The sequence below is a fragment of the Argopecten irradians genome, chromosome 5, assembly GCF_041381155.1.
Source record: "Argopecten irradians isolate NY chromosome 5, Ai_NY, whole genome shotgun sequence".
NCBI classification, from domain to species: domain Eukaryota; kingdom Metazoa; phylum Mollusca; class Bivalvia; order Pectinida; family Pectinidae; genus Argopecten; species Argopecten irradians.
Window position 1 is genome coordinate 43,085,873 of NC_091138.1, and position 136,018 is coordinate 43,221,890.

The 136,018-nt window shown below is 35.3% G+C and overlaps 9 protein-coding genes, 2 long non-coding RNA genes and 1 pseudogene across 20 annotated transcripts; 7 read left to right on the top strand and 5 right to left on the bottom strand.

Moving 5' to 3' along the window:
• Nucleotides 1-11,225: 11,225 nt before the first annotated feature.
• Nucleotides 11,226-14,674, bottom strand: LOC138324580 (uncharacterized). Of its 4 annotated transcripts, none has more exons than XR_011208647.1 (4): nucleotides 14,081-14,235; nucleotides 13,073-13,157; nucleotides 12,397-12,433; nucleotides 11,226-11,882 (listed from the first exon to the last, which is right to left on the bottom strand). XR_011208647.1 is itself a non-coding variant. In XM_069269629.1 (4 exons), exons 1-4 carry the CDS (start codon nucleotides 14,611-14,613, stop codon nucleotides 11,822-11,824), a joined length of 255 nt encoding a protein of 84 aa, XP_069125730.1. In that variant the 5' UTR covers nucleotides 14,614-14,674; the 3' UTR covers nucleotides 11,226-11,821. The 4 variants fall into 4 exon arrangements, 2 of the variants coding, with proteins under 2 accessions (XP_069125730.1, XP_069125729.1); XM_069269629.1 differs by lacking the exon at nucleotides 14,081-14,235 and adding an exon at nucleotides 14,542-14,674; XR_011208648.1 differs by lacking the exon at nucleotides 12,397-12,433.
• Nucleotides 14,675-21,824: 7,150 nt separating this feature from the next.
• Nucleotides 21,825-22,927, top strand: LOC138324581 (uncharacterized). Its single transcript, XR_011208649.1, has 3 exons — nucleotides 21,825-22,278; nucleotides 22,425-22,613; nucleotides 22,857-22,927. It is a non-coding gene; the product is annotated as an uncharacterized lncRNA (long non-coding RNA).
• Nucleotides 22,928-23,132: 205 nt separating this feature from the next.
• On the top strand, nucleotides 23,133-27,797 carry LOC138323944 (serine/threonine-protein kinase D1-like). Its single transcript, XM_069268896.1, has 7 exons — nucleotides 23,133-23,258; nucleotides 23,554-23,724; nucleotides 24,121-24,282; nucleotides 24,615-24,702; nucleotides 24,907-25,085; nucleotides 25,484-25,854; nucleotides 26,133-27,797. The coding sequence occupies exons 2-7, from the start codon at nucleotides 23,617-23,619 to the stop codon at nucleotides 26,392-26,394; spliced, it is 1,170 nt and encodes a 389-aa protein (XP_069124997.1). The 5' UTR covers nucleotides 23,133-23,258; nucleotides 23,554-23,616; the 3' UTR covers nucleotides 26,395-27,797.
• A 3,699-nt stretch (nucleotides 27,798-31,496) lies between these two features.
• On the bottom strand, nucleotides 31,497-34,976 carry LOC138324582 (uncharacterized). Of its 3 annotated transcripts, XM_069269630.1 has the most exons (6): nucleotides 34,844-34,974; nucleotides 34,378-34,427; nucleotides 33,373-33,457; nucleotides 33,237-33,268; nucleotides 32,708-32,744; nucleotides 31,497-32,193 (listed from the first exon to the last, which is right to left on the bottom strand). In XM_069269630.1, the coding sequence occupies exons 1-6, from the start codon at nucleotides 34,938-34,940 to the stop codon at nucleotides 31,835-31,837; spliced, it is 660 nt and encodes a 219-aa protein (XP_069125731.1). In that variant the 5' UTR covers nucleotides 34,941-34,974; the 3' UTR covers nucleotides 31,497-31,834. The 3 variants fall into 3 exon arrangements, with proteins under 3 accessions (XP_069125731.1, XP_069125733.1, XP_069125732.1); XM_069269632.1 differs by lacking the exon at nucleotides 34,378-34,427 and having other exon boundaries at nucleotides 34,844-34,976; XM_069269631.1 differs by lacking the exons at nucleotides 32,708-32,744; nucleotides 33,237-33,268.
• Nucleotides 34,977-37,813: 2,837 nt separating this feature from the next.
• LOC138324433 (uncharacterized) lies at nucleotides 37,814-42,169 on the top strand. Its single transcript, XM_069269501.1, has 7 exons — nucleotides 37,814-37,973; nucleotides 40,114-40,275; nucleotides 40,794-40,859; nucleotides 41,006-41,194; nucleotides 41,439-41,510; nucleotides 41,714-41,846; nucleotides 42,135-42,169. The coding sequence occupies exons 1-7, from the start codon at nucleotides 37,875-37,877 to the stop codon at nucleotides 42,167-42,169; spliced, it is 756 nt and encodes a 251-aa protein (XP_069125602.1). The 5' UTR covers nucleotides 37,814-37,874.
• On the top strand, nucleotides 42,141-46,165 carry LOC138324583 (hormonally up-regulated neu tumor-associated kinase homolog A-like). Its single transcript, XM_069269634.1, has 6 exons — nucleotides 42,141-42,305; nucleotides 42,696-42,857; nucleotides 43,192-43,279; nucleotides 43,485-43,663; nucleotides 44,062-44,432; nucleotides 44,711-46,165. Exons 1-6 carry the CDS (start codon nucleotides 42,198-42,200, stop codon nucleotides 44,970-44,972), a joined length of 1,170 nt encoding a protein of 389 aa, XP_069125735.1. The 5' UTR covers nucleotides 42,141-42,197; the 3' UTR covers nucleotides 44,973-46,165.
• Nucleotides 46,166-46,952: 787 nt separating this feature from the next.
• Nucleotides 46,953-50,528, bottom strand: LOC138323947 (uncharacterized). Its single transcript, XM_069268902.1, has 3 exons — nucleotides 49,214-50,528; nucleotides 48,932-49,023; nucleotides 46,953-48,454 (listed from the first exon to the last, which is right to left on the bottom strand). Exons 1-3 carry the CDS (start codon nucleotides 49,495-49,497, stop codon nucleotides 48,336-48,338), a joined length of 495 nt encoding a protein of 164 aa, XP_069125003.1. The 5' UTR covers nucleotides 49,498-50,528; the 3' UTR covers nucleotides 46,953-48,335.
• A 325-nt stretch (nucleotides 50,529-50,853) lies between these two features.
• LOC138323946 (uncharacterized) lies at nucleotides 50,854-61,702 on the bottom strand. Of its 4 annotated transcripts, none has more exons than XM_069268899.1 (3): nucleotides 60,215-61,702; nucleotides 55,678-55,883; nucleotides 50,854-55,527 (listed from the first exon to the last, which is right to left on the bottom strand). In XM_069268899.1, exon 3 carries the CDS (start codon nucleotides 55,517-55,519, stop codon nucleotides 53,276-53,278), a length of 2,244 nt encoding a protein of 747 aa, XP_069125000.1. In that variant the 5' UTR covers nucleotides 55,520-55,527; nucleotides 55,678-55,883; nucleotides 60,215-61,702; the 3' UTR covers nucleotides 50,854-53,275. The 4 variants fall into 4 exon arrangements, with proteins under 4 accessions (XP_069125000.1, XP_069125001.1, XP_069124998.1 ...); XM_069268900.1 differs by lacking the exon at nucleotides 55,678-55,883 and adding an exon at nucleotides 57,263-57,472; XM_069268897.1 differs by lacking the exon at nucleotides 55,678-55,883.
• Nucleotides 61,703-72,284: 10,582 nt separating this feature from the next.
• LOC138323948 (ribosomal L1 domain-containing protein 1-like) lies at nucleotides 72,285-84,088 on the bottom strand. 2 transcript variants are annotated; one of them, XM_069268903.1, is made up of 10 exons: nucleotides 83,974-84,088; nucleotides 78,062-78,127; nucleotides 77,691-77,747; nucleotides 77,345-77,386; nucleotides 76,122-76,264; nucleotides 75,711-75,855; nucleotides 75,197-75,345; nucleotides 74,495-74,596; nucleotides 73,658-73,824; nucleotides 72,285-73,219 (listed from the first exon to the last, which is right to left on the bottom strand). In XM_069268903.1, the coding sequence occupies exons 1-10, from the start codon at nucleotides 83,995-83,997 to the stop codon at nucleotides 72,696-72,698; spliced, it is 1,419 nt and encodes a 472-aa protein (XP_069125004.1). In that variant the 5' UTR covers nucleotides 83,998-84,088; the 3' UTR covers nucleotides 72,285-72,695. The 2 variants fall into 2 exon arrangements, with proteins under 2 accessions (XP_069125004.1, XP_069125005.1); XM_069268904.1 differs by having other exon boundaries at nucleotides 78,062-78,124; nucleotides 83,974-84,062.
• A 111-nt stretch (nucleotides 84,089-84,199) lies between these two features.
• Nucleotides 84,200-88,433, top strand: LOC138323949 (soluble calcium-activated nucleotidase 1-like). The gene is made up of 3 exons (XM_069268905.1): nucleotides 84,200-85,057; nucleotides 86,569-86,772; nucleotides 87,003-88,433. The coding sequence occupies exons 1-3, from the start codon at nucleotides 84,448-84,450 to the stop codon at nucleotides 87,371-87,373; spliced, it is 1,185 nt and encodes a 394-aa protein (XP_069125006.1). The 5' UTR covers nucleotides 84,200-84,447; the 3' UTR covers nucleotides 87,374-88,433.
• Nucleotides 88,434-116,005: 27,572 nt separating this feature from the next.
• Nucleotides 116,006-122,997, top strand: LOC138324434 (soluble calcium-activated nucleotidase 1-like; annotated as a pseudogene).
• Nucleotides 122,998-129,877: 6,880 nt separating this feature from the next.
• LOC138324584 (uncharacterized) lies at nucleotides 129,878-130,869 on the top strand. Its single transcript, XR_011208650.1, has 2 exons — nucleotides 129,878-129,961; nucleotides 130,334-130,869. It is a non-coding gene; the product is annotated as an uncharacterized lncRNA (long non-coding RNA).
• Nucleotides 130,870-136,018: the final 5,149 nt, after the last annotated feature.

Below are 136,018 nucleotides of genomic sequence, written 5' to 3' on the forward strand. Positions count from 1 at the left end.
TTTCTAAATTTGCTGGATATTTATTCTTACAATCTTTTGTCTATGTGAACTTCAATAATAACAGTAGATGTTACCATATGATGATTGATCTATTTTTTTCATAATTTTAATTATATAATATCAGTTTTGATATTATTTTAAAATGTTGAATATCAGTAATTATGAAATTTAATTTATTAAATTTCGTTTTGGAATATCTATTTTCAATGTTGAAGACAACAAACGCAATTAATATTTACATATGTTGATAATAAAATATATAAATGTAAAAAATTGTGTCAACTTGTTTTTAGATCATTTCACCCAGGGTCAGACCCACGGTATCGCATTTGATCTTCGTCCGTCGTATGTCCCCTAACTCCAGTGTCATTACAAACTTGCACTCAAATCGTGGAAAGATTGTGATAAACCAAACGACTCGTCACACCCTAGGTCGAGGTCGAGAAAGGTTTCGGAAAAACAACTACGAAAAGCTGTGCGAATCGAGAAAGCCATGCAACGGTCCCAACATCATACTTCTATCATGGAAGCCAGAACCTCTGATACAAAGCTATTTCATAAACTTGTACAACTCCAGCGGAAGAATGCCTGTGTTAATATCAGTGAGCTACGTGTTGGTGATGAAATCTATTCAGAGAAGAACGGAATAATGATAGGCTGGACAACACACTTTAGCAAACTAGCTACTCCATTGCAGATATTGTTAACGCAGAATTTGACGATACCCACCGTGATCATGCGCAACTGGATTTCGACCTTATCACCGATATGTGCAGTAATGCAGAACCTGTCAAATTCTCCTGCGATGAAGTACGGAAAGCAGTGTCTAACCTCAACACTGGGAAATTTCCAGACACATACGGGATTACGGCAGAACATATTGTGTATGCCGGAGACAATATCATTAGGGTACTATGCGAGATCTTCAACAAAAGATCCACTAAAGGCCATATCCCAGATAAACTGAAAGTTGGAACGCTTACTCCTGTCTTCAAAAAGAAAAATGACAAATCTGACACAAAGAATTACAGAGGAGTCACTGTAACACAAGTCGTTTTAAAGGTAATTGAATCTCTCATCAAACAACACTTACATGTACTTCCCTTTATTGATTCTATGCAGAAAATACCTCGCCCATTCTCTGTGCGCTTTTAGTTGAGGAATTCATTAGAGAGAGTAAAGACCTCAAGAAACCCATTTATATTGCTTTTATCGACGCCAAGTCTACCTTCGATGTTGTGTCCCATGAACTTCTCCTAAGGAAAGTATTCGACCTCGGGATCGACCCCAATATCTGGTCACTGCTACACAGTCTACATTCTGAAGCGACGAGTGGGATATTGCAAAATCAGAAACATTTTCGATTCGACAAGGTGTGCGTCAAGGAGGTGTGCTTAGTGCAGATGTGTACAAAATCGTCATCAACCAATTTCTCAACAGACTTGAAAAAGCAGGCTACGGTGCCAAAATTGGCCACATTCTATGTAATGCGCCCACATTTGCTGATGACGTCAACTTGCTCACTAACGACGCAGACGAGCTACAGATACTCATCAACACAACGGTGAATTACAATAAAACCGAGCGCTGGTCTGCAACCAACAAAACGTGTGATATTACAAATATCTACCTTAACATCAACAAAAAACCAAAAGGACTTTGAATACCAAAAGAGAAAAGGTTGGGCACTCGACGACGTAAAGATGCCTATTGTGGATAGAAATACCCATATCGGAGTATCAAAATCGGCAACCAACCAGGACAACCATGTTGTTGACGGAAACATAAAAAACAAGGAGGACACTCTATTCACTGGTAGGATCTGGCCTACATGGAGAAAATGGTCTAGACCCAGCTTCAACGATCAATATATTAATTGTCCATGTAATGCTCGTCCGTCCTACTGTATGGCCCGTTGTCAGTATAATGTGACCGGCTGGTGCGTGTTGCTTGGTGTCTTCGGTGGCATGCTTTAGTGATATAGCACTATAAAAAGGGCAACAGTTCCGTTATACAAGAAGACACAACATAAATATACCGCAGTCTTCCAAAACATGCACCTCGCACAACATACACGCAACACACCGCATACATGGGAGGCCGTCTTTACATGACCATAGCTGTTAATAGGACTTTCATTAATAAGTCAAACAAACAAAAGGTCTGGAACTGTTACTAACGTGTGGAAAACCACTTGAACATGCAGAACTATTCCTTAAAAAGAGCCTCAAACAAAAATTGTCCATCCCAATAACTATACTGTCGACGCCGCGGTATATATTCTGAGTTGAATTCTACCGGTTGAAGCTTTCATTCATTAACGTGCTCTAAGCTTTTATGGAAGCATCATAAGACTGAGTGATTCGTCGATTGAGAAACAATTAGCCAGACGTCAGCTGTGTGTAAAAACGGGAAATTCCAACAGCTGGTACGCCATACAAAATCTACTAGTCCTATACGACCTCCCTAACGAAATTGACCTACTACAGGACAACGTGCCTGAAAACAAGGAGCAATGGAAACGCAGAGCCAACAAATAAGCCAACATGCACTGGAAAGATAAAATCAGCCGCCTAGCGGCATAATACTCTGCCTTACAACATCTAAACATCGAAGTACTCAAACCTGGACAGCTACATCCAACTGTATGTTCCAGTCTACCAAACGACCGTGAACCAGCTCGAATCGCCGTCAAGCTTAAAATCTTAACCGGTACCTATATACTACAAACCAACAGGGCTGCCTTCAACCAGAACCAAGTTGACCCACGTGTCTTCTCCGCAAACAGGCCGATAAAACAGCAAGTCATTTACTACTACACTGCCCCGAACGACATGACAGCAGATTGTCGGCTCTAGAGACTATCAGATCAATTTTATATAAGAAATTAAACAAGAACTGTATCGATGGAGAAACCATTCTACAATGTATTCTCGACTCCTCTAAACTTCAACTGGATTCAAAGACCACATAAACATTAGAGTTCCATGCACGCAGACTTTGTTACTCCATCCACACTCAACGCTACAAAAGACTGACAAGAAATCCGAAGCGACGTCTAACATAGGATGTGTATACTCGTATGTGAAGAGAATAGAGTCTGGCATATGTACATTTCCCCACCTTAAATTTTTTATATGTATTGTTATGACCCAGAATAACAGAAATGAGAAACCAGCAGCTAAATTCAAAACACAATTTAATTATATATACAATATTATACAGAGATGGTTTACAATATCTAAAGTAATTGGTGGTGGTACAAGACTAGTACGATGATTTAAAGTGTTACTTATCTGTATGCGAATGTCCTGGTATAATCCTTGATCCTTCCAGGTTTCAAATTAACAATAATCACAAATCCACAAGGAAATTGAATGTCCACCGATGATTTGTAAAGTTCCAGGCAATATGAATAAATCCACACAAAGTGTTGTAATAATCCACAGATAAAGTCACAATAGCTCTCCCAATAGAATCTTATATGGCGCTGTACAATTCTTGATATGTCTTATTACAGGTCTCATTACAGTTCTGATTAGCCTTGGACAGCTGGAGTATATATAGCTAAACCGTAATTCAAGAATATTGGAGAACCTTCTACTTCTAGAAATATCTAACTAAAAACAGTAAACAAGTAAACACACATAACTTTCTGGAAATAGATCATTCTAGATCTCTACTTAAAATCAACATGTTTACAAACATATTTGTTTATACATGATTATATTCTAGAAAGTTCTATAACCTAGACTAATGATATGACCTTTATAGGATGTATTGATAAAAAAGCTATAGGAGTTATCTCCCTTATCTCATAACTACATGTATTTAGTGTCATACATAACACACCCCTCCTTAAAGAAAAGAAAGTTTTCTTGAAAAGGAAACTTTCTTGACATATCAAGTAATATTTAAATCCTTGATAAAGCATCAGCTAGAATATTGTCTTTCCCTTTGATATGTTTGATGTCAAGATTGTATTCTTGCAAAGTCAAACTCCACCTGAGAATTCTTTGGTTTTTATTTTTCATTTTCCCAATGAATGTCAAAGGGTTGTGGTCGGTGAAGACCAACACAGGCACAACTGTAGTGCAGAGATATACATCAAATTGGTTCAAGGCCAAAATCAACGCTAAACATTCTTTCTCAATGGTGGAATAATTTCTCTGGTGTTTGTCAAACTTTTTCGAGAAATAACAAATTGGATGGTCAATTTGTTCAGTACCTTCTTGCATCAAAACAGCACCAACACCTACATCACTGGCGTCAACAAACAGTTTAAACTGTTTATTAAAATCTGGAGCAGTCAGAATTGGTGAGTTTGATAGTATGGCTTTCAATTTCTCAAATGCAGACTTACATTCGTCTGACCAAACAAATTTGACATTTTTCTTTAACAAAGCAGTAAGTGGAGCTGCTATAACAGAGAAATTTTGACAAAATTTTCTGTAGTATCCAGCCATACCAAGAAACCTCATCAGCTCTCTCTTGCCTCCAGGAGCTGGAAAATCTATAATTGATTCTACTTTGGCCTGAACAGGTTTAACCTGCCCCTGTCCTACAACATGGCCTAAAAATTCAACGGTTGCATGACAAAATTCACATTTCAATAAGTTTACAGTCAATTTCATGGTAGTGAGTCTTTCGAAGAATTCACGAATCCCGCGTAGATGGTCTTCCCACGTGTCATGGTAGTTTGATGACGTCATCAATGTATCCATCACAGCCTTCCAGGTCTGATATCACGCTGTTAAGAAGACGTTGAAATGTTGCCGGGGCATTCTTCATACCAAACGGCATAACTTTGTACTGGTACAAACCTTGTGAGGTTACAAATGCCGACACTTCTTTAGCTCTTTCTGTTAATGGCACCTGCCAATATCCTTTCAAAAGGTCAAACTTGCTAACATACTTGGCTTTGCCAACTTTGTCAATGCAAGAGTCAATCCTTGGAATTGGATAAGAGTCTGTTTTACTGACAGAGTTTACTTTTCTGAAGTCAGTACAGAACCGGTATGTCTTGTCTGGCTTTGGTACCAGAACACATGGAGAGCTCCATTCACTTTTGCTTGGTTCAATAATATCATTGTCCAACATGTATTGAATTTCTTTCTTTAAGTGTTCTTCTTTCAAAGGATTGACACGGTAAGGATGTTGCTTGACAGGTGGCGCATCGCCTACATCCACGTCGTGATAGATAGCATCTGTTTTGCCTGGTGTATCCGGAAACAAATGTTTATACTCAAGTATCAAATCTTTAAGTTCATTGCGTTCCTTTTCCGATAGATGACATAGTTTCTTGTCCAAAGTCCGCGAGCACATCTGAGTTCCGTAACTTAAGACCACAGTCTAAAACTACATCTTGTACACCACCATCTAAGTCTAATTTACAAATATCAGCTGTACTTTCACTTTGTGATGGTACAGAGGCCAAAGTAGCAATAGGTTGAGAGGTCTTGCTCTCTTCTCTATCTACATATTTCTTAAACATATTAACATGACATAATTGAGTTTTCTTGCGCCTCCCTGGAGTTTGTACAATGTAGTTAACATCATCGACCTTTTTCTCAACAACATAAGGTCCAAAATATCTAGCTTGCAAAGGCTGACCCGGTATTGGTAATAGAGCCAAAATTTTGTCACCTGGATCAAAACTTCTTGCACGGGCATCTTTATCATACCATGTTTTCATTTTGGTTTGAGTAACGGCCAAATTTTCTTTTGCCAGTTCACATGCCCTTGTCAACCTTTGCTTAAAGTTAGACACATACTCTAAGAGATTCACTTTAGAATCTTCATCCAAAATTTTGTCTTTCAAAATTTTCAAAGGACCACGTACAGTATGTCCAAACACAAGTTCAAAGGGACTGAAGCCAAGAGATTCTTGTATAGATTCTCTAACGCCAAACAACAACATGTGTATACCTTCGTCCCAATCTCTTTTGTTTTCAAAACAATAAGATCTCATCATATTCTTCAATGTCTGATGAAAACGTTCTAAAGCACCCTGAGACTCTGGATGATAAGCACTAGACTTATATTGCTTGATCTGGAGCTGGTACATGACTTGTTGAAAAATACCAGACATGAAATTCGAACCTTGGTCCGATTGGACAGCTTTTGGAAGACCAACCAATGTAAAGAATTTAACCAAAGCCTTGACTATGTTAGGTGCCTTAATATTTCCTAGTGGAATGGCTTCAGGAAAGCGTGTGGAAGCACACATAATAGTTAAAAGATACTCATTCCCAGACTTAGTTTTGGGTAGAGGACCTACACAGTCTATAATAACTCTACTAAATGGTTCCTCATATGCTGGAATGGGGTGCAAAGGTGCAACAGGGATTTTCTGATTAGGTTTCCCTACCACCTGACAAGTATGACAAGACCTACAAAAATCAGCCACATCCCGTTTCAACTTGGGCCAAAAGAAGTGATCTAAGATCCTGTTATAAGTCTTTGTCACACCTAAATGCCCTGCCATAGGTACATCATGAGACAACCTTAGAATATCTTGCCTATACCTCGGTGGGACAACTATTTGATTGACAACCTTCCAGTCTTCCTCGGGAGACACATCAGGGGGGCGCCACTTGCGCATCAACACACCTGACTGACGGAAGTAACAAACTGGGACTTTCTCAGCCTCTTCCTCACTCAAAGCCCGATTACACAATAAAGAGATTTCAGGATCTTTTTCCTGTTCTACTATAAGCTCCTCTCTAGACAAAGATGATTTACTCATCATGTCAGACAAAGAAGTACCCTTGTTAGGAACAACTCTATTACTATCAAAGTCTACAGGATTGCTCAAAAGATCACACTTGCCCCCGATATCCTCTATATCATGAGCCAAGAAAGTGTCACCTAACCCTGGACTATAATGATCCTCAACTACTGCAACATCAGAAACCTTCTTACCCATTGAACGAGTTACAGCACAAGAAGGGAAAATACCAGGAAATTCCTGTTGAATAGTCTCAGCATCACCTGTTTTATCTGGAATACTGGACACTAAGGGATCTACCCTAACTTTCTCTCCAGCCAAGTCATTGCCTAAAATGAGCGACACGCCCTCTATGGGAAGTTCCGGTCTAACACCAATGGTGACAGGCCCAGTAACCAAGTCTGACTTTAAATAAACACAATGGAGAGGCACATTAACAAAACCTAACTCTACACCTTGAAGCAAAACACTACTACCAGATGAGGTCTCCTCAGACAAAGGCACTACGCCATCTAATATCAAAGAATGAGAAGCCCCAGTATCTCGCAAAATCTTCACAGGTTTCAAGTTGGTAATATCACTAGTAAGTGAAACAAAACCTTCAGAAATGAAGGGAGAGTACTTCTCCAAGACACTATCAGACTCTGAGGTCTTAATCTCAACAGACACTTTAGAATCTTCCACAATATTACTAAGTTTCTGACTAGGCTTTGACATAGCTAACACAGAAGGAACTGACTGTTTACGCCTTTGCTCCTTACGCTGGAGAGAATAACATTCAGACATAGTATGCCCTACTTTCTTGCAGTAATTACAAACAGGACCAGAAGGAGACCCCACACCTGCCCTATGATCTGTTTTAGAATCAGACTTAGTCTTATCACCTAATTTAGGTTTGTCGTTAGAAGGGCCACTAAAGGTTGGGTTCCTAGGCTGACCAAATTTACTAGTACCTGTGGTAATGTTTTTGTCTTGAGAACTGTTTTTAACAAATGAGCCTTTGTGGGTGAGAGCGTAATCATCAGCCATTGTAGCTGCTTCACTAAGTGTTTCAACTTTTCTCTCATCTAAATGAGTTTTTATGTTTATGTGGACACAACGTTTAAACTCCTCTATCAACAATAATTGCCTCAATTTACCGAAATCGTCATCAATTTCTTTAGAATCACACCACCTATCAAATAATTGTTCTTTTTCTCTGGCAAATTCTACATGAGTTTGTTCATCTCTCTTTCTTGAGTTTCGAAATTTCTGGCGGTAAGCCTCAGGAACTAACTCATAAGCTTTCAAAATAGCTTTCTTGACTACTTGGTAATTTGAAATGTCATCAACAGATAAAGAAGAATAAATGTCTCTAGCTTTACCAATCAGGACACTCTGAAGAAGCATTGTAAGCTTATCTTCAGGCCATTTCATACTATCAGCTATTTTCTCAAAATGCAGAAAATACTTGTCAACTTCTTTCTCTTGAAAAGGAGGAACTAACCTAATGTTTCTACTGACATCAAACCTCTGTTTCCTTGTAAACCCCTAAAAGTTGGATTACTTGAACTGTCTTGAGAAGCTAGTTCTAATTCTTTAATTCTAAGTTCTGTTTCAGCTTGAATTTTTTGCTTCTCTAGCTCTAACATCTGATCTCTCTCTTTTTCTTTTAATTCTTTCTCAATTTCTTTTTCTCTTAACTCTCTTTCTTTGTCTATTTCTTTTTCTCTTAACTCTCTTTCTTTGTCTATTTCTTTTTCTCTTAACTCCTTTTCTATTTCTCTTTCTCTCATTTCTTTCTCTATTTGTTTCATTTTCATTTCATGTTCAAGTTCCATTTGTCTAATTTGGATTTCTGAAGTGACTGTTTCCTCTATACTATCTAATGCACTAGAGTCAAATTTGCCATGGTCAACAAAAGATCTTATAATTACATTCCTAATTTCAGCTTTCCTCAAATTAGTTTTGATAGTAATTCCTAAATGTTTACCCAATAACAGTAAATCCTTCTTACTAACTTGCAAAAGAACTTCCAGGGATGGCGCTTTAACAAACTGTTCTACCTGCATAGTAGTCATACTTATCTAGCTGTTGGTTTCAAATGTAAACTCAAAGTTTGTACACAAATTTTGAAAATTTCTTAATTAATTTTTCAAAGTTAGATTTCACACATTGAATATCGATCTCGGACACGAGCCCCCAATTCTGTTACATTAACGAATAACAGAAAGGAGAAACCAGCAGCTAAATTCAAAACACAATTTAATTATATATACAATATTATACAGAGATGGTTTACAATATCTAAAGTAATTGGTGGTGGTACAAGACTAGTACGATGATTTAAAGTGTTACTTATCTGTATGCGAATGTCCTGGTATAATCCTTGATCCTTCAAGGTTTCAAATTAACAATAATCACAAATCCACAAGGAAATTGAATGTCCACCGATGATTTGTAAAGTTCCAGGCAATATGAATAAATCCACACAAAGTGTTGTAATAATCCAATTCTGTTACATTAACGAATAACAGAAAGGAGAAACCAGCAGCTAAATTCAAAACACAATTTAATTATATATACAATATTATACAGAGATTGTACCAATTCTGTTACATTAACGAATAACAGAAAGGAGAAACCAGCAGCTAAATTCAAAACACAATTTAATTATATATACAATATTATACAGAGATGGTTTACAATATCTAAAGTAATTGGTGGTGGTACAAGACTAGTACGATGATTTAAAGTGTTACTTATCTGTATGCGAATGTCCTGGTATAATCCTTGATCCTTCCAGGTTTCAAATTAACAATAATCACAAATCCACAAGGAAATTGAATGTCCACCGATGATTTGTAAAGTTCCAGGCAATATGAATAAATCCACACAAAGTGTTGTAATAATCCAATTCTGTTACATTAACGAATAACAGAAAGGAGAAACCAGCAGCTAAATTCAAAACACAATTTAATTATATATACAATATTATACAGAGATTGTACCAATTCTGTTACATTAACGAATAACAGAAAGGAGAAACCAGCAGCTAAATTCAAAACACAATTTAATTATATATACAATATTATACAGAGATGGTTTACAATATCTAAAGTAATTGGTGGTGGTACAAGACTAGTACGATGATTTAAAGTGTTACTTATCTGTATGCGAATGTCCTGGTATAATCCTTGATCCTTCCAGGTTTCAAATTAACAATAATCACAAATCCACAAGGAAATTGAATGTCCACCGATGATTTGTAAAGTTCCAGGCAATATGAATAAATCCACACAAAGTGTTGTAATAATCCACAGATAAAGTCACAATAGCTCTCCCAATAGAATCTTATATAGCGCTGTACAATTCTTGGTATGTCTTATTACAGGTCTCATTACAGTTCTGATTAGCCTTGGACAGCTGGAGTATATATAGCTAAACCGTAATTCAAGAATATTGGAGAACCTTCTACTTCTAGAAATATGTAACTAAAAACAGTAAACAAGTAAACACACATAACTTTCTGGAAATAGATCATTCTAGATCTCTACTTAAAATCAACATGTTTACAAACACATTTGTTTATACATGATTATATTCTAGAAAGTTCTATAACCTAGACTAATGATATGACCTTTATAGGATGTATTGATAAAAAAGCTATAGGAGTTATCTCCCTTATCTCATAACTACATGTATTTAGTGTCATACATAACAATGTAACCAGGAAAAAAAGTCCCATAATTTATGTGACATTTGTTGTGATAACTGGGTTTCTTCAATGTATAATATGAAGTTTCAGAATTCAACGAATTTGTCATTTTAAAATGTAATTAGAATAGAATGAGAAATGGCGATAAGATATTAAACTATCAACATCCAAAATGGCTGCCTGTCAGTCTTCTGATTGGTCAGAAAATTCGATATACACAACTAGGGTCCAAGGAAATACTAAACTTCATTAAGAGAAATATCTTTTCTGTACTCACTGAAAAATACATGTAGCGGTAACAATAATGTAAATGTACGAACGGACGGATGAAAAACGAAAGATTATTTCAATAGCCACTCATCTGTCGACGGTGGACTAAAATTGTAATTAGTAATGATGTCCACATACATATATCTGTACTTTGTATATGAGAGGGTCTATTACATTCGAGTGAATTTAGGGGATGAAGAATCTGTTAATGAATCGTCTAAACATTTATAAAAATCCAGTGTTAATTGACTGACGGTACACCGGCTATAGCTAACATTGAAGCGACAGCTACGAACAAACACACAAATAACAATGTTTAACATCACTCTAATCACGTAATATTTTGATAATAAATAAAATAAATTCCTGTCTGATCTCGTTATTACCTGCTATTGAGTGTGATCGACATGCAGTCACTATAACAGCAAATATATGCCAGCCATTTTATCAAAACATCATCGATCCGTTATGACAGTGAAGGGTTAGTTAATTTATTGGATGACAATGGGATACGGTAGAATCACATACTTAAGTATGATCTCAATATTTTTTATTTTCATTGAAATGCAGATCCAATCATGATATATGTTTTTCTCCAAACGAGATAATGTTTCGAAGTAATGCATTTCGTTTAAAATCGTTGATGCAATGGAATCAGTTCACTCTCTGTAGAATTAAAACAAGAAGAAAAATAAAACACAACTGTACTATGTATTCTTTGAAAAATCAGTTGACAAATTAATTGTCATAATCTTCTTTTGCTTCCTTCTCCCCCAACTTCTGAGTGAGGTATGTACAGTGGATGAATTAGTCTACGCCTTACACATCACTCGATTGACATGCCCAATAGTTTGATGCCCCTGAATGATGTGAGGGTAACACTGTTGTCCCTGGTAGGTGTACTGGTGATGGGTGTCACACCCTCAGTGGATTCATACAACAGTTCTTCTTCCTCCGAGATCTTATCAAGATCCGGTAGTATATCCGGCGCAAATATTCTCCTGGAACGCCGAGTTTTCCCTGGAGTTGAAATACTCGACAATTCGTTCTGGTAAGTAACCTCTGTAGGGTTTATAGTCTCATATTCACTTTCATCTGTTTGTAGGATTTGGAGGTCGTCAAAATTACGCTGGCCAGCGGAAATCCGTGGAGGCCCAATGATTTTGTAGCACTTCAGGATTGGGGCTAAAAATGGGAGACATAGAAATTAAATACTAGATAAATGGGCATAGATATGAAGAAATAAAAATCATTAAGCCGAATGTAGGTTGAAGGAAGATAAGAGATGACTAAATCTGTAATTTTCTGTTATTTTTATTTTAATAGCTAGTCTATCAAAGTTCCAGAATTACTTCACTGTGCGATCATTTATTAGAACAATGTACTACCAGTAAACCAACAATTTGTCATGTCGAATTAAATTTCGCGTTTTTATGCCCAATGCCTCTTTTACAGCGATTTAGTTATCTTCGGTGTCTGCATTTCAACGACCGGTGCAAAGTAACGCACTGCGCCGGATAAATCAGAGGTACTGCCGTAGTGTAAACGAAGGGAAGTAACTCTGGTATGAAACGTACATCTCAAAAATGGTTATGGTCAAGTTTGGAAACTGACTAAATTCAAACAAACTTTCCGTAGTTCACAACAACCCTTATTTCTATCCGATCAACAATATGAGATGATCACTGAGTAAACTCACCGATTGGCAAAATACGATGTTTGTTGTATGTTGTAGACTGAAATAAAAAAAGAAAAGACAAAATATTTGCAAAGTTGTAGTAAACATTTCATACACATGGTAACGCTCAAAGCGTCCATAAATATATGTATATCTGCATGGAGGCAAGATCCGGTAACTAACTTTTTAATGGTTTAAAGTTTAAAGGAATTGATGAAAACAAAAAACGATTAAAGAAACAAAACACAATATAACAAAAACAGAACAGAACTGAAACACGTGAACGAGTTACATACTCTTGAAGTATGAGTTGCTTGTGGAAGAGAAACTTGGATTATCTGCCTTAGTAACAATTCGCTCCGTCAGGCAGCGTTACTGATAATTTCCGGTGCGAAGCTTGACAGAGCGTTGACAAACTATAGCCGACAATTTAGTCTATCAGGAAATGACGCCATTTTCTCAAACAATGAAGATATTTTTTCTCACATACACACGACGTGACAAACAAGACATTATTACAATGGAAGATAACCCTGCGTTCCATTCATAACCTTATCTTACCTCAAAGCTCTCCTTGGCTCTTGACGTACTCTCTAGATACACAAATACGAAACATGGCGTGAGTGTAATGAGTAAAGAAACGTCAGGTATGATTTAAATCAGATAATGAAATAGACAGAGTAATAAACATATATACCAGATTCCAGATTTACAACATTTCTTGAACTCTTCTTATATTCCTCTCCATAATTCTGGCTTCCTGTAGAATTTGACTGGGACGGCTAAAAAGAAAATCATCGTGAATTTTTTTTTAAATAATAAAGAAAAATATGATCTATTTTTTTGTGATTTCAAAATGCATGAAGTATTTATGATATCATACAACAGTGTATTGCTTATAGCTGGTGATTTTCGCTGAGATTCCAAGTTTCTTTAAGATGATCCACCGCTGACAAATGTTATTTTTTCACTATCAAAAACAGGAGCAGACGATTTAGTATTTTTCTTCAGTTACAAAAGTTACTTACTTTACACTATTACCATCATTGAAAAGCTTGAGCTTCTAATTTTACTTCAAGTTAAAAATATGAAAAATAATAAATTGCATCCCGAAAAAAATTCTCTGGCACTATATTCTATATGGAATGAAGTACTGATTGCACACGCACCACAGGCGAAATAAATTATTTTATTTTATTTTTTGTGTTAAATTAGGCATATTTATACACGATTTAACATAAATTATTGTTCAAATGATGAATATCATTTATGCTCTGTCGGCGGTGGAGCATCTTTAACGAACGCACCGTTATCTGTATTTTTTTTTTAATTTGAATTTTTGGAAAGTTGTCAACAAATTTTTAAATTGGTAACCCCAAACTCTCCGTTACTTTGGCACCGATGACTACAGTCACTTACAAACCAGTTATAGGTAAATCCTGAGCACAGCTCAAAGTGTCACGGCATAAACAATTCCAGAAGAGTTTTTAAACACTTTTTCAAGAAATATATCTTGATCAACATACACATATCATTCAAAGACAATATTGACAATGTTCAGAATTTCAAGCTGAATGTATTAATTCCATCTTTGAAGTTAAATGTTTTTTTAAATGCATCGGGCCTCGTTGCTGTACCCTCTCACACATATAACACAGTTTTCGGCTTATCTACTTAACATACTAAACTTGTACACAAAACTTACCTTTGGTGATACACTGAATGTCCTCTCCCCGGGGGAGCCGGGTATAGGTATTGTAGGGAGACGGTAGATGTCAAATCATCAACAGAATAATTGGTAAAGATGTATTAAATTTAAAAATAATACCAAGCAAAATTTCAATTATTTACAAGCGTAGATTTAGAGACGAGAAGTCCTTTAAAACGGACAAGGAAACTTTCATCAGGACATACTCGAATGCGTCACAGAGCCCGTTTATCTAAAAATATCCCAAGGATTAATAATTTGTCCTTTTTTCTCTGCTGCATATGTCATATGTCATATCCTAGATACTCTAATAGGCCATATATATGTTTATTCGTGCCAGATCCCTGTGGCACAAAGTACATACTTTTTGTTAGAGTTGTCTCCCTTTGAGAGACAATGACAATGTACAGTACGGTAGGCTACCAAGCACATGTCATCTGAAACCTTACGCTACTCACTCTCTGAAATATCCCAAATGTCAGAGGTGTCGTCATCGAATTCTGTGTCTTCATCGCCGTAATTAGAAACATAATCACCCATCTCAAACCTCCTCATTTTGATAGCCAAGATATTTGTAACGATAAGTCCTGGCAACTTTCTGCGAAAATGCACGTTTCTGATTGGTTAAAAATCCACACAGGTTTAAACATGGTCAGCTGATTCAGGCTCAGGGTCTGGTAACGATATATTTTTAAAGCATTAAAACTAAGTAAAGAAACATGTAATACACAGAATATATCATTTATAGATAAATGACACCCTCTCAACAAGAATTAAAAGAAAATAATCTAACAGCTGTCGTGATATGATTTTTTTATTTAAAGCTTCATGGAATAGCCTATGTGATAATGATTTTGAAAGTGATTCATAAATAGTGACAAAAATGTTAATTTCATTCTAGTTTTTTTCTGATTATTTTTTCATCATTGATTTGAAACCAAAGACCACAATCTATGTACATAATAATACTGTCAGAAACCCACGTGTGAACTCGTTTTTCATTCATTTTTTTATGTATTTTGTTGTCATGATATGATGTTTACGTAGAGTCTACACGTGTAAGGAAATGACCATTCTGAGTCTAGCTGGAAAATCACAAGGACGCGTGGACACCTAATATCATATTCATTTGTGTGTGAAAATGATGATATTTCAAAACTTTTCGAAATCTGCTACTTCGTATGCAGTGCACGTGTCCTCAGTATCTGGAAATATTATATATGTTTCCACAGTTCTCATTGGCTAAGGGGGATATTTAGCATATCAATTATTTAATAAGTTGACATTACTGTAGCTATTATACTACTCTTGTAAACTCACATATGTCTGAACGGCCGAGTTCCTCAGGGTGGTGACCTAAGACCATCAGTCTTCTTCTGCTTATAACCTTGAAAACATTAACTATTTCTTTAATAATTGGCAAATAACTCATGTTTCTCCTTGTATGATATTTCATTGAAGCATTAATCAATTATACATGTATCCGACATTCGTAGCACACGTGTGTCAAGCAGATCAATGATCTTCCGGTTTAAAGCATTGTTCTGTGTTTCGATCTACAGTGTATATACCGTCGATTTTCATGACAATCTTTTAGTAGAAACACCCCCAAATTCCTCAAAATAATGTAATGTTATTTAATTTAGTTTATATAGTTATCTATTAATTGTATTTATTCACTCTTCAGTTGTTATTTTTTTTAATTTTATTTTCTTGGTTTGGTTTGTTTCAATTTCAGTTTTTTTGTCATCCAATCATTAAATATATTCATTGCTTCATATTTGGATAGCTTAAATCGGGAATATTTATCTTTATTTGCTAACACAAAATATCTGAACGTGACTTCAAACAAGCACCCGCTAAAAGTTAAATGCAGTTTGTTGTGGCTGATTGACAGATTCAGGGTATTGTCTCTCCAGATTCTCCAAGGACACAATCATTATAATTGTTTGACAATTTTAAGATTCAAAATACCAGAAACATATATACATAGAGATTGGAAACTCCTTCTTTGTCTTTGTTGACAGGCAGAGGGACCTCCGGTTTATAGGCATTTTGCCTTGGCTAACTTCTTTTAAGTGTATTATTTTAAACATGATATTTTTGCATCAACACAAAGTTAAAACATAATATCATGGTTTGATGTGATCAGTTTTCCCGATTGACTGTGTTATTTAATACGATTTTTGAAAGCATGAAAATAAGCAAATTTACCTGTTTTTTTCGAAAATCAGGCATTCAAAACCGGAAGTGCGTTTTATTTTATTAATAAATAAGTTAAAATATTACTTTTTCTATCCAAAATCGTACTCAAACCATCTGAAAATTACTGAACTTTTGCAACATATCAAAGTTATTCTTCTATATTCAACTATTTAAGAGTTTATCTTAACACCCCCATGCACATACAGAGGTACATCTGCCGATCGTAGGAATGGAGGAGTTGCCAATCTCTATGTATATACATATTTATGAAAATACGACCAAAACACCACATGAAGACATTAAAATGTTTTTTAGTCATTGTATTATAGAAAATAGCTAAATAATTATATCCATTCATATTTCATTAAAACTAAGTTTAATACATGTAAGTCCAACTGTACTTTCCCCCCGCCTATACACTCTGTTCAAAGGGACGTAATTCAGCAAAAAGTCCCATTTAGTGTGCTAGAGTTACCTCGCTTCTATTGCCTCCAAAAATTAAAACAAACCACAGGCGTTTGGCTCTATAGACATATATAATGATACTGTGTCATGGAGAGAAAGAAATGTCTTTAGAGCCAAACGCCTCTGAACAAACCCTGTGGGAGACCTCGATAGTCCGCTCATCAATATTATTTTCGTATTTGTATTTTCTATTGTTAATTCTATATCACGTGATCGTGTTAGTTTTAGACCTGTGTGCATTGATAAAAGAGCGGAATACATTGCAAATCTATTTTCTCTACACGCGTATGATTATGCCATGGTGTATTTACTATTTTACTGATATATCTGCTATAGCAGGTGACATATCCCCGTTTGGCAACAAATGACTTGGAATGGAATTCTCTCCCGTCAAATGTATTATTGCAATTTATGTAATGAATTGAAATAAGCAATTAATACGTTTTAAACTAGAAACATACTGCTGTTCATATATGCTCGATCGATACAGAAATGCGAATACAAAGTTTTCTTCATAATTAAGATAACAATGAAACATGTATCTCTCTTAAAATACAAACATCGGATTTATAGATTTCTTTTTTCTCCTCGAAACCTGTTAAAAGACATTAGTCAGTCAGGCAAATTGTCGTTTGCTACCTTATGTGACGTCACGAACAAGATCCCTCTGATGTAACCATGTGACTAATAGCGCGTGACATAATAATTATCGTGACGTCATAGTTAGCCGAAGCCTAACAACCAAAAGATGCGGTATATGGAAGACGAAGAACGCACATTTTAAGAAACAAGAATGAAGCTGTTTGACGTTCGTAATCAGTTCAGGCAGCAACTGAATTTTAATCGAAACAACATTAACAATATTTCATGTGAAATTCAAAAACGATATAAGGTAAGTCTTGTAAAAACTGGTGAGAAATGAATGTTGAATTGTTTATTATACTTGTTAATATTGAGTTGTTCTTTGTTACTCTGCATTGCGTCAAATTATTTCGAGACTTGTAATTGCGCACTGAACGCTAAATTAACATTAAACAAGAAATTATTTGGCTGCTATTGTTTAATTATAATTCATAATAATAAATTACTGAATTTTTTTTTGATAAAATCTATAAATGCTAATTTTGAAGCAGCTAATTAATTAAGAACTTCCTTTTTGAATTCAAAGAGTCCAGAAAAACTGTCCGTATATATCCGAGAACATTTTAATCATACTCGACTATTACTAGTTTTATCAAGTTTCCGCTGACTTCGAGTTATCGATGTTTCATTGAACATTGAGAGTGTATTAGCTTGTTTCATAAAAGAGTATACTAAAACCCGGTTAAAACGAACCTATCTCTGGGGACCAAAGTAATTACTTCGTTATAAACATAGTTCGTTATACACATATTGCAAGTTACATCACTGTACTGCAGGTAATTAGTCTTTATTCAGAAGGTCTGGGATGTAGACAGACGAATTGTAACTGACCCTTGACTGGAAATCAAAGTTACAACGTTATCACGATAAAATTTGTTGCAAGCGTGTTTGTTATAAACATCAGTGGCGTAGGAAGATGAAACGTAATGTTGGGCAAAGGTCCTCCATATTTTGTAACCACCCCCCCCCCTACCCCACCCCACCTACAGGAGGAGATTAATTCAACACACAACAATATATACTTTATATTCTTTTTCATATATCATTAAATATAATCCTTGTACACATTTATAGATAGTGAGGTCGCTAAATGGAAATTAACGAATACGCAAATTGGCCAAATTAGCGTGTGAACGCCGAAGGCGCGAGATTTTGGGGTCTGGGGGTCGACCCCGGGAAAAATTACGATTTAGAATGGCTGAGATGAGTTTTTACAATGTATTTTGATGATTTTGCGATTGCCCGAAAGCACGAGATTTTGGTGTTTGGATGGTCCGGGGGTCTCCCCCGAGAAAAAAAATACGATTTAGAACGGCTAAGATGAGTTTTTGCGATGTATTTGATGAATTTGCGAGCACCCGAAGGCGCGAGATTGTGGTGTTTGGGGGTCCGGGGGTCTTCCCCGGGAAAAAAAAAAGATTTAGAATGGCTGAGATGAGTTTTACGATGTATTTTAATGATTTTAAAGCGTTCTTACCATTGAAATTTTTTCGATTGAAAGTAACCTGCATTTATAAATGATAATTGTGATAATTGTGTCGTCATATCATTGTGCAACCCTGCTCGATCTGAACATACCGGCTTCTCACCATCGGCAAATTGTTTTGTAACTCAAAATAATAATGAATTAATTGTCAAATGTAGTACGTAAGATCCCTTAATGGACATTTTAGTGTAGTTCATGTGTATTGAATTTCTACATGTACTATTAAAGGTTTGACCATTATGTGCTTGAACGTTTTAGGAAATGCGTCGCGCAACGGAAATTTTTTTAGAAAGAAGTACGAAAAATGTGCAGGAGGACCCTTTTTTCTTTCAAATATGCATTTTTAGAACATTTCAGTCAGCGAAAATGGGGGGGGGTGGGGGGGGGGGGGGGGTGGGGGGTAAAAAGACATGTTTGCCCCCCCCCCCCCCGTCCTGGGGAACGGGGGGTGGGGACGCCCCTGAACATGTTTTACTGTGTGGTCTAGTCCGATTAGATCGTCGTCCATTCTTTATTCAAAGATCGTTTAAAGATACTACAGCTCATATTGCCGTAACCAGGAAATAAGGTTTACGCCAAGGAGGTGCGTTTTGACCTTTGTTTTAATACTGTTGAGATGAGACGTTTTTTATTAAACAATATGAATTGTCAAAGTATTCAGACTAGGAAGGCTGTTGTAATTCGAATTATTCTTAGATAATTGTTAAATTTGTGTGAACGCACAACGTTACACGAAGTGCGGTGTGCGCATGAAGTCTGTGCGATGTTGTCGGTACGGCTATATCGTGCATGCAGGATGAGCGATGGAAACGGCTTCTGTGCGAGAGCGATTGTTGTTGATGCATAAGAAATTGCAAAAGGAAATTGAGTATGCATCGTAAGCATATGTTGGTTGGGTTTTATTCAAAGTTTACAAAATATCACGTAGACGAACTTTTGTCCGTGCAGTACCATACGTATGTAGCTAAACATCATCATGACTACTCAGCAAGCATTCTATTATGTAAAAAAAAACCCATCCATTTCTCTTTAAACCGGCGACTTACGTGGTTCTCTATTTCCGACTGCTAATGCTAGGTTTACACTATGTTCCCGGCGGCCACGGCAGCCCCGTTTCGGGCCACCGTGGACAAAACGTGGTGACCGCGAGACAACTTGAGACAACGCAGAAGGACGTGATAGACAAACGTGAGCGGTCGTGATTACCGTGGATGCCGTGCCAGATTTTTAAACTGTCAAAAAATTTGCCACGGCAGTCACGGTACAGATGGTAAACGCCACAGGACGTCATAAAACGGGATTGACGTAACAAAACGTAACAATGCGTGCGAGGCCGTAACAAAACTTCCAGACGGTCCGTGGTGGAACGGGCAGCAAGCACGTTTCACGGAATCTAACGGTGATTTCAAGTTTTGTGACGTTCTGTTGCGTTTTTTCCACGTTTTATCACGGTTGATGCAGATTGGCTGCACGTTTTGTGCCGTTTTGTCAAGGTTTGTCAAGGTTTTGACGGCAAGCCAAGGTGGATGATAACCGTTTCGATACGTTCTGTCAAGGCACATCACGGCTTGTAGCGATTGAAAGCCCGACGTGATACGGCGTGTTACGTCTTATTACGGTCTTACGTTGCAACCAATATCTGATGAAGTATCATTGCCTGGCCTGGTACATATTTGCTACTTCATGGATTATTTGTATTATTAAATAGAAATAGTCATTATCAAACACATTAAAACCATCAAATTATACAAAAGCTATTATTGCAAAAGACAGATTAAGTGATTAACCATTACAGAAAAAAATGGCGTAAAAATACTTAGCTATAATAATTATATATATTCATACCAAATATAATTTGTAATTAAAATGTGTTTGAAATGACATTTTCGGCAATAAATATTGTTTCATTTGCTTAAAAAAAATCCCGGTATCAGACTTTCATCCCTAGTAAGCCTTGGCGGACCGTGAAAAACGTATCGGAGCTTGATCAAAACGTGTAAAACGTAGCAGACCTCATCAGATCGTAACAGGCCTAGTGAGAACGTAGTGGTATCCTTGATAGACCGTGCTAAAGCCGTAGTGTACCTTTAACCTTCCGGAACAGCACTTTCCCGTATATCCACGGTCCATGACGTAATCCGTAAAAGACCGTGGCAAAACTTCACAAGACCTAGCTCAACTTGAATACAGAGACAAAAATAGCCAAAATTCCACGGCGCACCACGTTTCGGGCAAACGGGGCTACCGTGATTGCCGGGAACATAGTGTAAACCTAGCATAACGTCCCATGATCTGCGGTGTATGGTGTGCGGTACGAAACGCATAAAGATGCGATCTGTACGATATTATGTGCGCACACGATCCAAACCGCACAAATCGCTCATCGTTGAAACACCGCAAACAGTGTAGGATTTGTGATCCCATAACTGTACAAACATGTACATGCTTTCCATTCCTTCATTAACTATATTCAATTTTCTAATATCATCGCTTCATTGAGACAATACGTTTTTTGTAACAAAATGTTATACCAAGCCAAAAGCAATGCAGTCCGAGACCAGGATGGATACAAAAGAGGGTCATGGTGTCCGTGTGTCAACCGTCAAAATATCCGGCACCACTTGACCTTGGAAGTCTCGTGCTTGACCAAGGTCAGACTCAGAGTCAGAAGCAAGTGTTTGTTGGTTTTGTTGTTTATTTACGTCTATAACAGAGCAGTCAACAGAAGCAAGCGGTAAGCCCACACGAAATCCAAGGGAGGCTGTAATATGTCGGATAAACTCAGCTGAGTAGCACGAATCTGATATAAAAAGCAGTAAGCACGATCTGATATAAACTGAGTTAAGTGTCAGTTTTTTTCTATAAAAAACAACCATGAGTCAAAGTCTTTTGAGCCAGTGGTCTTTCTGCACAGGCCAAGTTGTGTTGAAATTGGTCATTTTGGACCACAAGAACTGTTGTTAGTGTGTTTGTGATCTTAATACATTTGTACAGAGGTGGTCGCTCACAAAGGTTTTACTGTATCTGAAATAGAGAAGAGTTACCTTAACTCTAGAACCCGTGTTATCATACTGGTGTCTAGCCAGGGTTTCTTTAGGTTTGAGAAACATTTGTTAACGTAAAGTTCAGTATCTTTTCGAATTGTAAAAGATGGAGTATTTTGTAAAAAAAAAAAAAAAAAAAAAAAAGCAAAAATGTATGCAATTTGTTTTTACCTTAAGAATGCACATGCTAAAATTTGTCTGACAAAAAAGTTCACTAAAAAAATCTCAATTTAGTCACTCATTATTAGAATAAAACACGTAATCAAGATTGTCCATCTGTTTCACAGACATTCCGGAGAAACATGATACAAGAAAAGTTCCTTGTGATGACCTGCAAGCCCACACCTGTACAGGTAAACACTATGTTTATATAACGAGTATCTATTTTCTGTATTACAAATTGTTATTGTACAGGTTTCTCGTTCATTACTTTTTCTATTACTGTCTGCAAATCGTCAAAAATATGATGCTTAAACAATAGATAAATTATTCTTTCCAGAGAAACATAGTTCACGATCTTCTTGGACCCGGTACATTTGGGGACGTCCGCCGGTTACCATCAATGTTGGATGAAGAAAATCTCATTGCACTTGCTCTGGATTTCCAAAGCCTCGATGAAGCAAGACGACTGAGACCGTCTGTATTAATTGAACCGTGGATGTTCGGTCTAAGTTGTTCACCACGACAGGTAGAGCTGAAATATTTTTGTTTGTGTATATGTATAATGAATCAGCGTATTGAAGATATAATTTTCAAACGAGGAATGATAGATATTTCAAATTCAAAGAACTTCAGTATTGTTATCTAAAGATACTATATATATATAGCTATTACCTATAAAAATACGCTGTGCATGGATATCAAATGAGCTGTTTGGTAAGTAAATTGTCAAATATACCATATTAAAAGAAATACTAATTAATTTCTTCAGAGAGACGAAGAAGGAAGCCAGTCTGTTCTTATTGAACCATGGATGTTTAGTCCGAGTTTTTCACACGAGAGGTACAGCTGAAATATTTCATTTTTTTTTCCAAAGATAAATTATGCAAATTGAAATTTTAAAACTTTCGCGCTTCTGATATAGCCTAATGTGATTCTTAACCTGTATCAGTTGATAAGAAAATATAATTTTATTTGTTTTTCCAATTTATATAAACTTAAAAACCGGTAAAAAACAGGATGATGACCATTTTTATTTTTCCAGGTGAACATTGTACCAGAGATATCTGAGGAAACAAGTGTTGTGTACTCTGAAGGCAGTTCTTTGGTTGGTGTAGACAGTTTAACATCATTATCTACAACCAGCAGTGTTTTGTCTAAAAGTCCCTATTCCGTAAGTATTATTAATCTTCTCGGAACAAATGTAATGTAGGTCAATTAATAAGATAATGACGCCCGCGTATTTATAATTTCATAGCAAATTCGATGCAATTTAGTCAATATTTAGTTGTTTTTTTTAGCAAAAGCGAAAACGGCAAAAGGTTTAAAGATGTTTATAAGAAAAATCAAAGGAGATAAAAGCAATATCATAATAATGTGATTGCTTACAGTAATGCATTAAATTAACTTAAAACGAGGTGGGATGAATGACAAAATCTGTTGTTTTGTATGAATGCTTGCTTCTTCAGGTAATTACGACCCCAAGATCATCGCCATCGAGTAGATCATCCTTTGTTTTATCGAGTTCCTCTATGTTGGCTTCTTCCAGTGATCTTCATTATTCTGATGTGGAAAGTTATAGTTCTCACAGATCCACATCAGCATCAGGAAATTATGTGATTACTGGAAATACCCACTCGGTATGTTAATGGTGGTGAGCTGTTCAGTAAAATTACAAAGAATGAAAGAAAACCATTTGATCAAAAATGCAAAGCATTCCGAAGTCTATGAGAAGTCTGAATTAATTTAATTCGGAGGATTATATGGTTTTCACAGATAAGTATTGTATAGCTCAAGGCCTGTTGTTTGCTGCTATGTGTTTTCGCATATATATATATATATATGCATAGTTAAAAAAAAAAAAAAAAAAAATACATTAATGTGAAAAATCCACGTTATAAACTGTAAATTGATAAAACGTAGTTGTTATTTTCAAAATGTTTGAAGATGGCGTTTCACCTTACCACTTCTGAAAAATGGATGTGGTATATGTTTCACAATACATGTAATAAGATTTTGAATGTTTGACTCTTCAGGTAATTTTGACTCCAAGATCCTCGGCATCGAGTAGATCATCCATTGCGATACTGAATGCCTCTCTGGTGGCATCATCAACTGAGATTTATTATTCTGATGTGGAAAGTTCACACAGATCCACATCAGCACCAGGAAATGTGATTGCTGGAAGTTCACACGCGGTATGTTAATGTTGGTCAACTGTCCAGTGATATTAAAATGCATAAATAAACATGAACAAGAGAAATCATTGATCAATAATATAATTATTCGGATGATGATATGTTTTTAACAAACAAGTATAGCACAAGCTCTGATCGCTCGTTACCACGTGTTGTCTTATCATTGTGGATTGTTTCGAATTAAAATTATGTAAAAAGTTCAGTGACGTAACACGTACATATCATTATCAACTGTAAATTGATGAAATAGTTCAGACAATTCTAAAATGGTGAAAAATTGACATGTTGTATACTAATGGACTTTTGTATATTGTATATATATGATTTTTCAGATTTCCATGGCAGCAATAGAAAACGAGCTGATGGCGCTTATGGATTCGCCCCGTGTAGTGCACCAGCAAACTTCAACTAGCTTGTGTGGTATGTTTAGTCATGTGTAAACAAGAGTCTAATTAATTTGTAAACAAAGTGTAAGAGACTTCCTTCTTTTTTTAATTATTATTATTTAATACGTACATTTGAAAATTGCCAAACACGGTATCGTCTCATTGAAATCTGATGAATATTATGCTTTTATATGAAATTGAAAAATATTACTTTACTGAAAATGGTCCGTTGATTTAGTATTAATAGGTGGCATGGAATACCAGTACCAACATTCCCACTTCAACTTTTCTGTCCTTGGAAACCAAGTCAGAACCGTCGACGCAACAATTGAGATACTGTCAAGCGTTGACTTTTTGAATGAAATCAACCCAGAGAATGGAGGCCTAAATATCCTGGGATCCGGTGTGTTTGGGTCGGTGAGTAGCAATAACTTCTCGAGAAGAAGGAAGTAAATTTTAGCAGATGTTTTTACCTCATTAATCCTAATTATTAGAAATTATTAAATAATATTTCAATATTGCCAAACAGGGTATCGTTTCATTGAAATCTGAAGAATATCATTATTTTATATGAAATTAAAACGCAAACATACGGTGTCTAAGACGTTCATCAACTATCCTTATTACTTAAACATTAATATTTAATATTATAAATCATGAAATAAATCAGGAGTCATCACACTATGTAAAGGATTGAACATTGCGATGCCAACAATAAATGTATGTCTAGTATTCATAAGAAAACAAGAAAATGAAATCGTAGTTTTATCCAGAAATAATGAACTTCTGAACAAGTCTCTACAATTCATTTTCAGGTCTTTACTTCAAAACACCTCGTCACGGGCAAAAGGGTGGCCATCAAAGCCTATCATAATGAAGATATCAAACACATAGTTGCCGAGGCGAGGTATTTACAACTACTAAACACGACAGGCTTTACGCCACAACTTCTCGGGCTTCTCCCCAACCCCGTAGATCCCAGAGAGATCTACCTCGTGATGGAAATGGTGGGGGAGGGGGTCACCCTACGTAAACGTCTAGAGAAGAATGACCTTAGTGAAAAAGACAAACTATCAATAGCATTAAGACTTGTCATTGGACTACACAGCATTCACGAGAAGAAAGTACTAATCAACGACATAAAAGACGATAATATCATCATATACGGCACTGACCTCAGAGCAAAGTAAGTTATCGTAATGTTTTGAAGTACTTTGAACATAACGAATAATATGCTAAATAGATAGATGTGTAACCGGTGACATGGGGAATACACATGCTGCTAATTGCATCATTGCATCTGAGTTTTTCAAAGATAACTGCTGTTTCTATGGATATTATTCTACGGAATAATTTCCTTATAAAACAAAAGACCATTTGGAATATAGAGATCTTCAATTTTTAAAATTTAATATCAGCAATGATCTTATTTTCACCTTTTGTTATTTAACTTTTGTATTACAGATTCATTGATTTTGGCCACGCCTCTTGTGGATTTGAAAAGACCTACAAAGGGGACACATCTAGGTCTTTCCATCTGGCTCCAGAGGTAAGGAACCACAATTCAACAACCCCTGCATCGGACGTATATAGTCTAGGCGATACTCTGGGATATTTCTCTGTCAACAAGCTCAATAGTCTTGTATACCGATGCAAACGGCCTGATCCTGTGGAGAGGCCATTACTTCCTCACATGGCCGGGGAATTAATGGAATTGTTGAAATAGATAGCTCACTATGTACTGTGATACTTACATTTTTTATATATTATTGTTAAATTTACACTTTACTTTTGAAAGTTATTTGTTTCACTATTTGATATATTATAAAATATTTTTTATTCAATATTCATAATAATAGGTGTTTTCCCCCCAGATATTCACATTTACATTGCATTCTTTAAGGTTGATTGTTTTTCAAATCAATATTTATACATATTCCATGTACATCTTAAGTTCAATAACGTTCGAAACAGTGTGGGTCGGTGATTTTAGATGAATGGGTGTGGCATACCGTGCTGTACAGAACAGGATGCGATCCTCTGGCACACTGTGAAAAGTTGTAAGATCGTAAGTCACTGGCGTGGATGGAATAAGCCCGTAAACTTGGCCTGCTGTACATCAGAGATTGCCACTTTAAAATTTATAATTATGGGTAGATTGGATTGGTAATGTTCTAATTATTATTTTTTGTTGTTGTTGCTTTATTCATTATCACTATGAATAAAGATTAAATACAAGTAAACACAATTAATATGTGTAACATGGGTATTGTGTATCAGCTACTATGACACCAGGAATATCATCTGTTTTCTCCGTTTTTCCAATAAAAATTATACAAAATATTCTGAATGATCTAATAGCTGAAAATGGAACGTAATATATACAACAATAGATTCTTAAGAATTGATTTCAAGTAGTGTATGGATAATATATCTCATTTTACATTTATAGTTGTTTAATATCTGTTTATATTAGATAGGCTCTTATTTTTTCACTATTTTCATTGGCTAATACATTAGCACGTGAAGTCCAAAATACAGCATATTGATCTTGGTGTTTCCATTTTTAAAAACACCGAGTCAATATTCCTTGGGGAACTTCATTGCCCAAACGCTGCATTCTTCAGGGTGGCGTTCTTTGACCATTGTTTTTCTTGTAATTAATATAAACGATATATCTAATATAAAAATTAATGATCTTTGTCTCGATTCATATGGTGTCATATCACCCTTGAAGAATTTAAAATAATGACCTCTGGCTACGCCTTCGGTCACTACTTATTCTACGCGGGCGATATAACACCAATATGGACCTCAATTAAGGTCAATAATTGATATATATTAGATATGCTCTGATTTCCCCCTATTTTATTGGCTAATACATGGTCACGTGACGTTCAGTAAAAGGATATTGACTCGGTGTTTCCATTTTTAGAAACACCGAGTCGATATTCCTTTGCGAACTCTATTGCCCAAACACCGCATTCTTCAGGATGGCGGTCTTTGATCAATGCTTTTCTTGTAATGAAGATTCTACATTTTTATTTCTAAATTTGCTGGATATTTATTCTTACAATCTTTTGTCTATGTGAACTTCAATAATAACAGTAGATGTTACCATATGATGATTGATCTCATTTTTTCATAATTTTAATTATATAAATCAGTTTTGATATTATTTTTAAAATGTTGAATATCAGTAATTATGGAATTTAATTTATTAAATTTTGGATGATCTGTTTTCAATGTTGAAGACAACAATCGCAATTAATATTTACATATGTTGATAATAAAATGTATAAATGTAAAAAATGTGTCAACTTGTTTTTAGATCATTTAACCCAGGGTCAGACCCACGGTAACGTATTTGATCTTCGTTCGTCGTATGTCTCCTAATTCCAGTGTCAATACAAACTTGCACTCAAATCGTGGAAAGATTGTGATAAAACAAACGACTCGTCACACCCTGCTGTTAGGTCGAGAAAGGTTGCGAAAAAAAAACTACGAAAAGCTGTGCGAATCGAGAAAGCCATGCAACGGTCCCAACATCATACTTCTATCATGGAAGCCAGAACCTCTGATACAAAGCTATTTCATAAACTTGTACAACTCCAACGGAAGAATGCCTGTGTTAATATCAGTGAGCTACGTGTTGGTGATGAAATCCTATTCAGAAAAGAACGGAATAATGATAGGCTGGACAACACACTTTAGCAAAACTAGCTACTCCATTGCAGATATTGTTAACCGCACAATTTGACGATACCCACCGTGATCATGCGCAACTGGATGTCGAGCTTATCACCGATATGTGCAGTAATGCAGAACCTGTCAAATTCTCCTGCGATGAAGTACGGAAAGCAGTGTCTAACCTCAACACTGGGAAATTCCCAGACACATACGGGATTACGGCAGAACATATTGTGCATGGCGGAGACAACATCATTAGGGTACTATGCGAGATCTTCAACAAAATATCCGCTAAAGGCCACATCCCAGATAAACTGAAAGTTGGAACGCTTACTCCTGTCTTCAAAAAGAAAGGTGACAAATCTGACGCAAAGAATTACAGAGGAATCACTGTAACACAAATCGTTTTAAAGGTAATTGAATCTCTCATCAAACAACACTTACTTCCCTTTATTGATTCGATACAGAACCACATGCAGAAGGGATTCACTGCAAATACCTCGCCCATTCTCTGCGCGCTTTTAGTTGAGGAATTCATTTGAGAGAGTAAAGACCTCAAGAAACCCATTTACATTGCTTTTCTCGACGCCAAGTCTACGTTCGATGTTTTGTCCCATGAACTTCTCCTAAGGAAAGTATTCGACCTCGGGATCGACCCCAATATCTGGTCACTGCTACACAGTCTACATTCTGGAGCGACGAGTGCCGTTAAATAGTGCAAAATCAGAAACATTTTCGATTCAACAAGGTGTGCGTCAAGGAGGTGTGCTTAGTGCAGATGTGTACAAAATCTTCATCAACCAACTTCTCAACGGGCTTGAAAAAGCAGGCTACGGTGCCAAAATGGGTCACATTCTATGTAATGCGCCCACAAGTGCTGATGACGTCAACTTGCTCACTAACGACGCAGACGAGCTACACGGTGAATTACAGCAAAACCGAGCGCTACAGTCTGCAACCAACAAAAAGTGTGATATTACCAATATCTACCTTAACATCAACAAAAAACCAAAAGGACTTTGAATACCAAAAGAGAAAAGGTTGGGCACTCGACGACGTAAAGATGCCTATTGTGGGTAGAAATACCCATATCGGAGTATCAAAATCGGCAACCAACCAGGACAACCATGTTGTTGACGGAAACATAAAAACAAGGAGGACACTCTATTCACTGGTAGGATCTGGCCTACATGGAGAAAATGGTCTAGACCCAGCTTCAACGATCAATCTATTACTTGTCTATGTAATGCCCGTCCTACTGTATGGCCCGTTGTCAGTATAATGTGACCGGGTGGGGCGTGTTGCTTGGTGTCTTCGGCGGCATGCTTTAGTGATATACCACTATAAAAAGGGCAACAGTTCCACTATACAAGAAGACACAACATAAATATACCGCAGTCTTCCAAAACATGCACCTCGCACAACATACACGCAACACACCGCATACATGGGAGGCCGAACTGTTCCTTAAAAAGAGCCTCAAACAAATATTGTCCATCCCAACAACTACTGTCGACGCCGCGGTATGTATTCTGAGTTGAATTCTACCGGTTGAAGCTTTCATTCATAAACGTGCTCTAAGCTTTTATGGAAGCATCATAAGACTGAGTGATTCGTCGATTGAGAAACAATTAGCCAGACGTCAGCTGTGTGTAAAAACGGGAAATTCCAACAGCTGGTACGCCATACAAAATCTACTAGTCCTATACGACCTCCCTAATGAAATTGACCTACTACAGGACAACGTGCCTGAAAACAAGGAGCAATGGAAACGCAGAGCCAACAAATAAGCCAACATGCACTGGAAAGATAAAATCAGCCGCCTAGCGGCATAATACTCTGCCTTACAACATCTAAACATCGAAGTACTCAAACCTGGACAGCTACATCCAACTGTATGTTCCAGTCTACCAAACGACCGTGAACCAGCTCGAATCGCCGTCAAGCTTAAAATCTTAACCGGAACCTATATACTACAAACCAACAGGGCTGCCTTCAACCAGAACCAAGTTGATCCCACGTGTCTTCTCCGGAAACAGGCCGATGAAATGGCAAGCATTTACTACTACACTGCCCCGAACTACATGACAGCAGATTGCCGGCTGTAGAGACTATCACATCAATTTTATATTAAAATTAAACAAGAACTGTATCGATGGAGAAACCATTCTAAAATGTATTCTCGACTCCTCTAAACTTCAACTGGATTCAAAGACCACAGAAACATTGAGTTCCATGCACGCAGACTTTGTTACTCCATCCACACTCAACGCTACAAAAGACTGACAAGAAATCCGAAGCGACGTCTAACATAGGATGTGTATACTCGTATGTGAAGAGAATAGAGTCTGGCATATGTACATTTCCCCACCTTAAATTTTTTATATAAAAACCAGGAAAAAAGTCCCATAATTTATGTGACATTTGATGTGATAACTGGGTTTCTTCAATGTATAATTTTAAGTTTCAGAATTCAACGAATTTGTCATTTTAAAATGTAATTAGAATAGAATGAGAAATGGCGATAAGATATTAAACTATCGAAATTCAAAATGGCTGCCTGTCAGTCTTCTGATTGGTCAGAAAATTCGATATACACAACTAGGGTCCAAGGAAATACTAAACTTCATTAAGAGAAATCTCTCTTCTGTACTCACTGAAAAATACATGTAGCGGTAACAATAATGTAAATGTACGAACGGACGGGTGAAAAACGAAAGATTATTTCAATAGCCACTCATCTGTCGACGGTGGACTAAAATTGTAATTAGTAATGATGTCCACATACATATATCTGTACTTTGTATATGAGAGGGTCTATTACATTCGAGTGACTTTAGGGGATGAAGAATCTGTTAATGAATCGTCTAAACATTTATAAAATTCCAGTGTTAATTGACTGACGGTACACCGGATATAGCTACCATTGAAGCGACAGCTACGAACAAACACACAAATAACAATGTTTAACATCACTCTAATCACGTAACATTTTGATCAATAAATAAAATAAATTCTTGTCTGATCTCGTTATTACCTGCTATTGAGTGTGATCGACATGCAGTCACTATAACAGCAAATATATGCCAGTCATTTTATCAAAACATCATCGTTCCGTTATGACAGTGAAGGGTTAGTTAATGTATTGGATGACAATGGGATACGGTAGAATCACATACTTAAGTATGCTGTTAATATTTTGATTTTCATTGAAATGCAGATCCAATCATGATATAGGTTATTCTCCAAATGAGATAATGTTTCGAAGTAATGCATTTCGTTTAAAATCGTTGATGCAATGGAATCAGTTCACTCTCTGTAGAATTAAAACAAGAAGAAAAATAAAACACAACGGTACTATGTATTCTTTGAAAAATCAGTTGACAGATTAATTGTCATAATCGTCTTTTGCTTCCTTCTCCCCCAACTTCTGAGTGAGGTATGTACAGGGGATGACTTAGTCTACGCCTTACACATCACTCGATTGACATGCCCAATAGTTTGATGCCCCTGAATGATGTGAGGGTAGTACTGTTGACCCTGGTAGGTGTACTGGTGATGGGTGTCACACCCTCAGTGGATTCATACAACAGTTCTTCTTCCTCCGAGATCTTATCAAGATCCGGGAGTATATCCGGCGCAAATATTCTCCTGGAACGCCGAGTTTTCCCTGGAGTTGAAAAACTCGACAATTCGTTCTGGTCAGTAACCTCTGTAGGGATTTTGGTATCATATTCACTTTCATCTGTTTGTAGGATTTGGAGGTCGTCAAAATTACGCTGGCCAGCGGAAATCCGTGGAGGCCCAATGATTTTGTAGCACTTCAGGATCGGGGCTAAAAATGGGAGACATAGAAATTAAATATTAGATAAATGGGCATAGATATGAAGAAATAAAAATCACTAAGCCGAATGTAGGTTGAAGGAAGATAAGAGATGACTAAATCTGTAATTTTCTGTTATTTTTATTTCAATAGCGAGTCTATCAAAGTTCCAGAATTACTTCACTGTGCGATCATTTATTAGAACAATGTACTACCAGTAAACCAACAATTTGTCATTTCGAATTAAATTTCGCGTTTTTATGCCCATTGCCTCTTTTACAGCGATTTAGTTATCTTCGGTGTCTGCATTTCAACGACGGTGCAAAGTAACGCACTGCGCCGGATAAATCAGAGGTACTGACGTAGTGTAAACGAAGGGAAGTAACTCTGGTATGAAACGTACATCTCAAAAATGGTTTATGGTCAAGTTTGGAAACTGACTAAATTCAAACAAACTTTCCGTAGTTCACAACAACCCTTATTTCTATCCGACCCACAATATGAGATGATCACTGAGTAAACTCACCGATTGGCAAAATACGATGTTTGTTGTATTTTGTAGACTGAAATAAAAAAAGAAAAGACAAAATATTTGCAAAGTTGTAGTAAACATTTTATACACATGGTAACGCTCAAAGCGTCCTATTTCTGGATGGAGGCAAGATCCGGTAACTAACTTTTTAATGGTTTAAAGTTTAAAGGAATTGATGAAAAAATAAAACCGATTAAAAAAACAAAACACAATAACAAAAACAGAACAGAACACTGAAACACGTGAACGAGTTACATACTCTTGAAGTATGAGTTGCTTGTGGAAGAGAAACTTAGAGTGGATTATCTGCCTTAGTAACAATTCGCTCCGTCAGGCGGCGTTACTGATAATTTCCGGTGCGAAGCTTGATAGAGCGTTGACAAACTATAGCAGACAATTTAGTCTAACAGGAAATTACGCCATTTTCTCAAACAACGAAGATATTTTTTCTCACATACACACGACGTGACAAACAAGACATTATTACAATGGAAGATAACCCTGCGTTATAGAGATATCTTACCTCCAAGCTCTCCTTGGCTCTTGACGTACTCTCTAGGTACACAAATACGAAACATGGCATGAGTGTAATGAGTAAAGAAACGTCAGGTATGATTTAAATCAGATAATGAAATAGACAGAGTAATAAACATATATACCAGATTCCAGATTTACAACATTTCTTGAACTCTTCTTATATTCCTCCCCATAATTCTGGCTTCCTGTAGAATTTGACTGGGACGGCTAAAAAGAAAATCATCGTGATTTTTTTAAATAATGAAGAAAAATATGATCTATTTGTTTTTGTGATTTCAAAATGCATGAAGTATTTATGATATCATACAACAGTGTATTGCTTATAGCTGGTGATTTTCGCTGAGATTCCAAGTTTCTAAAGATGATCCACCGCTGACAAATGGTATTTTTTCACTATCAAAAACAGGAGCAGACGATTTAGTATTTTTCTTCAGTTACAAAAGTTACTTACTTTACACTATTACCATCATTGAAAAGCTTGAGCTTCTAATTTTACTTCAAGTTAAAAATATGAAAAATAATTAATTGCATCCCGAAAAAATTTCCTGGCACTATATTCTATATGGAATGAAGTACTGATTGCACACGCACCACAGGCGAAATAAATTATTTTATTTTATTTTTTGTGTTAAATTAGGCATATTTATACACGATTTAACACCAATTATTGTTCAAATGATGAATATCATTTATGTTCTGTCGGCGGTGGAGCATCTTTAACGAACGCACCGTTATCTGTATTTTTTTTTTAATTTGAATTTTTGGAAAGTTGTCAACAAATTTTTAAATTGGTAACCCCAAACTCTCCGTTACTTTGGCACCGATGACTACAGTCACTTACAAACCAGTTATAGGTAAATCCTGAGCACAGCTCAAAGTGTCACGGCATAAACAATTCCAGAAGAGTTTTTAAACACTTTTTCAAGAAATATATCTTGATCAACATACACATATCATTCAAAGACAATATTGACAATGTTCAGAATTTCAAGCTGAATGTATTAATTCCGTCTTTGAAATTAAATGTTTTTTTAAATGCATCGGGCCTCGTTGCTGTACCCTCTCACACATATAACACAGTTTTCGGCTTATCTCCTCAACATACTGAACTAGTACACAAAACTTACCTTTGGTGATACACTGAATGTCCTCTCCCCGGGGGAGCCGGGTATAGGTACTGTAGGGAGACGGTAGATGTCAAATCATCAACAGAATAATTGGTAAAGATGTATTAAATTTAAAAATAATACCAAGCAAAATTTCAATTATTTACAAGCGTAGATTTAGAGACGAGAAGTCGTTTAAAACGGACAAGGAAACTTTCATCAGGACATACTCGAATGCGTCACAGAGCCCGTTTATCTAAAAATATCCCAAGGATTAATAATTTGTCCGTTTTGTTTTTCTCTGCTGCATATGTCATATGTCATATCCTAGATACTCTAATAGGCCATATATATGTTTATTCGTGCCAGATCCCTGTGGCACAAAGTACATACTTTTTGTTAGAGTTGTCTCCCTTTGAGAGACAATGACAATGTACAGTACGGTAGGCTACAAAGCACATGTCATCTGAAACCTTACGCTACTCACTCTCTGAAATATCCCAAATGTCAGAGGTGTCGTCATCGAATTCTGTGTCTTCATCGCCGTAATTAGAAACATAATCACCCATCTCAAACCTCCTCATTTTGATAGCCAAGATATTTGTAACTATAAGTCCTGGCAACTTTCTGCGAAAATGCACGTTTCTGATTGGTTAAAAATCCACACAGGTTTAAACATGGTCAGCTGAATAAGGCTCAGGGTCTGGTAACGATATATTTTAAAGCATTAAAACTAAGTAAAGAGACGTGTAATACACAGAATATATCATTTATAGATAAATGACACCCTCTCAACAAGAATTAAAAGAAAATAATCTAACAGCTGTCGTGAAATGAGTTTTTATTTAAAGTTGTTGCTTCATGGAATAGCCTATGTGATAATGAATTTTAAAGTGATTCATAAATAGTGACAAAAATGTTAATTTCATTCTAGTTTTTTTTCTGATTATATTTTTCATCATTGATTTGAAACCAAAGACCACAATCTATGTACATAATAATACTGTCAGAAACCCACGTGTGAACTCGTTTTTCATTCATTTTTTTATGTATGTTGTTGTCATGATGTGATGTTTACGTAGAGTCTACACGTGTAAGGAAATGACCATTCTGAGTCTAGCTGGAAAATCACAAGGACGCGTGGACACCTAATATCATATTCATTTGTGTGTGAAAATGATCATATTTCAAAACTTTTCGAAATCTGCTACTTCGTATGCAGTGCACGTGTCCTCAGTATCTGGAAATATTAGATATTTTTCCACAGTTCTTATTGGCTAAGGGGGGATATTTAGCATATCAATTATTTAATAAGTTGATATTACTGTAGCTATCATACTACACTTGTAAACTCACATATGTCTGAACGGCCGAGTTCCTCAGGGTGGTGACCTACATTGTAAGACCATCAGTCTTCTTCTGCTTATAACCTTGAAAACATTCACTATTTCTTTAATAATTGGCAAATAACTCATGTTTCTCCTTGTATGATATTTCATTGAAAGCATTAATCAATTATACATGTATCCGACATTCGTAGCACTAGGGTACGTGTGTCAAGCTGATCAATGATCTTCCGGTTTAAAGCATTGTTCTTTGTTTCGATCTACAGTGTATATACCGTCGATTTTCATGACAATCTTGTAGTAAAAACACCCCCAAATTCCTCAAAATAATGTAATGTTATTTAATTTAGTTTATATAGTTATCTATTAAATGTATTTATTCACTCTTCACTTATTTTTTTTTTTTTAATTTTATTTTCTTGGTTTGGTTTGTTTCAATTTCAGTTTTTTTTGTCATCCAGTCATTAAATATATTCATAACTTCATATTTGGATAGCTCCAAATCGGGAATATTTATCTTTATTTGCTAACACAAAATATCTGAACGTGACTTCAAGCAAGCACCCGCTAAAAGTTAAATGCAGTTTGTTGTGGCTGATTGACAGATTCAGGGTATTGTCTCTCCAGATTCTCCAAGGACACAATCATTATAATTGTTTGACAATTTTAAGATTCAAAATACCAGAAACATATATACATAGAGATTGGAAACTCCTTCTTTGTCTTTGTTGACAGGCAGAGGGACATCCGGTTTATAGGCATTTTGCCTTGGCTAACCTCTTTTAAGTGTATTATTTTAAACATGATATTTTTGCATCAACACAAAGTTAAAATATAATATCATGGTTTGATGTGATCAGTTTTCCCGATTGACTGTGTTATTTAATACGATTTTTGAAAGCATGAAAATAAGCAAATTCACCTGGTTTTTCGAAAATCAGGCATTCAAAACCGGAAGTGCGTTTTATTTTATTAATAAATAAGTTAAAATATTACTTTTTCTATCCAAAATCGTACTCAAACCATCTGAAAATTACTGAACTTTTGCAACATATCAAAGTTATTCTTCTATATTCAACTATTTAAGAGTTTATCTTAACACCCCCATGCACATACAGAGGTACATCTGCCGATCGTAGAAATGGAGGAGTTGCCAATCTCTATGTATATATGTTTATGAAAATACGACCAAAACACCACATGAAGACATTAAAATGTTTTTTAGTCATTGTATTATAGAAAATAGCTAAATAATTCTATCCATTCATATTTCATTAAAACTAAGTTTAATACATGTAAGTCCAACTGTACTTTCCCCGCCTATACACTCTGTTCAAAGGGACGTAATTCAGCAAAAAAGTCCCATTTAGTATGCTAGAGATACCTCGCTTCTATTGCCTCCGAAAATTAAAACAAACCACAGGCGTTTGGCTCTATAGACATATATAATAATACTGTGTCATGGAGAGAAAGAAATGTCTTTAGAGCCAAACGCCTCTGAACAAACCCTGTGGGAGACCTCGATAGTCCGCTCATTAATATTATTTTAGTATTTGTATTTTCTATTGTTAATTCTATATCACGTGATCGTGTTAGTTTTAGACCTGTGTGCATTGATAAAAGAGCGGAATACATTGCAAATTCGGCAATCTATTTTCTCTACACGCGTAGGATTATGCCATGGTCCATTTACTATTTTACTGATATATCTGCTATAGCAGGTGACATATCCCCGTTTGGCAACAAATGACTTGGAATGGAATTCTCTCCCGTCAAATGTATTATTGCAATTTATGTATGAATTGAAATAAGCAATTAATACGTTTTAAACTAGAAACATACTGCTGTTCATATATGCTCGATCGATACAGAAATGCGAATACAAAGTTTTCTTCATAATTAAGATAACAATGAAACATGTATCTCTCTTAAAATACAAACATCGGATTTATAGATTTCTTTTTTTCCCGAAACCTATTAAAAGACATTAGTCAGTCAGGCAAATTGTCGTCTGCTACCTTATGTGACGTCACAAACAAGATCCCTCTGATGTAACCATGTGACTTATAGCGCGTGACATAATAATTATCGTGACGTCATAGTTAGCCGAAGCCTAACAACCAAAAGATGCGGTAAATGGAAGACGAAGAACGCACATTTTAAGAAACAAGAATGAAGCTGTTTGACGTTCGTTATCAGTTGAGGCAGCAACTGAATTTTAATCGAAACAACATTAACAATATTTCAAGTGAAATTCAAAGACGATATAAGGTAAGTCTTGTAAAAACTGGTGAGAAATTAATGTTGAATTGTTTATTATACTTGTTAATATTGAGTTGTTCTTTGTTACTCTTCATTGCGTCAAATTATTTCGAGACTTGTAATTGCGCACTTAACGCTAAATTAACATTAAACAAGAAATTATTTGGCTGCTATTGTTTAATTATAATTCATAATAATAAATTACTGAATTTTTATTTTATAAAATCTATAAATGCTAATTTTGAAGCAGCTAATTAATTAAGAACTTCCTTTTTGAATTCAAAGAGTCCAGAAAAACTGTCCGTATATATCCGAGAACATTTTAATCATACTCGACTATTACTAGTTTTATCAAGTTTCCGCTGACTTCGAGTTATCGATGTTTCATTGAACATTGAGAGTGTATAAGCTTGTTTCATAAAAGAGTATACTAAAACCCGGTTAAAACGAACCTATCTCTGGGGACCAAAGTAATCACTTCGTTATAAACATAGTTCGTTATACACATATTGCAAGTTACATCACTGTACTGCAGGTAATTAGTCTTTATTCAGAAGGTCTGGGATGTAGACAGACGAATTGTAACTGACCTTTGACTGGAAATCAAACTTAAAACGTTATCACGATAAAATTTGTTGCAAGCGTGATTGTTATAAACATCAGTGGCGTAGGAAGATGAAACGTAATGGGGGGCAAAGGTCCTCAATATTTTGTAACCACCACCCCCCTCGCGCCGCACCTACAGGAGGAGATTAATTCAACACACAACAATATAGACTTTATATACTTTTTTCATAAATCATTAAATATAATCCTTGTACACATTTATAGATAGTGAGGTCGCTAAATGGAAATTAACGAATACGCAAATTGGCCAAATTTGCGTGGGAGCGCCGAAGGCGCGAGATTTTGGGGTCTGGGGGTCGACCCCGGGAAAAATATTACGATTTAGAATGGCTGAGATGAGTTTTACAATGTATTTTGATGATTTTGCGATTGCCCGAAAGCACGAGATTTTGGTGTTTGGGTGGTCTGGGGGTCTCCCCCGGGAAAAAATACGATTTAGAATGGCTAAGATGAGTTTTTGCGATGCATTTGATGAATTTGCGAGCACCCGAAGGCGCGAGATTGTGGCGTTATGGGTCCGGGGGTCTCCCTCGGGGAAAAAAAAAGATTTAGAATGGCTGAGATGAGTTTTACGATGTATTTTAATAATTTTAAAGCGTTCTTACCATTGAAATTTTTTCGATTTAAAGTAACCTGCATTTATAAATGATAATTCTGATAATTGTGTCGTCATATCATTGTGCAACCCTGCTCCAACGCTTCCTACGCCCCTGAACATGTTTCACTGTGTGGTCTAGTCCGATTAGATACTACAGCTCATATTGCCGTAACCAGGAAATAAGGTTTACGCCAGGGATGTGCGTTTTGACCTTTGTTTTAATACGGTTAAGATGGGACGTTTTTATTAAACAATATGAATTGTCAAAGTATTCAGACTAGGTAGGCTGTTGTAATTCGAATTATTCTTAGATAATTGTTAAATTTTTGTGAACGCACAACGTTACATGAAGTGCGGTGTGCGGATGAAGTCTATGCGATGTTGTCGGTACGGCTATATCGTGCATGCAGGATGAGCGATGGAAACGGCTTCTGTGCGAGAGCGATTGTTGTTGACGCATAAGAAATTGCAAAAGGAAATTGAGTATGCATCGTAAGCATATGTTGGTTGGGTTTTATTCAAAGCTTACAAAATATCACGTAGACGAACTTTTGTCCGTGCAGTACCGTACCTATATAGCTAAACATCATCATGACTACTCAGCAAGCCATTCTATTATGTAAAAAAACCCATCCATTTCTCTTTAAACCGGCGACTTACGTGGTTCTCTATTTCCGACTGCTAAGTCCCAAAATCTGCGGTGTATGGTGTGCGGTACGAAACGCATAAAGATGCGATCTGTACGATATTATGTGCGCACACGATCCAAACCGCACAAATCGCTCATCGTTGAAACACCGCAAACAGTGTAGAATTGGTGATCCCATAACTGTACAAACATGTACATGCTTTCCATTCCTTCATTAACTATATTCAATTTTCTAACATTATCGCTTCATTGAGACAATACGTTTTTTGTAACAGAATGTTATACCAAGCCAAAAGCAATGCCGTCCGAGACCAGGATGGATACAAAAGAGGGTCATGGTGTCCGTGTGTCAACCGTCAAAATATCCGGCACCACTTGACCTTGGAAGTCTCGTGCTTGACCCAAGGTCAGACTCAAGAGCAGTCAACAGAAGCAAGGTAAGCACGAATCCTGATATAAAACTGAGTTAAGTTTAACAGTCTTGTCTATAAAAAACAACCATGAGTCAAAGTCTTTAGAGCCAGTGGTCTTTCTGCACAGGCCAAGTTGTGTTGAAATTGGTCATTTTGGACCACAAGAACTGTTGTTAGTGTGTTTGTGATCTTAATACATTTGTACAGAGGTGGTCGCTCACAAAGGTTTTACTGTATCTGAAATAGAGAAGAGTTACCTTAACTCTAGAACCCTGTTATCATACTGGTGTCTAGCCGGGGTTTCTTTAGGTTTGAGAAACATTTGTTAACGTAAAGTTCAGTATCTTTTCGAATTGTAAAAGATGGAGTATTTTGTAAAAAAAAAAAAAAAAGCAAATTTCAACATAATGTATGCAATTTGTTTTTACCTTAAGAATGCACATGCTAAAATTTGTCTGACAAATATGTTCACTAAAAATCTCAATTTAGTCACTCATTATTAGAATAAAACACGTAATCAAGATTGTCCATCTGTTTCACAGACATTCCGGAGAAACATGATACAAGAAAAGTTCCTTGTGATGACCTGCAAGCCCACACCTGTACAGGTAAACACTATGTTTATATAACGAGTATCTATTTTCTGTATTACATATTGTTATTGTACAGGTTTCTCGTTCATTACTTTTTCTATTACTGTCTGCAAATCGTCAAAAATATGATGCTAAAACAATAGATAAATTATTCTTTCCAGAGAAACATAGTTCACGATCTTCTTGGACCCGGTACATTTGGGGACGTCCCCCGGTTACCATCAATGTTGGATGAAGAAAATCTCATTGCACTTGCTCTGGATTTCCAAAGCCTTGATGAAGCAAGACGACTGAGACCGTCTGTATTAATTGAACCGTGGATGTTCGGTCCAAGTTGTTCACCACGACAGGTAGAGCTGAAATATTTTTGTTTGTGTATATGTATAATGAATCAGCGTATTGAAGATATAATTTTCAAACGAGTAATGATAGATATTTCAAATTCAAAGAACTTCAGTATTCTCATCTAAAGATACTATATATATATAGCTATTACCTATAAATAATACGCTGTGCATGGATATCAAATGAGCTGTTTGGTAAGTAAATTGTCAAATATAACATATTAAAAGAAATACTAATTGATTTCTTCAGAGAGACGAAGAAGGAAGCCAGTCTGTTCTTATTGAACCATGGATGTTTAGTCCGAGTTTTTCACCACGAGAGGTACAGCTGAAATATTTCATTTTTTTTTCCAAAGATAAATTATGCAAATTTAAATTTTAAAACTTTCGCGCTTCTGATATAGCCTAATGTGATTCTTAACCTGTATCCGTTGATAAGAAAATATAATTTTATTTGTTTTTCCAATTTATATAAACTTAAAAACCGGTAAGAGAACAGGATGTTGACCATTTTTATTTTTCCAGGTGAACATTGCACCAGAGATATCTGAGGAAACAAGTGTTGTGTACTCTGAAGGCAGCTCTTTGGTTGGTGTAGACAGTTTAACATCCTTATCTGCAGCCATCAGTGTTTTGTCTACAAGTCCCTATTCCGTAAGTATTATTAATCTTCTCGGAACAAATGTAATGTAGGTCAATTAATAAGATAATGACGCCCGCGTATTTATAATTTCATAGCAAATTCGATGCAATTTAGTCAATATTTAGGTTTTTTTAGCAAAAGCGAAAACGGCAAAAGGTTTAAAGATGTTTATAAGAAAAATCAAAGGAGATAAAAGCAATATCATAATAATGTGATTGCTTACAGTAATGCATTAAATTAACTTAAAACGAGGTGGGATGAATGACAAAATCTGTTGTTTTGTATGAATGCTTGCTTCTTCAGGTAATTACGACCCCAAGATCATCGCCATCGAGTAGATCATCCTTTGTTTTATCGAGTTCCTCTATGGTGGCTTCTTCCAGTGATCTTCATTATTCTGATGTGGAAAGTTATAGTTCTCACAGATCCACATCAGCATCAGGAAATTATGTGATTACTGGAAATCCCCACTCGGTATGTTAATGGTGGTCAACTGTTCAGTAATATCACAAAGAATGAAAGAAAACCATTTGATCAAAAATGCAAAGTATTCCGAAGTCTATGAATTAATTAAATTCGGAGGATTATATGGTTTTCACAGATAAGTATTGTATAGCTCAAGTCTTGTTGTTTGCTGCTATGTGTTTTCGTATATATATATATATATATATATATATATATCTATGCATAGTTTCAAAATAAAAAAAATACATTAATGTGACAATTCCACGTTATAAACTGTAAATTGATGTTGCTATTTTCAAAATGTTTGAAGATGGCGTTTCACCTTACCACTTCTGAAAAATGGATGTGGTATATGTTTCACAATACATGTAATTAGATATTGAATGTTTGATTCTTCAGGTAATTTTGACTCCAAGATCCTCGGCATCGAGTAGATCATCCATTGCGATACTGAATGCCTCTCTGGTGGCATCATCAACTGAGATTTATTATTCTGATGTGGAAAGTTCACACAGATCCACATCAGCACCAGGAAATGTGATTGCTGGAAGTTCACACGCAGTATGTTAATGTTGGTCAACTGTCCAGTGATATTAAAATACATAAATAAACATGAACAAGAGAAATAATTGATCAATAATATAATTATTCGGATGATGATATGTTTTTAATAAACAAGTATAGCACAAGCTCTGATCGCTCGTAACCACGTGTTGTCTTATCATTGTGGATTGTTTCGAATTAAAATTATGTAAAAAGTTCAGTGATGTAACACGTACATATCATTATCAACTGTGAATTGATGAAATAGTTCAGGCAATTCTAAAATGGTGAAAAATTGACATGTTGTATACTAATGGACTTTTGTATATTGTATATATTGGATTTTTTTTAGATTTCCATGGCAGCAATAGAAAACGAGCTGATGGCGCTTATGGATTCGCCCCGTGTAGTGCACCAGCAAACTTCAACTAGCTTGTGTGGTATGTTTAGTCATGTGTAAACAAGAGTCTAATTAATTTGTAAACAAAGTGTAAGAGACTTCCTTCTTTTTTTAATTATTATTATTTGATACGTACATTTGAAAATTGCCAAACACGGTATCGTCTCATTGAAATCTGATGAATATTATGCTTTTATATGAACTTCAAAAAATATTACTTTACTGAAAATGGTCCGTTGATTTAGTATTAATAGGTGGCATGGAATACCAGTACCAACATTCCCACTTCAACTTTTCTGTCCTTGGAAACCAAGTCAGAACCGTCGACGCAACAATTGAGATACTGTCAAGCGTTGACTTTTTGAATGAAATCAACCCAGAGAATGGAGGCCTAAATATCCTGGGATCCGGTGTGTTTGGGTCGGTGAGTAGCAATAACTTCTCGAGAAGAAGGAAGTAAATTTTAGCAGATGTTTTTACCTCATTAATCCTAATTATTAGAAATTATTAAATAATATTTCAATATTGCCAAACAGGGTATCGTTTCATTGAAATCTGAAGAATATCATTATTTTATATGAAATTAAAACGCAAACATACGGTGTCTAAGACGTTCATCAACTATCCTTATTACTTAAACATTAATATTTAATATTATAAATCATGAAATAAATCAGGAGTCATCACACTATGTAAAGGATTGAACATTGCGATGCCAACAATAAATGTATGTCTAGTATTCATAAGAAAACAAGAAAATGAAATCGTAGTTTTATCCAGAAATAATGAACTTCTGAACAAGTCTCTACAATTCATTTTCAGGTCTTTACTTCAAAACACCTCGTCACGGGCAAAAGGGTGGCCATCAAAGCCTATCATAATGAAGATATCAAACACATAGTTGCCGAGGCGAGGTATTTACAACTACTAAACACGACAGGCTTTACGCCACAACTTCTCGGGCTTCTCCCCAACCCCGTAGATCCCAGAGAGATCTACCTCGTGATGGAAATGGTGGGGGAGGGGGTCACCCTACGTAAACGTCTAGAGAAGAATGACCTTAGTGAAAAAGACAAACTATCAATAGCATTAAGACTTGTCATTGGACTACACAGCGTGCACCAGAAGAAAGTACTAATCAACGACATAAAAGACGATAATATCATCATATACGGCACTGACCTCAGAGCAAAGTAAGTTATCGTAATGTTTTGAAGTACTTTGAACATAACGAATAATATGCTAAATAGATAGATGTGTAACCGGTGACATGGGGAATACACATGCTGCTAATTGCATCATTGCATCTGAGTTTTTCAAAGATAACTGCTGTTTCTATGGATATTATTCTACGGAATAATTTCCTTATGAAACAAAAGAGCATTTGGAATATAGAGATCTTCAATTTTTAAAATTTGATATCAGCAATGATCTTATTTTCACCTTTTGTTATTTAACTTTTGTATTACAGATTCATTGATTTTGGCCACGCCTCTTGTGGATTTGAAAAGACCTACAAAGGGGACACATCTAGGTCTTTCCATCTGGCTCCAGAGGTAAGGAACCACAATCCAACAACCCCTGCATCGGACGTATATAGTCTAGGCGATACTCTGGAATATTTCTCTGTCAACAAGCTCAATAGTCTTGTATACAGATGCAAACAGCATGATCCTGTGGAGAGACCATTACCTCCTCACATGGCCGGGGAATTAATGGTATTGTTGAAATAGATAGCTCACTATGTACTGTGATACTTACATTTTGTATATATTATTGTTAAGTTTACACTTTACTTTTGAAAGTTATTTGTTTCACTATTTGATATATTATAAAATATTTTTTATTCAATATTCATAATAATAGGTGTTTTCCCCCCAGATATTCACATTTACATTGTATTTTTTAAGGTTGATTGTTTTTCAAATCAATATTTATACATATTTCATGTACATCTTAAGTTCAATAACGTTCGAAACAGTGTGGGTCGGTGATTTTAGATGGGTGGGTGTGGCATACCGTGCTGTACAGAACAGGATGCGATCCTCTGGCACACTGTGAAAAGTTGTAAGATCGTAAGTCACTGGCGTGGATGGAATAAGCCCGTAAACTTGGCCTGCTGTACAACAGAGATTGCCACTTTAAAATTTATAATTATGGGTAAATTGGATTGGTAATGTTCTAATTATTTATATTGCTTTATCTGAGACTTTCTATCTTTCACATAAATGATTATTTAGTTATTGTTTAATTTATGTAGTGTTCTGATTATTTATTTTGCTTTTTTCATTTATTTTTCTTCATTAATGTTTCACAACATCACATGTAACTGTTTATAAAGATTGAACACAAGTAAACACAATTAATATGTGTAACGTGAGTATTGTGTATCAGCTATTGTTTCAACTGTGGAACCAGGAATTTTACCTTTTTTCTCAATTTTCCAATAAAATTACTATAAAATATTCCGAATGATCTAATAGCTTAAAATGGAAAACTATCTATACAAAATTAATTTCAAAATTTATCTAAACATTAATTTCAAGTTGAAGTGATGCTACTATTTTGTGTATTTACAATATATCTCATTTAACATTTACAATTACCTAATATCTGTCTGTATGGATAGTAGACAGTTGTCATATTGATACCTTATAACATTTGTTAGCTAGTAGTTTGAAATTTACCAATATTTTATTTTAAAAGAATTTCAGTAATTGCTGGAAATTTATTTTTACAATATGTTTTCTATGTGAACTTCAATATTCACAGTAAATGTTACTAGATGATGATTGATCTCATTTTTTTTTAAATTTCATAATTTTAATTATATAATATCAGTTTTTGATAATATTTTTAAATCTTTAAATATCAGTAATTATAAAGTTTCGTTTTGGATAATTTATTTTCAATGTTGATGACAACAACCGCAATTAATATTTACATATGTTGATAATAAAATATATAAATGTAAGGATTGTGTCAAGTTGTTTTTAGATCATTTTACCCAGGAGTTATACCCGCGATATCGCCATTGGCTTCGTCCGTCGTATGTCTCCTAACTCCAGTGCCATATTAATGATGGTCAAAATACTAGGCATGCAATGGCGTGTTAGGTAGATAATGCAATGAAATCTAGAATTTTTGTTCTGATCAAATGCTTTTGTGATAACTCAACGAACTCTACATGTCAAATATAACTAAAAAAGAACTATTAAAATAAAAAATGGCTGCCTGTCGGCCATCCTATTGACATATCGGTCCCAAAATGTAATATGCATAACTAGGATCCTATGGAAATATAAATTTGAAATTTGAGAAAGATCTCTTGAGAACTTGATGAGAAATACATGTCTCATCTGTCGATGGAGAACTAAAAATTGTAATTAGTTATAGTGTCTATAAACACACAATTAAGGATTGAATCTTGCTTTGGTCGATTTCACGAAAACAAGATTCAATCCTTATAATTTAATTTACTAAAACTGATCTCTTCAATATCAAAATTAATTTTTGTCTCGTTTTTCTATGAAATCATCACGCTGTAATCTAAGCCAATCAGAAGCGACGTTACTAACTGAGACGCCATTTGTTCCTTTATTGGCTGAAAAAGTAAAAATTTGAAGCCAATGAAAATTTGCAGAAATTTTGAATTATTTAAGTATAACTCATAACTAACGATGAACAGGTACAACAAAGGCCTAGTACACACTTTACTTTTTAATGTACAGTACAATAGACCCAATGTAACACTTAGGCTACGATGCATTTCTAACTGGGATGGTAACAACAAGTCATCTGAAACCTAACGTCACTTACTCTCTGAAATATCCCAAATGTCAAAGGTGTCGCATCGACTTTGCTGTCTTCGTCATCGCCGTGATTAGAAAAAATAATCGCCCATCTGAAACCTCCCCATTTTGATGGTCTAGAGGAAGTGTTCGTAATGACAAGTCATGATAACTTTTTTGCGGAAAATGCACGTTTCTGATTGTTAAAAATACCACAGAGGTTTAAGCATGGTAGCAGGTAATTGTACAAGGTAAGGGTCATATAGACAAACTTAATTAGCAATGTCACAATGACAACCTCACTTCTTCATTTGATGAATTTTATCTTAGCACCTGTCATTTGAGATATTTCAGAGAGTAGTAGTGCTAGGATTCAGATAACTTGGTACCGAGAACAGGTAAATATAATATTGTAATTATAATCTCGAATGAAATGAAGACAAGTTAAAATTACATAATATCGAATTAAAACATCAACATGCTTCTACGTTCTCTTTATGTTACTAAAGCGGTACAAAGCTAATTTTTAATATTAATTATGTACAGAATGTATCAATTTTCCTTGGAAGCCCACATTGATCTTTGAATATTCATAAGGATGCTTCAATTTGATGTAGTGAAAACCTGAGTAGTCCCATATTACCTAGGTCCGATTTCGGAACGAATGACCAACCGACTTAGGGAAAGAAAAGTTTGTTACCGACACCAATGTTTATTTGATACAACTGGACATTTTAGTGTAGCATAAGATAACAATCAACGAAAAAAAAAATAAAATAATTTCATTAAAAAGTAGAAAACAATATAAAATAGTCATAAGGCGTTGATGTGTAATTAGATATTGGATGAGCAGTAAGGAATGATGGATTACATATTAAAAATAAATATCAAATTATATTTACATGTATATAGACAATATTTGTTAAATTACATAAATTGGTTTTCACGCAATTCCATACAAACTTTCATTCATACTTTCAGCACTATTTGAGACGAAGATGCGAATTCTTCTCTATCATAGTAAAACTTGTAACGAAATATAAAATTCAAGTGCCATTGAGGCCATAATAGTTTTTTTTCTCAAAGAGAACGTTCATTAAATATAATTTGTACAGCAAGTATTTTGTTCACAGCATCTCTTATTGTTCACATATATTTACATTGTACTTAAATATCACTTGTTTAGATAAAAAAAAAAAAACGTTGTCAAGCAACTTTCTTCCGAATGTACCCTGGTCTGAATACGGCTTGTCCAGCAAGCATTTTGTATAGGTATACACAAATCAAAATGGTAGTTTTAAATTTTCAGCAACTCTCGTAGGAACACTCCGGAGAACCATACGCACTTAAACAGTAACACTTTCCGCATTTGTCCACGATGACTGTCTGTCCGAACGGTATAAATGTATTCTGGTGGCGACATCCTATATTTAAAATAAAGAGGAACTTATAGAAACAAAATAACTCTAATTACATAATTGTAAATGTTTAAAAATAACAAAAATATATTTACAGAAGTTCTGTTTCAAAATCGTATTGCGTAAAAGACCGTATATTAGTTTTGTGGAACACTTCTATAACTTTTATTTAATCATTTTTTGATATGAACGTTATACACATACTGCATTTATAGAAATGACAAGAAGTTTTCTTTAGTGCATATTCCTAAGTTAATAGTTTTAGTGATGATGATAGATTAGTATCTGTCTTACTGTACTAGGAACAAAATTATTTTTCAAACTGTACCGTATACTGTTAAGGTCCGCCTTGCCCGACGCCATGGCACTACTTTATCTTGAAATCAAAATAGTATTACCTCGTTGATAGTTACCAAGACATACTGTAGATTTGTCTTTCACATTTACGGCAAAGAACAATACATAGTTGGAAGAGAGACTTACCCTGTCGACACTGGCAGTTAAGGTTAGGTATCCAGTCAGGGCACTGCCATAGATCAGCGAATACACACTCTTCTCCTGAAGCACAACCCCGGCTGTAAATAATTGTAATCAATTTGTTAAGTTGTAAATCAGAAACAGAGATTTATATTTCTGTCAAATATTTTTAATATTTTTGTTTTTCATTTTCCTAAAATTATCACGCTCTGGAACCGGGAAATTAATACAGTTATATGAGTATTGACTTGTATATCAAATACATCAACTGAATATTGATTGATTTACCTCGTACGGCATTGAGATGCTGTTGCTGGAATTTTCTGCATCATATTACGACGAAGTTGCAAGAACTCTCCGGTCACAGGAGGTAGGATCTGCTGCTGAGACGGAACGGCGGGAATCTGTGGGATGGCTGGAACTTTTGGTATTAAATGAATTTTGTGTATAATTTGTTGTGCAGGCAGCAGGACTCCATGAGTACGTGGAAAGATGATTTTTGTTAGTTTCGTCATGTGTCTAATTACTGGTCTGAACTGGCGATAAAGATGAAAACTAGCTGGGTCTATCATCAGTATGAATGTGCCGATAATGCATACTAAAAGGATGAATACATCGTGTTATTTTTCCTTTCCCCTAAACAAAATGTTAGTGTTCAAGAATTTCAAAGCAAATGACTTGTTCAGTATTTTTAAAGAAAATAATCTTGCGCAAGAAGAATTAAGCAGAGTAGATTTTGTAGTAAGTTGCTTATGCTACTCAATAAAGTATCAAACAAGTTGTGTTGAATGTTGGATCTAATTCATTCGTATATATTTCGCTTGCTTTCGTCATTCCGCCAGTAGTTATGACAGCCCGGTTATCCAGGGTCATCCAAACACATGACCTACGTACATGGAAATCTACATCCATCAATCATCTGTCATGCTCGACCATCGCCCGGTCGTCCTAGGCTCCTTATTGGCTAAAGTTGACCTTTGATATCCATATCTGTGATGTCAAAACCTTCCCTTTCATCTAATCCATTGAGAAATATTTCCATATACGTTAAACACGACCAGTCACGTGAAAATTACTAGAGGTGAATCAAACATTATTTCCTAATATGGTAGTGTAGTACTATGGACACATACATATGGAATTAATTCAAATCACACCCATTAGTTGTTTGTTTGAGGTGCCAACAATAGCCGCGATGACTTAAAGGCCCACTACCGTTCCGAAACGGCTTTTAATTTTTAAAATGGGAATGTAAAACAAGATCGATAATTTTGTAGAGTCTTAAAAATTATTAACTTACCGTTAATACTACATTTATCATCACCTTCTGAACGATTTGATTAAAATAAATACAATGTTTATTTTCATAACGCGGGTCGTATTATGTTTCCCACCGTCGTCCTAAATACCGCGCGGTAGTTGACTATCACTGCGCCAGACGGCAAAACAGCGAATTGACTATCCACTGTTTTCATATATTACGCAGGAAATCTTGCATATGTTTGGTGTCGTAACCTTATTTTAGGTCATCGGTATGCATTTTCTGATGTTATTAATATTCTTTAAGAAACCTTTATATTTTGCTCCGGAAAGGTTGTGGGCCTTTAAGGAGAAAGTTCAATTAAAAATCAATGCCAGTTTCATGAACATTCCTTAACTTTAAGGAATTCCTTAAATTAAAATTCTCCTTAGGAAGAAAGCATCACGGAATTTATGGAAAACTTCTTAAGTTAGGGAGCCTCGTTTAAAACTTTATGCTTTGCTATGGAGAATTTTAAATTAAGGAATTCCTTAAATTTAAAGAATGTTGATGAAAGTGGGCAATGGTGACATAAAAAAAACTATAATCAAACATAACTATATATTAATGTTCATGAGTTGAATGTGGTGACCACCAAAGCAAATCAAACATAACTATACATTAATGTTCATGAGTTGAATGTGGTGACCACCAAAGCAAATAAACATATACAAAATGTACCTGTCAAACTTGGGGAGTCCCATAATTTCAATCAAAACATTAAAGTCTCCAGTTTTAAAAGGATGACCTGCACAGGTCAAGACATTTCCAACACAACTCCAGTTTTCTGTTTTTTTTGTGTGAGGAAAAACAAATAATCCAACATTTATCGTATCTGATTTCTCTTTTCTTCAATTTATTACTGAAATACTGCAGATTTTTTATAACAATAATTTTATTTTAGCATAATTTTTGTCATAATTAAAACATAAATATTGAAATTAAAGATGCTCCACTGCCGACAGACTATAAATGATACTCATCATTTGAACAACAATTGGTGTTTAATCGTCTATATATATATGTCTAGTTAACACAAAAAATAATATAAAATAATTGATTTTGCTTTTTGTGCATGCGCAGTCAGAACTTAATTCTATATAGAACATTGTGCCACGAAATTTTTTCGGAATCCAATTAATTATTTCTAATATTTTTATTTTGAAGTAAAATTAGAAGCTCAAACTTTCCAATGGTGGTAATGGTGTAAAGTAACTTTTGTAACTGGAGAAAAATACCAAATCGTCTGATCCTGTTTTTTGATAGTGAAAAAATAACATTTGTCAGCGGTGGAGCATCGTTAAATTAATTGCAAAGTGATAAATATAGACGTTACATCATATATATTAAAGTTACAACAGACATGTTTTACTAATGTCTTATATATGATTTGTGTTGATAACATTGCTGTTACACACCAACTGGAGATCTCCAGTTTGCCAACCATACCCTTGACAGGTAAAATAAAACCTTTGCCGATGAAACACATCCGACCAAATATCATGAACTACATACACCTTTACAATATCCTGTGCTATTTTATCACAGACTATATTATAATTTATATTTGTCATAAAACAACAATATTTTGATGCTGCACAAAAATTACTCTTGGACTATTATTACAGCGTAGCAATTGCTAAAATGAAAAAAAAGATAACTGCTCAAATATTTTTAGCCCTATTTTTGGTTGTTTCATTCTTACAAGCTTCAAGTTATTGACATGACAAGATTCATTATGGTAAACAACAACTGACCGTTAGATATGGCTAGCTACACATGTTCACTGGTCACGTATACGAACGGTCGACTAAGGTCAGTGATGAGAAACTTAAAGATAATCAATTATATTTCGATAATTATTATTCAGGGACGCTAAATTCGTGAAATAAACAACTCCATGTTATATTCTTGTCAGATGAGAAGTTTTCTGATATGGATAAGTATGTTTATATAAGTATATCGGGAATATTTATTATCTGATAACAATTCTGTGAAATAAAAGGTACAACAACTTTGATGTAGATGTAATGAATATAAACATTGAAACAATAAGTGAAGCTTGTTGTACTCAATTACAAAGTGACACAATACACAATATACTGTGAGCCTCCAAAAAATATGCAGATACGTATACACAACACACAACATACAAGGAATGCAGTCCTCAACAGAAATCACGAATGCTTTTGCCAAATTTACCTAATTGCCTTATTCAAATGAATACTTTGAGATAATTTAATTGGGAATGTCTTAATATAACCCAATTGCCCGACATTTTGGGTTACCGACATCTTATCCTTTCTGGACCAAAATGACCATTTTTGCCCTGTCCAACATTCCCATAGAGATAGGAGTGAATGTGCAGAAACTACCAACCAGTTAGGAAGGATATTTAATTGTATATAATTCATTAACATGACATTTTCCTTATAATCCATTTTTGAACTACATCTAAAAAATTCAGAGGAATATGAGCGAAATCATTTATCTTTTTACAGACATCGTTAAATATTAATATATCCAAATATATCCAAACTTCGATCAAAGTTGTAGTGAGGATTAAGGCAACTGTTTTCGGGTTGGATGAATGACGCATGTTCAACGCCAGGGTATTGCATATGTTGCGAAATATTTAGCACAAAAAAAATCCAGACATCAGAATCGTGAAAATATCTATCTTATAGAGGGCAATAGTATATATCTGATGTAACTAACTAAAATATATAGCAGATTACTTATCCCACATCCAGCATCGGTGAGCATATGTACGCTCAGATTACTTAGTATTTAACATACTTGTGAATACCGTTCTGTGTTGTTGTAAACATGGCGACCCCAAGAGAGAAATGATTTGTAGAAGTGTTATTTTGACCTGATCTACTATTTGATTTCAGTCTCCTTTTTATAAGCACTGACGGCCGTGATTTTAAGTTTTTTTTAATTTATCTGACTGGTCAAAAACCACGTTATTCTTTACCATGGTACTTCATGCATGCTAGTTAGATTATCATTGTCCGCCGGTATCAAAATTTGAACATATTTGGCAATTAGTCCGGGCACGTCTCGTTCAGTTCACGTCGAATGATACTATGGACTAAGGCAAAAATGTGGACCAAGGTGGCTTCACTCTGAGGCCGTTGCTCCCACGCCCTACAGAAAGCTCCGAAGGCAGAGTCGTATTCCTCCAGTTGTTTGTGGCAGTACCCGAGCAGGTTGAATGCCACAGCTTTGTTTGTGATGTCTGGAAGACTACAGCACCATACCATGTCGTCACGTGCAACCAACATATCGATGTTCCGCTTCAGCTTCATTGCACACCAGAATTTGAGGAAGCACGCGTACACGGCAGGATCTATGGCCACCATCTGCCGCATACCAGAAGATAAGTCGAAAGTTACACTCAGTTGTGTGTGAGGAAGCATTTCCATCTGTAGAGGTTGAGGAAGGACGTCAATTTCAAATCGTAAGAACAGAAAGTCTGACAAGTTTTGCTTACTTTGAACGCTTTCATCGGTGATCAAATTAAGACCCCTCGTTGCGATGTCTAAAAAACATGTAAAAGCGTTACCGGTAAGTAAAGTTTCATATGGGAGTCGCAATCGAACGTAAGATCTGCATTTCAGTGTCGCGACAACAGATCTGATCATGTCATAAGCTAAGTGTGTATTTCCGGCTGCAACATTTAAATGGATGATAGTGATATTTTCCATCAAAGCTTCGTAATCAGTTAATCTGTGTTGCGACACGGGGATACACCTGATGTTTGACGTCGTTTCCTCATAAACGTTATTTTGTGTCCACACAAGCCGTCTACTAATCAGTTCCAAATCAGCAATTACATTTGCGGTCTTTTCTAGAGGCAAGTCATGATTCAAACAGGCTTTCTTGATTTTATCAACTGTCGTATTGCAATACTGTATTGATTTATGTATAGACTGTTGGCATGCTAACGGCATCCTCATGTTTTCACTTAATCCACTAAATAAACTTGTAAGGATTACAGAAAATACATCTTCAGATTTCAAATCTGCGTCACAGAATTCTACTGTATCCGATGCAATCTCCTCTACACTGTTTTCCGGAAATATCTCATTGAATGGTGGTGTTTCACACAACAATGTCATGAGATTCGTTTTAGCATGATAGCATAAACTTAGAACGGTATGTTTTTCTGTTGTATTGTACCTCTTTGCCAACAGGTTGCATATCCGGATAAAATAATTGGGACAGAAGTCATTTCTTACCGATGCTATCAACCTATCTAGACATAGTTGTACTGTTTTAAGAAGCCTGTGAGGGACCCATAAGTCGGGAGGTGATTCCTCTATTACCCAGAACACAGTTGTCTTCAGGATATAGGACGATATGATGTCACCTATTTTGTCCTCAAAAACAAACTTTTTAATTTGTTTAAGCAGTAGGTAACACTTCAGTTGCGTGGAGTTAAAATCCCAAATCAGGGCTTGTTCTACAAGAACAAACGACAACCTCCAATCAAGATAAGTACGGTCACATTCTTTGCACCCAACCGGAACGACGTAACAGCCATTCTTTACATGTTCTGTTACAAAGTTAGCAGAAGGCCAGTTATATTCGCGCTTTCTTTCGGCCCATTCTTTCGCGACAGCAGGCCACTTGGGACAAGGGATAGATATCACCGTATCTACTTTATCTACTGCAAATATGTTTGGTTTCAATCCTCCCCTAGTGACGGCGGAGAGTGACGGTCCTGTTACAATTTGGTCGATTAATACACCCGATAGTTGCAGGGTTTGTTTATAATGCTGGCACAAATTGGTAAGGTTTCCTCCAAAATTATTCAAAGTGTCTGGGATTTTATTCGAAAGATAACGAACATCTTCATTTTCGCGTTCATAAAAGGCTTCCGTGGCTAATAGAGTAAATATACTTCCCTCCTTCACGAGCCTCATTCTAACATAACCGATGTCCTTGTTACACGGCTCCATCCGAAACTGCCAGTGGCCTTGAGGTACAGTTGAGTTTCTGTCTTCATATGCAGCACTATTAGCCAATATTGCCATCACATCAGCATCACATGTAGTATTGTTAAAGGCGGACATACTTATCAGCCCTTCCCCTGCACTTCCTATCAGTCTGTTTTCCAAACCCATACTTGGCATATCGAAATGGATATTAACGATATCAGTGATTAAATGTAAGAATGGCCAAAAGCTTTTGATTAGTCTACGATGCTGACTGGAAAACCCGCACTTATCAAGAATATTACTTATGGCCAAACTTGCTGCCGGATGATCTTCTTCATTCTCCATGTTCAAATCTGAAAATTTAATTATATCCATTATTTATAATATCCAGTTCTACATAGACAATATTTACCATACGAATTAACATAGCTTTCGCAGATTATGCAATATACCATCATATTAGGTGATCTTCCTGCGTACTGATTAACATAGAATAAACTAACCTATTTTGCCGTGGGGGCCGTGGGGGCCGCGGTGGCCGAGTGGTTAAGATGTCCCGACATATTACCACAAGCCCTCCACCTCTGGGATGCGGGTTCGAATCCCATGTGGGGCAGTTGCCAGGTACTGACCGCTGGTCGGTGGTTTTTCTCCGGGTACTCCGGCTTTCCTCCACCAACAAACCTGGCACGTCCTTACATGACCCTGGCTGTTAATAGGACGTAAAAATAAAACAAACCAAATATTTTGCCGTGTGGCAAATTGAAATAGCAAAGACTAATCCCCTCAAAGTGTGTTAAGTATAGCCACAGTAGAGTACTGGCCTCAGAATCAAGCAGTCGGGAAAATAAGTTTACAAAACATAAATTAACTTTCTATTGTCGGTATAATGTGACCGAAGGTGATTTGTGCCTTCGATCGGTAACAATTTACAGTTCGTGCTATTTTCGAGGTATTAGAAGACGATGATAATGATTATTCCACTGACTCTAACATCACGCATGTAATTCATATCGCTTCATTTAAATGGCCATATCAAAGAAGGACATAACAGGAAGTAAATCCCATAGTTGTTCCCTAGATGTTCCTATCAACAAGATTGCTAGTACATTTTGAGATACATTTGGGATCAAATTTTGAAATCTAGTGTCAATATAATTTAGAACTTACGTTTCTGTACGGTCTCATTCATATCGACATAATTTAATTTGAAAAGGTGTCCACACATATTCCATATTCATGATGATTTCTTTCTATCGTTTTATATAATTTTGGAAAAGTTATTGTTCTTTCAGAAAGAGAGAGGATAGTACAATTTTACGAAGTTGCTTTCTTTACTTGAGTGTACATGTATCTATTAAAAACCATTAGGTTTGGTGAATTAAGATGTTAACATAATTCAGCGACGTGGACAAACATGTATGATGCTTTATAGAAATAGTAACAACACAAAATAGTTCTTGTTTAGACAAAATAAAATACCTGGATTTAGATGCTTCATCAACAACAACGAAGGACGTGGAGTAGCTATTTATATCTCGGAACAAATGACAGTCCAGCAAGTAAAATTTACAACAACCTTTGAAGAGTACCTAGCTGTTGAAATCAAGTTGAGTAATGGAGACAAGCTACTTATTGCAAATATCTACCGTAGCCCCAACAGTACAGCTGAAAAACAGTACACCTACCTAACAAATTTAATGAGAGAAGTGTCAAGTAGAAACGTAAAACACGTTCTGATCACTGGAGATTCCAACTTTCATGAAATAAATTGGACTGACTGGACAACAAGTACGTCAGAAAACCATATATCTACTCGTTTCTTGGAGTGTGTTCGAGATACTTTTTATATCAACATATCCAAAAGCCTACCAGATATAGGGAAGGTCAAAATCCATCTGTACTGGTTCTAGTTTTTAGCAACGACGAACAGATTGTCAACGATGTTAACTATCTTCCAAGTATCGGAAGGAGTGACCATATTTTATTGTCTTTTAAACTGAGTGTATCACATTGTGACCATCATACTAAACAGGAGAGGAGAAATTATCACAAAGGGCATTACGACGCTATACGCGAAGAACTAACCTCTGTCAACTGGCTAAACATCATTCAGGTTGAGGACATGTCAACGAACCAAGCATGGAATGTTCTTGTTGAAACCATAACCAAACTAATTGAAGAAAAAATACCCGTGAACAAGACATCCCCAGCTAGGAAGCGTTGGAAGCCCCATCTTGACAACGAAGCCAAGCAGTCAATCCGACAAAAAAGGCGGAAGTGGGTCCGATACCTTCACTGTAAAACAGAAAGCAACTTTAATGTGTATCAGAGAGCCAGGAACACTGCAACACGACAGATTCGACGTTCACACTATCATTATGAAAAGAAACTAGTGCAAGACATTAAAGATAACAGCAAGCTCTTTTGGAAATATGTCGGAGAAAAAACACGAACAGGAATGTCTATAACCAACGTGGTAAAAGCGGATGGTACTAACACCACTAACCACTATGATACCGCCAACGAGCTGAATAACTACTTTGGATCAGTCTTTAACCCACCAGAAAGTGAAGACCCACCACACTTCCAAGAGAGACCATATCAAACAGAACTTGATGATATCGAATTCGACAGGAGTTAAATTGAAAAAACTATAAAGAAATTAAACCCTAATAAATCTCCAGGGCCTGACATCTTTCATCCTAAACTTCTTGTTGAAACTTCAAATGAAATATCACAACCTTTGGAAATGTTATTCAGGAAATCTTTAGACGAAGGAAAAATTCCAGACGACTGGCGAATTGCAAATGTAACTCCTTTATACAAGAGTGGGAATCACAACAAAGTGGAGAACTACCGTCCAATAAGTCTGACTTCAATCCCAGGCAAAATTCTCCAAAGAATCATTAGGGACAAGCTCGTAGATCATATGGACAGGAATCATCTCTTCACAGAACATCAACATGGCTTTAGATCTGGTAAATCCTGTACTACCAATCTATTGGAGGTCCTTGAACACTGAACAGAAGCCATAGACAAAGGGAGTAATGTCGATTCGATTTATATAGACTTCAGTAAAGCTTTCGACAAAGTCCTTCACAAACATCTACTTAAAAAACTAAAGGGTTATGGTATCACTGGAAAAGTACTGAAGTGGATAGAAGACTTCTTATCCAACCTACAACAACGAGTTGTTATTCATGGTGAAACTTCTGGACTTGTAGATGTGACTAGTGGTGTACCACAAGGTAGTGTCTTAGGTCCTGTTCTATTTCTGATATACATCAATGACCTACCCAAAGTAGCCAACATAGCACAATAAAATTATTTGCTGACGACTCTATTTTTTTTAGAAACAACAATAACCCTACTGAGTCTCAAGAACTTCAAGCAGACATAGACAATGTAGTCACTTGGACTAGAGACTGGAAAATGGCCTTGAACACTAAAAAATGCAAACACCTCAATATAGGTAATCTAGAACAAGATACGCATTATTCCTTCCCACAAAATGAACAAATAGAGAAGGTACAGTGTGAGAAAGATTTAGGTGTACTTTTTGACAACAAACTTAAATTTAGTCAGCATGTTAGTCAAGCAGTTAACAAAGGAAATCGCATACTGGGGCTAATATTCAGGGCATTTGTCTATATAGAGATAACTATGTTCTTAACCCTTTACAAAAGCCTGATTAGACCTAACTTAGAATATGCAACCCAGGTATGGTCTCCACTGCTAAAAAAAGATCAGATCGCTCTTGAAAACGTCCAACGAAGAGCTACTAAAAGAGCTCACTCTATTGAAGATCTACCATACCATTCAAGACTTAAAAAGTTGGGACTTCCCACCTTAGAATATAGACGTAAAAGGAACGATGTGATCGAAGTCTATAAAATTCTGAATGGAATAGATAAACTAGATAAAGACAAGCTATTTACAATGTCTTCAGCTAGTACTAGAGGTAATAGTTTAAAACTCTTTAAGAAACAGAGCAGGACTAAAGTCACACAAAGTATATTTAGTCGGCGAGTGGTAGATTCGTGGAACTCCCTTCCAAACTTCGTAGTAGAAGCCCCTACTCTGAACTCGTTTAAAAACCGACTGAACACTCACTGGAATTCAGTACCATGTAAATTTTACCCCAGTTTTTATATGGCGCAACCGGACAATAACTCAGTAAATGAACAAAACGCGCCACAACTAGCTGGAACCAGCTAATAACGATGTCTAAGAAGAGGTAACAGGTAACAGGTAAAAAACATGTCTGAAGAATTCACATTAAAATTAATGATATCACTTGGTTTGGTTTCTTGATTTGACCGTGTGCACTCATTTTTCTGCACTATGGACGTAAATATAATAATTTATTTATAAGCCATTTTAGCTCTTACGTTACCCGTGTAAATTTATAATATATGCATTCAAAAACTCTTATTTATTCGTTAGTATGAAAATCACGGCACTAATACATTTAAGTTCCTCTCATATGCTCTTTAAAACTTAAATTTCATCCGGAAAGGTATGCATCCGGCCGTAGTAAAATCGAAGTCTACTATGTTCAATTATAATATATTCAAATAGTGATTTACACCATCATCCCAAAAGAATGTGTCCTATCAAATTACCAAAGTTATTGTTACACAATAATGGAATCTGCTTTATCGTATAACTTGATATATGACTTAACTTTTGTTGCTATTGCATAGCCTTTGGGATCAAACACAACCATACAAATTTCTATGGGACGATAATGTAATAACATGTATGCTAGAATAGATGTTTTACTAAAATTAAAATTCTTCAATATAAACGAGTTGTGGTATTCCAAAAGAAAAAAAACCCAACTATAACTTCTTAATTCAGTTTTGACAATTATCTGACAAGTACATCGAACTAAACCCAAATAAGAGGAATAAAGTTTGATGAAATAATTACCCATTCAGGCATTTATTGGTACAGATTTTATAACATAAATGCCAATACAAGATAATATTGTGTATGGTTGTTGTAGATAACAATACACCGTAATATACCTACTTGTAAGTAAACTTTAGCTGTTCTTTGTGTCGTGATTGTGTAGTTGATGTCCATACACCTTATTCATGTATGCAATTTTATAAATATCATGGATCCTGATCATTTGGTATCTTTTCGCAATCAAATATCCATTTTGTCAACACTTTCATGACGTAATTTTATCAAATGTCATTCTTTGGAAGGCGTTTTTGTTGATTTCGATTTCGTTCCATTTTTTCTTCTCCTGTATAACAATCTATGAAATTTCCTTTTAACGTCTGAAAATATGTGATATTTAAAATAAGGTAGTCGATGTGATTAGCACACGTGTTTTCTTTATTACTTTATTAACATATTCACTTCTTTTCATATCCATATCACCTGTACTTTGTGTTCTCATCAGTCAAACCCTGAACTTTCCGAACTTATATCTAATGTTGACCATGTTACTAGTATTTTTCTATGCTTCAAAATGACAGTTTACGTACTTCACTGTCTACTGACGTGTCCAGATCACTATATACCAGCATGATATTCCACTTCTGTCTGTATCCACATTATCCGCATTGTACAGAAAAGGTTATTCCTGTATCAACATTGTAAAGGGAAGATTTTTTCAGAATCCTCATTCTATTTTATATCTTGTACGTATATATAAACAGGTTCGATTCTTCCTGTTGCCGCAACACAGTTTCTTTTTCTGTATCCACATTACAGTTTCATTTCCTAAACCCGCAAAACGGTTTTACTTCCTGTATCCACATTACTTTTACTTCTTGTATCCAAAGTACAGTTTCTCTTCCTGTTTCCACAGTACAGTTTCTCTTCCTGTATCCACAGTACAATTTCACTTCCTGTTTCCACAGTACAGTTTCTCTTCCTGTATCCACAGAACAGTTTCACTTCCTGTAATCACAATAGTTTCACTTCCTGTATCCACAGTACAGTTTAAATTCCTGTTTCCACAGTACAGTTTCTCTTCCTGTATCCACAGAATAGTTTCACTTCCTGTATCCACAGTACAGTTTCACTTCCTGTTTCCACAGTACAGTTTCTCTTCCTGTATCCACAGAATAGTTTCACTTCCTGTATCCACAATAGTTTCACTTCCTGTATCCACAGTACAGTTTCACTTCTCGTATACACAATAGTTTCACTACCTGTATCCACAGTATAGTTTCACTTCTCGTATACACAATAGTTTCACTACCTGTATCCACAGTAAAGTTTCACTTCCTGTATACACAATACAGTTTCACTTCCTGTATACACAATACAGTTCCACTTCCTGTATCCACAGTATAGTTTCACTTCTCGTATACACAATAGTTTCACTACCTGTATCCACAGTAATGTTTCACTTCCTGTATACACAATACAGTTCCACTTCCTGTATACACGTTATTTTCACGTCCTGTATCCAGACATTACTTGTTTATTCCTAACTTTCCACATTTTCCTTCTGTTTCAACATTTCATTTCATCTTTTCTGTTTCCAAATAGCTTCTGTTATCTTCTGTTATCTCAGTCATACTCTCATTTTTCTTGCGTTATCCTCAATACACTGTACACCCAGTAGTACCCATATTAAACATTAACTTTTATCCGCACTAAATATTCACTCAACATTCAATGTTCATTACTTCCTTATCTAATTCCAAGTCTAAACTTGTGCTTCATTTACATGTATATATGGACGTTAGACTTTCAATGTAAGATTAAAACACCAGTACAATACCCTCATATATACATGCATATGTGCAAAGTGTTGAGTTTCTTTTTTGATTTTTTTACCATTTAAATACCTTAGCAAGGAACTATTGGATTTATATAAATGAGTTATCCGGTTTCGTGGGTATAGATAAACAGATCGATACACAAACACATGACCCGCCTTTTCCCTCATGACTTGATAAATAGGATAAATTTCAAAATCATTATATATAGAAACAATATATACAATATATATTCAAAGGATAAGATCATTTATGAAAGAGAAAGTTAGTTATCGTCAGTAACAGTTAACCGTTCATGTAAGTGTCGATTTGTCGAATGAGCCCCGTAGCACTCATTCAACGTACACAGAAGTTTTATTTATCAACACGGGAACACCAAAATACAACCACGATGTATACTGACAAAAGTTCTTTTCTAAATACTAGCGTGGTGAATGAAGTCGGATAATTATTGTGGTGTGTAAGAAACGATTTCCCCAATATGCCATTAGGTAGGTAGTGCCAGATGGTGATGATAACAGCATATATGGTGCTTTGTTGCCGGAATGTTAGAAGAAGAGAAGCGAACTCGACTATGATCTCGTGGAAGACGAATTTGTGTTGATTATCAGGGAAAGATGGTATGTAAACATGACTACATACACAAAAGTCTTATGATATTTGATACTGACGTGATGTGGCAAAAACTTGTATTTGTGAATGTAAAACGTGCGAGGGATACGATCCAATGTACATTAGATAGGGGGAAACTTCACCCATTGATGCAATACGCAAGTACATATGAAATACCTAGATCTCAATATGATGCAACAGTGATGTGTCATCTTATGTATTTTACAATATGATGCAAGTGTCGCACTACCAGGACCCCCATTCCTCAGAAGGTTAATGATTTAACAGTAGAAGTTCAGAAGCCAAACTATAAAATACGTCTGAATTCTGGAGGGAGAACAGACTGTGGAGACATTTTTTAGACAATTTCAATGGGAAATGTTTTTCTTATCTGACATTTAGGAGTCATCCAATACATTGCAACTGTATACTGATGCATCATCTTCGATAGGTTTTGGGGCTGTTTTGGTAATAAGTGGTTACATGGGGTTTGGCATAATGCCATTTCAAAGCCACACATTAACTTGCTCGAATTATAACCCATTGTAGTAGCTGTGTTCACTTGGACCGACTAGTTGACCAATATAGCCATTTGGCTCTATTCGGATACAACTTGAACATGGTGCCATTGCTTAACTCTCAATTTTCTCATGATCCTATAGTCATGAAAATGGTCAGATGTCTAATGCTTGTATGTTTACGACATAATATATTGATTAACGCTAGACACATTAAGGGTTGTAACTGATGCTGTCTCGTTTGCAGATTCAGCAGTTCCAAATGTTGCTGCCCAGATCCGAGAGTTGTCCTACGCCAGTGCCCAGCGAAGTGGATCAAAATATCTTCTTTCAACCTTGTCCTTCCTCATAAGTGCTTCTACAGCACCAACATCAAGAAAACTATATGATCAGTCCTTAATGACGTTCGAGAAATTTTGTTTCGAGGTTCTAGGACATTGTTGTACCCTACCTGTATGTCAGGATACAGTTGGCCTTATATAGCCCATGCCTTTCAACTTGGCAAGGCACTAAGCACAATTACGTCCCAACTGTCAGCCTTAGCACATATTCATAAGCTGAATGGGTATAGTGATCTATATTTTCTTGTTCGTAAAACGATTCAAGGTGATACACGTAAAGCTCCTTCGCTTGATTTCCGACTTATAATTACTTTACAGTCCCTCTGCTTTTCAACATGTAAGGTCCACAATAATAAGCTCTTATGCCAGCTGTCTTCTAATTAGCTATTCAAGCCTTAGCTAGATTTTTTTAATAACTTTCAAGCTACCCTTCACATGATGACAAGGTGATTCGATTACAGCATGTAGTTTTAAAGTTTCACAGCAATACACCAAAACAGATACTCATTATATTTCGACATTTTAAACATAACCTAGGCGGTAAATCTCATTCTATACCTATCAAGGCAGTAGCACATAGTCACTGCCCAGTGTGATACATAATGACATCTAAAGCATCGCGGGACCAAACCCGGCTGTCTCTTTCAAACTAAGCACGGTGACGCTTTCTCACGCAGACGTTTTGACTCTTTGACAAAACAAATGCTTGTCCATCTGCGGGCTTGATGTCACTCGCTTCAAGGGTCACTCATTTCGTATAGGTGGGGCATCATGTGCCGTAAAGCATCGGGTTCTTCTTCTTATTGGTGCCACAAATCCATCGATGACGATGATTATATTGTATGGATTGGCAGAGGCGTGATTGTGAAAAAGAGTTATTTACAGTTATTTACAGTGATTGTGAAGGTGCAGGTAATTTTTTTAGTTTATAGTTATAAGATAAAAAAAATATGATAGGGTTTAGGGAATCGGGTTCAGGTCCTGGTATAAAAGATCACGTATTTCTTTCTTAAAAGATGTACCGTTAACTCTAATGTTTAGTGTAAAACTAATAAAAATAGTGTTACATCGACTAATTCAAATATATTTTATAGCCAGATATTGTTAGAATGTTTGTTATACTAATGATACGATAATGTGATATATAAACATGAAATAACGTATCTGTTTATTTGATGACGTAGCTGTCATATTTGGTAACGTATCTGTACTTTAGTACGTTTAACTCCAATTTGAGTGAACTTGGTTTCATTTGTAGCAATTTGTTTCAGACTAGATATGGTCAGAAAATGTAAGTTCATGGTTGTTTGTGGCAATCAAGTATGACGAAGACTGATACGTTTCTCAGCTGAAGGAAGGCAAGGACAATGAGAATGAATTATTCCTTTTCTTCATGTCAAAAAACATCAACAAAGGACAAGTGAGGTTTCGTTTGCCAATGATATCAGACGAACTTTTTATCACATCTACCTGTCAGCCGTGCGGGTCTTTTTTCCCCAATTAAATGACAAGAACGATGTAGACCGAACGTTACCAATATGGTACAAACATAATCATCCCTTCATCAACGCCGCTTTCAATAGTTTTGATCTATCGTTTGATAATTTCGATGATGTAGTTTTGGCTACAAGTTTTGAAGCAGATTCGTGTTATTGAATTCGTTTATTTTCTAATACTTCATAAAGACATATATACAAAGAGAACAGATACGTTACCACTGCTAATTTAGGCAAAAATCATCTAAAGTATTGCAGTGAAGTGAAACCGCTGAAAAGTACATTTTCTTTGATGCATTTTGACGAATTTATGAAACAGAAAAACATAATAATCCTGTCAGATTTCTACAGTCATATATTAAGTATGTTGTAAAATATACGTTACTGTTTAAAGCTGGATTTTAATGTCCTATACAGTAATTTGTGATTAATACAAATAAAGAAATACTGACATGTACTTATGCAGATATAAGTACAGTTTGATTATAAGGAAAAAATATAGAAACAAAATACTTTAATACTATTTTTATATGAAACTATTCGAACACACTTATGAATCATACAAACCAATATTCACAAATGAACTTTTCATAACTGCAATTGATAAAGACAAGTTGCTTTCGAGACGGACAAATGGCTTTGAATGGAAAGAAAAGTCCAAAACCAAAGCAAAAATTTAGTTAAAGTGTATATTTTCCAATGACAGACCTCAATTTAGTTTTCAGTATAGGTACAGTAGAGTTCAGCGATCGCGAAAATAAATTTACAAAATATAAATGAACTACCTGGTATCTATTTTCGGTATAATGTGACGAAAAGTTATCGGTGTCTTCGATCAGTAGCACTGTTTGTGATATTTAAGAGGTATGAAGTGACGATAATCATGATTAGTTCATATATTATAATGTAATACATTTACATTATATTTCACCGTGAAATCTTTTTTTTCTCATATCGCTTCATCCAAATGGTCATATTTAAATATCAGAGCAGGAAGTAAATTCCAGTTGTGCCTATTTGTTACTATCAACAACATTGGTAATAAAATGAAGTATTTTTGGATCAAATTTTGAAAACTGCTGTGAATATACTCATTTAGAACTTTAGCCTCTATCATTCTCAATCATATCAACATGCTTAGATTTGAATATTCAAAAACTATTTGCATATTCAAGATGAATTCTCACTCGTTGTTTATACAAATGTGTTCGTGTAGAAAAAGGTATAACCTAATTACAGGAATTTAGTTTCTTCACTTGTATACTGTAAACCAACTTTCATAAGCGTGCGATTTACTTTCGCAAATCTCGCGATCGGAGTACATTCGCAAAAAAAAAAAATCTCCGCGAATTAATAATATTATCATTATAAATTAATATAATTAATTTTCGCGAACTCGTTTTGAAATTGAAATCGCGAAATTTAGTAGCCATGAAAGAAAGTTGGTATACAGTATGATACATTATAGATATAAGTAAAATAAAACGTAATATACTTGCCTCATTAGTAAACTTTAGCCGGTCTTCATTTCGGGATTGTGTAGGTGATGTCAACAAACCTTATTCCCGTACGACATACTGAATATCCTGACTATTGATTGGTCGGTATCTTATCGCAATCAGATATCCATTCTGTCAACACTTTCATATCGTTATTGTATCAAAATGACATTCTTTGGCAGGCAAAACGTTTTGTTGATCTTGGTTTCGTACCAACATCTCCTCTCTTGTATAATGATCTTCTGAAATTACAGTTTCACTTTCCGCAAAACAGGTTCATTTCCTGTATGCATTATACAGATTGCGTTTTAATTCCTGTATACACAGTAGAGTTTCTTTTCGTGTATACACAGCAGTTTTATTTCCTGTTTCCAGAATACATTTTTATTTCCTGTTTTCAGAATATATTTTTATTTCCTGTTTCCACTTTACATTTTTATTTCCAGTTACCAGAATACATTTTTGTTTCCTGTTTCCAGAATATATTCCTCGTTTATTCCTTCCTTCACATGACAACTTGGGAGTTTCTACGTTACATTTCCGCTGTCTATCTTCGTTTTACATTTCCTATATCCAAATATATCTCATCCATCCAGTAGTATCCCTATATAAACACATTCAGTTTTATCCGCACTAAATATTCACCCAACATTCAATGTTCATTACTTCTTATATCTAATTCACATTCTAAAAGTGTACTTTATTTTCAGATGAACTTTGAAACAATGTAAATATCAGTAGGCATACCCTGATATTAACAGATCGATACCCAAACATCTTTCAATTTTGGACTACTTTTCATAGCGCATTTTCTTTTAAATTGCATTAGATTTACTTATGACAAGTAGTTGCTTATACACAGTATTAAACAACAGAGTATTGCCTCTCTCATTAGCCACTACTAGACTCCCCTGACCAGTGCTCGAACAAAAAACACGTTTTTTGGCTGTTAAAATAAAAATAGTAAGCAATGGTTGATGTTTGTATTATTGTAACTTAGGACAGACTTATGACGAATATTTTCAACAAAATTAAAATTAAGTTCACGTGTTGGTTTGTTTACGACAACGAGTCAAAGATCACTGTCAAAATGGCGTAAATTGCGTAAGAAGGGACCAGTCCTCGAACACCCCAACAACAAAAGATAGATAAACATTGTATTTATGACAAGTTTTCTACTTATTCTGGTATATTTAGATCTCTTTTTCTCAAAACAGCAACACAAAATATTTTCTAAATACACAACCTGTTCATATTCGACAAAAAACTAAGTCAAATATTTCGTAGGTAATACACCGGAAATCGTGGGTTAACACGCGTTTGAACGGGGCGGGAAGTGAACCAAAACATTTTATCGTTATTCATGCTGAAAAACTGTTGCAAGTGTTATTTTCCTTTAAGAAGAGAAGTTTTGCTATCATTTTAAAGGGACAATTCGCTCTAAGACTTCATTAAAACTTGCACATATTTCGGAAACACACCAGTTCTAATGGAAATTAGATTAGTTGGTTTTACTGTGATATGTCAAAAAAAACCACTGCAGTCAAATGTATGTGAAATGTTCAATCGCCATTACACATAGCCTTGTATGCCGAACCCTGACCCTTGCCTGTGTAGTAAAGCATTTTTTGTCTAGAACTACTCAAATCGCTCTTACAGTTGTGGTAACATTATTAGATGCATGTTCTTGTCTAAAAATAATTTCATCAACTCCTCAGTGGTTATGTATTGCATTTGTTTTACGTGCGTGACTTTGACTCGGGTAAGGGAACAGCGTACATGTTGTACCTGCTCAATCGTGTTGATCAACGATTTGGAATTTCAATGGTATTAATCAAAATACTTAACAATGTTGTGGAATTTGTCGCTATTTCTTGTCATATGTTTCATAAGGACTGTAGAACAATACATTAATGTCATATTTTGCTTCGTGGTTATGTAACGAATTAGCCTCACTGAATTGTCCCTTTAAAAAAGGTGAAAGTAATTTTATATTTTTAGAATACTTCTTACTTTTCATGCGATGCAGTTTGTTTAGGCGACAACAATTTTGTGATTTGCCGTCAGACGTCGTATGCTCATATTCAAATTACGAAACTGCTAAGCGAAAGTTTCTTATTGACAGAAGAAAAGTGTCAACACACACAAGAATTATTATGCACCATAAACAAAAGAATCGACTGATTTTAGGAATGAGAAGCGAAAAATAGGTGTTCGAGCACTGCCCTGTTCGAGCACTGGTCAGGTGAGTCTATATCTTATGGCAGGAAGATATTATGACGCATTGCATGGGGGAAAGTTTCCTTGAACGTAGATAAGAAATCACCACGGTATAAATATAGAGTTAAAATTATGGAATAAACATGTTCCCCAACGCAAAACTCTCATAAGTTTATATTTTTAGTTAACTAACTAACTCGAGTTTGATAAGCATGATCTCTTGTGTTCAGTAATTGTTCTGGCACAATAAGTAAACACATATCATTTCATATTGTTTCAGTCCATAAACAAAGAATAAATGCAGTTCCAGCCTTGAATTGGTATCTAAGCCCAATCATATTATGACATCTCCCTGCCATTTTTGCTACAAAACATGACAGCTCCCCATAGGAAGCAATGTAAACGAGGTCAGGAAAGTCATCGGGTGCCCGCAGAAAATACCTGTTTTCAGCTATACTTGGTGGATTTTCATACGGTTTTCCTCATATTCTGACCATTTTTTAAATGGACCAAGCGTTAGATGTATTCAATATGCTTCCAGTTGAAGAGTCTCATCTGCGATGTGTTAAAGGATGTCTTATTAAAGCGTTCTGGGATGACAGGATGGGAGGGAGGCCTGATCTCGGAGGGACATTTGCACACTGTTAGGGTGGAGGACGAGCTGGTTAGTAGATGGCAGTACAGAAGGCAGATAAGGGACTGGACTCAAGGACTTGATGGTAAGGGATCAGTTCTTTCAGGACCTTAATTGTTCCTGAATTAAAGATCATCCAAGAATATCACAGACATGACAGCACTTGCTGACCAATTCGCATAAGCTAGAGGAAACATAACGAGTTTCTTGATGAAGCATAAATTTGAAAACAAGAATGCGCCAAGAGAAAAGGACAGAGTAAAGTGTTGTAATGAGAATCGTCAAGTGATAAACACCAAAGGCACTCTTGATCACAAATCACTAAAGGACAAGCGGATGTTATATGTGTAAAAAGGCGGATCTTTTGTCCTGTCTGAAAAGTAAGACTGTGAAGAGTAGAGCAAAGACACGGTGGTAGGCAGTGTTTCGCCAGAGGAGGATGAAAAAGGCACGAAGATGCCAGTCGTCCAGTGATATGTCTGCGATATAATGTTGACCGTATTACGGGATTCAGGCTGTGATGGCATAGTGGTAAGGATGAGTTTGATAACAGATGATCAGATGTCAGATGGAGTTGATTAATGTCAACTAGCCAATGGCGTGTGTCCTATCGCATATGTATTCTTGGATACACCTTACTATGTTATAGATGCTGGATCATGGACTCATAAGTATATAATATTATGATAGGAAATGTGAAGGGTTAATACGGCTATATCAACCGGGGAAACACGAGAAAAAATGCCTAAAGAAGTGTACATAGCGGTCTTGACTAGAGCGCAATTTGAAAAGGTGAAACGGCCATTCAGAGCCTTAGATGTTCCAAAGTCTACATCTGCGACACCGGATAAAATAAATACTGTATAGACGTCGATGCCAGTCTCATGAGTATCCGGAAAGATTGAGGGTAGTCCAAGTTCTTGGTAAAGAGAGACATACTCTATCGAGAGTTATACAGTCCACAGAAAGCCAACGGACATGTGTTTAAGTAGTTAGTAGTGCGAAGAACGTATCAGCAAGATGTTCTACACGACTGTAGGTTGGCTGGACATTTGACTGCTAAGAAGACAAGCGACAGAGTCGTAACGAAGTTCTTGGTCAAAGGTTGATGCAGATATCACTCCCTACTGCTGCTCTTGAGACGTTTATCAAAATACATTACCAAAAGGCTGAGTGACCATGGTACAAAGTACCACTGGGAGCTTAGCCTCTCACTGATAAGCCATTTCAGCGTGTTGCGATTTAAATCATTTGACCATTACAACCGGAGACAGATCGTTGAAACAAAATACTTACCAGTGTGGGTTATGTCACCTATTATAGGCTCTAAGACGATAGAAATAGAGGTGCGAAAATCTTTGTTAGTTAGTAGATTCAGAGAGAAGTCCTCACAAATCGAGGAGCTCAATTTACGTCGGGCTTGATGTCAGAAATATGCCAGTTACTTTCGATCAGACAGCTTACCGCCACACCTTACCATCCAATGTGCAATGGTTTAGCTTTAATAGAAAGTCTAGGCCTCAAAACTTAAAAGGAAATCTATATTCATTACATTACTTGGTATAACAAACCAGGTGAGTGAAATAGGCGCTCTGGGTCTCTTGGTTTTGTATTTGATGTTGATTTGGTGATGGTGAGGAAATGAAGTAATAGCGCATAACATTCGTCCGTCTGTCTGCCAAAAGTTTACCATGGCTTCATTTCTTAGCCGATTATCACTCAACTTCTACACAGGTAACTATAGACAATATTATGTATATATATATATGTGTGTGTATTTATAGTATTTTGTTTCAAGGTTATGAGGCCAAGGTCTACATTGAAGGTCACTTTCTATTTGAAGAAAATTTCTGTCAGCGCTCTCATGACTTCAATTCGAATGAGAATATAAGTACCTGGTATCTTGGACAAGTGCTTTGTATTTTGTAGTTACCTTCCTTATTGTGAACTTTATCAAATCAAGGTTGCTGATGACCTTTATAAAGTCCCAATGTAGAATGTAGATTTGTACCATATTTGATGTAAAGCATCATTGAGGAAGTGTATCGATATTGTATAACAAGAGATCTCAGTTGGGTGCTATACTTAGTACCCACCAATCATCGATACCCAAGGCGTCAGTAATAGTAACCCCTGGACCCCACCCGAGGATGGTGCTTACTACAAAGTGATCCATGTGACAGTCAAAACACTGAAGAATTTTACTAATTTTCTCTTCTTTCAAACTTCTCTTTTAAATATTTGATTCACAAAGGTATACTGCACTTAAATGAATTACCTCAAAAATAAATTGCTGCATTATGGACCTAGCAGACGCCAAAAATTTCTAATGAAACCTAGTTTGTATTTTCTGAGAAATAGTGATCATAGACATGCATGCATACAAAAAGTCAAAATGTGGAATATGATGTCAAACCAGAAGGTAGGACTAACTGGCGGTAAATTATGCTTTACCGACGTCTTTGTGGTATCTCGAAATCATTTTTAAATTCAGGGTTCCCACTATTTTTTTGGACCAGAATTCAAGGCTTTTTCAAAGTTTTTTCAAGGACAAAATGTGAAATTCAAGTAATAATTTCACACTTTCAGATACCTTTGCCATGTTGAGTGCTCATATTTTTTAAGAGTAATGCAACTTGAATGATGCTGACTGGACCTATTTTAACATAAAACTACATTCATTATGAAAGAAAACAATGAATAAACTATATATTAACATTAGTTTGTTTGTATACATGTAGCTTCCTTCATGCATCTCATGTTAAGAGTTAACAAATAAGCTACATAGTTGCTGATCGGACATGGTTTACTAAATTAAAGCAAGTAATAAAATTCAAGGCTTTATCAAGGTTTTCCCTATCCTGATTTCTAATTTCAATTTTGCCCACTTTTTCCAGTTTTTAAGGTTGAATGGAAACCCAGTTTAATGTTTAATTTATGGATAACGGACTACGATCAAAATGTATATCGTATATGACATTCCTCCGTATGATGATGACAGTCAGCCATCAGACCCAGTCTTTGTACCATTATAATGCAAACAATTTTGTGTTGTACTCAAGTATTTATTTAAAAGGAGCTTCCATTTGAACATAACAAATTATTTATTCATTATCTATTTTCAAAACATCACAAAATTTTTCATTGGATTTGTCAACAACACATTTCTATAATGTTCATACTTTTTACAGGTCTAGTGTCAATTTGTACTCTTTTTTTTTAACTTTAACAGTAACTTGGCGAATGTGTCCAGAATTACATTGGTTTTCAATGTATTACAGCAGGTAATTGTAGTATAATTGTGTATCCACTCTGCCTAAATAAGCGATGGGAATCGCCACTTTTAAACTTCATTATGTTAAAAACATATCTAAAATAAGTCATTCTTTCCCCAATTTTCTAAAACAAAATCACCACTGGTATGAAGAGTTAATGTTTGTTATGCCTTATGTGGTTATGCCTTTACCTTTCTTTGACGTTTTCAATTTAGACTTTTTCACCAAACTTTTTTCCCCTCCTTTATTTTTCGCAGTTTTTGTGGACACATTTTCCATTTCCTCTTTCTTTCCCTTTTTAGATGTAACTTTAACAGACTTGACTTTTTCCACAGCTGGCTCACCTTCATCTGTCACAGTTATATCCATTCTTGATACAGAATCAACATTGTCATCTGTTTGGTTATCTAATGTTTTGTTTTTGTTGTCTTTTGAATTGGTTTTCCTCTTTTTTTTCTCCACTTCCTCAAAATGCATCTCATCATCTGACTCTTCCTCCATTTTTCGTTTGGTCTTTCTTTCTGGTATCTTCTTCCTCCTCATGGTTGTGAACTGTCCTTTTTCGTCCAATTTTCCGACCTTTACCTGACCCATATTTGTAACAAGCACATGGCCATCCATGAGGGTGCTGATTTCTCCCATCACAGGAGCTGGCTTTTCAGGCTTCTTTGGAAGTTTCACTTCTTTTTTGGATGCTAAATAATGTAAAATTACAAAACCAACAATCAATCCATTTCATTAAAAAAAGTTTGGTAAATGAGTTTTTGAAAGAGGTCATAGGTCAAAATGTAGGTCTGATTGATCTACTTATGATATATGAGACAACATTTTACCTTTAAAATGGTGAGCACATTATGAAGTTTCAAAGATAATACTTAAGGAGAAGGAAGCTATTACAAGATAGGATACAGTAGGACATATACTGGGATTGAAAGATGGATGCACATGTACACATTGCTAACTTAATCCCTTTCCACACTTGGAAAAAATTCGGGAATTGTTTTTAGAAAGGTAAGGCTTAAGTAAAAAGCTTATCACTATCTAGAAAACAAAGATGATGTAAATACAATTTAATGCTTTCTTTTCAAAATATAAACATGGATACGTTATCTTTGATAAGAAGCAATACTTACTGAAGGTTGCGTACAAAGGAAGAGCTAGTGACTTGTCTGTGCGTACATAGACACTTTGTATGTTACTGGCACCCCCAGGTAAAGCCCCAGATATAGACTCCAACGCCTTCATCACATTCTCAGCCAGCTGCTCCGCCGACATATCCGAGTGTCCTATAGTCGAAGTACTGTACAAATAAAGAAAATGTAACACGAAATATCAAGATTTGTGTCTGATGATACAAATATTTCAATCTTTTTAACAGATTCAAGAGTGGTAAGTAAGATTTCATTTGGTTTAGAAGTCTGATTAGATATGACAAACTTATTTGATATTCTATGTTCAGAATTGGGGAAATATCGATTGTTAGAAGAACAAGTAACATGAAATGTTAAAAAATCAGGATTTCAAAAATTAAAGGTGGTAAGCAACATTTATTTTTAGAAATCTGATTATATATGACAAACTTATTTGATATTCTATGTTCAGAATCGGGGAAATATCAATTGTCTTTTCTTGAATTCATTTTTTATTTTTTATTCATTTCAATGCAATTCATAGTTAATGTTCAATTAGTGAAGGCACCATTCTTTATGATAGTATTAATGATATAGAAATAAAATCATTATAAGCCAATTTATTTTCACGGTGACTTAACTTCACAATTTTTTTCTGACGAACAACTTATACCAGACGCTTAAATATTGTGTTCTGGACTCTTACAATTCTAATTTATTAGAAACATTTTTTGCGGTGACTTGTTTTCACGATTTCCTATTTCTCGTGAAATATACATAAATTTATCGCACACGGAAATAGGTTCTTAGGTAACAAATGTAAACAACACAAATACTCACCTTGATGCTCCATGCCCTGTTATGATACACCTGCTACCAAACACAACTTTCTCTATTTCATTTTTCAAATTTGTTGCTGTCATGTTAACTTGAATTGGATGCCTGAAATAAATAACCAAATTGTCATGACACCTTCCTGTACTTGTGTTCTCTCGAGATTCCAAAAAATAGTTATTGCTTTTTCCACATAATATTGGACAACATTTTGAGTTGTTTAAATTTATCAACTCTAAACATCCCAAAAGTTAGTGCAAACATTTGAACAGACTTAGAAATTATTTCATGTTAGACCTGCATCAAAGTTTATCAAAGATAAAATAATGTAATCCGAAGCAGCATTGTAACAAGCTGCCATCTTGTTTATGATGATAACATTTGATTGATTTATCTTATTCCTCTGACAAGTTAAATGGTTAACCTGGTCGAAATAAATATTTATTTAGCCTACAAAATGTGTGCTTCAAAATAAGTATACCCTATACTTGCAATATATAATAGCATTATGGAATATTCCTTGCAAAGGTAAAATACAGAAATACATCAATTTTGATGTTGACTATGACAGGTGAGGGTTAACTCAACAACAGGGAAGAGGGAGGCTAAAATTCTGTCTACTACCCGGGTATAGTCGAGAATGGTCTGGACAGAGCTAATTAATATAAATGTCTTGATATAGCCTTCAGAAGGTTAAATTTAACATACTTCTTCTTTCCGTAGAAGTTTCTCCCAAGCAAAGTTGGTAAAAGGCGCACGATTCTTTCATCTGCTACAAACAGGTCGAACATATTGGCTAGATTTCGTTTGGCCTCAAAAGGTTTGTATTCAAGTTTTAGACTTTTTAATGGAATGATCTGTAAAACAAGAAAAAGACTTTAAAGATAATCTCATAATAAATTCAAACTCTTTAAGACACCGAAGAAAACCTTACAAAATAATTGTTTACAGTGTTAATATATATCTATGAATTTCAATAATTTGTACAAGCCTGTGAATATCTTATATCATCCAACACGTTTAAGTACAGCTTTTTTGATATTATTCTTATCTACATGAAATGATTCTCTTATTATAACTAAAGCTTTCAAAATTGTGTCACAAATTAAAATTACTTTTATTATTTGTACATTCACCCCTGGAGACACATTTTGACTCTTTTAGTTCAAACACAGGAACATACCACTTTGAAATTCTAGGGGTGGACAAAATTATGACCTACCTGTGTTATACAGGTGATTCCTTTAGAGGACAACAGATCTTTGTAGTGCTGTTCTGTGACCTCGTGTTCCCTTGAAGATTTGTCGATATCTTTCACGATCAGACAGACTTCCTGTTCTGATGTCCACACAGAATGAGGAAGCCTCCTTAAGAACACACAAGGGGAATACATTTAATCAAGTCGAAAAATTTGACTATTTTCTTAATGGCGGACTTCAATACTGACTTATTGTAAAATAGGATGCCACCACCCATGTTTACAGTTTCTGACACTATAAAAAATGTATCTGCCTAAGATCTGGATTTAAAATTATGAAAGATATTTCAGAATCAATGGAATTAATTTCTAGGATCATACCTTTACCCCGTATGCTAAAATGTATATTATTTAGGTTAATTGTCTATTACTCACAGCTTCAAAATCTTGTTTTTGACATTAGGAATTCTTTTCACAGCAAACTGTAGGTGAATTTCTTTTTTGTCTTCATCATCAAGGAGGGATTTCTTTGTGCCTTTTTTCACCGATTGTAACAACAACTGCAAAGTTTTCACCACCTTCGTAAGAAAAAACACAAGTTGTTTGTAGTTCACATAAGTTTTTGCACTTTCAAAACTTGTTGCAATTTCAATTTCAATTTCCAAATATTTTATTGACAAAAAGATGTTAGTGTCAATTGGATTATAGACATCAGGCATAGCCTATCTTAGTCTTCTCCCAATTCAATGTTGCAATTCAATGTACGAATACTGTAAACAGGCAGTAAAATATTAGCCATAAATATTTTTCATGCGTGATGTTTCGATGACTAGTAAACAAAACTTAGGTCGACAATTGATGCTGAATATTAATTTCACCACTGCTGAAGTATACAACATTATGCTTTAGCATTGTAATTGGCTTAAAAATGACTCAATCTCACTACATCTTGTCATTTTGAAGACAATTCATATATCTTTGTGTACTTGCCTGGTCATTTGTCTGATGAAGATGACAGTGTACTTATAGTTATTGAATTGTCAGGCAATGAAACTTATACTGGTTGTGTAACACATATCATCATATAAACCATAACTTAATTTCCAATATAAAGAAAATGTTTATAACCTTTATATTTACATTTTGCCACAGAGACTCCCATTACCCTAATGATAATCATGATCTGCATTATGAGCCAATAAATGCAGCCTAGACTTGGTGTAGTAATATCTATATAAATGGATGTGAGTCTTGTTTACTGACACCATGCATATGTTAGTCCGTGCGGGAAAATTGCGTTGTAGTTGAATGAACCAGTTTGGTTATGAAACTATAACAAAATCTTTTAAATGTCTGAATAATTGAAAATAAACTGAAAAGCTACTGAAAAATATTTAAATTTTGTTGTCTTTTCAATTTATTATAGGGACTATGTTTTATCACTTTGAACTTGGCTGCTGAGGTTAAATGGCTGAAGCAGGAAATTCAAATGTTCACTTGCATCTAAATTATGTTTTACTTTGAACTAGAAAGTAAAATGTAAATATCACAATAAAAGGATTATTAGATTGCATTTATTGGAGATATAAACGCAATCTAACAATCCTTTAATTGTTAAGTAGATGTAGCTTGATGTTGTAAAAAATTCTGATTCTTACCTCATCTTTATCCATGGCCTCCAAACAGGTTTTCTGCCATCTCTTAAATGTCACAGAAAAAAATGTTTAAAATTTGAAATTGATTGATCATTCCGACCCGTTATATCGGCCAAACAATGCAATACGATCCTAATAAACTAGTTCATGAAATTATTTAATTTAAAAGTTTTTAACTTTTGAAGTTCAAAATTCACTACAGGTACATATATTTTATAAATATAAAATCTAAAACAGTTACTAAGGTATGTTTTCTTCTTTTATACAGATACCTTGAAAAGTTCCTACATTCTAATAAACTTGTCATTTGAGTATATTTGTATATATGATTAACTGTCATAGTACAAACCTCTGTTTTTGTTTCTCTCGTTTTCTGTTCTGTCTTTTCTGTAACTTTTGATTCCTCCTATCATTTAAATAAAAATCTTTCTTTAGCGCTATGTACAACAAAAAGTATAATATATATATATATATATATATATCTTCTCATGAATAAAATAATAACTGAATGTAGGTAATGTGTCAATCATTTTTATAATAAAGTATGATTGTTTGAATTGTTTACAAACACACTACTGATGTACTTTGAGGAAAGAGGACAAGGAATTACTCATTATGGATGTAAATTGACTTTCAAATTTTTCCAATAATAATCTGTAATCTCCTCTAACCGCTCTATTTTTTAAATTTGATTTTCATTTTATATGTATTAGAACATACTTCTTGTTTCTTTGTAGCTTCAACTGGTTTCTGCTTCATTTTCTTTTCTTTGATCTTTGTCACCTTCTTGAGCAAAAACAATTACAGAAATACAAGTGAAAAAATAATTCCAACAACAAATGTTCAAGTGCTTTCACCATGTCATGATTGCTCATGTCATGATTGCTCTTCAGGAATGTTTGTTTTCTAAAAGAAAACTAAATAAATAATGATACAAATATTTTGAAATCCAAAGTTGTCTGATATTATATAGTCCTTCAGTGCCTCAGATAATTTTCAGAGATGTGGATATAATTGAACTCACATTTTTGAAAAGGAAGAGTAAAAACCCTAGACTTTAATTCAAATTAAAAAAAAAAAAAAAAAAAAAAAAAAAAAAAAACACAGCTAATGCACTCTTCAGCATGGCTTGAATTCTTGTGATTTTACTAAATTTCTTCTGATTTTATTTCTGGATGTAAATAATAAGAGCTTATATAACAATTGGGTTGCCTATAAGGGGTAATTATACATGTTCATACCATTTTTGTGGGTAACTGACAAATTTTAATGGATATTTTATCTGTGTACTCGTCCAACCATTAACTGGAGCACATGAACAGTCAAGCATTCAATTAAATAGATCCAAGTTTATTGAGATATTCAAGGTCTTCAATGTTGGTGTAAATATTAACATGTATGTTGTGAAGTAGCAATTCTCTGATAGGTTTAATTAACTTTAAATGCAATTTATTCTTTATGATACAAATTACCTCTTCATAGAATTATTAGATGTGTTTGTTTGACTATAGATTTAAGCTTGTAAGCCCCTATGAAAGTCTTGGCAAGCTGTTTACCAAAATGTACATATAGCTATCTCCCTTGATATTTAGTTTTTTCAATGTTTATATTTCATTTTCACTGGGGTTTTTTTAATTGATGGAAATATTAAATCAATAATTTAAAGATTCTAAAAAATGTATTGATAATAGGCAGTTTAATGATTGTAATAATCTTAGTACATATTTATTTTAATATTTCACATCCTCTATGTTCCAGGGGTTACTATCACTGTTGTTTTATTCACCTTTGGTCATGATGGACATAGCAAAACTGAAGACTCTGTATGCGACAAGAGATGAGACAGGTAGTTATTTCCTTGATGTTCTTTGATGTAGAACATCAAAATAATCCAATAATGGTACATGGTATGACTTTGTCGCTCAGAGTCTCTAAATCTGCAATCTTCAAAGGAATGTCTCTAGGCCTTTGTTTGATATTTTTTCCCTGAAATGCCTTCAGTTTTATGACATATATCCCAGGGGTGAATATATACAATAACGACAGCGGTAACCCCTGGAATATTGAGGATGCTTCTATTCATCTACTGAAGGCCGGAAATGCACTCATTTTAGAACAATACACAGATACATGCATAGTATATCTCGACTTCATAATTTGCATGAGGGTTATTTAATAACATTCAAATAATATGTACTACATTATATGATATTTTAAACGAGCCATGTACCTGTGCAGCTGTTGCTTACTGCTAAATACAAATAAAATGATGATATTGAGTACTGTAATCATAGGTTTTTAGCACGCTGGTAAGTCAGAGACCCACTATAGACTAATATATATTAGTCTATACTTGGTCTTGACTTACCAGCGTGCTAAACACACCAATGCTGTAATCAGCCAGTGCGAGCCACCTCTTGAAAGTAGCGATGCTCAACCAAAGGGCAGGTAACTCGTCTTGGTATCTCCGAAACGCTTGAAAACACGTACCCTAAATAATGGGTTTACTATCCGGAAGATTTATGTGTCCTAACTGTTCTTTACAAACGCAAAAGTGACACCAATCTGTTCATTCGGAATCCTTGTGGTTTAACCTCACTTTATATGTTAGAAATGGCAGAGGGGTAAGATACGGCGATTTATTGAAAAATTGAAATACTGTTACTTCCTTGAATTCAGCCGAGTCAAATGCCCTTACTGTTCTAGTTGTAATATTTAACCATTTCTGTATTTTTTAGTATATAATAATACATTTGACAATCCCGGGAAACATACAAAAATGTATATTTTTTCGAGATGGGGTCAATGACAGTTGGCGCGCTTAATTCCAAAATGGCGGCCTTTCAAAGTGTCAAGAGCTCGTTCAAACACCAGGCACACATAATTTCTATTTTCTCGACAGTTTTATATGGAAACCGTCCGTTTGAGTTTACAAATACATAAATCTAAGTTATTTTAACACTATTTTAACAAATTTAACGTTTACCATAGCATTTTTTTTAACCAGAGAAACCCCTTTTGGAAGCAGTGCCAGAGCCAGAGCAGGGGTTAATGAAGTACATGTAAATGAAAAAGTGCTGGACGTAAACAAATAGTTATAAAGTAATTTCTTTTCAGAAAATTTGCAACAACAACAACCCTTTTGAAAGAGTGTATATGGGGGGAATGTAAAACAAGGGAAGGGGTTATAGTTGTCCATTTAGATTGTTGTTTTGTATATTTTTAGGCCTAATAAAAAACAAGAGGCCCAGAGGGCCTGTATCGCTCACCTGGTTTTTTGTTAGTAATTATCACAAGACTCTGACAATTAGAAAAATAAGCAAATTGACTCCCAAAGTTTAATTTTGAATCACAACCATACAATGATGCTATTGATACCATACAAATATGCTATCCAATACATAGGTTCAGAGACAAAGTAATTTATATGAAAATAGTAGCCTAATTGACCTTTTGACCTCGCATCTATTGCCGTCTAAGGCCCCGGGGGTCAGCCCTATCATTTGTACAATTTCAAATCCCAGCCCTATAAGGATGCTACCATTGCATTATAAGTGCTCTTCCATTCTTAGTTGCAGAGAAGAAGTCGTTTATATGTGGAAATAGCTAAATTGACCCCTTTTGACCCCACCCTTCAGGCCCCCGGGGGGTCAGCCCCATCATTTGCAAAATTTTGAATCCAAACCCTATAAGGATGTAACCATTGCATTATGAGCGTAATCCCATGTAAAGTTGCAGAGAAAAAGTCATTTATATGGAAATTGACCACTTTTGACCCCGCCCCTCAGGCCCCCGGGGGGTTAGCCCTATCATTTGCACAATTTTGAATCCCCACACTATAAGGATACTACCATTGTATTATGGGTGCTATACCGTGCTTAGTTTCAGAGAAGAAGTCGTTTATATGGAAAGAGCCAAATTGGCCACTTTCGACCCCGCCCCTCAGGCCCCCTGGGGGTCAGCCCCATCATTTGCACAATTTTGAATCCCCACCCTATAAAGATGCTACCATTGCATTATGGGTGCTATACCATGCTTAGTTTCAGAGAAGAAGTCGTTTATATGGAAATAGCCAAATTGGCCCCTTTTGACCCCGCCCCTCAGGCCCCCTGGGGGTCAGCCCCATCATTTGTACAATTTTGAATCCCCATCCTATAAGGATGCTACCATTGCATTATGGGTGCTATCCCATGCTTGGTTTCAGAGAAGAAGTCGTTTATATGGAAATAGCCAAATTGAACCCTTTTGACCCCGCCCCTCAGGCCCCCCGGGGGGTCAGCCACATCATTTGTACAATTTTGAATCCCCAACCTATAAAGATACTACCATTGCATTATGAGTGCTATCTCATGCTTAGTTTCAGAGAAGAAGTCGTTTATATGGAAATAGCCAAATTGACCCCATTTGACCACGCCCCTCAGGCCCCCGGGGGGTCAGCCCCATCATTTGTACAATTTTGAATCCCCACCCTATAAGGATGCTACCATTGCATTATGGGTGCTATCCAATGCTTGGTTTCAGAGAAGAAGTCGTTTATATGGAAATAGCCAAATTGACCCCATTTGACCCCGCCCCTCAGGCCCCCGGGGGGTCAGCCACATCATTTGTACAATTTTTAATCCCTACCCTATAACGATACTACCATTGCATTATGAGTGCTATCTCATGCTTAGTTTCAGAGAAGAAGTCGTTTATATGGAAATAGCCAAATTGACCCCATTTGACCCCGCCCCTCAGGCCCCCGGGGGGTCAGCCCCATCATTTGTACAATTTTGAATCCCCACCCTATAAGGATGCTACCATTGCATTATGGGTGCTATCCCATGCTTGGTTTCAGAGAAGAAGTCGTTTATATGGAAATAGCCAAATTGACCCCATTTGACCCCGCCCCTCAGGCCCCCGGGGGGTCAGCCCCATCATTTGTACAATTTTGAATCCCCACCCTATAAGGATGCTACCATTGCATTATGGGTGCTATCCCATGCTTGGTTTCAGAGAAGAAGTCGTTTATATGGAAATAGCCAAATTGACCCCTTTTGACCCCGCCCCTCAGGCCCCCGGGGGGTCAGCCACATCATTTGTACAATTTTTAATCCCTACCCTATAACGATACTACCATTGCATTATGAGTGCTATCTCATGCTTAGTTTCAGAGAAGAAGTCGTTTATATGGAAATAGCCAAATTGACCCCATTTGACCCCGCCCCTCAGGCCCCGGGGGGTCAGCCCCATCATTTGTACAATTTTGAATCCCCACCCTATAAGGATGCTACCATTGCATTATGGGTGCTATCCCATGCTTGGTTTCAGAGAAGAAGTCGTTCATATGGAAATAGCCAAATTGACCCCATTTGACCCCGCCCCTCAGGCCCCCGGGGGGTCAGCCCCATCATTTGTACAATTTTGAATCCCCACCCTATAAGGATGCTACCATTGCATTATGGGTGCTATCCCATGCTTGGTTTCAGAGAAGAAGTCGTTTATATGGAAATAGCCAAATTGACCCCTTTTGGCCCCGCCTCTCAGGCCCCTGGGGGGTCAGCCCCATCATTTGTACAATTTTCAGTTAGTAGCCCATAAGGATGCTACCAGTCAAATTTTGTTGAAATCCGACCAGCGGTTATGGAGAAGAAGTCGATTGTTGACGGACGGACGGACGGACGGACGACGGACGACGGAGACGGACGACAGACGACGGACGCCGGACGCCACGGTATGGCATAAGCTCACCTTGGTCCTTCGGACCAGGTGAGCTAAAAAACTGTGTTTCCATTAACTTGCAAAAAAAGAGGGTCGGTAGGAACGTAAAACAACACGAAGGTAAATGATTTTAGAAAGCAGGTGATTAGTTTTCCTGGTTATTTTATCTGTATGGATTTCCCTAAAACCACTATGTTTTTATATACATGTACTTTGTGCAATTTATGCTTTTAATACCAACATTGCTTTTCTTTTGATTGATATGAAAGACAGCCAAGTATTACATACATTGTTATTATAGCATTCAGCAATGAAATATCTTATAAAAAATCTCCAAATGTATGATTCATGTAAACAGAAATGATTATGGATTATGGTTATGTTATGCCTGGTAGGAATCCATTTTCACAAGACCTATTTGAGAGCGACAGTGATGTCACACTCCCACCAAGCCCTTGCCCTGCAACTTCATCGGATGTTATAAACATAAGTTCCTCGCCGGCTGCTTTGGAAAAAAAATGAAAGAATGATCTGCTTTTTAGTAGAACATTGCAGTTGGCATATATATATGCAAAAAGTAATAGCAAAATCCTATTTAACTTCCGAGGATGAGCGAGGTACATGTTTTTTTCAAATTTAACAAAAAAGCAGTTTTGGGAGGTTGGATTTTCGTTTTTTCAAAAATGTATAAAAAATTCGTTTTTCATCCAATTTTCAATCTGTTTGCTGTGTTGTGATCAGAAAGACAAGGCAAACAATATTAGATACAGTTTGACTGCATAAAGTCATAAAAAAAATATGGTTGAGCATTGCTATTGAAAGCACATGCACTCCAGTTACTGAAGTAAACCTTATTCAGTTTATATGACTTTGAGCAATCTAAGATAACCATTTGATCTTATCACGTTATATGCCCTATATACTGGATATACCTTTTCCTTCTTCATTTCTCCCATTTAAGTTTACACAGTCCAATATTCAGCAACGTAAAACTTTCGCCAGTCTGTAAACACGTGGGAAGTCAATAATAAATTATGAAACGGATTTCGGTGAAAAGGGACTTAAATATTATTTCGACTCCATCGAATTTCGGTTATTTATCAAATGTATTATTTTTTCTTTTCGTTTAAATGTAATATTGTACTAAATTTATATTTAAATAATTCATAATTGAATTTGAAAATAAATTTAGAAAAAGAAATGCATTCTGATCCGCAAACGGGCACCTGCTCCGATATCCTATATCAAGTTTAGAAATGACGTAAATAAATCATTAATGAGCTTGAATCGAACGGTACAATATCTATCTGAATGTAAGCGTTTAATACACGCCGAGGGACTTAGATGTGTTTGGGCAGACGAAAAAAGGATGGCGAGCCACGTCAGAGTAAAGAAAAGTTTTAAATATGTCGATTTGTGACAGCAAAATGAGTTCTAGCTCATATCCATCGACCGTCCATGACTGGATGCAGGCCATACGACGCCCAGTACCTTACAGAGTTGGCAATGCACGTCTCCACGTTAAAACGCGCACAGTTGCATATGGGATGTTGTTCATGTCGGCAATTCTTATACTTGTTCTCTACATCCTTCCCACACAATATATACAACGAAATTGTCCAGATATATACCCTGTTTTACATGACTTTAATTATCCATTTACATCCCCAATCACAAATGAATCTGGGGTCCATTATAAAATAGCTGTGGTTACAGATCTGGATACAGATTCTAAGAGTAAAACGGACAAAAATACATGGCTAAGTTACCTGTTACATGGAACTTTGTCAATATCTACAGACCAAAGACATGTTGCTGTGAGTTTTGATTTGGAGCCCAAAACTCTAAAATCCACTTGGAGTCACGGGGGCCGTGGAATGGAATTGTCTGAGCTTGTGGTGTTCAATGGAAAACTGTACACAGTGGATGACAGAACTGGAGTTGTGTATGAGATCATAGACAATAAAGTGATTCCCTGGGTCATACTGACAGATGGGGATGGCAATTCACAAAAAGGTATAAGAAATTTTATAATGATAAATATGCCTTGTGTACAGTACATTATAGAAATCAATATTCCAGGGGTTATGTATATGATCGCTAGTTATATCCTCCCCTAGACTATTTCACAGCAAAACTGAAAGCTCTCTGTGCGACTATAAATGAGAAAGTAGTCTGGTCCTCTGATGTACATCTGTAGCAGGACATATTGGACTTGGTCGATTATTAGTGCATGAGTATGTATCAGCACTATAGCTAGCTATAGCTCAGTCTGTATCTAGCATTCAGCTATTATTTGGCGATCCTAGGTTCAAATACCAGTCTCCTCTTCTATTATATATATAATTACCCATTAGAAGAATTAAATAATATGGTACATTGGGGTTGACTGTGTGGCTTTTAAGTTGGGCGTCACTGTCACTTTAATGTGATGCCTTCAGTTTTAATTGCTATGAAATATTAGTGGTGGATATAACGACAGTGATAGCTGTACTAAGCACTGGGGTATCAACGATAGTAATAAGTACACACATACTTGCCAACTTCTTGAAATTTCACGTGTTTAAACTTTTAACCTCAAAAAAGTCTACTTAGTAACCCCTATGAAGAAATTAAAGGCTGATATTTGCATATTTTGACCTGTTCTTTCTGATGGTATAGTCAGATTTTAGACATTTGGAATATTAAAGAATTTGGACTTGCAAAAATGGCCTAAAATGGGGATCAAAAATCGGGAGTCTCCCTCCAAAATAGGGAGGGTTGGCAAGTATGTACACATACAAACATGCAATATAATGACTCTATACTGATTTTAACTACAATCATACTGCATACGTAACTAATATATTTGTTCTAATTTTAGCTTATATATATAAGCAGATGCTTGGAATTAGAAATAGTTATTGCCCCTTTGTACAGAGACACCAGATATTGGTATGGCTATCAGATATCCTTACATGTAGGGTATTCTATTTTTCAAAAAAGTATGCAGGGTGTATAGGCCAGATAAGTTATAGATAAGTAAGATATTTAAACTATGGCTGTTGTGCATGAATGATATGTTTTCAGTTAACCCAGTATGATATTAGATATAAACACACAACGTTGAGATACTTCTGATTAAAAACTGCGCAATATGTTTCAAAAGTATCTCGTTGTGCTAAAAAAAAACTTCTTACATTAGTGACATTTTTGTTTCCATTATATCATTATAATATACCTATAGCTAATTAGCCTTAGTCTTCTCTGACACATGGTGTTGGGTAATGTATGTTTAAGTTGATTTAGAGTCAAGATGCATGGAACTTTAGTATATAGGATATTATTTCAAATAATTTGTCCAATTTTTTATTTAAAGTCACAAGTCACAATACTTACCACCAATCACCATGAATTTCTTTGATTTATTATCTATAATTATAGGCAGTGTTGTATTTGAGAAGAAATCTTCCACTGTACCTGTTTGTATAAATGTACATTTTTCATGGCTTTGCTTTGGTAATTTGTAATCTTTTCTGTCATTATAGGTTTCAAGAGTGAGTGGGCAACAGTCAAAAACGGAAAATTATATGTTGGTGGTTTAGGTAAAGAATGGACGACACAAACTGGGGAAGTAGTGAATCTGAACCCTCAATGGATAAAGTCTATCTCGGCCACTGGACAGATTGCACATCACGACTGGCATACAAACTACAATGCTATGAGAAAAGCAACAGGATATGGTCTCCCAGGTTTGTATTAACTTTTCTTTCGGAAAGTAGTACAGTGTACCGGTAATATCAATCATGTTCCATTTGTCAGACAAAATGTAATATGAAGTGGAAAGTGACATTAAGTGAATAACACACTGTATATGTAAGAAATATTGAGTTTATATCCAGTTATTTGTCAGTCCTGTTAATGACTCCTTATCTGATTTTGGTTTAATTTTCTTAATAATTTCCCGGTGTTTTTTTTCCAGGGTATATGATCCATGAATCCTCTGTTTGGAGCGATATACACAAGCGTTGGTTCTTCCTTCCGCGACGAGCTGCCAGAACTAAGTATGACGACAAGATAGATGAAAGAAGAGCAACAAACATGATGATTATAGCAAACGACAAATTTGATGACATAGAAATAAGATATATAGGTGTTAAAAATGAAGTGAGAGGATTTTCTTCATTCAAATTTATTCCTGGGACAAATGATCAAATGATAGTTGCATTAAAATCAGAGGAAGTCGATGGAAATGTTGCTTCCTATATACTCGTGTTTACTGTTAAGGGGGATATAGTTCTTCATGATACAAAAATAGGAGATTTTAAATTTGAAGGAATAGAATTTATATGAGATAATTATTGTATTTGATATTTTTATCGCAAATTACTTATTAATCTGTTGAATATATTTATTATTAAGATTTAAATTCAAACAGGGTATGATGTGATCCATTCACTATAATTTGTTTCATCCTAAATCATTACTGTCCACTTAAGACATTTTCACCCTAAGGCTTGTGGGTGAATGCGCAGAAAGTTATATATATAATTGTTTATAAAAACTTCTTATAAATTAATTATGTTTTCTGACAATTGAAATGTAAAGAATTGTTTAATTTGCTATTAAATGGTTTAATAAAAACACAGTAAATGAGCTAAACTTAAAATTTACAAAAAACAAATAAATAGAAAAAAACAAATTAGATGTAAAATTTTCTGAGGCCAGATTATTGCATTCTTTGATGTGATTTTACATACAAACCACAGTACTAGAGTATAACTACTTAATCTTCTTCACGGAATCAAAAACAGAAATTATGACATAACCTTGTGTGATGCTATGATCTGTCTGGCTACATCTGTTATTGTTTCAAAAGCTACAGACAACTGTTATATGGTACTGTTTTTCATGGCATCATTTTCACATTCTTGGGACTCAAAATTGTACCTAGCCTAAAAGTGTAGCAAGCCACTGCTACGCCATCACACTAGTAAAATAAAGGGAGGAACTCTGAGCTATATGGGTGGCAAAAAGATAAATGCAGTTTTTATCACACATATTTTTTCTTTTATATGTCAAGTAAATTTGTTTGCATTTCACAATGATATTTTTGAGCTGAATGAATTTGATTTCTAAGACAAGTACTTAATTTAAAAGAGAGGATAAAAGGAGTCAGAAAACTTGTATCACTTTCCTAATTTTGAAATTGTCCTTAGTGGGCTTATATTTATAAGTGATTATGTGTCCATTGTAATTTTTTTCATATCAACGATGACCATTGTTTTTGTTGTGGAAAAATATCTTAAAGGGACAATTCACTCAGGCTAATTCTTTACATAACCAAGAAGCAAATTATGGCATAATTATTGTATTGTTCTACATTTCTTATGAAACATATAACATAAAATATTGACAAATTCATCGTCATTGTTTAGTATTTTAATTACATATTGTTGAATTATATCAAATCGTTGATCAATACGACATTAAGCAGTACAATACGGTCACGCCTGTAAACCCATTACCCGAGCCAAAGTCACGCACGTTAAACAAAATAAAGCTACATAACCACTGAGAAGGTGATGAAAATGATATTTTGCAAGATAATTCACCTAATAAAGTTAAACAGCACTACTGTCCAGAGCGATTTAAGCAGTTTTGCCTAAACAAAAGTTGCAATTACTCTAGAGAGCAAGGGATACGGGTTCGGCATACGAAGAAGTTCGACCACAATGTGTAATGTGCGGAATCGAGCTAGTTTTGAACATCTACACACATGTCACAACCATAGGGCTTTTCAGGCATATCACAGTAAAACCGACTGATCTAATTTCCATTAAGAACTTGTTTTTTCCGATATATGTACAAAATTTTTAATGTTCTCCTAGACTGAAATGCCCCTTTAAGTTTGCCTCACATGAAATACATGTGGTCCAATATTACTTGTGAAATATAACTTATGAAATTATTAGTAAATATTAGTACTCCTCTCTTAACACCATACCTTTGGTACATGAAATGCATAATTTTCTTCCCAATAACAATATCATGTTACATATTGGATTTCATAGGTAATTTACCCAGGTGTCCATTTCAACAATAGGAAATCTTTACTCTGATTCTCAGAGTTACTTCCCTTTCTTTACTCGGTCAGCACCATGGAGTGAAACGAATCTCTGATAGATTAAGAATGGGATTTATTTACAATAAAGTTTACAATACATATCAACAAGCATGTTTATTGGAATTATAAAGTGCTACAGTATGGATTTTAAAACAGATTATCTTATAATTGCTTTTATTTGCGAGGGATTCAACTTTGCTAATATTGGTAAATTGCACCCAAGATAAATTCCACGACCCTTAAATATCCCTGCAAATAAGATTTAAAGAATGACAAAGTAAGCATATTACAACTGTATAACATGAAAAATTAGTTATTTATCAATTTTTGGTTTGTGTGGCTGCTAATGAACCATGAACATAAAAAACAGCAAAATTGGATTTTTTCATTACTAATGAAAATCAGCTAATCAATAAAAATTTCAACCCACAAAACGAATTTAAAATTCCATACCATGAAGAAAATGCCAACTATCATTTCATGAAAAGGTGTGAATAAGCCACAAAAAAGAAATCATGATATTTTATCCTTGTAAAATAAACAATTGTGCTATACATTTATAATAAAAAGTCGGAAAACATTGCAAATATTAAAGTTGTATGTATTTCAGTAAAACCACTAAAAAAGTTATGCATGAAGTTCTGGTGATTTTACTTATAAGTTATTATATTGATTAACTGATTGCCCTATACCTGGTTATTCGTGATCTAAATTCATAATATAAACATGCAGTACAAGATCATAAATGTGCTTTAGTTTGTTTCTTTCTATAAAACTTCGGAAGAGTAAGTGGGGTAATTTTAAAAATGAAACTTATTTTTCTGATATTTTCTTTTTCTTTTTTTTCAATCTTTATTTTATTAGAGGCTGGTTGGTGTGTTTATGTCTGCCTCTTTGTATCAACAAGTGTTCAGTTAGCCAGTTTAAAAATGTTTGGAAAGATAAATCATTTGGGATATGGATGAAAGTTTCATCTTTGCTTGTATGGATTTTCTTTTGTTTGCTTAATTCTTTCTTTTTCTTTCAAGTAATTTTGTTTTCAAGCTCATCTGCTCTATAGAGTGCATTTCATGTCTGGGTTTCTTTAGATTTTAAGTCAGAAGCAGAGCATTATGTGTTTGTGAGACTTTCAGTATGTTAAAGTCAGGAGACTCCAAAATATATTCTAAGAAAAAAACAACTTCTTCGAATTAGCTTATCTTCAAGATGTTACTTTTTTTCTTCAGTGTAACTTTAATGATCTTGTCTCAAATGAAAAAAAGAGAAGGTTATCTAAGTTTAATTTAAAAAAAATGTACAAAAATCCCTGACTATAACCAAGAGTAGTTACAGTAATGATGTTTTATTTGTTTCCTTGTTTTTTGTTTTTGATATTTTTTTTCATTTTGTAATCAGAATTATTTTTGTCAATTCATATTTAATGCTTTCATGAGTTTCATAATTATGTTGCTTTTTACAATATATGTTAAGTTTAATCATAAAGTTATTGGTGTGATGTTTTGACAGTCCAATCTGTAACTCAAAATTGATTGTAATACAAATCAATCTCTGATAAAGTTCAGTTGTACTTAGATCTTTTGATTATTAAGTCAATATCTATGTTCAATTAAAAAAATAACATAAATTTTATTGATGAATTTTAAAGTGCTGAGATAACAATACAATAAGATAAACAGTTATAATTAATACATCGATACATCAAGTATTTTTATATTTATCTGTAATTACTTTTTTTGACAAATAGTCCCCTGGGTTTGCTGGATAAACCCTGCATGTATTGTAAACTTGTTCTAAATGTTGTAACTTAACTCATTTACCCCTAGATATTCATAATGAACTCTCCTTGACTTTGAATTAGAAGAGTTCTATGTTGTGTTTTCAGGGGTCAATGAGTGAATTAACGTATTTTGTTAATGACAGACATTATGAGATTTGAAAATTGAGTTCTCTAAACAAGCCCTAAATAACATGAATGTAGATCAATTTCTGCCCACACCATTCACTTTTGTATGGGTGAAGATAACTTTGGATTTTTCATCACTATTCACTATTCCTTTAATTTGTCAATTTCTTTGACACAACTTTCTTTTCTTTGTGATTATCAGAACTGTTCTAAGTTTTGATTTAGTATTTGAAATACACTGCCAAGATGCCATATATTTTTAATTGTATATTATATGCATTTTGTATAAAAATCAGTACTGTGGTGAATTCATTGTTATGAAGAAAATCGTGATTAAATCCAGAAACATATATTATATAATATATATATATATATATATATATTTCATATACATTTCTGTTGAATCTCAATTATTAAATCAAAATTCTGTGAGAAAAAATATTTTTTGAAAGCAATCACCATTATTGATTATTATACAAGGGGAAGCAACTCCATTTGTAAAAAATTCCAAATTTGATCTTTTACCATAAAAAATATACGGGATTCATCAAATTTTTTCATACGATATTTAATTGATTTTTTAGTTTGTTTTCATACTTAATCCAATTTTCGTGTGGGGGGGGAGGGTGATTGGCAGATACTTTGTTTCTCACACTCAGTCTACTCTAACATTTTTTTTTTTCGCTAGCCAAGGGTATGTAGTCAGATTTCTGCTTCTCGATTCTCGGGTGGTCCTGGCAACGGGGAGGCCTCTCTGCTGGGATCACCACGCAGTTGCGCACCTCTACCATTTACGAAAATAACCAACCCAAGTTAAAAAGCTCGTATCATTGTTGGTATGGTTGAAAAAATGGCAGCGCCCTATCAATCACACGTGTTTTGTTGTAGCGACAGATTCCAAGACACATATGTGTGAAATCATTTGTTAATTAGCAAGTTCCGGGACACCAGTTGTTGTGTTATTTATGCAGAAGTTTCTGCATATCGTCCAATTTTTGTAACGAGATCCAACAGTGTAAATCTTTTAATTGTTTAATTGTGTGAAACATAAACCAGGCACGTACAATACTCCATGTCTGTTTTGGAGAGCAACATCTTCAAGACGCACATTTAGCTGGTACTTAAAACATCTAATTGAGATTAAATAGATAGTAATATAACTTTCGCTAGAGTTGATGTTGACAGGCATGACATGGCCTGGATGCCTCATTAATGCAAATGTAGGTCACTTCACTAAACTATACTAGCGCTAGTCAGTTCAGTGATGTTGATATATTCATAGCTGCGTTTTCATGTGGGCGCCTGAACCTATCCGCATCCAATCAGAATATTGAAAGCAAAACACTCTGTTCTAGAAGTGAAGTGTAATGCCAAGGGTAAGTAGAGAAGAGATTCAGACTTAAAACCCTAGGCTACGAAGTGTAAAGTCCTACTATGAAGAAAAAAATCTATAAGGCATGAAAATCGGTTGACATTATCATACGCCCACATTAGAAAGTGTCTTTGAACTATGTGATCTAGGAAATATTTAAGAGAATAGAGCCTTAAACCGTATTTGATGTTATCATGAAGTCTCTGAATAATGTTTATAAGCACTGATATTCACTATTTTTAACTTCTATGCGGATTCACACAGATTGCAAACAAAAGTTCTTTCATTCCACCATGAATTAAAAGATAGTGACATCAATTCTTAAGTATTTATCGCAAAAGTGTGAGAGTAAATCTAAATTTGCATTTTGTACTTAGTGAATTCCAGATGTGTACAAATTTTGTTATTTTTTTTGTTAAATTTCATTTTCAACTTGATCCAGTTTGATTTGACTGTAAAATGGAGGTTTAGCTGTATTTGTGATTGGTATAGGAAATGTATGAGAGATTGAATGATGAATAAACTTATATTTTGAAATTTATGTTTTGTTGTAAATTTTGCTGAAATGTGTTTCATCTCATGATCAAAGCATCACTACTGTTCTTTGCTGCTGACTTGAGTTTTTTACATGAAGTGTTTCTTCCAGATTAATTTTATGATTTGTTGAAAGGACACAATTTAAATCCTTGAATGGGGGCGGGAGGGGGGGATGGAATTCATGAACTTTGCTACTTCAGGATCAAGGACAGCAATAATAATTTGATATCAGGAATATCATACGCCATGTAAACTTTAAATATGTAGGTACAATATTCCTTGCATCCTTGATATTCCATGAATTATGGGTATCTATCACACATTAGTTATATCCACCCCTAGACTATATCAAAGCAATACTGAGTGAAGACTCTGTGTGTGAAAACAGATGAGGCAGCTAGGTTGGTTCTTTGCTATACATTTAAACAATCAAATAATAGTACACTGTGTTCCTATTTATAAGTTGGGCGTCATTCTCTGTAGGCCTGTGGTTGGTCACTTTATTTCTCCTGAATACTGACAATGATAGTAACTCCTCAAATGTCAAGGATGCATTCTTTGTTATATCAAAGTATTCAAATCAATCATAACTAAGATCAAACGGGTTTTTTTTCATTTCAGAATATTTTGTTTGATGTTATGACAACAGGTCAAGCCTATCAAAACACTCTATAGAGAATAACAAAGATACCAAATGTAAAATGCTATGATGATCCCCTTAAATAAAGCTACTTAAATATATTCATGATGCACTTTAAATTACAAGCTCTGCTCTGATCAACCTTTATGTAAATCAACCAAATTACAGCCAAATAGATAATTTCAAGTGATATAGAATCATGTCGCTGTCTCTACATTTTATAATTGCTGAAGGGATGACATTTCATCAATGTAATCCCAGAATACAGTGAGATAACTCCTTAAACAAGAGGCCCAGAGGGCCTGTATCACTCACATGGATTTTTTAATTTTTAAATCATAAACAAGGGGCCAATGGGCCTTCACGGTCATTTGACTTATTGGCACCATCAGTATAGTAATAAACACTTAAGGCAATACGAGGAACTCTTGTATTAGTAGAAAAAATAAGTTTCTGATATATTTGAGGAATTTGACCTTGAATGAAGGTCATGGTCATGATTTAAAATTACTGATGAGAAGTCTTTTAAAGATTTAAACTTATTTGAGTTTGAAATGAAAATTTTATGCACAATGTATGATGCACGATGGATGTCTCACGGCGGATGGCGGACGGCACACGACAAAAGAGATGGAACATGATGACTATAGGACTTTAGGTCAGATAACCCAAAAATACAAAATTCCAAAATTCAGCAGTCTACACATATTTCATTTTGTGATACTTACCTTCATAAATATGGTTTCTTTGCTGGAACAGATAGCCACACATTCTGAGATGAAGCCACTTTTCTTGGTCATTATATCAGCCCAGGTCCAGCGGGTCTGACCGTCACCGAAGTAAGCTCCCATTACAGGGATTTCCTCTTGTCTGATCAGATCACTCAGGTGGTTGTGTACTATATATAGACACATGGTATTTATTATGTACACTTACAAAGGAAGCTCAAGTATAAGTAACACACTTCCTAACAACCTCCTCCTTCTTCAGCGTTAGCAACAGGTATCAAGACGCGATAAAATAGAATACTATAATAGCTGCTTAGTTTCGCAAGCCAAAATTTTCAAGCTTTGGACATAAAGTTAGAAAATAGAATCTTAATGAATCAAAATTTCACAAAAATATATCATTCCTGTAAAAATAGCCAGCATGCAAACTGTGAAATCATTTAATTTTGTTTGGGTCTATTTTCTTGGGAGACAATATTTTACAATTTCACTGGGATTGAAATTCGTGGAGACTGTACACAGTATTTATGTGTTCTTGTGTTGACACTGCAATTTTAAGCTTTATCTAAGGCATTAGATAAAACAGCAATTATTTCAAGTTTGGCTTTAACTACTATCAAAATAGATGATTATAATTGTTTTGAAAATAAGTTTGTGTTTACTTTTCAACAGATAATACTGTAATCACAATTTGTCCCTTAAAACAGATAAAAAATTATGGGGACATATTTTCGTTGCTTCAAAATAAAAACAAAAACCATGAAAATGCAACCCCCATGAAACATAATGATTTCACAATACTGGGCATTTCTTAATCAACACAAGACCTCTACGGCCTTTTTCAGATGTTGAGAGACTGACAATGTTTTCTTATTATAGTAACAGTGACTTTGACCAAGGCAAAATAATGATGAAACCAATTTGATGAGCAACACACATAATTATCAGGTAAATCCCAATTAGTTTGATGGACAATTCACAGATTTTATGTAGTTTCTGATATACAGTTGGTAGTAGACTAAAGGTTACACATTGTGCACACGGTGTGAACTACGAGTGGACACGGAGTGCACGAGGTTTAGACTACAGGTAGACACGGAGTGCACGAGGTTTAGACTACAGGTAGACACGGAGTGCACAAGATTTAGACTACAGGTAGACACGGAGTGCACAAGATTTAGACTACAGGTAGACACGGAGTGCACTACGTGTGAACACGGTGTCCACTACAGGTGGACATCGTGTCCAGGTAAAATGTCCACTACATCCAGACCACAGACAGACTAGATGATGTGCCACAGAAATATGAGAAAATATGTATTGATTCTGCAGTCTATATGGACTTTGACAGATAGAAATAGTTAATGCGATCAGAAACATAATATTCATTGCAACATAAAAATTGCCGTTAATTACTGGAAATCATTCGTTATGTAATGTTTATTTGAATAGATACATATAAAGTAAAATGTATCAATATATATTATCAAACAATTTAATTTATAAGTAAGGACGTGAATTATAGAATTTATAAAAGCAAATTAACTGCGTTGCAAATTAACTGCGTACGGTAAACCACATACCGGTTATGTCTCACCAATGGATAGTTCCCAGTAAAAACTGTTTTTCTTAGCTAGTGATAAGTAGTTTAAAGATGAAATTCTTTTTCGTACGCATAAAGTGATGAACCTTGCGTGGAGGAAGATTTTTAGTATAAGCAAATCGTCGCCAAAAAGATATTTTAATCGGCAAATTATTTTGATTAAAAGGAATATATTGATGGGCATAATAAAAGCAAGGACATATAAACATAAACAAATTAAATTCTTCATAAAATGTTTAACTATGTATGTATGGAATATAGTTTTCTAAACGGCAAGGTGCGCGAAATAGTTTGTATAATAAGTATACATTTGCTACATGGAACCTGGCGCGTTGCAAAGCATTGGGGAAAATGAGAAATCGTCCATAGACGTTAAAATTCGGCATTAGAAATTACACTTTATTACACTCAAGCGATTGAGAAACCTGTAAGCACTGGCTTAAGAAAGCAATAATTTATTATCAGGCATGTGGCTGCTCGTGAGCATCGATCAACACTGTTCAAAGGACCGATCGCTAAAATGTAGGTCACATGTCTGATAACAAATCAAACAGACAGAATCAAAATAAATCCAACTTCTACCCATTTAAATTGTAGATTCATAGTTGTTGATTAGATTCTGAATTTGTCATAATTATTTCAATTCTACAAACCTTGATAATTTGACAAAATCATATTCTGACCTTCTTTTACAAACCGTGTGAGTTATATGATAACAATATATATATTAATGTATGATCCATACATGTAGTATATTGTTCACTTGAATTTGCCTGCTTGAAAGGTAGACCCCTAGGCTAGGACTGCAGTTGCCATGGTCACTTGGACTTCATACTGTTCCATCAACCACACGGGTAAGATAATCTAAATTACCTAACATTGGCCAGAGTGGGGCCAGGTGCCTGGGGCCTTCTTTGGGCACCCTTCAATATGTTCAGTCAAGTGTATCACAGACTATATAGCTAACAACACCTGTATACATGTAGTACCTTATCCCAACCCAAGGAGGTCCATTTATAGCATGCTGTACTTAGGTGGCAGCCTCTCTACATACATACATTGTACTCATCACACAAATACGTACAGTTATACAACAATGCTAGTCAATAGGGATATGTGTTTTAACTGGTAGTGCATTTTAATTTATTTGTTAATGAAGCTTTATATATTAAAATTAAAAATAATCTAAATACCAAGTGTATAGTTAACTGAAACATTTATTTCAAGATTATTGGAATATCATATCTCATCCAATATCTTTTTATATTATTTAATTTTGTACACTGGCTTTTTACATATATCAGAAACCTGATTATCATGACTATGTATATAAAATACCATATTACAATGTTGAATAAGTACCTAATCTACATTAATTTTGATTATGATATATATATGTATTATTGGTAAATTCAAGGTTGTGACAGACATGCATGATTTACGCATTGTGCAGCTATAGTCAGCTCCTCTTCACGGCTGCCTGTCATGACAATGATTGAGGTGTATTCAGCATCACTTACTATATGTTTTGCCAGCTAGTTTTTACCCTCATACCTCATCCCAATCTACCCCCCCCTCCCCCCGGGAACCGGTGTACATGTTTACCAAGGCTCTACAACAAGTATGTACATGTATCTAAGTATCTAATAAGAATGTTACTTATGTGTTTCAAACTCATGAACCTAAATGATTTTTAAACGGTAAAGTATATTTGTTTGTCTTAACAAACTTCCATAGAAACAATTCTAAAATCAAATATTATATAAAGATACTGCCCCCATTCTCATAAAGCCGTGCAAACACAGAAGGCAACGATTCTGCCTCTCACCTTGAGGCACCTGTATAGCTGGATACTGTGGCTTACCTGTCTGTTTGGCAAGTTATAATTATTGGACCATGACGCGATATACGATCAAGATAACTTGCGGGGTTGGGATCATAAACTTATTATGTGTACCGGTAATTAAGAATCAAAACAAGCTTAATTGGGTACTTGTAGGTAGACTAGCCACCAATATGTGGAGGACGTCGTATAGTTTTGAAGTGGATTTAATTCTGCATGATCTTTTAAAGACGTTCAGTTTTTAATAAAGAATATGTAATTAAGCTATTTTTACGTACAATACTTTTAGAACTTAAAATAGCAAGAAAAATATTATAAAAGGGTATATATTTTAATGAAAGACGATCTAAAAGGGTATCGCTAGACAACTGATCGATAGGCACCAAATCTTTTTGTTTAAAAGCTATGTATTACCCGGTATATGATTATATTACTGATAGCTTATTATAAAAGAAAAAGTGTCTCAAAGGCACATTAGGACTGGTTTTTGCTGCAATTCAAAGTTGTTTTTAACTTGGGAAAATGCTTGATGTAAGTGATATATATATACTTAATGATTATAAATCAATCTTTATTACTTTTGCAGTGAAAAGGTTTTATTTCGTGTATACTAAAAATATTGTAATATGTAGTTATATCATGATAGTGATATATACTGTACATTAAATTGTAGATGTTGTAATTAAAAAAAAATTAACACTTAAAAATTATAATTATGTATTATTTCAAATTGAAGAACTTATTCTTCCCCGATCCCTAACTGTAACACATCACCTTGTCTGTCTAGGTCTCAATGTACCTGGACACGATGTCAACCTGTAGTGGACATCGTGTTCACATGTAGTGCACTCCGTGTCTACCTGTAGTCTAAATCTTGTGCACTCCGTGTCTACCTGTAGTCTAAATCTTGTGCACTCCGTGTCTACCTGTAGTCTAAACCTCGTGCACTCCGTGTCTACCTGTAGTCTAAACGTAGTGCACTCCGTGTGCACAAGGGTGTAACCTTTAGTCTACTACCAACTGTAATTACCTATCAGAGCGTACAGCTGCATTGCCTCCCCTTGACAGCCGGGGGGTCCCTGGATGTAGATGTGCTCGTGAAGTTCTATCTCATTGAGATAGGGCTGCATTTTCCCGTACAGAATGCTTGGTCCACACATCGCCATACAGATAGCTACCTATATCATTTATCAGTACACTGGCGATGAATTGGAACTTTTATGCATAGCTAAACATCTTATAGCTTGTTATTGTAAACAATTAATTTAAATATTTTGGTGCAAATTAATTTTAGCGAAAAACTTGATTTTGAATAAGTAAGCGAAATACAACTGTAATAATACATGTAATAGCTCTATCATAGATATCGCAATTAGTTCATTTATATTTTAGGGCAGAGTTTCTTGTATGAAATGTGCTAATATGTGATAACCAATAAAATATGTATATTTACAGTACACTTCTATTACAAACGTAGGTTAACATATTCTGGTTTTCACAAATGCAATGAAGTGGTGGAAATAAGTTCTTCAAATTGACTTCCGTCTTGCTAAAAATTTACTTGTGCTTGTTCATTATTTTCAGCACTGACTGTATTTCTTTATATATCTATAGGTCAGTCTTGATAGCCATTACAGATCGGTCCATTAAAATCATTGATTATCCTCCCATCACGGTGATCTGGCGCGACGCGTCGTCACCATCAAAGGGTTGCGATGATCCCCCGCGATGGGCCGATGTATCACCGAGGTTCTGTCACCGAGTATCCTCGTGACCATTGCGTGTTGCGATGACCTCCGCGATCCCCCGCGATCGTAGCACGATCGGTCACCGAGTGTCAGCAGGGATCATGGCGAATGGCTAAAATTTACCTGTAAAGTTGGTTGTCGGCAGCGGTCGTATGTTCGCTGATTTGTAACTGTTTTTGTTTTGTTTTGGCAAGGTATTGATTCATTTGAGATACTGTTTGTTATAATTTCTGTCAAAAATGTTTGTTGACTGACCTAAATAAATTATTAATGTATATAAATATGTGTGTGTGTATGTGTGTTATAATGGCAGAAATAAGTTTTTATTGCACGTGTCAACCTCCCTGAGCTGAATCTGTACTGACATTTTCTTACTGATCGTTCGTTTTTGTCCATTTACTAGGTAACAGATACTACAGAAATACGGTATATTGTTTTTAAATCTATTATTTGATTTTCGATTTTCAGTTAGACACTGCCGTAAATTCGGCATCCTATACAGTAGCAGCCAACAAAATGATACTTTAATTATAAGAAACTGAAAGATGAATACATTTGTAATTATTTGTGAATTTCGCTCTGGTTTACAGAGGAATTGTATATTTTGTATTACCTTGATAAATACAAAGGGATTAGGCACAAGATATTACAACTTATGACGTCTTATCCAATCATCGTAAAATATTTACAGATGATGACATAGAAACGTGCTGTGAACAAATGGAATATACCGAGTTAAATCCACAAAATGTATAGTAGATTGAACAAAATATTTACCGGTATGCATGGTTCTAAATACATGTACTGAATATGCATATTATTATAACTATAAGTGAATATTATTTCTTAATTTCAAATATTAACTGTACATTTATAAGCGATGTTGACAAAATGTGTTCCATTGTAATACAAGCACACTCGGGTCTTGTTTCTGTATTAACATGTATGTCATAAAAGTTGTGCACATTACAGAGAATTTCAAAAGATTATAAGTTATTCATCTTGCTTAACGATTGTTTACGATCGATATGGGTTTCCCCGCTTTGTCACTGGATTGAGTGCACTAAATATTGCTATCGTAATGTCTCGGAGTAAAAGAAAATCTGAAAATATTTTGCATTGTATCTTATTTTATATTGGCGTAATGTTATCGAAAATATCGAACATCGTCCCAACGACCACTAATAAGCACTAAATTCACCCTTTTCAATTCTCCTATTTAATTCAATTTATTCCGTGGACCTTACGGTCCATAAGTGCAAATTACAACATTTCAAATATACTTTATATTACAAAAGAGATGATTTCACACCCACATTCGCCAGTGAGAAGATATTCTTTGGCTATTACAAACTCGATTGAAACACAGTATCTACTAAGTTAAAGTACATGTATTTGTACTAGTGTACATAATCTAAGGGTAGAATGCTTTACAATTCTATGTAACTATTGAAAACCTTTTAGATTAATTTTGTAAATTACGAAATAAAATAAATTATCATTTAGATTTGTGACCAATAATTACCCTCCTAAATTCTCACGAAATCAATTGACATCTAAGTGTTTATTCATAATAGCGATAAAAAAGATAGCTTGACACTGGCCATTAATAAGTTTCAATTACCACAAATTCCTTTTATGTAATCGGTGCGTTAATGACGTGCCAGTGTCAGAGGTTGGGACATGTTGTTTTAGTAATTTAGGTAACTCCTTTCGCTGAATACTCTAATTATGGTGCTATATGTGAACAACAAGAACTTAATCGGTTTCTCAATACTCATTGTGTAATGAAGATGACCTTTATTTTAAGATAAATGTGTGCAACCCTCATCCGCAGACTACACTCTTCAGCCTCCCGCTGTGATAGACAGATTTACCTGTGTCCGGCCGGCTAACTGGTCATCGGAAGCAAGGACGTATGTCGCCACGTGCCGAAAAATGTCCAAATATAACCACTGCAGCTTGACACGTATGTGTTGTCATAGCGACGGCTGCCCCAGATCATAGCCACAGGCGTTTACCTGTAGACTTTTTTTCAAAATGTAGCGTGTGCAGTCAGTTATGGTACATTGGTTTTCGATAGAAGATCAAACTTTAGTACGGTTATTGTACATGTGGTATTATCCAGATTATCGGAGCTCCACTGCTACATTAAACTCAGATGTACGAATGTACAGATAAACATTTATGATTTCAATTTAGATACAACTTTTCGTTCACAATTAAAGATTGTGATGATGAGTTCTATGTATATACATCCTTGAAATAATTTTATATCGGTTAGACGATGTATTCTGGTAAGTAGTAATACACCGTACATAATAGCTAGGACATGATCATATTATAAAAAAATATACATTAAATAGTAATTAAATTATTTATGTCTCAAGGATTTACAAGATGATGTCTCTGTATAGAAAAAAATTCACACTTTGATTTGCTGATGCAATTTTGTAAAAATTTTGTTTCGATTTGTAATTCTGGTGTGGATTACGGTGAGTGATTATCTCTACTTATTTAAATGATCTAGTTTAAATTGTTAGAATAGCACATTTTGGTGTTCAACAACAATATGTATGGTAAAGGTATTTTTAATCATCCATCATGTCATGCTTAATATTCCAGGTTCAATAATTTCACTTCTTGTTACACTTACAATTGTATCCAAGTGTAAAAACTCTTGACATCTTGGATCACGGTAGGTATTTCCCTGTGCTAAGAGGTATGACCCTTGTCTTGGTCACATGACGATCTACCAGCGAAACCATGTACTGGTATTTGACATCACAGGTAGTGCACATATAGTGCAGAATCTCTAGATATATATGAATTAAAAATTAATAAATTAATGTTATCCTTTTATTCACTAAAAACGTACTATGGATCAGAAGATTTCAAATATATCGGCAGATTTAGTTAATTAACAGTCATATATCGCCAATCGCTGTCTCTCTGGTTCTCATTCGGACACTTAAATTTAGCTGAAATTAAAGCGCCGTTTAAATTAATTAAGAGAAAACCCGTAAAAATCGCATGGCCTTATGCACATCTCAGGAAAAATCGTCTGTGCAAGGATTTATAAGTCTCATATACGTCCTTGGTCTTGGCAACGATACCGCTGTCGAAGTACCTCGCTCATATGGCTCATGTTGACTCGCTTATGTTGTACACGGAAAGGAAAATTATATTTTGATATTTTATTCGGAAAGGTAGTGGCCCTTTGAATTTCCTGACAATGATATCAAAACCGCATAAAAATCGGCCGCTATACCGAGATACCGCCCTCAAAATTGCTCAAGTTGTACCTGTATAACGACTCATGCGACTGCTGATTTGGGGGGAATAACCGAATGTGACGTCATTACCGACAGTGGGCTGTTTTGTAGTGTATAGTACTTCTGATATTGGGCTATGATAATTTACAACTATATATATACACACACACACAATTATACCTGATCCTCGGTATGTTTAAGCTATAAGCTTCTTGACCAATTAGGATGATGATATGATTATATGAATATATTACGAAGTATTGCATCTGAACTAATGCTAAAATAATACATGTAGTCTAAGGGATCACCTTGTATACGTATTAGATGTGTGCGGCTCGTAATCCTGATATTCATTTGAATATGTTCTGTTCAATATACGTGATTTTCTTTCTTTAAAGCAAAGATTTGGATAGTATATCAAAATATTCTAAATATCTGTTTTAAGCAATCATCTACAGAGTGATGCAGTACGTTTATTGGTCATATGAATTATCATTATTATCATATGTATATCAAATAATGGTCGATATTGACCAAAACTCACAAAGAATTGAATATCCGAAATCTAGCAATTATCAGAAATATCATTTCTGACATTATGCATTACTTTTGATAAGGAATTATTAGTTTTCACTTATAAATCCTTGCTTTTGAATAGTTCTTTTTTCGATATGCCATTGTAAATAATATTACTGTTCCTAGTATAAATACATCAATCTGATTGAAAAATACATACACATGATACACTTGCTATATGTAATGTACAAATTGGGCCAAGACCTGTGTACAGTGTGAATTGAAATTACATGATGGTCAATTTGCTCACTCCCGTGGATAGTTTCTCTTTCTTACGTAATCTGGCCCCTCTCATGAGACCGTATTGAGACGATGTTGACCAGCGAAGTATACAGTTAGAGATTACAACACAGCGTGACATCAGCTAAGAAGTATCTAGTCTCAGTTTTTTCTTCACATCCGTGCATGATCTGTTTTATAAATAAAGACACTAATTAATGAATGAATTTCAGCAAAATATGAATAAGTCATGTACAGTATGAAAGCTGAATGGTTTTTTTTTGTCAGAAAAAATGGATCGATATATATCACTCCACTAAATGATACATATATGTATTTGTGTTATGGCGGTTCTCAAAACTTTATATGTATAATTAAAGCCGCCAATTCACGAAAATGAAATAAATCTGCTCTCAAGATATATTGTTAGACATAATTACTTATATACAAAACGTTCGGTTTAGAATCATGCCATATATCATGAAAGAACTAGGAGACATCAGCTTACCCGGGTCGGGTCTTGGATAACATAATGAAGGACGTATCAGTCCTTGATATGATACATGTATTCATGTGTATGTGTAGTCACTGGGAATATTGGAATTTTACCAAAGAAATAATAATCACTTTTGATTACAGAAAACAATTGACTTTTCCCTTAATTACCAAGATCGGTAGCAGAAATATTAGTTCGTAATATTTACACAACGGTATGTTTACATGTATGAAAATAAAATCATTGTCACAGCTTGAAAGTTTCCTCCGCCTGTATACAAGGTTGGTTAATTTTATTATTGTAAATAATACGAAATAATACTTCACGATATATAATAATATATCTAAAACTCATCATCGAAATTTCAATGGTGCTGCTAAATGTTCACAGACATGATGTCTATCGATAATCAAAAACCATAACTGACTGCACACCCTACATTTTGAAAAAAAGTCTACAGGTAAACGCCCGTGGCTATGATCTGGGGCAGCCGTCGCTATGACAACACATACGTGTCAAGCTGTAGTGGTTATATTTGGACATTTTTCGGCACGTGACGACATACCTACGTAAAATTCGTCCGGAATATTGCAAGAATTTTATTAATGAACAACATTACGTATAACTTAACGCCAGAGACAGATGATACTGACGGCTTCTGGATAATCTTCCGACATGGATTTATTCGTCCTTGCTTCCGATGACCAGTTAGCTGGCCGGACACAGGTAAATCTGTCTATCACAGCGGGAGGCTGAAGAGTGTAGTCTGCGGATGAGGGTTGCACACATTTATCTTAAAATAAAAGTCATCTTCATTTCACAATGTGTATGAAACTTATATTTAGAAACCGATTTTATTTTAAGTTCTTATTGTAAACATCAATCCTTGTAAACATGAATTCTTGGAAGTATATTGGTATAGCTATAAAGCGGTCGTAAGCTACATTAGAGACGATACACTATACATACACAAGACCGTTCTATTAGTTATCGACCTCAACCTATTTTCTTTAGACCTGGCTATAATTTAAGACAGGTGCACGATGAAATAGACTATACTAGCTAGTGATGGCAAGTTTAGATAAGGTCGTCGTAATTCGGCCGTCGAATAAATTTAAGACATAGATAATAAGTGATATTTGTTTTTAGAAAATGGTGTCAAAATTCAAACTAGTAGAGAAACTTTAAAACACAAAATAAGGACATGTCAATGAACTCCTTTGAACCTTCAATATTTGACCCAAGGCCGTCTCTATGATATTTGACTGATGTCACCAACATTAGTCCCGGTCGCTGAAAATTTGGCCACCACTATAAAATTAGACTGAGGTCATTAAAATTCTACCCGGTCGTTAAAATTAGATAATTGCTGTAATATTAGACTGAGCCATCACAATTTGACCCAGTCGCTAAAAATTAGACTCGTCACTGAAACTTAGACCACCACTATAAAATTAGGCTTGGGTCATCAAAATTAGACCCGCCACTGAAAATTAGATCACCACTGCAATATTCGACTCGGTCACCAAATTAGACACGAAGTCTTAAATAAGACGGTCTCTATTGTAGACTGATGTCATCAAAAAATAGGGGGTTTGGGAATTAGTACACGAACTATGGCATGTATTTCTAGACAATTTTGTTCAGAATTATTAGATCAATTTTCCATAAATATAAGACCAAATCGAAGAAAAAAAATAGTACTTTGTATTGTGTTTAAGTGTATATGCTCACACAAACACTGCGTAATTTGTGAGGTACATATATGGTATCTATACGATACGTATATGGTAAATATAGTTATGTATCAATCAAAATCAATACTATGAAATATTCCATTTTATACGGAATGCTTAAGCAGCACCCATACAAAAGGACGGAAAGATTCATTTTAAAATAATAACTTATAAAATTGAGAAGCGCATTCGTAAAGTAAAAAGTTTTTAATTCACGATTTCTTCTTTATTTCCCGATCTTTCCTAAATATCATACACCAAAATTGAGATTGGATTATTCCCTTTCCAATGCTGTCTTCCAATTTTTGCTGACATTTCTGTATCGATAGTTATCAACTTATCTGTATTTTACTCACTATATGGCTCTACTCCCCACACATGCAACCAGCTGTGAATTATACAGGTACATAACTCACCGCGGAAGGAGGAAGGGGTGTTAGGACACACGTGTAATTAACACATCCCATGGTGATATATGGTATCTATAATCTATACGATACGTATATGGTAAATAGAGTTATGTATCAATCAAAATCAATAGTATGAAATATTCCATTTTACACGGAATGCTTAAGCAGCGCCCATACAAAAGGACGGAAAGATTCATTTTAAAATAATAACTTATAAAATTGAGAAGCGCAATCCTAAAGTAAAAAAAGTTTTTAATTCACGATTTCTTCTTTATTTACCGACTGATCCTAAATGTCATACACCAAAATGGAGATTGGATTATTCCCTTTCCAATGCTGTCTTCCAAGTTTTGCTGACATTTCTGTATAGATAGTTACAGTACCTGAACCGTTTAACGTTCCCAGCCTAACGCAAACGTAACGCAAAAAATCCGTCCGTTAGCTAACGCTAACGATTGCTAACGATTAACGATCAACGATTAACGCAATAACGATTTACGCAAAACGCTAAACGATCGGCAAGCATAGACCGGAAATACCATTGTTATAATCACGGAAATGGCTTGACGGTAAATAAATTACGGATCTTGACGTTCTGAAATACAAACGAAAGTATAAAAAACGGGAGTATGTTTAGGATTAAAATTTCTGTATACCATATAAACATTTGCCTATGAAAACTATATGGACACGATGAGGTCAAAGACGACAGCACTCAATACGAAGTTTCCACTTTACAGGTACAAAATGTACGTTTACAAAATGAATTACATGTGCAACTGTATGTATTAAGAAAGAATGGTATTATTCTAAAGTGTCTCATTCACCCGATATTTTAAGAATAACAAATTATTACAACATCTCTTTACTGAGATTAACACAATGAAGTAAAAAACGACTGAACTCGATATGAAGTTTCCCCTTTACACGTACATGTGTACGTTTACAAATTACGTGTACAACCGTATGTATTAAGAGAGAATTGTATTATTGCAAGGGTCATATTTATCCGATATTTTAAGAAATAACAAACAAATTGTTACAACAACACTTTATTGATAATATTATCGTCACAATGTCATAATTTTAGTGAAGCGATCAGGCGTATACCGGTACTTTAAATAGTATCATGGTGTCGAAATGACGAATAAACGATTTTCACACAAACACATTTAAAATGCATTATTAGTACATCAAATTCCCATCTATATGCTTGATTTCTATTATCGATATTTCATAACTCAACAATTGTAATAAGTAACATTTTATAGTGTTTCCCGCATCAATCACAAGTTAAAGTTTGTTTTATTTTTCAGATTGTCGAAAGGCTCTTCCGCTTACCGTGGAAAAACGTATTCTCGGAATATTTTGTCCGTACCCCAAGGATTATACATTGTATTACTAGGGTGTGCATTTATAATTATAGATATACAGTATATGTGTACATAAAAGTTCATTGCTAACAATTGACTAGGCATCGATTTTAGGATCGCACATGTACATTTAAAAATGTACGTACTACATGTACATACATGTACGCCACAGTACAGCTACTGTAATAAAGATTAAACATTTGAATTCGTGTTTCGCCATTTGCAGTTCTCTCATTATATAGTTCATGCATATAGTCAAGATATAAAGAATGAAAATATTCCCCTTCCAGTTATCTATATTCAAATTAAGTCAATTATGCAAAATCATTGATGACAACAACGATGAAGATAGTGATGCAGATGTACACTGAAGATTACTGTAAAATTGCATTGCGACAATTTTCTACGTATATTTGTAACCGGTGTAAGAAACAAAGTTATTTGATCACATATCACATCAAGCAACTCTGAAATTTACAGTTACAAACAAATAATTATTCATACAATGTATAAGTGTGATAAGCTAATTCATTCCAACGTAATATATAAGAAAGCATATTGTAAACATCAAAACTTTGAAATACGACAGTACGTGAAATGTACTGTCACATTGTACGGGGCACAGGTAAGTTGGGTATAGAGTTAATCTCCCTCCCAAGAAGGTGTTAATTACAGGTGAACTCCGCCCGTGGCCAGCGACAGAGGGTCGACACAAGGTAACACCTGTCGTGACCTTTATACATGTACAGGTAAAATACCCGTGCGCGTCACGCTGGGAATTTAAGAGATTCAAGGTACAAATAACAACGAACACGTGTGAGAAGTTAATTGTCCAGGTTTTTTTTATTGATATGAACAAAAACGTATATCCGTGTCTGATTTGACACGCGTTCAGTACGTGTGAAGGCTTACAATATAACGTACCTGCTCAGTTAGAATTCTGAACACGTGTTCTACATGTAGATATACTCGTACATTACGGACATTCTTGTATCTGAAGAAATGCAAACGTTTACATCTTTTTATTCCCTTTTCCATTTTCATATAAATACAAGTATTAATATATAAATAATTGCGTTTAAAAAATATTTACATGTAGATGCCAAATCTCACCTCTTTCCGTGTTCAAACTCGTCATGTTAATGATGTTTAAACTTCACGAATTTATTTACAAATCTCCCGAGTTGCGTTCTTCGTACGTTGATAATTTTCAACATAACGAGAACAATATTACCCAGCGTGTCTGTAATATCGTTTTTATATTTTTATTATCTGTTTTAGCTATTTCCGTGAGTAATCTTTCAATTGTCGTGGATTTTTTCTAAAAAATTGCTTTGGACATTAATGTTCTGTAAGACAGTTTCGTTAATATTTGAATTGCTTTCGCAGAAATAATAATAACAGAAACATATATACATATATGATATATGCTTCTGATAATAATAATAAAAAAGTGAAAATCACATTAAGTTTTGTAGTTTTGATAATTAATACATTTATTATTTCTGTCGGGAGGAGGAAGGGGTGTTAGGACGCGTGTAATTAACACATCCCATGGTGATCGATGTTGTACAGGTAAATGACGAGCTATATCCTATTTTAATAAGGGCGAATAGAGAACAATAGGGGCTAATTACAGGTAAGTTATAGTCTCTTTTAGAAAACGATTTACCAGTGAAACACCTGTGCGATAAAGTCACAGCAAGAACATTAGAACTCTTCTGACTTTTTTTATTACATTTTCTTTTCAAAATCACATTATCAACATGCATATCTATTATACCAAAAATATACGTAACTTAATTTCCCACATCTTATATCATGAAAAATATTACAATCCTGAATTATTATATATCCATTTTGCCTGAAATATTTATAATAAATATTTAGAGATTTACGGCATATGCATCGCTAACTGTATGAAGCATTAGCGGCTAAATACTACAATTTTACATCTATAACACATTTATCTGAAGCTTCATATCTCTTATCCTCGGTTTCTTATAAAATTCAAGATCATTCAGATAAGCCACATTGAAATTAAACCCATCGCTAAGTAAAAAAAAAAACTTTAATGTAAACAATGTTATTTTATCAACGCTGTATTCGAATTAGGACAGCTATGCAGTACGGTAACATACAAATGTAGAAAGTCGATTATTCACCTTAAATACTCTAAACATGTATGTATTTCATGAGACAAGCAAATACTTGTACGATTGTCTTTTTATACGTATATGAATACGTTTTTATGACTCTTGAATACATTGATTAATATAAGAGATTTTGAAAAACATATATTCATGTTACAGCAACGCTTTCTATCGACAGAGGCAAGGACGTATATGAGAAGGATAAGTCACACTGAGTTTTGGCAAAGACAGCGCAGGCGCTTTTGTGTTTGTGCACTGACCGTGACGTTGGGCGACGACTGATTTCCTTTGATATCCGCCGCCGCAGCCCTTTGATGTAGCATGGGGGTGCGAGGGTTACCGTCTTACTTTCTGAAGCGTGCTGCCATTTCATGAGCGGTCGTATTTTTTTAACGATAGTTTTAAGACATTTCTTCTAAATCTTCCGTCTTTAAAGCAAGTTATAAACGTTGTGAAATTTAATTTACTTTACATTGGCGTTTCGTTTGACTCGATAAGACAAGTATTTGTTGAGAAAAAACGGTTTTTATTCCCGGTTCATAAGCGTCTCGCGTGGTGTTTTTAGTAGTGTAAAGAGACAGACACGAATCCTTCTCACTTATAAATCCTTGACAGAGGATTTGCTTTGGTCAGCCAATCATAAAAAAAATGTTTTCCACTGAGTGTCACCGATCAGTGTGGGACATAAAAACAGCTTTGTTATTTTCTAGGGTTAGGGTTAGGATTAGGTTAACCCTTAACCATTCATACAAAAGGGCAGTGAAAAACATATAGAAAACAGTATATTTAAACAACAAGTTTAAACAATTATCAAGGCCGCTTTCCTCAGAGTTTTTAATAAAGAGGCCTAAATCCTGTAGAAATTGTAGATCATTAGAAGACAAAAGTCGTTCCAAATTTTAAAAGAATTTTTCTCGCTGTAAAGTTAACGGTTCGCTTAAAATGAAGTTGGTTTCATTCTCAATGTCGTTACAAAATATGCCAGAAGACGGGGAATTTTTTGGTGACAGAAGTTATTTACCGTTACAGGTTCTGCTAAATAAATATTGCAAGTTTTGCTGGATTTATATTCATAAAATTGCCCACCAATGAACAAGCGTGTCCAAGTTATCGGTCACTTGTGTTAGAGAAAAACAAAAGCTTTAAAAACATTGGAAATTTCTGATTGAAAACGTATCTTACGATCACATTAAAAATATGAAAAAGATTATCAATTATTTATATTTCATATCGTATTCTATAATGAACTGTTCTATATTTTCGATATGACTCAACGTTTCACCGTCTGCCGACGGAACACATATCTCAGGTAATCTTTGCCAGCGTAACACTGACACCGTGACACTCAGGGACTGTGCTACCGCGACCCGCTTTGAAGATCCGCGATGAAACGATCGCCGCGGATCATGGTGACATGGCGGATCACCGTGATCACGATGGGTCGCGGAGACGCCGCTTTGAAGATTCTCGGTGACGATTCATGGTGACATGTCACCGCGATTGTCCCCCTTGAGAGATAAGCCGACGCGGAGACAGCGAGACATTTCGATAATTTTAATGGACCGATCTGTACTTTTATATTCTATTGTCAAGAAAATTATATCTGTTAGTTTTTGTTGTAGTGCAATCGAAAATTATCAGATACATATTGCTACGCCTAGCAGTGTATTTATGTGTTTACTATGAGATTTTCTTTATTTTGTAATTTACAATTGGGTCATACTTTGTTATGTATACCATATTTGTAGTATTGTTAGAAGTAATTAATTTTTATAACTGTGGGATATAGGCAATGTTGGTAACTAAATTTGTTTAGTACAAGTTGTCAAATAATTCCATATACTAAAATTCAGAAAATCACTTTTTGAAGTATTATTTTTTTGTTAAGTATTGTGTTAGTTTATATATTCTTGTTTGTACAGTTCCAATGGCTATAATTAATAATTGTCCTTTGAATTCTATATCCAATTTCGGTTTAATTCTATTGTCTATGATGGTTTATAAGTAAGGTTTTATTGACTTTATTGTTAAGTTTAAGGTAAAGCTTTTGTTACTTATTGTTTTATTTTTTCATGGTAATTGTTTTAAGTATACTGTACACTAGTGCTGTCCTGTTAAAGGATAATTACAGCCCCGAGTATTGTTTTATTGTAAATAATATGAGTTATAGTATTGTCAACTAAATGACTAGTAGGTTAAAAGGACAATTGTTTTATGTGGCATTTATGATGTATACAATTGATTAAATTTGGTTACAGATATTTTTAGCCCACGTTTAAAATTTAACAGATATGCCTATGTTGGGCGATTAAAGCTTACATTACAATTCCTTGAAGGTGCAATCTTGGTACATGATTAGCCATACATTAGATACATGTAGCAGTATGTACTAAAATGGATGCAGATCAACACCTTTATAATTTAATTATTTACAATAATGTTATTCGCCGTACACCTAACTAATGGTTCAATGATCTTCAAAAGTATTTAAAATTGATTGTAGGTTCTAATAACTTAAACTGCTGCACTATTGCAAAGAGTGACAGGTGTAGTTCAAATCCTATGGCATCCTATGCATTGTATTAAATTCGTTTTATAGGATATGGTGAGACATATTTTCATTGTGATTTAAGAAAAATTTTGTCAAAGACATCAATGTTTACCACCATGTAGTTGATAGCCTAGATTGTTTATTATTGTTCATTCAAGACATATTGAACTTAGTAAACTAGTACCATATCCAATTCATTTATTAACATGTGGAATTTTTTTAATTCTGTTTTACCATAACCGTCAGTAAATTTGTACAGTATACCTATATGCAGTTTAAATAGTGGAATTGTATAGGAAGCTCTTTGTTTCATTTGTCATGGAATGTTTTTGGTTTGGCTTTAGAATTTTCAAGCCTTAGAGATAGGATAAATATTAGAGGCTAGAACTTCATTAGTTAAAAACCGTTGCCTAGCATAAATGTTATACCTGTGTTCTACAGAAACGATTTTCATAGTTAAATTACATTGTTATGTTAATTGAGGTATTTTTGTTAATAAGTGGTATGCAGTATTGGAAAACTTTATCTACTGATTTCATAGTTTGCTGAATTTGAGAATTATAGTATTTATTGTTTGTTTGCTTTATTTTCTCACTATTGGTTTTAATTAAGGTAACTATGATTTCAGTTAATGTTGTGTGTTTGTTAATGGTATGTATACATTGATAAACGTAGAATCAATAGAGTCTGTAAGATATGATTAAGTATTAATAACAAAAGTTATTCAAACTTAATTATTTGAATAATAAGAGTTAAGATAATTGTAATTTCAAAATTACAGTTTTATTTTAATTAGAAAGAGTAAAAACTACATCTATCACTTTCATCGTTTTTAACGAGGGCATGTAATGGCAGGTATACTCAGAATAGATGTGTAAGAAAGCTCATAAATGTTAAACAGAATATTAATCATAAGCATTAATGAAAGTACCATTCTACTACAACAATGACAGGACATTAAAAAATCCAAGAGGACAGGCGACCTCATAGATCTAGTTATCCGGAGAATGGTTATTACTTTGGACCTTTATTTCTTCTCTATAGTGGGAATGAGTTTATTGTGCTAGTGTGTTATACGGTACATGGATTAAAGCTATATTTTAAAACTGTTTACTATACAATTGTTAAGTTTGTCATTGAATGTCTATCTAACATTTTGAGATTTTCCATTTCAAATGCAATTTAAAGATTAATTTTTAAGCAGATGTAAAAAATATCCGTATGTGTTTGTCCCATCAGAATCAATGATGTAGATTATTGATAGCCATCAGATTTAAACTTTTGTGACTTAACTTGGTTCACGGATTTTGTAAAAAATAAATTGCATGGGAAAGAGTATTTCTCTATGAAAAGTGATTACCAGTTAGAAATCATTTGTTTGAATCATCTGTAGTATAATGTTAAGTCATTAGATAAAGATCTATATCAAGGATCTTTGTTATCTGCCCAACTGTAATTCATTTTTTACTATGACATCATACTTGTTAATGACTAATATTTGTTGTATGACATCACTGATAAACAATAGAGGTTATTACATAGCTTAGCTTGAAATGTCATTTACATCATACCAGTCTTCTTAATACTAATGCTTCCATTCTTTTGCTGTTTCAGAAAATGGCCAGAAGAACAGTGACCATAACAGAGAATGGTCAGTGCACCTGCTGTCCCTATTGGCTACCATATAGACCTGGATTTTGTCAACTACTGTGACAGCCTGAACGACCTGCCTATTTGAAAAATTTAAAAAGATTACAACGAGAAAAGCGTAAGCTTCGTAAGTCAATGGAAGTGTGTTTTTACAACAACAGGAGACCACAGACAACCAACAAACGGAAACAGTCAAGGAGCAGATTAGCCTTGTACCACTCAACAGCAAAGTGCCCCAGCCAATCAGGTGCTGGACGAAATAGACTCTTCAGTAGATGCCACTCTGTATCCATTAACACTATATGTATAGTCTGCTCATGCCGACTCATGAGCTCCGAGAGCGAGGGCTAAACATCCAGCTCTACTGAGTCCTCAAAACACTGAAAAGTTCAACACATTTCCACGGAATCGTGGCAAAAACATGCAAGAATAATTAAAACAGTTTAATACGTCATTTGAAATGCAAAGAGGAAGGACAGATTCACAGAGTTCATTATCTTCTATTTCGACGATTGCAAGTGAAAGATAATTTCCCAACACAAAGTGTGTCAACCTATAACCATACTGGTGCCAACAACAGTTATGGCCAGTAAAAGTACAGTTACTACGGAAACCAGTTACTCCCGTTTTACACACATCACATCAGAACAGTTGGCAGCTACCATGGCAAATCATTTACCGACGCCTGAGGATGGTGCAGCCTCCTCACAGTCCACTAACAACAAGTATAAGTAAGTAAGTCCTCGTTACACGAGTGGTGCGCGAGGTGATGGCTGTCAGTCTTCAAAGAATTGAATGAGGGAGCTCGAAGAGCAACTTAAGGCCATTCCGTTCCTACAGGTGCGAATCTCAGTCCTAAAGGAGAGAGAAACGCCTGCTCATGCTACAGCAGAAAGCTCGCGAGTCAAAAATGAACATGCGCTCCATTGGTGTTGGTGACTCTCCTGTGGAGGAGGTAATAAAACCTGTAGATTCCATCGCCGACGGTGAAGAATAGCCGCCACCTGTCATGCCAAAGCCAAGATTAAAGTCTAAAGCTGTGGGAGACAACAATGTTATGGTGCCGTACCTCATTCAGCCTGAGCTGCCTCCCAGCTACACTGTCCGGGACAATGAAACCTTCATACAGGAAACGTATGTGTTGGAGAGAGAACGAGGAAACACAGCAGTCTACTCACCATTCTCCAAAGTGCCAAAAACCGCTCACCAGGACTATTGGCATCGGCGATGCTAATGTGCTGGATGATGGTCTTAAGATACACGAGAAAGAATTAAGAACTGTGATCATAGGTGAAAGCAAAGTCTGTAGGGAAGCGCCAACGTCGGTGTGGATTGTCGCGTATCAACAAGGATGTTGGCGTGGCTATAGCCATTGATGAGGAGAAACCTTCTACACGTACGGTGGGTGTTAATGTTGATACGGGATCCTTACTCACGTCTCTAAGCTTTAAGGCTGACGAGATGAGGAGTGCTCTGAGGGAAGTACTACACAAAAATGTGCGCAGTATCGGTGTGAATTGTGACCACAGGGCTCACACAATGGAACGAGGAGTACAGTTTTCGGAATATTCATTGCGAACCATCGGTGTAGGCGACTATGATGTTGACATAGAACTACGTGCTCCTGTTCCCACCAGAACAGTTGGAGTTGAGGCTCAACCTCACGTCATAAACAAAGCTGCCAACACGGACTATGGCTGGAAGCTTGATGCTAGTACCAACACAATGAAACTATACAATGATAATAAGTCGACGATGACGGACCGAGCGCGACTCGGCAGTGCAGGTACCATGACGGAGGCTGACAAAATGTATTCCGGTGGCACTCAAACCGATGTCATGATGTTCATGAGAATGGATCAGCTTAAAAATGCAGGATGTAACACAAAGCGAAAAAACACCTACAGTGATGGTGTACAAACAGATCTGAGAGAAGTGGTGTCAGAGGACTATGAAACTGGAGGTCATTTCGAAAAGCCGACGGCCAATTAAAACTAATTCATGGACAAATACAGACGCAGAGCCTCGTAAAATATAGCACGTCGATGAACACAGAGGAACCAAGGAAATATAGCAAATCTATTAACACTGATAAAGTGAGAACTAGAGACATGGGTTGCAGTGATGATAAACTTGATTCGTTTGTTTGTACGTTTAACGACGAAGAACAAATGGAGGAAACTACCGAAGAGATTGTAACTTGGACAACGGAACAAGAAGTCAAGAGTGACTGGTCAGGCCAGGCCAAGGGTCAAACAATTGAGCGTCACTGGGATGCATCCCAGGATGATAGTAAATCAAAAATATCTAAAGCGACTGTGGAGGCTCCAGAATCTTCATTAGTTGTTTGTATCTCAAAAGGCTACAAACTTGATGGCAAACTTCTCCAAAAGACAAGGACGAAACCACTTCTGAACATGAATGAAAAAAATAGTCGTGACGGGTTACACAGGTGAGCCTCAGAACCAACAAACGGGAAAGAAGTCGACCGCAGTCAAGAAGTGGAAAAAAAATCACCACCAAGGTGGCATTCATACACGTAACCACCATTACCAAACCCTATAAGGATGTAACCATTGCATTATGAGCGTAATCCCATGTTAAGTTGCAGAGAAAAAGTCATTTATATGGAAATTGAACCCCTTTTATGACCCCCGCCCCTCACGCTCCCCCCGGGGGTCCGCCACATCATTTGTACAAATTTTGAATCCCCAAACCTATAAAGATACAACACATTGCATTATGAGGTGCTATCTCAGCTTAGTCTATTTCAGATGAAGAAGGTACGTTTATATGGAAATAGCCAAATTAGACCCCATTTGACACCCCGCCTCCTACAGGCCCCCGGGGGGTCATCCACATTCATTTGTATTACAATTTTGAATCCCAACCCTATAAGGATGCTACCATTGCATTATGGGTGCTATACCAATGCTTGGTTTCAGAGAAGAAGTCGTTTATATGGAAATAGCCAAATTGGCCCTTTTGACCCCGCCCCTCAGGCCCCCGGGGGGTCAGCCCCATCATTTGTACAATTTTGAATCCCCACCCTATAAGGATGCTACCATTGCATTATGGGTGCTATCCCATGCTTAGTTTCAGAGAAGAAGTCGTTTATATGGAAATAGCCAAATTGACCCCTTTTGACCCCGCCCCTCAGGCCCCCGGGGGTCAGCCCCATCATTTGTACAATTTTGAATCCCCACCCTATAAGGATACTACCATTGCATTATGGGTGCTATCCCATGCTTAGTTTCAGAGAAGAAGTCGTTTATATGGAAATAGCCAAATTGACCCCATTTGACCCCGCCCCTCAGGCCCCCGGGGGGTCAGCCCCATCATTTGTACAATTTTGAATCCCCACCCTATAAGGATGCTACCATTGCATTATGGGTGCTATCCCATGCTTGGTTTCAGAGAAGAAGTCGTTTATATGGAAATAGCCAAATTGACCCCTTTTGACCCCGCCCCTCAGGCCCCCAGGGGGTCAGCCACATCATTTGTACAATTTTTAATCCCTACCCTATAACGATACTACCATTGCATTATGAGTGCTATCTCATGCTTAGTTTCAGAGAAGAAGTCGTTTATATGGAAATAGCCAAATTGACCCCATTTGACCCCGCCCCTCAGGCCCCCGGGGGGTCAGCCCCATCATTTGTACAATTTTGAATCCCCACCCTATAAGGATGCTACCATTGCATTATGGGTGCTATCCCATGCTTGGTTTCAGAGAAGAAGTCGTTTATATGGAAATAGCCAAATTGACCCCTTTTGACCCCGCCCCTCAGGCCCCCGGGGGGTCAGCCCCATCATTTGTACAATTTTGAATCCCCACCCTATAAGGATGCTACCATTGCATTATGGGTGCTATCCCATGCTTGGTTTCAGAGAAGAAGTCGTTTATATGGAAATAGCCAAATTGACCCCTTTTGGCCCCGCCTCTCAGGCCCCTGGGGGGTCAGCCCCATCATTTGTACAATTTTCAGTTAGTAGCCCATAAGGATGCTACCAGTCCAAATTTTGTTGAAATCCGACCAGCGGTTATGGAGAAGAAGTCGATTGTTGACGGACGGACGGACGGACGGACGGACACGAACGGACGACGGACGACGGACGACAGACAGACGGACGCCGGACGCCACGGTATGGCATAAGCTCACCTTGGTCCTTCGGACCAGGTGAGCTAAAAAACTGTGTTTAAGACAACTTTTCCATTAACTTGCAAAAAAAGAGGGTCGGTAGGAACGTAAAACAACACGAAGGTAAATGATTTTAGAAAGCAGGTGATTAGTTTTCCTGGTTATTTTATCTGTATGGATGTCCCTAAAACCACTATGTTTTATATACATGTACTTTGTGCAATTTATGCTTTTAATACCAACATTGCTTTTCTTTTGATTGATATGAAAGACAGCCAAGTATTACATACATTGTTGTTATAGCATTCAGCAATGAAATATCTTATAAAAAATCTCCAAATGTATGATTCATGTAAACAGAAATGATTATGGATTATGGTTATGTTATGCCTGGTAGGAATCCATTTTCACAAGACCTATTTGAGAGCGACAGTGATGTCACACTCCCACCAAGCCCTTGCCCTGCAACTTCATCGGATGTTATAAACATAAGTTCCTCGCCGGCTGCTTTGGAGTAGAACATTGCAAAAAATGAAAGAATGATCTGCTTTTTAGTAGAACATTGCAGTTGGCATATATATATGCAAAAAGTAATAGCAAAATCCTATTTAACTTCCGAGGATGAGCGAGGTACATGTTTTTTTCAAATTTAACAAAAAAGCAGTTTTGGGAGGTTGGATTTTCGTTTTTTCAAAAATGTATAAAAAATTCGTTTTTCATCCATTTTTCAATCTGTTCTGCTGTGTTGTGATCAGAAAGACAAGGCAAAACAAATATTAGATACAGTTTGACTGCATAAAGTCATAAAAAAAATATGGTTGAGCATTGCTATTTGAAAGCACATGCACTCCAGTTACTGAAGTAAACCTTATTCAGTTTATCATGACTTTGAGCAATCTAAGATAAACCATTTGATCTTATCACGTTATATGATCCCTATATAACTGGATATACCTTTTTCTCTTCTTCATTTCTCCCATTTAAGTATACACGGTCCAATATTCAGCAACGTAAAACTTTCGCCAGTCTGGTAAAACACGTGGGAAGTTCAATAATAAATTATGAAACGGATTTCGGTGAAAAGGGATTTAAGATATTATTTCGACCCATCCATCGAAATTTCGGTTATTTCATCAATATGTAATCATTTTTTCTTTTCGTTTAAATGTAACTCATTGATACTAAATATTACATAAACATCACTAAATAATTTCACCTAATTGAATTTGAAAAACATTACACAATTTCTAAGAAAAAAGAAAATGCATTCCTGATCCGCAAACGGGGCACCTGCTCCGATATCCTTTTTAAGTTTAAGAAATGACGTAAATAAATCATTAATGAGCTTGAATCGAACGGTACAATATCGATCTGAATGTAAGCGCTTTTAATACACGCCGAGGGACTTAGATCGTCGTTATGTGGCAGGAGCGATAATAAAAGAGATGGCTGATGGCCACGTCGACATGGAGTACAAGAAAAGTTGTAATTTATAAATATGTCGATTTGTGACAGCAACAATTGAAGTATCAAAGCTCATATCCATCGACCGTCCATGACTGGAGTGCAGGCGATACGCCGCCCCAGTAAACCTTACAGAGTGTGGCAATGCACGTCCTTCGCCTTGTTAAAATCAGCGCTCAGTTGAATTTTCGGGATGATTGTGTTCAGTATTCGGCAAATTCTTATCCTTGTTCTCTACATCCTTCCACACATAATATATACCACAGAAAATTGGTCCAAGATATTATCACCCCTGTTTTTACATGGACTCTTAATTACTCCATTTTACTTCCCCAATTACAAATGAATCTGTGGTCCATTATAAAATAGCTGTTGGTACAGAACCTGTTACAGCATTCATAAAGAGTGTAAAACGGTACACAAAATACATGGCCTCAAGTCTTACCTGTTACACGGAACTTTGTCAATATCTACAGACCAAGAGACAATGTCCTGCTATGTGGAGTTTTGAACACCTTGGAGCCTCAAAACACACAAAAATCACACTCTTGGGAGTCACGGGAGGCCCACTGCAGAATGGGATTGTCTGAACTTGTACGCCTAGTTCAATAGCGGAAAACTATTAACAGTGGATGACAGAAACCTGGAGTTAGTGTATGAGATCAATAGACATTAAAAGTGGATTCCCTGCTGGGTCTTTACTGACAAGTTGCGAGAAAGGCAACAATTCACAAAAAGTGTATAAGAAATTACTATAATAATAATTTAATAAATAATCTCGCCTTGTGTTAACAAGTACATCATAGGAAGTCAATATTCCAAGGGTTTATCTATTATATACGAACGCTTGGTTATACTATCCCCTCCCACGACTATTTACACAGCAAAAGTGAAAATGCTCTCTGTGCAGTCACCCATAAAAATGAGAAAGTAAGATCTACAGTCCTCATGTATTGTAACATCTGTAATCCGGATTTATATTGGACTTGGCCTTCACATTATTAGTGCAATGAAAGTTGTGTAGTCAGCACTATAAAGCTAGCTATCGCTTAGCCTGTCTATCTAGCAATGCAGGCTCGTTATTGCGGGGGGCGATCCTTAGTTCAATTACCCGGCCTCCGTTCTCTATTATATTGTATTATAACCCATTAGAAGAATCTAATCTAACTATGGATACATTGGGTTGACCTGTGGTGGCTTCTTTAAAGCGTATGGAGCGCCCACTGTTCACTTTAATTGGTGATACCATGAGGCGGTTTCTTAATTCGCTGGGAAATTGAAATATAACAGTGTTGGAGCATCACTAACGACAGTGTTCAGCTGAACTAAGCACTGGGGTATCATCGATTAGTTAATAAGTCACGCGCATACTTTAGCGTCCAAGCTTCTTCGAAAGAGTTCACGTGGGGTTAAACATTTAAAACGTCGCGAAAAAGTTTACGTAATAACCCCTACTGAAGAAATAGTAAAGGCTGATATTTGCATATTTGAGACCTGTTCTTTCTGTAGATGGTAATAGTCAGATTTTATTAGGAAATTGTATAGATATTAAAAGAATTTGGAGACTTTCTAGCAAATAAATTGGCGCTAAAATGGGGATCGAAATACTCGGGGGAAGTCCCTCCCTCCATAGATGGCTGGACAGGGTTGGCAAACATATCGTACACATACAACACAATGCAATACACAAAGACGTACTATACCCTGATTTTAACTACGCAATCATTTACTGCATACATAACTAATATATTTGTTCTTCTAATTTTTTAGCTTTATATATGTTAAGCACGATGCTTGGAATTAGAAATAGTGTTATTGCCCCCTTTGTACAGAGAACACAAGAATATTGGTTATGGCTATCAGGATATCCTTACATGTAAAGGTATTCTAATTTTTTCAAAAAAAGTATGCAGGGTGTATGGGCAGATAAGTAAAAGATAAAGTAAGAATATTTAAACTATGGCTGCTTTGTGCACTGAATGCAGTATGTTCTTCTGTCAATTAACTCGCAGTATGATATTAGAAATAAAGCATACATCACAACTTTAATACTTCTGGATTAAAAAAAACTGCACAATCTATTTTTCTCAAAAGTATCCCTCCGTAGTGTGACTAAAAAAATAAAATCGTCTTCATTAGTAGACATTTTTGTTTCCATTAGTATCCATTACTAAATATATATCGCTAAAACACAGCGAGAATTAGCCTTAAGTTTGTTATCTCTTGACACACATGGTGTTGGGTAAGTGGAGCATGTTTTAAGTTGATTTAGATTCTACAGATCAAATGGAACTTTAGTATATAGGATATTATTTCAAATAATTTGTCCAATTTTTTATTTAAAGTCACAATGTCACAATACTTACCACCAATCACCTTAGAATTTCTTTGATATTTATTACTACCTGCTAATTATAGGCAGTGGTTGTAATTGAGAAGAAAACTTCCACTGTATTTCCCTGTTTGTATAAATGTACATTTTTTCATGACTTTGCTTTGGCGTAATTTGTAATCTTTTCTGTCATTATAGGTTTCAAGACAGTTTAGTGAGTGGGCAACAGTCCAAAAATGGGAAAAAATTAAATATGTTGGTGGACTTAGGTTAAAGAATGGACGACAACGAAAACTGGGGAAGTAGTTGAATCAGTCTGAATACCCTCATATTGGATAAAGTCTATCTCGAGTGCCACTGGACCAATATTGCACATCACGACTTGGCATACAAACTACAATGCTATGAGAGAAAAGCAACACAGAAACATAATGTCTCAAACCCAGGTTTTAGCGTATTAACTTTCTTCAAAACATGTCGGAAACGCGAAACATACAGTGTATACTGGTAACTCAATCATCAATCATGTTCCATGATTGTCAGAACAAGTAATGTAATCCACACTGGAGTGGAAAGTGACATTAAGTGAATAACACACTGTTATATGTAAGAAATATTGAGTTTTATAATCCAGATATTTGTCAGTCCTGTTAATGACTCATTATCTTATTTTGGTTTAATTTTTCTTAATGATATTCCTGGTTATTTTTTTCAGTGGTATATGATCCACTGAATCCTCTGTTTGGAGCGATATACACAAGCGTTGGTTCTTCCTTCCGCTGACGAGCTGCCAGAACTAAGTATGACGACAAGATAGATGAAAGAAGAGCAACCAACATGATGATTATAGCAAACGACAAATTTGATGACATAGAAATAAGATATATATAGGTGTTAAAAATGAAGTGAGAGGATTTTCATGTCATTCAAATTTATTCCTGGGACAAATGATCAAATGATAGTTGCATTAAAATCAAAGAGGAAGTCGATGGAAAGGATGCTTCCTATATACTCGTGTTTTACTGTTAAGGGGGATGATATAGTTCTTCATGATACAAAAATAGGAGATTTTAAATTTGAAGGAATAGAATTTATATGAGAATAATTATTGTATTTGATATTTTTATCGCAAATTACTTATTAATCTGTTGAATATATTTATTATTAAGATTTAAATTCAAACAGGGTATGATGTGATCCATTCACTATAATTTGTTTCATCCTAAATCATTACTGTCCACTTAAGACATTTTCACCCTAAGGCTTGTGGAAGAATGCGCAGAAAGTTATTATATATATAATTGCGTTTATAAAAACTTCTTATAAATTAATTATGATTTTTCTGACAATTTGAAATGTAAAGAATTGTTTAATATTTGCTATTAAATGGTTTAATGAAAACACAGTAAATGAGCTAAACTTAAAATTTACAAAAAACAAATAAATAGAAAAAAAACAAATTAGATGTAAAATTTTCTGAGGCCAGATTATTGCATTCTTTGATGTGATTGATACATACAAACCACAGTACTAGAGTATAACTACTTAAATCTTCTTCACGGAATCAAAAAACAGACAAATTTATGACATAACCCTTGTGTGATGCTATGATCTGTCTGGCTACATCTGTTATTGTTTCAAAAAAGCTACAGACAACTGTTTTATATGGTTACTTTTTTTTCATGGCATCATTTTTCACATTCTTGGGACTCAAAAATTGTACCTAGCCTAAAAAGTGTAGCAAGCCACTGCTACTACACTCCATCACACTAGTAAAAATAAAGGGAGGAAACTCTGAGCTATATGGTGGCAAAAAGATAAATGCAGTTTTATACTCACACATATTTTTTCTTTTATGATGTCAAGTAAATTTGTTTGCATTTCACAACGATATTTTTGAGGCTGAATTGAATTTGATTTCTAAGACAAGTAATTAATTTAAAAGAGATGACATAAAAGGAGTCAGATAAAACTTTGATATCACTATTTCCTATAATTTTGAAATTTGTCCTTAGTGGGCTTATATTTATAAGTTGATTATGTGTCCATTGTAATACTTTTTCACATATCAACGATGACCATTGTTTTTGTCTTTGCGAGGAAAAAATATCTTAAAGGGACTAATATATTCACTCAGGCTAATTCTATATACATAACCAACAAAGGCAAAATATGGCATAAGAAATGCGTAGATGCGACTGTTCTAAACCATTTCTTATGAAACATAAAACATAAAATATTGACAAATTCATACGTCAACATAGCATTTACGGTATTTCTTAATTAATATTGTTCAAGAAAATATTCAAAAATCGTTGCATCAATACTCGATTACAAGACAGACATAACTCACAATGACCGAACAGCACCGTTAAAAAACCCAGAATATAATTTCCCGAGCCAAAGTCCCGCAGCTTTTCTAACTAAATAAGTCAACCTCTATTACAACCAGCTCAGATAGAAATGTGATAAAAATGATATTTTTAGTGCAATGATAATCTCAACACTAATACAAAAGTACAAAACAACTCTACTAGTCTCTAGAGCACGTCTATCATACATCAGTTCTAACACCAGCGATGTTCATGATTAACAACACTAAGATTTAGCCGAGGGTCATAAGGGTTCTCGGCAATAACATATAATTTCGACCAACATATGCTGTAATGAGCGGTTAAAATCAATGCTAGTTCTGTATACACACTACACAACATGTCCACAGCCCCATAAGCGGCTTTTTTTTCAAGAGCCCTCATCACACATTAAAAAACCGACTGATATCTAATTTCCATTAGAACGTTGTTTTTTCCACGTATATACTTTTCTTATAAGTACAAACTTTTAAAATGTTCTCACTTTCATTAGACTGAATTGCCCCTTTAAGGTATGCCTCAGCATGAAATATCATATGGGTCCAATATTACTTGTGAAATATTACTTATGAAATTAATTAGTAAAATATTAGTAAATTAACACCATACCTTGGTACATAATGCATAATTTTCTTCCAATACAATATCATGTTACATATTGGATTTCATAGGTAATTTACCAGGTGTCCATTTCAACAATGGAAATCTTTACTCTGATTCATCAGAGTTACTTCCCTTTCTTTTACTCGGTCAGCACCAATGGAGTGAAACGAACTCTGATAGATAAGAATGGGATTTATTTTCAATAAAGTTTACATACATATCAACAAGCATGTTATTTGGAATTATAAAGTGCTACAGTATGGATTAAAACAGATTATCTTATAATTGCTTTTATTTGCGAGGGATTCAACTTTGCTATATTGGGAAATTGCACCCAAGATAAATTCCACGACCTTAATACCTGCAAATAAGATTTAAAGAATGACAAAGTAAGCATATTACAACTGTATAACATGAAATATTAGCTATTTATCAATTTTTGTTTGTGTGGCTGCTAATGAACCATGAACATAAAAACAGCAAAATTGGATTTTTTCATTACTATGAAATCAGCTAATCATAAAAATTTCAACCCACAAAACGATTTAAAATTCCATACCATGAAAGAAAATGCCAACTAAATTTCATGAGAAAGGTGTGAATAAGCCACAAAAAAGAAATCATGATATTTTATCCTTGTAAAATAAACAATTGTGCTATACATTTATAATAAAAAGTCGGAAAACATTGCAAATATTAAAGTTGTATGTATTTCAGTAAAACCACTAAAAAAGTTATGCATGAAGTTCTGGTGATTTTACTTATAAGTTATTATATTGATTAACTGATTGCCCAATACCAGGTTATTCGCTGATCTAAATTCATAATATAAACATGCAGTACAAGATCATAAATGTGCTTTAGTTTGTTTCTTTCTATAAAACTTCGGAAGAGTAAGTGGGGTAATTTTAAAAATGAAACTTATTTTTCTGATATTTTCTTTTTCTTTTTTTTCAATCTTTATCTTATTAGAGGCTGGTTGGTGTGTTGATGTCTGCCTCTTTGTATCAACAAGTGTTCAGTTAGCCAGTTTAAAAATGTTTGGAAAGATAAATCATTTGGGATATGGATGAAAGTTTCATCTTTGCTTGTATGGATTTTCTTTTGTTTGCTTAATTCTTTCTTTTTCTTTCAAGTAATTTTGTTTTCAAGCTCATCTGCTCTATAGAGTGCATTTCATGTCTGGGTTTCTTTAGATTTTAAGTCAGAAGCAGAGCATTATGTGTTTGTGAGACTTTCAGTATGTTAAAGTCAGGAGACTCCGTAAATATTCTAAGAAAAAAACAACTTCTTCGAATTAGCTTATCTTCAAAGATGTTACTTTTTTTCTTCAAGTGTAACTTTAATGATCTTTTCTCAAATGAAAAAAAAAGATAAGGTTATCTAAGTTTTATTTTTAAAAAAATGTACAAAAATCCCTGACTATAACCAAGAGTAGTTACAGTAAGATGTTTTATTTGTTTCCTTGTTTTTGTTTTTGATATTTTTTTTCATTTTGTAATCAGAATTATTTTTTGTCAATTCATATATTTAATGCTTTCATAATTATGTTGCTTTTTACAATATATGTTAAGTTTAATCATAAAGTTATTGGTGTGATGTTTTGACAGTCCAATCTGTAACTCAAAATTGATTGTAATACAAATCATATCTCAGTTGGACTTAGATCTTTTGATTATTAAGTCAATATCTATGTTCAATTAAAAAAATAACATAAATTTTATTGATGAATTTTAAAGTGCTGAGATAACAATACAATAAGAATAAACAGTAATAATTAATACATCAATACATCAAGTATTTTTATATTTATCTGGAATTACTTTTTTTGACAAATAGTCCCTGGGTTTGCTGGATAAACCCTGCATGTATTGTAAACTTGTTCTAAATGTTGTAACTTAACTCATTTACCCCTAGATATTCATAATGAACTCTCCTTGACTTTGAATTAGAAGAGTTCTAATGTGTTTTCAGGGGTCAATGAGTGAATTAACGTATTTTGTTAATGACAGACATTATGAGATTTGAAAATTGAGTTCTCTAAACAAGCCCTAAATAACATGGAATGTAGATCAATTTCTGCCACACCATTCACTTTGTATGGTGAAGATAACTTTGGATTTTTTCATCACTATTCACAAGTCTTTAATTTGTCAATTTCTTTGACACAACTTTCTTTTCTTTGTGATTATCAGAACTGTTAAGTTTTGATTTAGTATTTGAAATACACTGCCAAGATGCCATATATTTTTAATTGTATATTATATGCATTTTGTAAAAAAATCAGTACTGTGGTGAATTCATTGTTATGAAGAAAATCGTGATTAAATCCAGAAACATATTATATAATATATATATATATATATATATATTTCATATACATTTCTGTTGAATCTCAATTATTAAATCAAAATTCTGTGAGAAAAAATATTTTTTGAAAGCAATCACCATTATTGATTATTGTACAAGGGGAAGCAACTCCATTTGTAAAAAATTCCAAATTTGATCTTTTACCATAAAAATATACGGGATTCATCAATTTTTTTTCATCGATATTTAATTGATTTTTATTTGTTTTCATACTTAATCCAATTTTCTGATTGGCAGATACTTTTTCTTCACACTAGTCTACTCAACTTCGCTAGCCAAGGGTATTAGTCAGATTCTCTTTCGATTCTCGGGTGGTCCTGCACTGGGCCTCCTGCTGGATCACCGCAGTTGCGCACCTTCCATTTACGTAATAACCAACCAATTTAAAAGCTCGTATCATTGTTGTATGGTTGAAAAAATGGCAGCGCCCTATCAAACACGTGTTTTGTTTGCGACAGATTCCAAATACACATATGTGTGAATCATTTGTTAATTAGCAAGTTCGGACACCAGTTTTTTGTGTTTTATGCAGAAGTTCTGCAATGTCCAATTTTGTAACGAGATCACAGTGTATCTTTTAATTGTTTAATTTGTGAAACATAAACCATGCACATACTTTCCAATCTGTTTGGAGAGCAACGTCTCCAAGACGTTCATTTAGCTGGTATAAAACATCTAATTGATTAAATAGATAGTAATATAACTTCGCTAGGAGTTGATGTTGACAGGCATGACATGCCTGATGCCTCATTATACAAATGTAGGTCACTATACTATCACTATACTATCGCTTCAGTTCAGTTATGTTGACATATCAAAGCTGCGTTTTCATTGGTCGCCAGAACCTAGCCGCATCCAATCAGAATTTGAAAGCAAAAACACCTGTTCTGAAGTGAGATATGCCAAGGGTAGTAGGAAGAGAATCAGACTTAATACCCTTGGCTAGCGAAGTTGTAGTCTACTATGAAGAAAAAATCTAAGAATGGCATGAAATCTTGACATTATCATGACGCCACAATAGAGATGTCAATGTAACGTATTGATCTAGAAAAAATAAGTAATGGAATAGAGTGTTTAAACGTATTTGATGTTATCATGAAGTCTGAAAAAATGTTTATAAGCACTGATGTCACTATTTTTTTAACTTCTATGCGGATTCACACAGATTGCAAACAAAAGTTTCTTTCATTCCACCATGAAGTTAAAAGATAGTGACATCAATTCTTAAGTATTATATCGAAAAGTGTGAGAGTAAATCAAATTTGCTATTATGTACTTAGTGAATTCCAGATGTGTACAATTTTGTTATTTTTTGTTAAATTTCATTTTCAACTTGATCCAGTTTGATTTGACTGTAAAATGGAGGTTTAGCTGTATTTTTTGATTGGTATAGGAAATGTATGAGAGATTGAATGATGAATAAACTTATATTTTGAAATTTATGTTTTGTTGTAAATTTTGCTGAAATGTGTTTCATCTGCCTCCCATGATCACAGCATCACTTCTTTTCTTTGCTGCTGACTTGAGTTTTTTACTTGAAGTGTTTATTCCAGATTTATTTATGATTTGTTGAAAGGACACAATTTAAATCCTTGAATGGGGGCGGAGGGGGGGGGATGGAATTCATGAACTTTGCTACTTCAGGATCTAGGACAGCAATAATAATTTGATATCAGGAATATCATACGCCATGTAAACTTTAAATATGTAGGTACAATATTCCTTGCATCCTCGATATTCCATGCATTATGGATATCTATCACACATTAGTTATATCCACCCCTAGACTATATCAAAGCATTAATACTGAGTGAAGACTCTGTGTGTGAAAACAGATGAGGCAGCTAGGTTGGTTCTTTGCTATACATTTAAACAATCAAATAATACTACACTGTGTTCCTATTTATAAGTTGGGCGTCATTCTCTGTAGGCCTGTGGTTGGCCACTTTATTTCTCCTGAATACTGACAATGATAGTAACTCCTGAAATGTCAAGGATGCATTCTTTGTTATATCAAAGTATTCAAATCAATCAACTAAGATCAAACGGGTTTTTTTTCATTTCAGAATATTTTGTTTGATGTTATGACAACAGGTCAAGCCTATCAAAACACTCTATAGAGAATAAAAATAACATACAAATGTATATAATGCTATGATGATTATATAAAGAAAACTAGTATTACAAATACCTGGTAAATGTATAACGCATTGAAGGAATTTTACAATCCTAACCAACAACGTAAGTTTTTATATTTCTGGTTCATAGGCGCCTGGTACGGAAGCGTATTTAGGACATCAGACAAAAAAATAGCAATCTGCCCCGGCAAATAAATAATCTGCTCGGGCAAGATAATAATCTGCTCGGGCAAAATAGTAATCTGCTCGGGCAAAATAATAATCTGCTCGTACAAAAAATAATAATCTGCTCGGGCAAAATAATAATCTGCCCATGCAAAATAATAGTCTGCTCGGGCAAAAAGATAATACTATACCCGGGCAAATTAACTATCTGGCATAATGACCACACGTACAGGCAATATGCCAAATGGTAAGCTAGTAATAAGCTCAGTAAGTAAAACAGCAAAGGATGGATGAGTATATTGGTGTATATTTCGATCTCGGCTTTAGCCAAAAAGGAATAACAGAATCACGGAATATATATCAGTCAGAGACTAAACGTCAAACGAGCTACACGATCTTGCTTCGTAATGGAAAGGTATGTACCAGACAATTTATAATTAATTAACAGAGATTTATATCACCTACGTCTTTGATTTTAAGTAAGTAATGATAATATCATGCCTATATCCTTGCCATCGAGAGTGATTTGCATAAGTTGTATAACTTGTTTCGTAATCGATGTAAAAAAATAAAGTTTATATTATTGAAAGTGCATGTTTTTTTACAGAATAACAAAGATCAAAAGCGATGTTTGTAATATAATAGCCTGACCAAGTACTTGATGAGGTCTCTCCTTTTTCGACTTACGGTTATCCCTAACCCTAAACATGAATACTCTTGACTGCATCTACATTATTAGTATTTTTTTTTTTTTTTTTTACCATTTACTTTTGTGTATTTTTTCCAGATAAATATGGATACAGTGGCAAAGTTAGGACCCCATAATCAGGAGCTTGCACAGTTTCTTTGTTTGGGAGACCGCATGGATCTTCTTAAGTTTTGTACTGAGAAAAAATCCAGTATTTGGCGAATCGAAGAACTCAAAAAGGAAGAAAAGACATTATGACTCCATTAGAAAGAAAATGATGCTAGCTATAGGTAAACCAAATGATCGTGATGGAGAATCTGACGAGGAAGTGACAAAAAATCACACAAAATGATTGGAAATCAGAATGCGAAAAAAAAAAGAAACTAGGACAGTAGAGATCGGGTGGTACCATGAAGGCGTTAATGTTCGAGGATGCCTTGGAGGTGGGACCAGGAAAATGACTGTGATGCAAACCTACACGGTTGACAAGTTATTTTCAACTCAAAATGTCAGTATAAATGAAAAGTATCAAGTTTAATTTCATGTGGTCGAAATTCGTTTCAATTCAATATTCCCAAAGGCGTAGAGTCAAGTGAACATGTGCCCAATTTAAACATTAAAGTATATTTCTTATGCTCTAGTTTTTATTTTTTTTTTTTTTTTTACAAAATATCTTATAAAGTATACAAGATATCTTATAAAGTATATAAGATATCTTATAGCATATATCTTATAGCATATAAGATATCTCATTAAGTATATAAGATATCTTATATAATTATATAAAATATCTCATATAAAAATTAAATAAGATATCTTATATATGAATATAGTATTTAAGATATTTTATTCAATTTTCTATATAAGATATCTTATATCGTATATAAGATATCTTAATTAATTTATAAGATATCTTATATAATTGAAATCTCGTTGCTATATAAGATATTTTATATAGAATGAGATTTCGTAGCATTTAACACCAGAAACTAATTTCTCCCTCGAGCATCATTCGGAGCACTTCGGAACACATTTTAGAATCGTTCGCAATGACAAAGATGCCACTGAAAGGGAGAATCAACCGCTGTTTGGTTGCATTCATCGATGTATTGAAAACACAGAAGCAGTTAATTTCCCATCACTCTACAGTTGGTAGTAGACTAAAGGTTACACATTGTGCACACGGTGTGAACTACGAGTGGACACGGAGTGCACGAGGTTTAGACTACATGTAGACACGGAGTGCACGAGGTTTAGACTACAGGTAGACACGGAGTGCACGAGGTTTAGACTACAGGTACACACTGAGTGCACTACGTGTGAACACGGTGTCCACTACAGGTGGACATCGTGTCCAGGTAAAATGTCCACTACATCAAGACCACAGACAGACTAGATGATGTGCCACAGATATATGAGAAAAAATGTATTTATTCTGCAGCCTATATGGATTTTGACAGATAGAAATATTTATTGCGATCAGAAACATAATATTTATTGCAACATAAAATTGCCGTTAATTACTGGAAATCATTCGTACTGTAATGTTTATTTGAATAGATACATATAAAGTAAAATGTATCAATACATATTATCATACAATTTGATTTATAAATAAGGACGTTTATTAGAAGTTATAAAAGCAAATTAAGTGCGTACGGTAAACCACGTACTGGTTATGTCTCATCAATGGATAGTTCAAGTCCGCATTTTCCCAGTAAAAACTATTTTTCTTAGCTAGTGATATGTAGTTTAAAGATGAAATTCTTTTTCGAACGTATAAAGTGATGAACCTTGCGGAGAGTAAGATTTTCAGTGTTAGCAAATCGTCGCCCAAGAGATATTTTGATCGGCAAAAAATTTTGATTAAAAAGGATATATTGATGGGCATAATAAAAGCAAGGACATCATGCTAAACATAAAATTTTTCATAAAATTTTTAACTATGTATGTATGGAATATAGTTTTCTAAACGGCAAGGTGCGCAAAATAGTTTTAATCCTGTCAAATGTATAATACGTATACATTTGCTACATAGAACCTGGCGCGTTGTAAAGCATTGGAAATAAATTATGTGAAATCGTCCATAGACGTTAAAAATCGGCATTAGAAATTACATTTTATTGTGTCAACCGATTGAGGAACCTGTAAGCACTGGCTTATAGAAAGCAAAAATTTAGTATCGGGCATGTGGCTGTTCGTGAGCATCAACACTATTCAAAGGACCGATCGCAAAAATGTAGGTCACATGCCTGATAATAAATCAAACAGACAGAATCAAAATAAATCCAACTTCTACACATTTAAACTGTAGATTCATAGTTGTTGATTAGATTCTGAATTTGTCACAATTATATTAATTCTAGAAACTCTGATAATTTGACAATATCCTATTCTGACCTTCTTTACAATGTGTGATCTGATCATACATGTATACATAGTATATTATACACTTAAAATATGCCTGCTCGAAAGGTAGACCCCTCGGCTAGGACTGCAGTTGCCATGGTCACTTGGACTTCATACTGTTCCATCAACCACACGGATATGATAATCTAAATTACCTAACAATGGTCAGAGTGGGGCCAGGGGCCTGGGGCCTTCTTTGGGCACCCTTCAATATGTTCAGTCAAGTGTATCTCAGACTAACAACACCTGTATACATGAAGTACCTTATCCCAACCCCAGGAGGTCCCTAGCATACTGTACTTAGGTGGCAGCCTCTCTACATATACATTGTACTCATCACACAAATACGAAGTTATACAACAATAGTAGTCAATAGGGATAAGTATTTTAACTGGTAGTGCATTTTAATTTATTTGATAATGAAGCTTTATATATTAAAATAAAAAATAATTAAAATACCAAGTGTATAATTAACTCATTATGAGGAAAAACGGTATAAAGCTAGTATATTAATAATCCGAAATAAAAGGCCAAAATAAATAAATTCAAAGTAAAATCAAAATCATTTCTATGGAATATATATTCAGCCACTATAGGGCCTTCTTCAGTCCGAAATAACTCTAACACAACGTGTTCGTCTACATGTTTGTTTACATCTATTGTGTGCAGGTACGAAATGTCTCGGCCCGTTTGATGTATACGGCGGGTTATTTCGACCCAACATGCTATGTGCACTAAATCAACCCCAGTGTTTAAACAATGGTTATAACCACAAGATACTTTATCAGATAGACTCGTGTAGCCATAAACATAACACTGACGTATCAAAAGGGGATATTATATGCAATCACATGCACGGTCGAAACGTCAGACATACCGGCTTTTCGAGGTGGCAATCGAAAGAAAAGTTTGACAATCGACTAAGGGTATGTTATTGTTTTGAGACAACTCGTACCTCACACTATTCTCTAGACATAGTGCCTATTACATCAAATCTAATAAAATAAAACACAGATTCCTATTATCATTACGTTTGATAAAAAGGATCAGAGAAAATCCCACTAGGGGCCACGTCCACGTGATCCTTGATAAAGACCAGTCAAATTGCTGCCCCCAAAACTTTCACACCTAAGGTCATCTCGCCCCAAGAGCACAACATAGCTTACCGTATATGTATACTGGGACGAAATGTCGTATACACTTGATGCAGCAAGGTGCAGAACCTACACGTGGTCGTGAGTACACGTGGTATAAAGGTCACCTGAACATGACATGACCCCCCATGGGACGCTGTCAGATCCTCTAATCACCGGAATGGTCATAAGGATCTGTATTTTAATCAGATTTCCTATCACATATTGCTGTTCACAGTCGTGGTTCCCTAGTGACCACCAATCTCTCTACGGCAGGTTGCTCCCATTCTGACTTAGAATTGAGGAGCTTGTCAGCAACTGATCCGTGTATAGCGACCGCCTCTGAAACTTGTCGTTCGAGTGGCTTGGAGAAGGTCTTGATGACTTCACACTTGAAGTTTCTAATGTCACCTTCGTCTCCTGGGTGTTCTTCGAGCAAGTGCTTAGCCAGAGCATTAGAGAGATTACCACTCTCTACTTGGCGCCTGTGTTCCTGGAACCGGGTATAGGCATTTCGGCCGGTTTCACCAATGTACTCAGCCACTGTGTTGTGCTTGGCACAGATTTTGCATGTGGCTTTGTACAGCGCACCGGACCGGAAATGTAATGACCCACCACCAGAACCAGGGTTGCTCTGACACAGCACACACTCTCCTCGTTGACACTCATCACCAAATTTAGTGTCGGTACGAACAAGTTGCTGCTTGATCGTCTGCCCACCAGTTTCAACCACCCTGATATTCACGTCAAGTCTGGGCCCCTGTACCGCTGTCACCCCTCGCACACGTCTGGCAAGTTCTGCACCAGGAGTTGATGGTACGAAAATTACGGTGTCAGCTGGTCGAAACCACGAAGCCTTTTTCACGTTCTTCCTAGACCCGCGCTCATTCTCCTTCCAAGATCTATGCCGATATAGTGGCGTATCACCACGCTCGCTCGCGGATACCTGATTGGCATAGCCTCTGAGGGCAGCAATGATTACATTGGCCCTAAAAGACTCTGGGTATCCCGAGATCAGCATCATCTCTGCAAGATCATCCATAAGCTCTTGGCGCAGTTCTGGTACCAAAGATGGTCTGGTGTTACGCAATCGGCGTATGCCGTCCTGAATTAGGGATTGGCGTTTCACGGACACAGGGAGTGCACTGCGATTGAGGATGAATTGTGAGCTGGAAACCTCTTTCTTGTAGAACTTAAGCTTCCAGTCCACAGATCCATCTGCGTCGCGAATTTGGACCTGAATGTCCAGCAACGGCATCCATCCAGAATCATGGGCCGATGGATAGTCAACCTCCATTCTTGTATATGGGCATACTGAGTTGGCAACCTCTTTAATTATCTGCGACGTCCTCTCATCTGCTGGTCTTATTCTATCCCTCTCCACCAATTCATCCACAATCACGATCTTGCTCTCAACAAACCTACTACCTGGTGGTAACGCCTCCACAACAAGGTTCTGGTCATCCACATAAACTTTGTGTACGTATACCTGGTGGTTAAGGAAGGTTGACACGGTGGCTGCTGCCATTTTCTGCCTGAACTGTCGGCACCAGAAAATCATATGGATCTTGGCTAACGCTCCAGATAATTTAAGACCAATGGGACCTCCTTTCTGTTGGTGGTATAAGTCTCCCTGAAACGTGTAAGTATGGTGGTTCATTACTATTTTGATTCCCTCTTCCAAGGCCAACGCGAACATGAGACGTGTCTCATCTGACCTAGGTACACTTTCAAGTTCTCTAAATAGACTCTTGTCGGAGCCTGGTGGTCTTTCTCCCCTCCTCCTAGCTGAAGTAACTTCATAATTAACTAAAACATTTATTTCAAAATTATTGGAAAATCATATTTCATCCAATATCTTTTCATTAATTTAATTCTTTTTTACACTGGCTATTTACGTATATCGGAAACCTGATTATCATGACTATGTATATAAAATACCATATTACAATGTTGAATAAGTACCTAATCTAAATTAATTTTGATTATAATATATACATGTATTATTGGTAAATTCAAGGTTGTGACAGACATGCTTGATTTACGCATTGTACAGCTCCCGTCAGCTCCACTTCACGGCTGCCTGTCATGACAATAATTGAGGTGTATTCAGCATCACTTACTATATGTTTTGCCAGCTAGTTTTTACCTCATCCCAATCTAACCCACCCTCCCCCCCCCCCCCCCCCCCCCCCCCCCCCCCCCCCCCCCCCCCCCCCCCCCCCCGGGAAATGGTGTACAT

Bases quoted from the DNA above. Each gene is read 5' to 3' on its own strand.
- LOC138324580 (XM_069269628.1), bottom strand. From the start codon at position 14,613: ATGTTTCTAATTACGGCGATGAAGACACAGAATTCGATGACGACACCT. The intron at 13,158-14,541 runs GTGAGTAGCGTA...TTTTCTTTTTAG, and splicing joins CATTTGGGATATTTCAGAGA to CCGTCCCAGTCAAATTCTAC. The intron at 11,883-13,072 runs GTATATATGTTT...TCCCATTTTTAG, and splicing joins TGTTGTAAATCTGGAATCTG to CCCCAATCCTGAAGTGCTAC.
- LOC138323948 (XM_069268903.1), bottom strand. From the start codon at position 83,997: ATGGGAGAAATGAAGAAGGAAAAG. The intron at 78,128-83,973 runs GTATATCCAGTA...TTTTTGCTCAAG, and splicing joins GAGAAATGAAGAAGGAAAAG to AAGGTGACAAAGATCAAAGA. The intron at 76,265-77,344 runs GTAAGAATCAGA...TTTCTTACGAAG, and splicing joins AGGCCATGGATAAAGATGAG to GTGGTGAAAACTTTGCAGTT.
- LOC138323947 (XM_069268902.1), bottom strand. From the start codon at position 49,497: ATGATAGACCCAGCTAGTTTTCATCTTTATCGCCAGTTCAGACCAGTA. The intron at 49,024-49,213 runs GTAAATCAATCA...AATTATTTACAG, and splicing joins GCATCTCAATGCCGTACGAG to CCGGGGTTGTGCTTCAGGAG. The intron at 48,455-48,931 runs GTAAGTCTCTCT...TTTTAAATATAG, and splicing joins TAACTGCCAGTGTCGACAGG to GATGTCGCCACCAGAATACA.
- LOC138324582 (XM_069269630.1), bottom strand. From the start codon at position 34,940: ATGAGGAGGTTTGAGATGGGTGATTATGTTTCTAATTACGGCGATGAA. The intron at 34,428-34,843 runs GTGAGTAGCGTA...GTCTCCCTACAG, and splicing joins CATTTGGGATATTTCAGAGA to TACCTATACCCGGCTCCCCC. The intron at 32,194-32,707 runs GTGAGTTTACTC...TCCCATTTTTAG, and splicing joins ACATCGTATTTTGCCAATCG to CCCCGATCCTGAAGTGCTAC.
- LOC138324583 (XM_069269634.1), top strand. From the start codon at position 42,198: ATGGTGGCTTCTTCCAGTGATCTTCATTATTCTGATGTGGAAAGTTAT. The intron at 42,306-42,695 runs GTATGTTAATGG...TTGATTCTTCAG, and splicing joins TTACTGGAAATCCCCACTCG to GTAATTTTGACTCCAAGATC. The intron at 44,433-44,710 runs GTAAGTTATCGT...TTTGTATTACAG, and splicing joins GGCACTGACCTCAGAGCAAA to ATTCATTGATTTTGGCCACG.
- LOC138323944 (XM_069268896.1), top strand. From the start codon at position 23,617: ATGTTGGCTTCTTCCAGTGATCTTCATTATTCTGATGTGGAAAGTTAT. The intron at 23,725-24,120 runs GTATGTTAATGG...TTGACTCTTCAG, and splicing joins TTACTGGAAATACCCACTCG to GTAATTTTGACTCCAAGATC. The intron at 24,283-24,614 runs GTATGTTAATGT...ATGATTTTTCAG, and splicing joins TTGCTGGAAGTTCACACGCG to ATTTCCATGGCAGCAATAGA.
- LOC138324433 (XM_069269501.1), top strand. From the start codon at position 37,875: ATGAAGCTGTTTGACGTTCGTTATCAGTTGAGGCAGCAACTGAATTTT. The intron at 37,974-40,113 runs GTAAGTCTTGTA...TTTTTGTAACAG, and splicing joins AAATTCAAAGACGATATAAG to AATGTTATACCAAGCCAAAA. The intron at 40,860-41,005 runs GTAAACACTATG...TATTCTTTCCAG, and splicing joins GCAAGCCCACACCTGTACAG to AGAAACATAGTTCACGATCT.
- LOC138323949 (XM_069268905.1), top strand. From the start codon at position 84,448: ATGTCGATTTGTGACAGCAAAATGAGTTCTAGCTCATATCCATCGACC. The intron at 85,058-86,568 runs GTATAAGAAATT...CTGTCATTATAG, and splicing joins GGATGGCAATTCACAAAAAG to GTTTCAAGAGTGAGTGGGCA. The intron at 86,773-87,002 runs GTTTGTATTAAC...TTTTTTTTCCAG, and splicing joins AACAGGATATGGTCTCCCAG to GGTATATGATCCATGAATCC.
- LOC138323946 (XM_069268897.1), bottom strand. From the start codon at position 55,519: ATGGAGAATGAAGAAGATCATCCGGCAGCAAGTTTGGCCATAAGTAAT.